General features: G+C 43.1%; 3 protein-coding genes across 4 annotated transcripts; all 3 read right to left on the bottom strand.

Annotated features, from left to right (window-relative positions):
- Nucleotides 1–9678: 9678 nt before the first annotated feature.
- Nucleotides 9679–31407, bottom strand: LOC127556882 (zinc finger protein 420-like). Of its 2 annotated transcripts, none has more exons than XM_051990379.1 (5): nt 29214–31395; nt 28076–28193; nt 20039–20165; nt 19007–19102; nt 9679–13925 (listed from the first exon to the last, which is right to left on the bottom strand). In XM_051990379.1, the coding sequence occupies exons 2-5, from the start codon at nt 28106–28108 to the stop codon at nt 11845–11847; spliced, it is 2337 nt and encodes a 778-aa protein (XP_051846339.1). In that variant the 5' UTR covers nt 28109–28193; nt 29214–31395; the 3' UTR covers nt 9679–11844. The 2 variants fall into 2 exon arrangements, with proteins under 2 accessions (XP_051846339.1, XP_051846340.1); XM_051990380.1 differs by lacking the exon at nt 9679–13925 and adding an exon at nt 13944–15709 and having other exon boundaries at nt 29214–31407.
- A 10554-nt stretch (nt 31408–41961) lies between these two features.
- On the bottom strand, nt 41962–80329 carry LOC127556881 (zinc finger protein ZFP2-like). Its single transcript, XM_051990378.1, has 7 exons — nt 66289–80329; nt 60588–60677; nt 60278–60366; nt 59441–59557; nt 53531–53657; nt 52306–52401; nt 41962–46782 (listed from the first exon to the last, which is right to left on the bottom strand). The coding sequence occupies exons 3-7, from the start codon at nt 60326–60328 to the stop codon at nt 44735–44737; spliced, it is 2439 nt and encodes an 812-aa protein (XP_051846338.1). The 5' UTR covers nt 60329–60366; nt 60588–60677; nt 66289–80329; the 3' UTR covers nt 41962–44734.
- A 39198-nt stretch (nt 80330–119527) lies between these two features.
- On the bottom strand, nt 119528–130534 carry LOC127556902 (zinc finger protein 664-like). Its single transcript, XM_051990413.1, has 5 exons — nt 130415–130534; nt 128700–128832; nt 125196–125322; nt 123444–123536; nt 119528–121366 (listed from the first exon to the last, which is right to left on the bottom strand). The coding sequence occupies exons 2-5, from the start codon at nt 128730–128732 to the stop codon at nt 120339–120341; spliced, it is 1281 nt and encodes a 426-aa protein (XP_051846373.1). The 5' UTR covers nt 128733–128832; nt 130415–130534; the 3' UTR covers nt 119528–120338.
- Nucleotides 130535–132179: the final 1645 nt, after the last annotated feature.

Genomic DNA, 132179 nt, shown 5'->3' on the forward strand with positions numbered 1-132179 from the left:
TTCTCCTCTTATTGGATGGTCACTTCTTCTTCCTTCTTTTCCTTTTCAGTTCTGTGGACAACTTTGAGATGTCTGGTGAGAATCCACTGCTGAAGGATTTCTCTTGTGCAGATACAAGCATATCCTGGACCTACATTAGAACTCTATAGGGTCCCTCCCATCCTTCAAGACCCATTTTCATTACTAGTCTCGTTCTTAGAGGGCTTTCTTAATGAAGATGAGGTGTTATCTTTGAGTGATTCTCTGTCTATATTAATCAGAGAGTATTTCATAGCTGGACTTAAATCGTTTGAATCAAATTTTAAGTAATGTATTGTGTACACTGCTTTATCTATATCTTTCTGAGTGACCCTACCTGCATCTACCTGTTTTTTTTGTTTTTTGATAAATCTCTTGAGGGTCTGACTAGTCCTTTTTTCAATGACCTGCCCTGTTGGGTTGTAAAGAATCCCCAAAATATAATGTATGGAGAATTCCTGTAGGAACTGTTTTAATATTTTTGAGGTATATGAGGGCTCATTATCAGTCTTAATGGTGTATGGGATACCCATAGAGGCAAAACAGTGAAATAGGTGATTTATTACATGTGAAGTAGCTTCCCCTTGTTGAGAAGATGCAGATACAGAGCCTGAATAAGTATCAACTGTAACATAAATGCAGTTTTCCCCATATGTGTGACATCCATTTGCCATATATCATTCAGCTTGTCACCTCTGGGATTAGTCCCCAGTCTTAAAGGTTTTTGAGAATTATATGTTGGTGTTTGGGGATGGCAAACCTGCCTGTAAAGGATCCATGTCTTTCAACTGAGTTTACTTCTCTCAAATTCATTGACATTCTCCATTTACCAGATTTTTCTTTATAACAAATACAGGGGAGTTCCATGGGCTATTTGTTTCGTCAGGATGTCCTAATTCTAATTGTTCTTGTACTAATTGATATAGAGCAGCTGTTTATTCTTTGGTCAGAGTCCATTGCTTCACCCATACTGATGTGTCAGTAATTTTTAGAGTGATGAAAACTGCAACAGGAATGATCCCTCCAAAAATTCTGTGGTGATTTTCATCCCTAATTGATGTAATATATCCCTACACCATAAGTTAATATGTAAACTATCTATTATTAAAAGAAAAATAGTCCTATCTTTCCATCTTTTTGCCAATTTACCACTTCAGTGGACATCAAAGCCTCCCTACTGTCTCCTACCTCTGCCAAGGGGGCCATTAAAAAGCAGCCACAACTGCTCAGCTCCAGTGTCTATTAATCCTTCAAAGTAAGGGTTAGTATCAGCCAAGTGAGTGTGATAGCCTTTGTTAGACATGTTTGTACAATGACCTCTGAATTTGGACCCATCTGTGGGGCTAATTCACAATTATTATCTTTGTTTTCACTGTAAGTTCAAATAGAATGACTATTCCTTGAGCTACACATTGTTCCTTGTTAAGATATGTTTCAATATTGTCAGTGTTAATCATAGTTACAGTCACAAGCACTTCCTCATATATTTGTAGGACCGGGATAGCTAATGAATACTGGGGCAGTGGAGGATTTATAACAAAGATTTTTAATTGTTTTCCTCTTTGATACTTCACAAACAGCATGACAGGGTAGAGGGTAATAATCATTGCTCCTGAGTTTTACTACTGTGAGTGTCCCTTGGTGTCTAAAGTTGCATTCAAGTTCCTCCATTCCTGATTTACATCTGATCCTACTTGAACTGTCATTCCCCAGGTTAGTTTCAGGACCTCAGTGCTGCTAACTTGCTCAAAATATTAGTTCATGTTTGCCCCTGGAGCAATCTGAGTGGCAGCTCCCGAGTCTGATCTAAAAATTCTGTCATCCAGAACACTGCCTGGCCTGGAGTCAACACTGCCCATGCAAGTGCTTTCCAATCCCTGGGGTCAAAATGGCCCATGACATTGTTTCAAGTTGTAACATAACAAAAGGTGCTCTGGGTTCATATTTATGAATAGAATCCTTAAGCTGGGTTAGAACTTTAAAGGGAAGTGGTTCATGTCTGCATCTTCTCTGCCCTGGGTTAAAAGGGTCATCCTCCTCTATAACAGGATATAATTCTTCCCACCTCTCTTTGTCTTTTCCTTAATCTATAGCTAAACTGCAAAACTTTTTGAAGTGAAGAATATAACTGATTACCTTTTGCTTTTTGTTGCTTTTTTGCTGTGTCGCTGCAGTCTTTGTTTCATATTTCTGATCCTGCTTTTCCTCAGTTCTTATTTCATTTCATTTTTTACATTAGAGCCTTTGAAAGGCTGTAACTTTGGATAGACACAAAAATAAGGCAGGGATGAAGCTGGTGGAGGCAGGGGGGAGGCTATTCAAAATCATCCTGTTCAGGCTCAGGAGAGGGACATCTACTGCTAAGAGAAGGCCCTATCTGTGCTCCAACTGTAATTTTCCTGACCTCCTTTTCTGGTTCTAATTTCAGACTTTGTTTAATGAGCTTATACATAGTAAAATGGCTTTTTTTGTATTTCTCCTGCGCATTGGTTATCATTAGCGGTGAGCTGTTCACCAAAAACAATCCATCTCTCACAATTATAACAGCCCTCCTCAGGTAACCTTGGAGAAACTTTGTAAGCCATGTCCAGGAATTTTCTGTCTCCCAATTGACCTGTGCAGCCCTGCTCTTTCATACATTTATATATAGTCCTGACATATGCTTCCCTATGGTTACTACTAGGTTACTTAACCACTCTCCACTGCACTCTGCCTGGTCCAGAAACAGGCGGTTCGGTGGGCTCTCCCTCTGGAGTCCTCTTGGAGGTTTTCTTGACCACGCAGCAATGCTTGACCGTGAAGTGGTTGCTCTGGCACCTTTTCAAGTTTCTATCCCTGTTCCCCAGGAGCCAGTTGTGTCCATCTTTTTAGAGCTCACGGCATATGAGCCCTTTGAACTCAGAGGCGAGATGAATGGGGCGGGAGATTCATAGGGTGTGAAAAGAGCTCCAGTTTATTATGCAGCACAACCTTGTTGATACACATTTTTGCAAATGTAATCAGCGTGTGAACAATAGGAAATCCCTATCACCATTCAGAAAAGCAGCTTGTGGGCTTTGTGTGTGCACGGTGTCTGCCAGTGGGAGGAGAGCCGACCCAGCCATTCAGCAGCTTGCTCACAGGCCAGAGGCCCTGTCCAAGCCTCCCTGATCATGAGCCACTGGCTGTGACCTTGGACTTACACCCTTTCCCATGATGATAAATCACTGTTCCTTGCTCAACAAGGGCATTTCTGCAATGTGGCAGAAAACTTATTGTGCACCAAGGTTGAGATGCCCTCAGTACTCCTGTTGAATCTGGGCTAGCTCCTGGGAGCCTCAGGATCAGCCAGAGTCAGGATAAGTAAAAGTCCTTGGTCTTTAGGGGAGAAGCAGCAGGCAAACTGTCAGGAGTTTAGCCAAAGATTTCTTCTCAATTCTGGAGCCCAGAATCTCCACCTTTCTCCTTCTCGTCTTGCCACCAAGTCAGTCTGGCTTGTCTCACCCTACCTTCTAATCCTTGCCTATGATTATCTGTATACACCAAAAATGGAGCCAGCCCCAAACAGTGAGAAGGGCCATTTTCCCCAATATATGCTAATAGAGTCATTGTCTCACATGGAATAGGTAATTAGCCTTAAGTGCTCGGTTGTCTGATTCAAGCATACCTTTTTGGAGTTTCAGAACTTTACATCTCCCGCTTTCTTTTGTTTGAGAACACAGGTGGTCATACCCTCCCTGATTTTTCAAGGAAAGTGAGAACCCCAAAAAGGAGGTGATCACATCCCCCCTGACTTCTCAGGAAGGGTGGTGAAAGCACTAAAGAGGAGATGATCATGCCCTCCCTGACTTCTCAGGAAGAGAGATGAAAAACACCAAAGGGAAGTGGGGAGTCAAGCCAGATATTGTTAGCGGGTTTCTGGTATGAAACTAGAAACACATATGCACAAACCCATCAGCATGGAAGGTATTACACAAACACATAGAAATAAAGCACAGGCTACTAGTGATGACTTTCTCCACAGCCGCTGCAGGCTCAATGTGGTGTAACGAACATGAATTATATATGCAAGTAGTGATATAACAAACAATATAAATTAACATGGTGTTTTTTGTAAAAGATTTCCAGAAGTCCTAGAAGGAGGGTATGTAAACAACAATCACATATATGCCTTCTTTAGCAGCCAAGAGATAGTCCAAAACCAATCTATTGTCCATTGCTTCATGTGTCAGGGAATCCAATGATTCCTGCAGATTTTGAAATCCTGCAACAGTCTTATCATTTCTCAAAAAATCCAATGATTCCTGAGGGTTTTCAAGTCCTATAACAGTCTTATCATGTCTCAGGGATTCTAATGATTCCTGAGGGTTTTGAAGTCCAACAATTTTTGATGTCCATGAGTCAGTTGCCATAACTGCCATGCTCTTTCAGTGGTGGGCACAGTCAGCAACGGAACCACTCGATGTTTTTTGGATCTTCTCCTTTGTTTCAAAGGTGAACAAGGTGAATACAGCTCGTTGGCACCCATCTAATTCCTTCTCCATCTGTAGAGATACAAGCAAACTCTCTTCCCCAAGCAGTCAACCTATCTGGTCCCTTCCATTCATCACTTTCTGGGTCTCTCCACATCATCTGGTGATTATTTATAGATAGTGGAGCTGCTCACACTGGACACTGCCCTTCCGGTGGGTTATAAAACCTGTCTGCCAGAGCCAGTGCATTTTTGTCAAAAATCAAGAAGTTAATTGTATAAAGAGCTAAATTTAGAAGTTCTCTGGGGTTATCTGTGACTTCCTGTTATGGGCCAAAACTCTGAACTTGAAACAAAGGATTCTTACAAGGTGCTAAGTCAATGGAATTGATAGAGATAATAGTTATCTAATTTAGCATGGTTCAGTATGATTGATTTAATCCTACAAGGAGATGTTATGGTTCAGAACTTGAAACAAGGTACTAAGTGGAATTGAGGAGACAATGGTTAAATCTAATTTAGTGTTGATTTAATCCTACAATAATTAATGGTTTCCTAGTGATATAATAATTGGTGTATGTGGTGTTCTTTTCTTTTTTATAATATATGATGGTTCTCTCTGGGAGCAGGTTTCTTGGGGAGGTTTTCCGGAGGCAGCCTTAGTTTTGGTTCAGAGTAATAATCACTTCAAATACAGCCAGCTGATAAAATCCAAAAGTTTATTTTCTCCTTCCTTGCTTTCAAGAGCTCTTGCAGCTTGTCCTTTGCTTCTGCTCTAGCTCAACTCCGACTTGTGACTTCTTCTGAACTGACGCTCTTCCACTCTGAATCTTTTCAACTGAACTCTGCTGACTGAGCTCAGCTGTTTTTATGCTCTCTCAAAGGTTGACTCCTACTCTGAGAATGGGATTATGGGTTTCTGACTTGTGAATCTTCCCAAAGTGTGAACTCCAAATGAGTACTTAAATACATTAGTGAGCTAGAGAATTTGCTAAGTACTGTGGGGAGCCAGCACTAATCTACAGGTGATAAGGCCACATTCCTAAGATAGGCAGACATCTAGGTGCCTTCTAATCATATCCTCGAGCTTCTTACATCACCAAAGACCCCTGGTCAACTCATCTTTGGTGGGAAACTAATCCTTTGTCTAGGGCCCCTCTGTACTGAGTTTGCATGACCCCTACTTTCTTTCTTCTTGCTATAAATATTTGTACTTTTGCCCACAATAAATGAGACTTGATGAGAAAGCCTGTCTTGTCTCTATTCTATGTGTCTCCTGTCCCTTGCCCCTTCTTTTTTCTCTCAGGGTCCACACTCTAGTCTTGCAGGGTTCATTTGACCCTTGTGCTATTTTCATGAAGGCTTCTTCTCTGTTCTGCTTACCTGGGATAAAACCCCATGCTTTGATAGCAGCAGCAGTAATTTGCTTATATGTTGCTATGGAGTAATTAATCTGTGCTGAAGTGTCTGCATAAGAATCTACACCTGTTAGTTGGTCATAGGTGATTGGAGGATTAAGTCCACCATGACTATTTTGGTGGGGTTGTATCCTACAGAGCTCACTATATTCAGAAAGCCACAAGTTTTGTCCAGGTTCTAAACATGTTCTTGCTATGGATTTCCAGGCCCTAGGGGTTAAGACTTCATATGCCACATTTTGTAATAACATCTTAACATAAGATGATGTAGCCTCATAAAGAGTGCAAGCCTTTTTTGGGTCTTTGATGATTTCTAGATCAAAAGGACTGTATTTTCTCCTTTTTGGGCCAGAAGAGTTAAATTGTTCAATCACAGGATACATTTCTATTCTCAAATCAGCTGTATTCTGTCTTTCTTCTTTGGCTTTAAGTGGTGTCTTTTGCAATCTAGTCATAGGAGGAGGTGATTGCTAGGGGGGAGGTACTGGTGATATCACAGCCCCTCTTGCTCCTCCTCGTCCTTCCACCCAGGAAGGTGAAGTTGATGGGGGAGGGTCAAGGACCTGCTCAGGTGTAGGCAGAATTGAAGCTGGGTTGTGAGAGTGAGAATCATATTCTTTAGGTTCCCCATGCACTCTGGCAATATTTCCATTAACTTCTCCCATCTTTTCTTCTTTTTCCTCACACTTCCTCATCTTGCTGTTCTTAAAACTTTTCCTTTTTCTATAACTTGCAAGATTCTTTAAGGCCAATTGTATTAAGTTATACATATAGAATGTTTCCTTGGAAATTGAATCAGGACCATTATCATTACAATAGTCACATAGTTGATCTCCAACTAGTTTCCAATTATCTGCCTCCATTTCTTCTTCCTTGAAAAACCAAGGGGACGTGCATTCCAATGTATCCATGAGTCCATCAATCTGCTCCCAAGTTACAATCAAACCCAGTCTCTTTATTAGTCTAAGTATGCTTCCTGTAGATATCCTTTGGAGTGGGATTGAGGTTGGGTTTGGGGGAGAATCTTTTCCTAATATTGTAGTATTCTTCTTTTTTTTTTCTAAAATATAATGGTTCTCCGGGAGCAGGTTTCTTGGGGAAGTTTCTGGAGGCAGTCTTAGTTTCAGTTCAGAGTAATAATCACCCCAACTGCAGCCAGCTGTTCAAAGTTCAAATCCTTTATTGTCTCTTTCAAAATAGCCCAGTTAGTTTTTTTGGAGGCCTATCTCCCTCCTTGGTTCCAAGAGCTCGTGCAGCTTGTCCTTTGCCTCTGCCAGCTTCAGCCTCCAGCTCTCTTTGAATCTCCAGACTGAATTCTGGCTCTGTCAATCTCCCAAACTGAATCCTCAATGACTCCTGACTGAGGCTCTGAGAGCTTTTTATATATGATCTCTTATTTTTTTTTAATAACTTTTTATTGACAGAACCCATGACAGGGTAATTTTTTACAGCATTATCCCTTGCACTCACTTCTGTTCCGATTTTTCCCCTCCCTCCCTCCACCCCCTCCCCCAGATGGCAAACAGTCTTTTTCATGTTAAATAGGTTACAGTATATCCTAGATACAATATATGTGTGCAGAATCGAACAGTTTTCTTGTTGCACAGGGAGAATTGAATTCAGAAGGTATAAATAATCCAGGAAGAAAAGCAAAAATGCAAGCAGTTTATATTCATTTCCCAGTGTTCTTTCTTTGGGTGTAGTTGCTTCTGTCCATCTTTGATCAATTGAAACTGAATTAGCTCTCTTTATTGAAGAGATCCACTTCCATCAGAATACATCCTCAAACAGTATCGTTGTTGAAGTATATAATTATCTCCTGGTTCTGCTCATTTCTCTTAGCATCAGTTCATGTAAGTCTTGCCAGTCCTCTCTGTATTCATCTTGCTGGTTATTTCTTACAGAACAATAATATTCCATAACATTCATATACCACAATTTACTGAACCATTCTCCAATTGATGGGCATTCATTCATTTTCCAGCTTCTAGCCACTACAAACAGGGCTAAACCCAAAGGTTGACTCTTCCTCCAAGAGTTTCAACCCTTTACATACTCCTTCTCAGCAGAATTTATAACTTAGCAAATTATGAGGGTGAAAGAAGACAGAGACCAAAAAAACCCCCCAAACTCCAAAAATAAAGTGAAAAATGGTATGCTTCAGTCTTCATTCAGATTACATTAGTTCATTCCCTGTGTGTGAAATAGTATATTTCACCAGAAATCCTTTGGAATTGTCTTGGATTATTGTATCACTGAGAATAGCTAAATCATTAATAGCTGATCATCACACAGTATTGTTGTTACTGTATATATTCTTCTGGTTCTGCTCACTTTTTGTTCCATCAGTTCTTGTAAGTCCAGAGTTTTCTGAAAGTGGCCTGCTGGTCATTTTTATTTATTTATTTTAGTTGAAACACCTTTATTTCAAAGTTATTCCTTTCAAAGATATTATACAGAGCATTCAACAGATTTGCCTCCTTCCTCTTACATCAGAGTAACACTGAATTAAAATACCTAATGAGATATCTTCTAACTACATAAATAATGACAGTGGTATGAGAAATAGTTAATTGAACTTTAATCCATATATTATTAAATGTTTTCACACATTTAAAGAAAACAGTTCAACAGATTTAATTAACTAATTTACAGAAGTCACACTTATCTGGAAATTACTTATAAAATCATTACCATGTATGGTATTGGATAAGAAATTTAACCTCTCAGAGATGGCTGCTAGTCATGTTGTTGTTATTTTTTTGCTGAGGCAATTGGGGCTAAGTGATTTACCCAGGGTCACACAGCTAGGAAGTGTCTGAGGCCTGATTTGAACTCAGGCTTCAGGGTTGGTGCTATACATATTACACCAATTAGCTGTCCCCTAAATATTGTTTTAATAGAATCTTCATTGGTTACATACTGATCTTTTTTATATTTAATGGAATTTGGCTCCTTATTAGTATAGTTTTATTATCTATTTCCTCTTGTAATTCATTTAACTTTTTTCCCAAGAATTTAGATGTTCTTCCATTTAGGGTTTAATGGTCTTCAGTGCTTTTTAGCAAAAAGTATTTTCCTTGATTGTGATGACCGCGTATTTAAAATCAGCTGGAGTCAGGAATTCAGATTAAGGGAAAAATCTTCAATCTTTATTGAAATGAAGAGATGAAGAAGGATTGCGATAGCAATATGGGCAGACAGGAAGCCAGCTAGCAGAGAGGGATTGGAGCTAAAGGGCGGTCGCAATAGCAATGCGAGCAGTTGTGACAAGACGCCATCCAGCAATCTCTCCTTCTGCTTCCCTTTCCAATCCCCTGCCTCCACCCAACAAAATCGTCATTTCCTATACATCAGGACTTGCACAAAGAATGGGTGGGGGTCATTCTTTTTTTTTTTTTTTTTAAATAACTTTTTATTGATAGGGGGCCATTCTTTCTCCAAGCATATATATTAACAGAGTATGGTCCAATTATTATTTAGCCTCATGTGCTTGGGACCTCAGTACATCAATTCAAGCCTCAGACCATTACACTTTATTATTTCTTTTAATGGGGCTCTCTTTACTTTTGCTTTGTCTGAGGTCAATTTAGCTGAAGCATGAGAGATCCTGTTCCACTTTGCAATTTTAACTCTGAATTTCTGTTTGAAGCGTCTTGCTGATAAATAACATATTGTTGGGTTCTGGTTTCTAATCCATTCTACAATTTGCTTCCATTTTAAGGGTAAGTTCATTACACATTCACAATTATAATCGCTAACCCTGTATTTCCCTCCACCTTATTCTATTTCCTTTTCTTTCTTTTTTTTTTTTTACTAATCTCTGCTCAAAGTCTGTAGATAGTTTTCTAATTATTGTCATCTGCATTTGGGTCTCGAACTTCCCTGTTACCATAATAACTATTTATGGCTGGGTTTTTAATTTTTGTTTTTGTTTTTGTTTGTTTTGTTTGTTTGTTTGTTTTCTCATTTTTCTAGCCTATTTCTTGACTTTGAATTTCATGTTAGAATTCTGCTTTGCTGCTTTTACTGATAGTAGGGGTACGTAAGCTTTTTGTGCTTCCACAGTGATGTGATCCAGGTAAAGATATAATCATTGCCCTCTTATTCTGTGCTCTGATTCAACTTAACTGCACTTCTCCAACCTAGGATTCTGATCAGGGACTGGTTGATGGGTGACAGAGCTGCCAGATGTCTCCTGATTCTTGCCCAATACTAGCTCTTTTTCTGACCAGAATGGTCTCCTTATTACCCCAGTGCTGCTACTGTGGGCTCTAATGTCCATAGCCAAAGATAATTTTAGGGCACCAAATTCCAAAATGATTCCCACCCCAGTGCCCACAGAGACCTTTTTATGCCTTCTTTTTATGTCCTTTTAAGTTATCCTGGGCTGCAAAAAAAAAAAAAAAAAAAAAAAAAAAAAAGATTCACTGAGAACTTTGTCTTTTTTTCTCGTGATTTATTTAGGTACATTTGTTTTAGTTGTTAAAGACAGGTATATTACAAGACTATACAAGCATTCTGGTCTTATTCCACCACCTTGGATCCCCACTCATTTTCTTTTGTATATTATGTACTTGATCTATTGAATTTCTCAAGCTTTCCATTTAAAAATACTACAAAATAGTTTGTGCTATAGTTTCAGTATAGTTCCTGTTAGACCTCCATCATAGAATGTTGTAAGAGGCTGTGGAAAGAGACATGGGAACACAGATTTAGAGCTGAAAAAGACCATAGAAACTGAGTCCAACCTCCTCATTTTAAAGAGGGGTAAAGTGAGGTACTAGGAGCTTATTCCTTGTCCAAAGTTACAATTACAGAGTCTTTGAGGCAGAATTTTAAGCCAAATCTTCCTGACTGTAAATTCAGTATCCTATCATTAAAATACACTGCCTTCCTCTACACTGTTTTGAACATCAATTTCAATTATAAGTGACTAAACTGTCTATGCTATGACTAATGACTATTCTAAGAGATTTATGACCCAAAGAATAATAATAATAATCACTAGCATTTAAATAGTCATTTCATGCTTGCAAAGAGCTTCATAGACATTACCTCATTTGATCCTACCATCAGCTTTGAGGTGTTAAGAGTATATACATTTTACAGATGGGGAAAATGGAGACAGTTGCCCATGATCATGGATAGTAAGTGTTAGAGACTGAATTTTAACTCGTCTTATAGCCCCAAGAGCAGCGCTCTATGCACTGTGCCACCTACAAGTCTAAAGAAATCATTACAGAGCTAAATTTTTGAGAGTTACCAAAATATTTATACCAGAATCTTTTGTGTCAACAGAGAACAGAAAACAAATGAGTATTAATCAATTAGAGAATAGATGATGAAGTTACAGCATATGAATGCTATGGCCTATTTTTGAAGAATAATGAAAAAAAAACAATAGTATTTCAGAGAAAAATTCATACATTCATAGGGTTTTTCCATAGTATGAAATTTGGGATGTCTAATTAGGTCTGTGCTGAAGCAAACTATTAAATAGATCCCAAGTTTTATCTCTAACATTGTTCCATACATAGGCAAATATGAATCTATGTCAAAGTTTTCCTACAATCATTGCTTTTATAAAGCTTCTTTTCACTGTGAATATTCTGGTGTTTAAGGACATTCCTCTTCAGCAATATGCAGTTCACCATTGAGCACAATCAAAATCTTTCTTTATTATGTATCATCTGATGTAAAGGAAAATATATTTGACTGAAAGTCTTCCAGCATTAAGAGTCCATATTGAGTGTACCACTAGTATGAATTTTCTGACATCGAACAATCTCTATTTGAATGTCTTTCCCCACAAAATAATTATAGTTTCTATCTAGTATTCATTATAGTGGTAAGATTTCTATCTAGTAAGGATGGGAAATATAGGACGACTGTTAAGAGAAGGCTTTATTTATCTATTTCATCTCACTCAATTAATTATTTATATTCATAAGGTTTCTAGTCAGTGTGGACTCTCTGATGTTCAGCAAGACTGGATCTGTGTCTGAAAGTCTTTCCACATAGATTACAGTAAAAAGGTTTTTCTCCAGTGTGGATTCTCTCATGTTCAACAAGATTGGAGCTGCATCTAAAAGTCTTTCCACACTGATTACATTCAAAAGGTTTTTCTCCAGTGTGGATTCTCTGATGATCACCAAGACTGGAGCTCCTTATGAAACTCTTTCCACATTGGTTACATTTATAAGGTTTTTCTCCAGTGTGGGTTCTCTGATGTACAGAAAGTCTGGAGTTGAATCTGAAAGTCTTTCCACATTCATTACATTCATAAGGTTTCTCTCCACTGTGGATTCTCTGATGTTCAGCAAGATTGGAGCTGCATCTGAAAGCCTTTCCACATTGATTACATTCATAAGGTTTTTCTCCAGTGTGGATTCTTTGATGTACAGAAAGTCTGGAGTTGAATCTGAAAGTTTTTCCACATTTATTACATTGATAAGGTTTCTCTCCAGTGTCATCAGTCTGATGTTCAGCAAGATTGGAGCTGCCCGAGAAAGCCCTTGTATCTTCATGAGATTCATGAGGTTTCTCTCGAGAATGAATTTTTTGATGTTCAGCAAAACTAGACCTCTGTCTGAAAGTCTTTCCACATTCATTACATTCATAAGGTTTCTCCCCAGTGTGGATTCTCTGATGTTCAGCAAAACTGAAGCTCTGTCCAAAAGTCTTTCCACATTCATTACATTCATAAGGTTTTTCTCCAGTGTGGATCCTCTGGTGTTTCGCGAGACTGGAGCGGAATCTAAAAGTCTTTTGACATTGATTACATTCGTAAGGCTTCTCTCCAGTGTGAATTCTCTGATGTTTAGCAAAACTGGATCTACAGCTGAAAGCCCTTCCACATTGCTTACATTCATAAGGTTTCTCTCCAGTGTGGATTCTTTCATGTTGAGCAAGACTGGAGCTGCATCTGAAAGATTTTCCACATTGATCACACGCATAGGGTTTCTCTCCAGTGTGGATTCTCTGATGTACAGCAAGACTAGCCCTCTGTGTGAAACTCTTTCCACACTGATTACATTCATATGGTCTTTCTCCAGTGTGGATTCTCTGATGAACAGCAAGACTAGAACTCTGTCTGAAAGTCTTTCCACACTGATCACATTCAAAAGGTTTCTCTCCAGTGTGGATCCTCTGATGTATGATAAAGGATGAGTTCTCAACAAAAGTTTTGCCACATTGATGACATTCATAAGGTTTCTCTCCAGTGTGGATTTTCTGATGTTCAGCAAGACTGCTTCTGCATCTATAAGTCTTTCCACATTGATTACATCGATAAGGTTTCTTTCCAGTGTGTTTTCTCTGATGTGCAATAAGAGATGAGTTTTCACTGAAAGCTTTACCACACTCATGACATCTATGAGATTTCTCTCTAGTATGAATCCGTTGATGGGAAATAAGGGATGACTGTCGCTTAAAGGCCATTCCACATTGCATACATTTATGTAGGTTTTCCCTAATATGAAATTTCTGATGACGAATAAGGGATGAGTGTCGCTTAAAGGATTTATTACATTTATTACATCCATATTTTTTTTCATTTTGAGTTTTCTGATGATCAACTAGCTTTGAATTTTGTCTAAAGGCCTTCCTACCTTCATTATCAACATAGTGCATTTTCCCGGTATGACTTTCCTGATGTTTAATTAGGTCTGAATTCAAGTTGAAGACCATCTCACATTGATTACATTGATAAGTCTGTATTTCAGAAAGCTTCTCATGAGACTTAACAACCTTTCCCTGATCAGTAAAGCTTTTCCTACATTTACTGTCCTGAGAGCAGAGTTTCCCTGAAGTCATTTTCAAACATGGAATTAAAACATAACATTGTCTCAAACTCTTTCCATCTTTATCAAATTGAGAGTAACTCTCTTCTTTTTTCTTCATCTTGGTATCAGAGTAACAGATTTCTCTTAAACTGTCACAGTGACCATCATTCACCAATCTTTGGTGGTGTGACTCTTCCACAGAAATGCATCTCTCTGAAGCAGTCTCCCTTATTTCAAGCCTAGTCTCTTTATCTGAAGGAAACAAAGAAACAAACATATATAGGGACACATGCACAAATATGTCTTCTTCCCTTTATTGACAGAAAGTAACTAATCTATAATCAATTGCCCTAAAAAGAGAGAAATTTTCAAACTTAAATGGGCAGAATCAATCATTTTAAAATTCCATCTGCCCACATCCCCAGGATGATGTAATGTTCAAAGAGCTTTGCATACAACAACATGATCCTCACAACATACCCACCACACAGGCAGGCCCAGTATCTTCATTACACTTACAATTCAGGCCATGATTTATGAATGGCTGACTAACCTGATCAACATTCTTACAGTTGAGACTAAAACTCAAACACTGACTGGGCATGCTCTGTCCATAGTATTAGATATCCTTTCTGCATTGCACCTTTTTAAAAAAAATAAAAATTATTTTATTATTTCATGTTCACTTGTTTTAATTGTAAGCATGTGTGCAGGATATTGAATATAAACGGCAATTTAAACAAGTGTCCAAGTAATATACTTGGTATGTCAGTAAAATCATTTTAGAGATACTGCTGCACATGTATGATTTTGTAAACTGTATGAGAAAAGTTCTGTAAAATTAATTTGCGTTCAGACATCTTTGAAATATTAAATTTGGTTCAACTTTTAAAGGTATATTTCTTGTCACACACTGTAGTTAATTTCATTATGTTTACTAAAAATGGTGACTGCTGTTTTTACTTAACTATTTGGAAAACAGTTTCATTGGGAAGGCATCATTTCACCACCAAGGGGGCAAGAATTGCAAAGTCCTGGGAGGCACACAATGCCTCTGCTCTGGATCTTTCCTCTTTCCACCCCTTTGGAAGATCTCCATCCCATCTGGAATCTTTTCTTCAAATGCCTGTGGTTGTTTACATCTCTTGTGGGACTGTGGTCTTCCCTATTTCTCTTTATTTACCAATTTTAATGCATTATTACAGGCATTCTTTGTTAATTTTGTATGCTAAGCTAACTGTGTAGTAATTTTCAATAAATATATGCTCCTGACTATTTTAAGGAAAAGTCCTTTTATTCCTATGCTCTCAAGTGTTTTTATTAGGAATGGCTGTTGGATTTTATCAAATGCTTTTTCTGCATCTATTGAGATGATCATATGGTTTTTGTTTGGTTGGTTATTGATATAGTCAATTATGTTAATAGTTTTCCTAATATTGAACCAGCCCTGCATTCCTGGTATAAATCCTACTTGGTCACAGTGTATTATCCTGGGGATGGATTTTCTGTAATCTTTTTGCTAATATTTTATTTAAGATTTTAGCATCAATATTCATTAGGGAGATTGGTCTATAATTTTCTTTCTCTGTTTTCAGCCTACCTGGTTTAGGTATCAGTACCATGTCTGTGTCATAAAAGGAGTTTGGTAGGACTCCTTCAATCCCTACTTTTTCAAATAGTTTATTTAGAATTGGAGTTAATTGATCTTTAAATGTTTGATAGAATTCACATGTAAATCCATCTGGTCCTGGGGATTTTTTCTTAGGGAGTTGTGTAGTAATTTTCAATATTGGATCCAACTTTTCTTATATTGTATTCATCTCTATAGATGTGTGAAATTGGAAACTGATAACACATTTTATTTTGTATTATTTAATTACTGATTGAAAATTATAGCTAATCAGAGGAGTCAAAATCGTGGATCGAATCTAGAGCTGATTATCTGGGCCTCCATGGTGAAGTTTGTAGAAGTTTAACTTCCCTTTTCCTATGGCTTCAAGACTGATCCCAAGGACTCTGAATTTGTCAAGTTGTAGCTGCCATTGAAGGAAGGAAGGGGGTAATGCAGAGGAGTCAGTCTGGTCCAAAGAAGTTTGCCCATCATAAGGCTTCTCAGAGGATGTTAGTCAGCTGTTTTCTCACTACCTTAAGTTCTAGAAATCCCTCCATGAGTGAGCCCACCTCCACGTTAGACCAGTGACAGTCTGAATTTCATTTACATCACTGATATCTTAGACAATCAATTGCTATAAAAGAGCTGATCTGACTGTCAGATGGATCCCTGGATACCAAGGAGCCATGGGATCCTAATTATTGGCAACTGCTAATCTTGCTAACTAACTGTACTCAGACCTTTGTGCCTCAATTTCTCTTTATCACAGATTTTTAGCACAACTGGTATCCCCAATGAGAGTCTCTAGTCCCCAGGATCACTTTTCAGAAGGACTCTTCTTGGATGATTGTCCTGGAAGCTGGATGCCACCTTGGGCCTTGAGCTAAATTTTCTCTGAGCCAGATAAGCTCCTGAATAGAAGGATCCTTATCAATAAACCAACTAGGAAAGTTTCTAGAACTCCTAAACAGTTATTGGAGAAGGAGAATTGAAATGGACAAAACAGATTTTAAATCGATTGCAACACTAGATTTTTAGTAAAGATTTCAAATAGGAAGAAAATTCATAAAGAAGGGAAGATTGAAGAAAATTTTGTAATCCCAACAATTTTTTTTAAGTGTTATTTAGTCAAAGCAAGACAGCTCTTCAGCTGTAATTTTCCCTTTCTGTTAAGTGGGAGGGGGCCAGATATATATTATATTGACTGAGTCAGATTGAATATAAAGTCATTTTTGCCCTGGCCAGGAAAAAAACGCTGAGGTATGCCCCTCCTAGATTCATTAGTTCATTTTTTTTTTTTTATTTATTTAGATTTTTTGGACTAGTGAAAGAGGAGATTCTTTGCCTTAATCACTAGATGGGCTGCCTTCCGTCAAACTGAAAGAAGACTTTATTAAGAAAGCCCAGGTTTCCTATCACATCATCTGGGACCATCTCCAGGAATCCTGATCTCTCTCTGGCCACTGAACCCTGATGGCTCTGCAGGGGAATGTGACCTTGCCCGGCCTCACTCCCTTCAATCCAAGTCACTTGCATATCATGGTGTCACCATCCTGGTGCCATGGACCTCCTCGAAGGGCAAACACCCAGTGAGCCAAAGTAAAATCCCTTTTCAGGTCATCAACAATTGACTACTTAAATTCATTATGTGTGATCGGCTTATAAATTGGCTCTGTCATAAAGGAGGATGGACTGTGGGCAATCCTCGTACTCAGGACCGGCTGGGACGAGTGGGAGATGCCCCACTAGTGATTGCACCAAAGGGTCAATTATGGCAACTTCCTAATAATTCCTCTCCCTGCGTCCCCTTTGATTATTATTGCTGATTTCCCATTTAATATCCCAGGACAGGGCGGAGTATTTCCATGAGAATCTTCTTGGAAAAACAGCTAGAGAAAAGGCAAGTTGTCAGCTTAAATGGGAATGATGAAACTGTTCTACAAAATGAAGTGGGCTTTGGTCCAGGACTGCTAGAGATTCAGCAGATGAAGAAAAACTGACTCTTTTAAGGAACAGCAGAGATCCTCCTAACTACCAGTATTGGTGATCGTCACTGAGCTCCAGCCAATGTCCCAGTCAGGGATGTGCCCATTCTCTTGGAAATGGGTGGATTAAAGAGGCTAACTTTGAGAAGGAGACAGATGGCTTTGTCTCCAAAGTCATCCTGCTCATTGCCCAAGATGACATCCAACAGTGAGGAAAATTAGAAATATCAAGAAAGAATATGACATTTTGCAGTTGTGCTAAGTGAGATTTCTTTGGGTTTATTTGACTACCACATATAAAATCTACGTGGTTATAAGCAATTCTAAGGGCTCCAAAGAACAGTTAACACATATTAAACCTTTACAGTATTTCCAACCCCAATTCCTCCAAAAAGGATGAGGAGACATGTTCCTTAACTTGGCCATTAGGTCCAGAGCCAGAATTTTTACAGCCTTTGTGGAAATGATTCTCTAAGTCCTTGTTGTATTTGCTCCATTTACAAATAAAGAAAGTTGGAGTGGAGAAGGCTTGGTTGAAATCTTAAAAGAGGGATTCAGACACATAGGTCTTTCCTCTTTCCATAACTCGAGTGTTATTATCACAACACTGGCTGTGAAGTGAGCACTGGTTAAATGGTCCCTATTGTGACCGAGTCGCTTTAAGAATCTGAAAGAAATGGACTTTTATGTAAAGCAGTGTAGAAATGTGTTTAATTGAATTAATGTCACCCAAAATATGTTCATATTTTATAGCACATGAGACTGGGTAAAATTTTTTTCTGAAGTCCTGAGCAACACTATTAGAAGGGCAACATCCCTTCATGATGTGTCTTATACTGTCTCGTTTCTTTAAAGTGGCGTTAATTATTGGGTTGATTATGAGGTATTTATTCTTTAAAATGGTTACTAGTAAAACAAACAAACAAAGAAACAAACAAATAAATAAAATGGTTACTAGAGATCAAACTTCCTAATCACCAGAGGTCATTGAGATCTTATTAGCTCAACTGCTTAAATAAAATTAAAATCTAAGAAACTAAACCAAAGTGGAACTATCAGGGAGGCCCTTATTGCTTCTAAAGACTGTCAGATTTATGTAATCAAGTGACATCTTTAAGTCTGTCTCATCACAACAGACCCCAAATGTAGAGATGCGACTTTCCCATTAGGAGTTTGCTGCTCCTAAAGCCTTTCTCGGAGCTAGTCAAGGCTTGGTGAAATGATGGCAGCCTCGCCACAAGCTATATCGAGTGACATTTGGGTACTTGGGTAATCTGCTGCTACTCTGAGTTTTTATTTCAGCTCTTGATATCTGGCCTTTCGTACGGCGGGAAATGCCACGTTTCCCTGCTGTCTGAGGATGTCTGTCTCTGGGCAAACTGAGAGAACAGCCTTGCTGAGGTCAAGGGAGGATCCTCTCATTTAGTTCCTCCATCTGGATAAACTAGAGCTTCTCCCGCCGTGGTATATCTGAGGCTGCCTGTTATGTATGCCCTTTGGTTCATGCTTATTGATGATGACTTTTACCTGAAGTCAAATGGAACCAAGGAACACTTGGTTCTTCCCTTTTTCCTTGAATGACAAATTCTATTGAGGAAGCCAAGTGTATGATAATGTCTTACTTTTTTCAATGTAACAAATATCATGGTGGTCCCGCCCCCAGTCCTGCCCCCTCCCTGAGACTCGGGGCTGCCTCTTGGGAAACAGCCCTCACGCACCTGCTTCCCCTCACTCACCTGGGCAGGGGCCACTGGGGTCTGCTTGCTCAAGAATCCACGGACCGTCCCCTCGCTCAAAATGGGAGAGCAAATCTTCTCTGGGAAGAGGAAGTCCTGGGCGGGGGAACAAGGCAGGGATGAGGAGGAGGGACACTTGTGCCCTGGTTCTCTTTAGAGCAGGGGGGCAGGCAAGGAAGTCACAGGGGGTCCCCGGGACTCCCCAAGAACCTCCACGATGTTTATTGTTGGGAGCTTTGGTGGGGGATGGGCAGGAGATCATTGGAAGCTTCCTTCCTAGAAGGGGCAGAACCAGGGATTCCGTTATCTAGAAACCAGAGGCAGCTGGGGGGGAGGGGAGAGAGCTGGGGCTGGATTCAGGAAGCGCTCGGGGTCTTATGGGCCAAGAGCCAGGCAAGTCACTTAACCTCTGTTTGCCTGAGTTTCCTCAACTGTAAAATGGGGATAATAATGTCACTGACTCCCTGGCTCCTCCTGCAGAGCGGATCAGATCATGTTTGGATTTGGGTTTTTTTAAGCCTCTAAAACCAAGTACATACAAATGGGGATTGCCCTCCTTTGCCATCATTTGCACTGGAATTCTGGGAAGGAGGAGGGGAAGAACAAGGACACGCTTGCTCCCAGACTTCTGAGAGACGGACCAGGTGCTGGGAGCTGCCCACTGCTAACAAGAACCTCCCAAAGGCCAGACCCGACCCAAACAAGCAGCAGCTCCACTGGGAGTGAGGGGGTTCCAGAGAGTTGTCAGACAGCATTCATGCAGAGGGAGGTTAGACTGGTCCCCTCCGTGCTGACTCCCAGGCTGAGGTTCACCCTGGCGTGATCTGTGACCTCAGACTCCCCAGAACCACTAAGAGGCCACAAGGGAAACTCCCAGCTTTCCAACCCAGGCTGCAAACACCTTTCCCAGGAAAACCCTCAGCACTCCAGTTTTTTCTAAGCATTGATAAAGGCCAGAAACCCAGCACGCTGAGGAGGGGACGAAGGCGGTCCCTTGGAGGGCGCCCACGCAGTCCTAGGGGAAGCCCTTACCCAAGAAGAGAAGGTTCCAAGCGTTCTCCAGCATGACCTCCTTGTACAGCTCCTTCTGGGAAGGGTCCAAGAGGGCCCACTCCTCCAGGGTGAAGTCCACGGCCACGTCCTTGAAAGCCACCGACGCCTAAATGATCAAAAACCACCGGATTTAGAACTGAGACTTCAGAATTCACCTCACTCAACACCCATCAATTTACAGAAGGAAACTGAGGCACTGAGAAGGGACTCATCCAGAAGTCATACACTTTGTGAGCGTCAGAGCCAGTACTTAGAACCACATTCATGGTTTCATTCATGAAAAGCCTGATGGGACATTGAGGAATTAAAAGTTGGGATAAAATTAAGAAATGTCATTATGAATTGTCTCCCTGTGTTAGGATTCTTACAAGGTCTAAATCAGTGGAATTGATAGAAACAATAATGATCTAATTTAGCATGGTACTTAACAGTTCTCCAGTTCACTAATGTCCTTAGTACTTGTTGGAATCCTTACAAAGTATAAAGTCATCGGAGTTGATAGAGACAATAATTATCTAATTTAGCCTGGTTCACTATGATTGATCTGATCTTACAAGGAGAGGTTATGGGCCAGAAGAAACAAGGTACTAAGTCACACCTTCAATGGACAGCATTTAAGCAAGAAGCTCTTAGGCCACAGAGCACTCTGGGAGATTGAGAGCCAGGAGCACTCTGGGAGATACAGAAGCCCTCTCTCGGAGGCAAGACAGATTCATTCCAACTTTGCCCTTGGCGCTGGCCTCCTGCACTTCCCCCACTGAGACCAAGGCTGGTCTGAAAGACTCTCCAGAAAGCTGCCCAGTCCCAGGCAAGGAGACAAGAGATTCATTCTATCTTCTACCTTTGTGCTGGCTGGAGGCTGAAGAAAGCAGAGCAGAAGCAAAGGACAAAGCTGCAAGAGCTCTTAGAACCAAGGAGAGAGACAGGCCTCTAAGAAAGCTATATTGAAGGACGCAATAAAAGATCAGAACTTTTAGCACCTGGCTGCATTTGGGTGATTATTACTTTTAACTGAAACTAAGGCTGCCTCCAGAAAACCTCCCCGAGAAACCTGCTCTCTCCCAGAGAACCATTTACATAAAAGAAGACCACCACAAGTACTTACTACAGTTCCACAAGATTCACACCTTTAAGAGAGCATATATAAGGAGGAGCCACTAAAGGGCAAGCCCACTCTCGGAGGTGGGGACAGATTCCTTCATTTTCCACCTTTGTGCTGGCTGGAGGCTGAAGCTGGCAGGGGCAAAGGACTAGCGGCAGGAGCTCTCGGAACCAAGGCGAGAGATAGGCCTCTAAGAAAGCTAACCGGGCCCCAGGAAGGAGACAATACTTGAAAGAGAAAATAAAGGATCTGGAGTTTAACTCCTCACTGCATTCAGGGTGATTATTACACAGAACTGAAACGAAGGCTGCCTTCAGAAGCCCCCCAAGAAACCTGCTCCCAGAGAACATTATATATTAGAGAAGACATTACATCCCTGGAATCAGAGAAATTATTTGATCTATCAGAGATTTCTGAGGATCCGTGGAGGAGAAAGAGAGAAGCTGTTGTGAACTTTCTTCCCAATTAGAACAGATCTAAGTGACATGTTATAAAGAAAACTCCATGAAGGGTTGGTGGGATGCCATGAAATACTGTGTACTCAGGGGGTTGGATAAGGATGCTCACTGAAAAGAGAATAAAGAAAAAGAAAAAGATGTAGCTTATTTTCTGAGTGGGTGAAATAAAGTCCTTAAAAGCATTCTTAAAAGGAATTAATCACAATCTGGTCTGAACTGAGTGGCGTGAGATTGTTTCCATCAAGGGAAAATCAAGATATCTATCATTATACTGAGGGCTTGAAGTTACTGCTCTGAGGATGCTGTGTTGTAGACAAAACATTTGATGCCTTTGTTTTGTGATTGCTTTCATTTGTTAATGGGAGATATTCATTCATTTTGATATTTTGTAACATAGAACTAAGAGTAACTAAGATGGGGATAAGAGGGTCTTTCTTTTACTAATTGAAGTAGGGGTTTGATCTAATTTATGTCAGTTTCCACATGAGAAATGAAGGATCTAAACATACGCTTAGAACTCTAGAATTCGGGAGAACAAGAGTCCAGAGGAGTAGTGGTGGACTGATGAACAATATACAGTCAAGTTTGATCAGATCTGAAAACATGTTGATACCTGGAAGGCCAATGTCTTTCTGCAACCTGTTCGATGTAGAAGAGAGCTTTGGGGATGTGCTAGGGATTTGATGGTCTGCCATCTCATTTTTCCCCATTTCCATTATATAGTGATATGATTTTTTTTAGACTTGATATTTTGTGGGGTGACTCTGGCGAGGAGACCAATTCTCTATCATGTGGATAAAATTCTAATTTTTTTCACCATTCTGATCTCGAAATCAAGATTTGTGCTTGGTTTAGAATCCCTGTTTCATCTTTAACTTCATTTATTACTATTATTTTTCGGCTGAAAAATTGAGTAATTTATCGATCTTTTCTCACATTTTTAGATTCTCCAGACTTTATGTACTTTTCTTTTTCACTAAAGTTTTTGAGTCACTGTTCATTTCAGTCTGGGTTCTCACTATAGTAAGGCAGATATTCTGTTGACTGATGATTGGTAACCTAAGTCACTCCTAACAGAACTTCCAAATTTCTTTCCCTTCATTCTGCAGCTTCTTTCCTTCTCCATCCTCTACATCCATTCTTTACCATGAACTTTGAACTCCATTTAAGGAGAGAGCTCAGGTCACACATTCACTCTCACCTGACTACACTACTTTGAAAGGAAGCTTACTGTTACAATAACCTCATCGTCCTCTAGCATCAGTCTTGCTACTATACTGCCTTACTACCTATTGCCTCCCTGATCAGAGGGTAGGGCCATGAACTCCCAAACTCTTATTTAAGGAGAGAGCCCAGCTCTCATCTCATTTCTCACATGGTTGCAGTACTTTGGGACTCTGATTTCTCACCAGGCCCTAGTTTCTGGTCACTTAACTTCTATTCCTTCTCCACTTTTCAGCTTCCTCTTGTATGTTGTCTTCCCCCTTGAGGATAGGAACCCCTAATTTAAATTCCCAGCCTTTAGCACAGGACCTAGCACAAAGTGGGAGCTTAAGAAGTATTTATTGACTGATGAACACTCAGTCACTCTATCAGCATCTTGTCCCTTCCCTTATTTTTCTTTCGTAACTAAAGCTGCTTAAACTGTGGTCCTCCTGTCCCCGCTTCCAACACAATATCCAGTCACTCTCCTATACTCATGTCCAAAAGAGACCTTAGCCCCTTCCCTCCTCCTATCCGAGGAAGCATCATGCTCCCACCAGCCGGTAGCATCACTCGGGAGTCCCCGTTTCCTCTCCTCTCTTATCCAACTAATCGCCAAATTGCAACATCTCTGAGACATGCCCCCTTCTCTCGGAAACTGCAAACACCTTGGTGCAGGCTCTCGCCACCTCATCTTTAGACTATTGTTATAGCCAGCTGCTGGAGCAGCCGACCTCAAAATTCTCCCCACTCAGGTGGATCAATGGAACAGTTGTGAGCCACCATAGTAATCTAGTGTTTGATAAGCCCAAAGACCCCAGCTTCGGGATAAGGATTCATTATGTGGCAAAAAGTTCAGGAAAAACTAGGAAACAAGATGGCAGAAACTATATATAGACCAACATCTTATACTATACACTCAAGTCAAAAGAGATATATGACTTGGACCTAAAGGATAATCGCAAGCAAATTAGGAGAGCAAGGAATACTTTACCTGTCAGATTTATGAAGAAGGAAGAATTTATGAGCAAATAAGAGAGAGAATTAGATTATAAAATATAATTATGAATGAAATTATGGAATGTAAAATAGCTAATTTAGATGATACAGAATTTTAAAGGTTTTGCATTAGCAAAACCAAGGCAACCAAGAACAAAAGGAAGGCAGAAAGGTGGGAAGCATTTTCTTTTTTTTTAGCAAGTGTCTCTGATAAAGCCTCATTTCTCAAATATATGGAGAACTGAGTCAAATTTGTAAGAGTACAAATCATTTTCCAACCGATAAACGGTCAAAGGATATGAATGGCAATTTTCAGATGAAGAAATCAATGCTATCTGTAGTCAGGAACAAACCATGATTGAGTAGAGACTTGGAAATTAAAATAACTCTGGAGATACCATTTCACTCTTATCCGATTGGCTAATATAACAAAAAAGAAAAATGACAAATGTTGGAGAGGATGTGGGAAAATTGAAATGCTAATGTATTGTCAGTGGAGTTGTGAAATTATCCAACCATTTCTGGAAAAGAATCAAACTGCTCATACTTTTTGATCCAACAATATTACTGCTGGGCCTATATCCCAAGGAGAGATCATAAACAAGGAAAAAGGACCCAAATATACAAAAACATTTATAGCAGCTCTTTTTGTGATGGTAAAGAATTGAAAACTGAGAGGATGTCCATCAATGGGCTGAACCATCGTAGTATATGAATGTAATGGAATATCATTCTGGTATAAGAAATGACAAGAAAAATTATTTCAGAAAAGCCTAGAAAAACAGAGATGAACTGAAGCAAGGTGAAGTGAATAGAACATTATCAGTGACATGATGTGACGATCACCATGACAATTGAGCTCTGTTCAGCAACGCAACGATCCAAAACAATTCCAAAGGACTTGTGCTGGAAAAGGCTACCCACACCCAGAGAAAGAAGAGAACGTCAGAATGCAGATCGAAGCAGGCTGTTTTCATTTTATTTTCTGCCACGGTTCTTTGCTTTTGGCTTTGTTTGTTCTTTCACAACATGACTCATGTGGAATCGCACATCTGTAACCTCTATCAAATTGCTTAGAGAAGGGGGGGAGAAAATTGGAATTAAAAAAAAATTTTAAAGGAATGCAAAAAATGGTCACCACATATAATTGGGGGAAAAAACCCCAACCTGGCATTATTTTAAAAATTAAGATCTCCTTACTCTACCGTATCTTCCATTTTGTTGACAAAGTTCTTTTCCTAAATCACAGGGCCAATCATGTGACTGCTCTACTAAATAAACCCAATGACTCCCTACCACCTTTAGCATCAACTACAAATTCTCTTGCATTTAAAGCCCATATTGAGCTACACATCACCTGGGGGTGCAGTCTCTTACAGCTTCTTTCCCTCCCACACGGAGGCTGCGTCTATCTATTCTGACGGGCGCTCGTTATCTCCCCCAACAGAATATGAGTAGGGGTGCTTTCCTTCCTTGTCGCTAACTCTTACATCTAGTCCAGTGCCTGGGACATAATAGGTACTTAAAAAGTGCTGACTGGCGGAATTTCTTCCTCTTTCCAGCTTTATTATTCTGAAGAATTGACTTTCTTGAGTCCTGGGCCTAGAGCTAAGAAGGAGCCGTTTTCTCCTAAAGCTTCTTGCCACTTCTGCCTTCCCGCTTTGATTCCAGATGAGTGGGAGTGCTCCCAATTTCTATTCTCTCTCTTCCAGTCCTGGTACCCAGACCACCAAGGGTCAGTGGCTTTCCCCCCTTGCCTCCAGTCCGGGTACCCAGACCCCAAAGTGCCAGGATGCCCGCCCTCGCCGGACTTTCCCAGCGGCTTCTCTTCCCTCCCCAGACCTTTAAGCAGAGCTGTCGTGGTTACGGAGGGGACCGGGGAACGGGGAGGGGGGGGGGCGGCACGGATGGAGTCCCGGGCCTGGAGGCAGCGAGAGCCGGATTCCAATTCTGACCCTCGCTTGTGATGGGGTCCTGGGCCCGGCACCTCCCCGCTGGGTTCCCTCAGCTGTCAGCCCCTGCCTGGGGGGGGGGAGCAGCCGCCGAGTGGCAGGAAGGCCCCGGGGGGCGGGGTCTGCTCCCCCCCAGGACAGGGCCTCCAGACAAGGCTCAGAGGGGAGGGAATCCTACAGCCACTCTGAGGGGGGGCCTGGCCGCAGGAAGGCAGGAGGAGGGGGCCGAGGGGTGTGTGTGTGTATGTGTGTATTATGTATGTGAATGCTGTTTGTTATGTGCTTTTTGTGTTACATGTGTTATGTGTGTGCTCTGCGTGTTATATGTGTGAGTGCTCTGTGTGTGTTATGTGTCTCTGTGTGTGTTATATGTGTTATGTGTCTGTGTGTATGTGTTTCTGTATGTGTACTGTGTGTTATATGTCTCTCTGCGTGTTATATGTCTCTGTGTGTGTTATGTGTGTGAGTGCTCTGTATGAGTTATGTGTCTGTGTGAGTGCTCTGCATGTGTGAGTGCTCTGTGTGTCATGTGTGTCTCTGTGTATTATATGTGTGCATTATGTGTCTCTCTGTGTTATATGTGTGAATGCTCTGCGTGTTATGTGTGTGAGTGTTCTGTGTGTCATGTGTGTCTCTCTGTGTATTATATGTGTGCATTATGTGTCTCTCTGTGTTATATGTGTGAATGCTCTGCGTGTTATGTGTGTGTGAGTGTTCTGTGTGTCATGTGTGTCTCTGTGTATTATATGTGTGCATTATGTGTCTCTCTGTTATATGTGTGAATGCTGTGTGTTATGTGTGTGAGTGCTCTGTATGAGTTATGTGTCTGTGTGAGTGCTCTGCATGTGTGAGTGCTCTGTGTGTCATGTGTGTCTCTCTGTGTATTATATGTGTGCATTATGTGTCTCTCTGTGTTATATGTGTGAATGCTCTGCGTGTTATGTGTGTGTGAGTGTTCTGTGTGTCATGTGTGTCTCTGTGTATTATATGTGTGCATTATGTGTCTCTCTGTTATATGTGTGAATGCTGTGTGTTATGTGTGTGAGTGCTCTGTATGTTATGTGTCTCTATGAGTGCTCTGTGTGTGGCACGTGTGTCTCTCTGTGTTATATGTGTGAATGCTCTGCGTGTTATGTGTGTGAGTGCTCTGTGTGTCATGTGTCTGTGTGAGTGCTCTGCATGTGTGAGTGCTCTGTGTGTCATGTGTGTCTCTGTGCATTATGTGTCTCTCTGTGTTATATGTGTGAATGCTCTGTGTGTTATGTGTGTGAGTGCTCTGTGTGTCATGTGTGTCTCTCTGTGTATTATATGTGTGCATTATGTGTCTCTCTGTGTTATATGTGTGTTATGTGTCTCTGCACGTGTTATATGTGTGAGTGCTGTGTGTTATGTGTCTCTGTGTTATATGTGTGCTCTGTGTGTTATGTGTGTGCACTGTCTCTCTGTGTTATGTGTGTGCATATGTCTGTGTGTGTTATGTGTGTGAGTGCTGTGTTATGTGTTTCTGTGTGTGCATGTGTGTTATATGTGTGTATGTCTCTCTGTGTGTTATGTATGTGAGTGCTCTGTGTTATGTGTTTCTGTGTGTGTTATGTGTGCGCTCTGTTTTATGTGTTGTGTGTGTTATATGTGTGTGAAGTATGTGAGTGCTGTGTGTTATGTGCATGTTATGTGTCTCTGTGTTATATGTGTGCTCTGTGTGTTATATGTGTGTGCACTGTCTCTCTGTGTTATGTGTTGTGTGTGAAGTATGTGAGTGCTGTGTGTTACATGTTTCTCTGTGTGGGTTATGTGTGTGGGAGCTCTGTGTGTTGTATGTAGGTATGTGTCTCTCTGTGTGTTATGTATATGAGTGCTCTGTGTGTTGTGTCTCTCTGTTATGTGCTTTGTGTGTTATGTGTGTGCTGTGTGCATGTTATGTGTCTCTATGTATGTGTTATATGTGTGAATGCTGTGTTCTGTGCTTTGTATGTTACATGTGCACTGTGTGTTTTGTGTGTGTTGTGTGCTTTGTGTTACATGTGTGCTCTCTGTTACATGTGTGCACTTTGTGTTTTATGTGTTATGTTGCGCTGTGGGTTATGTGTCTCTGTGTGTGCATGTGTGTGTGTGTGTTATGTGTGTGTAAGTGTTGGGGGGGTACAGAAATGCCAGATGCCAAAGAACCTGTTCCCAACACAGCAGGGGCAGGCTCAGGGGTCACTCCCGTCCCGCTTTCACCCCCACTTGTATAAAACCCGGGGTCGGCCCCACAATCCTCCGGGCCAGGGAGAGGGCCTGGGCTGATGCTGAGCGCACTCACCTGGGGCGGGGGTCTGCGCCTCCCAGGGGCCATGGCTGCTGGGCGGGGCCTGGTCCTCAGATGGCTGAGCCGGGAGCAGGACTCGGGCGCTTCTCTCCTTCAGGAGCAGGAGGCCGGCCTGGGGGGATTGACAGAGCGTGAGACCCCCTGGGGGAGGGGGGGAGACTCCCACCAGCTGCAGGAGGGAGGCAGCAGGGGTCTCTGAACAGGAGACTTCCTCCCTCCCTCTTCCTGAGTCTTACCTGCCCCCCTCCCCCCTCCCCGCAGATCCCGGAGGCAGAGGGGGCTTGGGGATCCCAGACGGGATGGGAGCCTCGATGGCCCCGAGTCAGAGCGCCCCCTTCCGGTGGTTCCCTTTTCTGCTCAGCCAAACAGAAGCTCGGTCTGAAGGGGGGAGGTTGGGGATGGGGGAGGGGCTCGGGGATGGGGGGGAGGGGCTCGGGGAAGGGGCTGCCAGGAATGACGGGGGTCGCCTGGGGCTGGGAGACACAATCCTGTCCGGCTTGTCCGCAGGGGCCCGAGGGCTCTGGAAAAAGTGGGGGCAGGGAAGGAGGCGGGGGTGGGGGAGGGAAGGGGGGGCGGGGGGAGGGAAGGAGGGCTCTGGGGGGCAGGACGTAACAGAACTGGGGAGAAGAGGGGACACCTGAGGGACAGAAGGGGGCAGTAGGATCCGGGAAGCGGGCTGGCCGAGCTGGGGAGGGCTCCTGGGGGCCTCTTTTGGAGCTCAGGCCTGGAGGGAGAGTGGCGACAGCGTGCAAACGTCTGGGACCGGGCGGGAGCCAGCACGAGAACCCGGGGCCAGTCAAGGGAGGCCGGGCGGGAGCTTTGGCGTCTGCGTCCTAGGAAGGTCCCCGGCTAGGAGGCAGGGCTCCTGGGTCCCGAGAGGGAGCCGGGTCACGTGGGTCCAGATAGGAAGGCTGACGGAGACTGCCAAAGGGGGAGGCCTGAAGGCCGGGCAAGCGTGGCCCAATGGGACGGTGTCCCAGGAAGTCTGGGCCGTGACAGGGAGCCCGGACAAGGGGCGGCCGCTTGGGAACGAGCCTGGAGTCCCCTCAACTTGGGATCGGGCTGGGCCGAGGGACGGAAGCCTCAGGCGAGGGACGAAGCGAAGGGCCGCCCAGCGCTGGCCCGGACCTACCTGGGACCCGCAAGCCCAGGGCTGGCTCCGGGGCGGGCGAGGAAACACAGCCGGGAGGAAACACAGCCCGACCTCGGCTCCCGGCTCGGCTTCTGGCCAGTCCACCGTGGGGGGGCCGCCCGCCCCAGAGCCCCGCCCTTTCCTCCAATGGCTCCCGGAGTCGGGATCTCAGGCCCAGCCCGCCTCCCCTCCGTCACGTGGAGCGGCTTGGCCACTGGGATAACCCTTTTCCACTCGACTCCGCCCAGGCCCCCAAGCCCCACCCCCAGGGCTCAAGTTCCACGGGAGCGAACCACCCACCAAGCTGATCACCCGTGACCGTCCTCTGCCCACAGCGCCCCTCTCCCCGCTCTGAAACTCACACCTTCCTCCCTCAGAGCAGAGTCTTCTGACCTTCTCTTAGCTCTCCTCCTACAACACTCATCTTCTTCCAGATTAGGCTCCGGACCCCCCTCCCGCTATGTCCCTCCTCGGTCCCATCAGGCAGGGTCCCTGTCCTCTCTGCAGGGGCTTGCCCACCCCTAACTCACTCTCTCCTCCCCCTTTCTCTGATCCCCGAGCCAGGCTGAGTAGCGATATTTCTGGGGCAACAGCGGTGCGCCGTTGGATGGTTCCCCAATGTCCTCTGGAGAGGCTGACCCCGCTTGTGGCTGCCCCTGGCGGACCCCTCCAGTCCCTCCAGCTTTTGTCAGGATCTCTTTCTGTTCCGCCTGTTTTCATTCGCATTTGTCTCTTAGTGTTTTTCATGTGAGTGCTGGCGGCTTTGAACGCTAGGACGGAAGAAATCCAAATTATCGACGTACGCGTCCATAGTCACCGATCTCACACGTCAGAGGTGACCGGGACATGAAAATGACAAATGCGGACAGGCCCGAGGAGGAAACGGATCCGGTCATTTCGGGAAGATAATTTGGAGCTACGCAGAAAAAAAATGAGTTAAAAAAAATAAACTCAAGGGGAAAAATGCTCCAAGTCACTAATAATTATAAAAACGAAAATTAAACCGCTCTGATCCCGCCAATGCCCAAATTGGCCAAGATGACAAGAAAAAGGAACAAGTCGTGGAACCTCCGTGGGGAACCGGGACATGAATTCACGGCTACTGAGGCTGGGAAGCCCAGGGTTTGACTCAGTGAGAGCCAAGAATCTGAGAAAGAGGAAATGGCCCAAGTGCGGGAACACATCAAGAACGGCTCCCTTCTGCGATCCGAGACGCCCCCACCTAGGAGGGGGAACAAGTCCGCTAACTCTGAGGGATGGAAGGATGGGATGGCCAGAAGCTCCCGCTAGTTTTCAGAACAAAAGGCCGAGGCACGCATGCGCGACCAAGTCAGAATGGGCCCCCAGGGACCACAAGCGTGTGGTGAAGACGTCATCCCTTGTAATAACTGAGGTCACCACAGGGGGTCTCTCTAGTACAGTGGGCCTCGGGGTCAGGGGGTACGGGATTGACCCGAGGAAACGGCTTTGTCTGCTTGAATCATCCGGGAAATAGACAGTTTTGGAAAGAGGGGGCGCCCCACTTCCCCACCCCATTCCGGTCAGTGGAGGAGTTGGGGTACAGGGGAGGATAAACAGGGATTTCGGGGTGCACACGAGAAGAATCAGGTCGAAGGGTCCAAGGATCTGGGGCAGGGAAGGAAAGCTGGGGCGCCCTCTGGAAACTTGCCGTAGCCCCACCCCTTCTTGCCGCAGCCTTTGCTCCCGCGCATGCGCGGCTCCGGGACTACATTTCCCGTGAGGCTCGCTTTGCGCTCCATTCTTCCCCGCTCTCCAGTCCTATAGAATCTTCTCTTGGGCCACCCGAGCCCTTTCTCCAGTCCTTGTGCCCCGGAAGTCCTCACAGATCCCCAGCACCCAGTCTCTCTGGAGCATCTCTCACCCTCCACTGTAACCATCCCTAACTTCTAGTCCGTCCCGCCTCTTCCCCACCCCCACACCTGGACCAAAGCAGCTCTGCCTTCCCCTTCCCCATCCCCCACCAGCCTGGCCGTGACTCAGTCTCCCCCAGAAGCCGCCGGTTTCCCTCTACCATTTCCTCCCCCGCCCCCAGGAGAGTCTGGGGCGGAGAGGGGGCGGATGTTCCATGTTTATCTCTCCCGGTGCTGCCCCCTGGGAGCCTCACCCGGGATTCGCACTCTGGCGTCGGCGATCCCTCTGTGGTCAGCCAGCGTCCCGGACAGCGTGCAGAGTGCCTACTGTGTGCCACACTGGAGTCACTCACAAACAAGGAGCTTCCCCTCTAACCGAGGCTGTGTGTCTGGAGAGAGGAGCCCGGAGGTCGGGGGTGGGGGCGGTGCGCCTCTGGCTGAGGGGGCATGCTTCTGCCCCTCCCTTCCCCTGCCTGGCTGACCCTGCTTCCCCACCCCCCACTCACGCCGTGACCAGGGACGCCCCACGTTCTGCTCTGGGGCCTCTTGTCCTCCTGCTCCCTTGGTCTCCTGCCCCAGCCCCTCCCTCTGCGGACCTCCGCAGCGGCGGCGACCCCGGCGGCAGCGAGTCCCCGAGCCCCAAACTCAGCCCGTCCCCACTCCCAGCCCCTCCCTCACCCAGCTCGGCTGTCCTCTCCCGGACTCCCCGCCCCCCTCAGCCTCCGCCCGGGGCAGACTCTCCTCACCCTTCTTTATGTCCTGGCGCACAGCACATAGTAGGACTAACGAGGCCTCCCCTCCTCCCTCTGGGCCGGTTCCAGGTTGGCCACACTGACATGCGCCTGGAATGACGGGAGGGGGGGGAGAAGTGAAGGGGTGGGGCGGACCCTTCAGTCTGGAGGAGGAGGGGCAGGTGGGAGCTGGACTCAAGGAGGCCTTGGATGAGGGTGGGCAGGTTTCAGGGGTCAGGGACTCAAATGGGCGGCCTTTCCGGGGCAGAGTCCCCGAGGAGGATCCGGTTCCAGCTGAGAGTGGCCGCTTGGCCCTGGCGGAGTCCTCCTACCGAGTGTGGGCCGGACTTGGCCCCTTGGTGCCAGCTGTAGCCTGGAGAGTGGGAGCTCCCAGAGGCGGAGCTGAGGAAGTTGGTAGTTCTCTGGGGGGTGCAGACCCCAGACCCAAACGGTCTCACGTGGGCAGGCTTAGAGGCTCATGGGAGCCGGCCAAGCGAGTGGATAAGCCGCGGGTCCCAAGCCGGCGGTCCCAGGTTTGCTTATTTATTTGCCCTCGGCTTGGTCTGTTTGTGTCCCCACTGGCACCGCCCCGGTGGGGGAGAATGACCCAGGTTTGTGGGTGGGCAATCAGGTTTTTATTTATTTATTTTTGCTGAGGCAATTGGGCTTAAGTGACTTGCCAGGGTCCCACGGCCAGGAAGTGTCGTGTCTCCGAGCAGATTTGGACTCGGGTCCTCCTGACTTCCGGACAATTAGATTTCGGTTGTTTTGTCTTCTGAGGAAGGCTTTGGTTACTTCTGCTTTCTGCTAGGAAGCCACTTATTCTCAGCTGGCACTGTTAATAGATGTTTCAGAATCAGTGGGATCCTTGGGATTACCTAGTGGGGGCTCAGGGAGACATCAGGGTGGCCCGGTTCCCTTCGGGACCCAGCGGAGTCCCGTTCGCTCGGTGGTACAAGGCAGACTTCTGCCTTCCAAGCTAAAACCCTTGGATCCTGAGCTTCCTCCTCCCCCGACCTACCGAACTACCTCTGACCTCCAGACAGCGAATTAGACAGTGACCCCCGGCGCGGGCTCCAGGAATCCCGATGGCGCCTGTTCCCTTTGGGCCTTTCCCTCCAATTCTGGGGCACGGAAACCACGTGGAACCGCGGGCTCCAAAGGTGTGGCCGAATTTGCTGCCCACGTGAAAAACTCTACCCGGGGAAGCGGCCCCAGCCTCCGCCCCCACCTGGCCTCGTGCCCGCCCAGGAAGGGCAGCCGCAGAGTCCGCGAGCCGCCGGCAGGGGGAGCCTGCAGTGTCCGGGGCCCCCAGCGGCCCGGGACGGGACTGAGCGGGGCCACGTGGTGGAGCCAGGTGCATCGTGGGGTAAAGTAGGCGGCGCTGCTCAGGAGGAGCTGGGACTGCGCCCTGGCCACGCCCCCATCTTTGCCTCCGGGTCTAGGAAAAGAAGGAAATGGAAAGCTGCCTTCCCTGGCCCGGCCGCCGGGAGGGGCCCTTTTTGTGCCTTTCGGAGCGGAAAGCCTCCTGGGCACTGGGCGCTGCCAAGGGCTCCTTGAGGACAGGGGTGCGCCAGTGTGGGCGCGCATCGTGCCCCGGAAACGGTTCCCATTCCCTCGTGCTGCTGAGCCTTTCCGGCATCGGGCGTCCCCAGAGAACTGGGCTCGGAGGAGGGCGGGGCCGCGGCTGCAGAGGGAAAGGGCCGGGCTCCGACTGCATTTCTTTGGTGCCCACGGCGCCCCGTCCCGGGAAGGGGTGGACAGGCCCCCGGCATCGCCCTCCTGGGCGCCCACTCCGGCTGAGCAAGCTTGACCATCGGTGGGAGCGGCTGTGAGGGCCCGCCCGCCGTCCCGCTTGGCCTCCTGTAAGCCTCTTACTTCACACCTGATGAGCCGCTCCCCGCTGATCGCTCCGGGCCCCAGAACCACCCGGGGCCTCACCAAGTGACATCAGCGCACGTCAGCACCACACAAAGGCCCTTCCTGCCCCTCCTCCGCTCCCTTTGCCATCGGTCCAGAGCACACACATATACATGCACACCCACCCACGCACATATATGTACATGCACACACCCCACACACATACATGTACATGCACACACATATACGCACATACATGTACATGCACACACCCACACACATACATGTACATACACAACCCACACACATGCACACACCCACGCACATACGCACACATATACACATGCACACACCCACACACATACATGTACATGCACACACCCACACACACATATGCACATACATATACACATGCACACCACCCACGCACATATATGTACATACACAACCCACACACATGCACACACCCACGCACACACACATACACATGCACACACATACATGTACATGCGCACACATGAATACACATAGGCCCACACATACACACGAACACAATATATACATGAATACACAGTATACATGCATACAAACATACATACACGTGCACACATACCCATGTACAAGCACACCCACACCCACATATGCATATATGCACACACAGTACCACACATACACACGAACACAATATATACATGAATACACAGTATGCATGCACACAGAGACATATATGCACACGTGCACATAGGCGCACACATACATATACACGTATACTCACATATATATACACATACTCACACATATGCATTCACATGTAATGTTCTCTCTAAATGTCATATTCTCTGTTGAGATTTTCTTCAGGGCTCTGGGGCAGCCTTCCTTTCAGTTCAGGAATCCCCACAAGTGCAGCCAGGGGTTAAAGTCCAAATCCTTTATTGTCTCCTTCAAAGTCCTGTCTCCTCCGCTTGGGGCTCGGCCAGTTTTTCCTGATGCCTGCATCTCTCCTTGGTTCCAAGAGCCCGAGCTCCCGCCTCCTCCCCTGGCTTCTGAATCTCCCTGGCTGAGGCTCCTGGCTTATATGCCCCGCACTGAGTACACACCAATCATTCTATCACTGGGAACCATTATTTGTTGTAGGATTAAATCGATGCTAAACTAGATTTAACCACTGTCTCCTCAGTTCCACTTAGTGCCTTGTTTCAAGTTCTGGCCCATCACATCTCCCGCTTTCTTTTGATTTAGAACATGGTGGTCATGACCTTCCTGACTTCTCAAGGAGGTGAGAACCCCCAAAAAAGGTGATCACACCTTCCCTGACTTCTCAAAAAAGGGGTGAAAACACCATAAAAGGAGGTGATCACGCCCTTCCCAACGTCTCAGGAAAGGAGATGAAAACACCAAAGGAAATGGGAAATCAAATCGGATTAGCGGGTTTCTGAAGGGGCTCACTTGAAACAGGTATACATGAATCCATCAATATGGGAGGTATTACACATAATTACATAAGCACATAGCAATATAACACAGGCTAATAGTAATGTAACAAATAACATGAATCAACATGCAGAATTATACATGTCCATAAGTCCTAGAAATAGTCCAAAGGAGTCCATTGTCCATTACTTCATATGCCAGGAATCCACTCATTTCTGCAAGTTTTGAAGTCCTGCAATAGGCTCATCGACAATTTTTCATCTCGGGGAATCCAAAGATTCCTGCTGGTTTTCAAGTCTCATTGTCAGCCATGCTTTTTCAGTGTCAGATGTTTTTTAAGTCTTCTCCTTTGTTTTGAGTTTTTTCTCTTTTTCTGTCTCTCTCTGATGGACAAGGCGAATATGGCTCGTTGGCACCCATCTGATTCCTTCTCCACCTGTAGAAATACAGCAAACCCTCTCTCCCAGGCAGTTAATCTAATTCCCTTCTATTTACCCCTTTCTAAATTTCTCCTCATCACTTGGCAATTACATTGGAGCTGTTTGCACTGGACACTGCCCTTTTGTTGGGTTAAAAAGCCTGTATTCTCCCCACTTGTAATCCCTTTCTGCCACGTGATTGCTTTTTGGCTGATTGATCACATCAGAGCCCTGAACTTCTAAAGGTGTAACCTCGGCTGCCATCACTCCCCACCTGTCTTTTGTTTGAGGTTTTGGAGCTGGGCCCTGCCTCTCATTTCCCTGGGTCAATCTACAGTCTGAGGCCCAGTGGAAGCCTGGTTGCACCTCGGACATGGGGTTTTAGGTCTTCTCTCAGCCTGTCCTCTCACTCTATCTCTGCACCTACACTGAGCTCTAAGATGTCCAATCTTCCACACTGAAAGCATTGACGACTCTCTCTAGAAGTCTCTTGCCAAGAAGGACCCTGTCTTCCCATGTCCATCATAATCTGAGTATAATGAGCATTTGTGCCCACTGTGGCACAGGGTCTTATGATCTCCTCTAAAGGAGCATCTTTGCCTAGCCCCCATATAACTCTTCTGCAACCTCAGTGGCATTTTCCTTAGCCAGTTGTCTGATCATAATTCTTGTAGCTGCATTTTTTCCAATGGTTCTTGTGACAGCTTCTGCAAACGTCCCCCCAAATCCGCAAAGGGTTCATTGGGACCTTGCTCTATTTTTGTGAAGGCTTCCCCTCGATCTTTCCCTGGGGGGGAACCCCAAGCATAGCAGAAGCAGCAATTGGTTCCTAAGTTGTTGTGGGGTAATTAATCTGTTCTGAATTGTCTGCATACTGACCTTCACCTGCTAGTTGGTCAAAGGTGATTTGTACGTTAGCTCCAGTTTGTTTATTGAGTTGGGCTTGAATCCCACATTATTCACAATACTCCGAAAGCCACAACAAGTTTTGTCCAGGTTCTAAACATGTCCTTGCTATGGATTTCCAATCACTCGGGGTTAGGATTTCATAAGCCTAATTCTCTAGTAACATATTAACATAAGATGATGTAGCCCCATTAAGACTGCAACCGTTTTTCAAATCCTTAATTTTTTCCAGATCAAAAGGAGTGTGTCTTCTCCTTTGTTGATCAGAAGAATCAAGCTCCTCAATCACAGGGCATGCATTTATTTATATACACATACACATACACATGCATGCACACATATACCTGCACACATATACACATACATATGCACACACATCTATACACACACATGCACATACACAGGTACACACAAGCACACTTATACATACACACATACACATATACATGAACACACATATACACCTACACACATATATACACAATATATACATGAATACACATATACACACATACATAGATATGCACATGTATAGAAATACACATATATACACATACACACATATATAGATACACACACATACACACATATACACATATACACAAACATATACACAGATACACATACATAGACACACATACACACCTATAAAGATATTTTCACACAAATATACACACATATTTTCATAACACATACACACATTTTCACACACACATATATACGTATTTTCACACACACACATATATAAGGTGCCCAAAGACGCCTCCTTCCTACAAGTAGTTGTGAAGTGAATGGGAAATAGCTTAACCCCTTTCTCTTTCTTGAAGGTGTAATGTGTTACTGGGGCTCCGCTGCCAGCTCCCTGATGAAAGGCACATTGGCTGCCATATCTACACAAATGTGTTTCCCGCAGCATCCCAAAGTAAGCTTTTCCAGGATCTGCCTTTCCCTTTCCCTTACCTCAGGGTAAAGTCAACAGCACTACAAAGAGCACTCACATTTCCCAGGTATGGGCTTGTTTATTACTAATTACCTGCACCTTCCATGTGTAATCCAGGTCACTTATTCTCCCACTTTTAATTACTGGGAAGAAGGGTTCTGATAATGGCCTTATTTCTAAAATATATAGAGAACTTCATGTGGGAAAGATTCCTTTCTAGATTCCCACCCTCTCCTAGTTAATAATGTAAATTGCCCTTTAACTCACAAATCCTGGTCCCTTTGAATTCCAATAGAAGATCCGGACCTGTCCCAGCCCCACCCGGATCTGAGCCACCTTTGGGGCTACACCTAAAAGCCCCTCGAAGTAAATTTCCCATTATAAAAGGGAGACGCTGGGACCCCCTCATTGCAGAGATCCCAAACATGCTAGCCATGTGAGGACCCTCTGTCCACTGGACCGGTGCCCTCCTTATCTCTACCTTCACCTGTCTCCTTACTGACAAACTCAATAATAAACCTCTTTTATCAATCTAGCTCTCGGGCCAATAAATGCCTTTATTGGGGACTCACACCGCCACTAGACCCCATTTACCGCCGTATCCTTGCGCCAAATCCAAGGGGGTTGCAGGGGAGCTCTGCTTGACTCCCTGTACCCCAAACCTGCCACTAGACTTTAACTAAACCCTAATTTCATTTAGGTCCCCCAAATCCAGACCTCAACAAACTGACTCAAATTTATAAGAATACAACCATTATCCAACTGATAAATGATTTAAAACACAATTTTCAGAAGAAACTGTTGAGGTCTGGATTTGGGGGACCTAAATGAAATTAGGGTTTAGTTAAAGTCTAGTGGCAGGTTTGGGGTACAGGGAGTCAAGCAGAGCTCCCCTGCAATCCCCTTGGATTCGGTGCAAGGATCGGGTGGTAAATGAAGTCTAGTAGCAGCGCGAGTCCCCAATAAAGGCATTTATTGGCCCGAGAGCTAGATTGATAAAAGAGGTTTATTATTGAGTTTGGCAATAAGGAGACAGGTGAAGGTAGAGATAAGGAGGGCACCGGACAGAGGGTCCAGTGGACAGAGGGTCCTCACATGGCTAGCATGTTTGGGATTTCTGCAAAGAGGGGGTCCCAGCGTCTCCCTTTTATAATGGGAAATTTACCTCGAGGGGCTTTTGGGTATCGCCCCAAAGGTGGCTCAGATCCGGGTGGGGCTGGGACAGGTCCGGATCTTCTATTGGAATTCAAAGGGACCAGGATTAAAGGGTAATTTACATTAACTAGGAGCCGGTGGGAATCTAGAAAGGAATCTTTCCCCGCATCAAAACCATTTCTAATCTTATGAAAAAAAGCTCTAAATCACTATTGATCAGAGAAATACAAATTAAGACAACTCCGAGATACCACTACACACCTCTCAGATTGGCTGGGATGACAGGAAAAAAGGATAAATGTTGGAGGGGATGCAGGAAAACTGGGACACTGAGGCATTGGTGGTGGAACTGTGAACTGATCCAGTCACTGTGAGAACAATTTGGAAGTATACCAATGGGCCATCACTGGGCATAGTCTTTGATGCAGCAATGCCATTAATGGGGTGAACCCTGAAACTGTATCCCCTTTCATATGTAAAAGAAGGGAGATTCTGGGTGGCAGGCTCTCTCCTGGGAAAAGCTCACCTTCCTAGACAATGCCCTCCCCAAGTTAAGTGGTTCCATTCAGGTGCAGATCTCGCCCTAATAGTCCTGTTGAGTGGCTGGAAACTCCCAGATAACAAATCTCTTTTCAACTGGAGATCTAGGCCTGGGGCTTTGACAACATAGAAGAAATCTCATTCAACCCTGAATGGAAGCAATTCTGAACTCCAAGTCTTTGCAGAAGTCCGAAACAGGAATTTGCTTTGCCAAGGAAGCTCTCTTCTTAGCAAGACTGCCTGCCAGGACTTTGGCCCACTGTAAAGATATTCTCAGTGTTAACTTTTGCCATTTTCCCTGACAGGATCTTACCCCCGGAGAAGTCTGTCTTCCTAGCAAAGCTGGCTTCTCAGTGCTAATAAAATTTCCTTCTTTTGCCACACAGATCTTCGGGTTTGCGAATTCTTCCGCATTGGACCTGCACTGACGAGAGGGGATTCCCCATCCCAATTCTTGCCCCTTTTCACTACCACTAACCTTATCACATGACTGGGTCTGTATCCCAAGGAGAACATGACCCACCTGTGCAAAAATGTTTGTAGCGGCTCTTTTTGTAATGGCAAGAAACTGGAAACTGAGTGGTTTTGCAAGGGTGAATGTTGAAAGCTATCTTTGCATATATTTTGAAAATTAAAAAAAAACCTATTAGAAAAAAATAACTGGAAAGTTAACCCAGATTGAAATGGTGAAAGACTATGAATTACCCTTTATCATAAGGTTGTTTTCTAAGTTGAAAGAAGGTTCAGCATTATCATAAAGGGTAATTCATAGCCTTTCACCATCTCATTTTGAGGACTATTGTTAAGTGATGAATTAAAGACTTCCTGGTTTGGGACGGATTTTGACCATCAATGAAAAAAAGCAGTCCAAATCTCAGAACCTTGTGACTTCAGATTTAGCACTAGACCCACAGTGGAGTCACTAGCTTCCATCAAATGAAGGAAAGGCTTTCTCATCATTGCATGGCAATTCTAAAGGGAACAATTGAAAGGTGGGCAATTAGACATAGGACATAGGAGAGTGGGGTTAGGGTTAGTGAGAGTGGGGTGAGAGAATGAAAGTGAGGGTTAGGGGCAAGTTACCAGCTATTAAATGATAGAGGAATAGGAAGAAATGACATGGTGGGATTTGCTAGCCATAGAAATAACAGATAAATTGGGCAGCTCTGCCTACTGGGCTCACTTTTGCCTGGGCTAGGGACCATGGAATGTCAGGCTGGAGGTGGGTTGGAGCAAAATCTCCTCCTCTTTAGCTTCAGGGTCCTGTGCTCCCACCATGATGAACCGTGATGAGGTCAAAGAAACTGTTTATGAAGACCTGGAGACCTTAGCATCAATGGGCTGAAAGGAAACAAGAGTTGTAATTCTGGGTGACTTGAATGCCAGAGCAGGCTCTGTCTCTCCTGCCTCTCTCTCCCCCTTCCTTCCTTCCCCATCTTTCTCCCTTCCCTCTCACTCTTTTCCCCCCTCCCTTCTTCCCTTCTCTCTCCCTCTCACTATCTTCCTCTTTCCTTTCATCTCTCCCCCCACGCCTCCGGGTCTGCTGGGCTCCGATTCCCGTGCCTCCTGATCGCCAAACCCGTTGAGGACTTTGCTGTTCCATGGCTCACTCTTCTACTGCCCCAACTTGGGTCCCACCAACTGCCGAGCCCTGCTGTTCCACCTTCCTTTTACTCTATCCACTTACTCATAGGGCTTCCACTTTTGTTCTAGGTCCTCACCACCTCTCCCCGAGGCCGTTTACTGAAAAGCCTGGCTCCCCTGCTTTAACCGGGGCCATCTATTTTAAGGGATAAATCATGTCTTCTGTCCCTCAATTCCTTTCCAGACTCCCGCCTCCCTTACATTGGCCCACTGGATTTTCTCCCCTCAACGGAGTCCCCATGTCTACAGGGACTGTTCTCCATGCCTGAAATGCTCCCCCGAACCACCTCCATTTCTCACATTCTTTGGTTCTCTTCAGGACCAGCTTCAGTGCCACATAGAGAGTCCTGCCCCTGGCACACAGCTGGTACTCCCTAGGGCCCCAGACCCTGTCTTGGGCTGAAGTGCAAAGTGCCTGCCATGAGCCCACCGCGTGGGCCAGCGCCAAATCCATCTTTAAATGACTATTTTACAGAGAACTCACACAGGATTCGTGCCCATATGGAGGCCAGAAGTGATGAAAGGACACTTTCAGGCTCTCTGAACCATGGACCTGGGGGGCAGCTAGCCATCATGGTGGGCAATGCACCGGCCCTGCAGTCAGGAGGACCCATGTTCAAATCTGGCCTCCGACACTAGTTGGGTTTGCTGGGGCAGTCACTTAACCCCGATGCCTCAAAAAACAAAACACAAAACCATGGAACCACTGCAGGACCTGGGAGTCACCAGCATAGGATCCTTCAGAGGGGAGGTGGTTTTATGAACAAAGCAGAATTGCAGCAGCTGAAAAGAAATGCACAGTTCACACCTTTGAAGCTGTCCCGCCCCGAAGGCCCGTGCTGTTTGTGCTCGCCCTGTGGTAGAACTTGCCAAGCTCCCGTTCTCATTGGCCACTGGTGGACCAGCTTTCCTTGACCACAACACAGTGATGTTGCTTTGGTCCTCATGGAGAAAGACCATTGTGGACTCAGTTTTCTGAGGCCTTTTAGATTCCTCTAGTGAGCCTTCCTCTTGAAGGCTTTGAAAATATTTTGTATTCACCTAATTCATAAAAATCAAGGCTAAGAGCACAGGAGACCTCTGTGGACAAAGTTCAATCCTGGCAAAAATCTAAATAGCAGCTAGGGTCACCATTCTCATGCTAATGAGTTCATTAACTATTATCCTCATGGACTTAGATATAATAAAAGTGATTATTCCAAAGTCTCTAGAATGGGGGAAGTAAAAAATATTCACATGTAAAAACATGAATTGGATACAAGATAGTTTATTCCTATTGATGAGTCAGTAAGTATTTATGAAGCAACTAGTGCGAGCCGGGCCATGTGGTCAGCACTAGGGATGAGAGGAAACCAAAGAGTTCCTGCTCTCAGGGAGCTCACAGTCTAAGGAGGGGCTGACCAGGGAGAGCCTTGTCCTCTGCCAGCTGCAATGTCCCTCAAGAAAATAGGGGACCTCACTTCCGGACACACCAAATTGTGGGCTTGGGGATCTACTTCAGAGCATGCAGGTATCCTGTAGCCACTTCCTGTCTGCTTAATGAGCTCCAAAAGCCTGGCAGGGGTTTTGAGGCCCTGGAGCCAAAAGACACAAACAGCAGTGGCCCCATCACAAGATACAAGATTGCCAAGGGAGCCAAATGATCATCAGGCAACTTGGTGTAGGAAGCAAGGGTAGTCCCTCGCTGGCCATCTGAAACTCAGAAGGCTTTCACAGGTAAAATTCACTATTCTCTTATTGAGTTCAATGAATAATAATGCCCTTTAAAATTCTGATTTGCATTGTTTAAATGGGCAAGCTGATTCAGCAAGATGATGCTAGAAAATAAAATTTTAAGATATTTTCTATTTAATATACATGCAGAAATACTCGACATCAGTTTCCAAATATGGGAACAAAATTATTCAACATTAATCAACAAGCATTATTTAATCAATGATTAGCACTAAATGCCAGATACTGTGCTAAGTATTGGGGATTAAAAAAAAAAAAAAAGACCATGCCCTTGAGAAATTTACATCCTAATCACTAAGCAGGGTTTATTGCATGAATGAAATGTTGGTACACATAGGCATATTATCAACATATTACAGCATATCAACAAAAAAAAAATTGACACTATATGAATATGTTCTAGAAGAGTCCGACAAAACAGCATTCCTGGATGATTTAAAATGAACAGAAGAAAACAGAGTAGAAACAGTTTTTAACCACGAGATATATATATATATTTTTTGTAGTAGAGGTGATCAAAAGAACTTTTGCTCAATTTGAGAATTCATCCACTTGATGAGATTTCAGAGGACCTCTCCTGGAACTAGCCATTCACCCTAGAGCATTTCTGAGAGGATGCCAAAAACTGGTCTCCAGTGACTGGGGCTGACTCATACATGATTGTCAACTAATTCAGGGTATGTAGATTCAATAGAACTATGTTTTACATGAACGAGCTTTGGAAATGGCTTTACACTTTTTGTACCCTTCTCCCTTTTATCAAATTTTCTTTTGGACTTTCAGCAAGGGTTGGTTGGGTAGGAGACAGGAATTTCTCTTGTGGCCATAGCAATGACAGATTACAACAAATACATTAAATGAGATTAACTAATTGCTAAGGAAAAACAGAGATATGGGGGGGGGGGAGGAAACAATCTCACATGTTAATAGTCTTTAAAAAAATTTACTTCCTTCAGAGTCAGCTTTTTATCCTCAAGCCACCTATATTATACCATAACCTGTCCTGTTCAGAAGATCTGATTATATATACTTTGCTTGTATCAATAGCTTAAAAAAAAATCCCCTTTGACTCTTCCATTACTTCAAGATAGAAAAAAATCATCTAAAGGTCTTCAAATCCTGCTCCTCAAATACTTGCAACCTGGTTTGGTGATTTCACCACTTGGATAAAACTGTTCAAGAAGAGAAGAGACAGAGAGAGCAATCAAGAAACTACTACAGTAGTCCATGTGAGAGGGGATAAGGATCCAAACTAAGAACGGAAAGAAGTGGACAGATTTAAAACAAACTGTGGAACTGGAAACTACAAGAGTCAATAACATATAGGTTAAGAGGCTGGAGAAGAAAAGGTGACTCCAAGGATGCAAACTTGGGTGACTAGAAGACTTTTGGCAACCTCAATAGAAAGAGCTGTTAATATTTAACTCCTAGGCAATTACTCTTTATACAGAGAAGGATAAAGTAACAACGGTATAAATGGCAGAGAGTCCACCACCCATTATTCCATGCTGACCTGCTGAAGTGAATGTAAATTTTTACTTAAAAAGCAAAAAATGGGATCTATAGTTTCATGTACAATAATGTTTTATGCTTGCTTGTGCAACTGGATTGTTGCTGGATAGGGAGTTTAAATTTTTTAGAGGAAAAAATATGGGGAGAATAGAGTTCCTTGCAACTAAATAAATGTAATACTTCAGTGGTTTTACTAAGCATTTTTTGGTAACCTTAAGTTACACAAATGCCTTTTCAGATCATACTTGAGCATACTTATTACAGAACTTGTTATTAAAGGCAACTGACGTGTATTACAGGAAGGTTGATAAAGGAGGGTATGCTTTTTCTCTTAAAGCAGCAAACAATAGTGTAATTGGTGGGGAAGTTTCCCAGCTTAACTATATAGTATTTGACAAGTGGCAGATCTTCATGAAGCCTTCCCCAAAACATTTCATCCCTATCATTAATTGTTAATCTCCAACATAATGCCTCTGATATCTAATACAGCATGAACTACAAAGGTTTTTGTCTATCATGACTTTTATAAGGAGGTTCTTCAATATGAATTCTCTGGGTATTTGCAGGTTTCAGCTAATGCTGAAGGTGTTCTCACAGGCATCACACTTATGGGTTTCCCATTACTGTGAATTTTCTGATATTTAGTAAGGTGTCCCCTGTAGTTAAGATTTACCCAATTAATTGGTTCTGAGGAATTTCTGTCCACCATAAGATAGTTATGGTGGTCATCATGGATGATCAAAACTGAAGGAGTTTCCAATTCATTATATTCATTGGCTTATTTTCCATTGTGAACTCTCTGATGACAAATAAGGGATGTCCTATGACTGAAGGCTTTTGAACACACACTACATTGAAAGGGTTTCTCTCTAGTATGAATTCTCTGGTGCAGAACAAGGCTTCCTCTCTGGCTGAAAGACTTACCACATTTATTACAAGCAAAGGGTTTCTCTCCAGTATGAACTCTCTGATGTCTAAGAAGGTGTCCTGTCTGACTGAAAGTTTTTCCACATTCATTACATTTACAAGGTTTCTCTCCAGTGTGAATTCTCTGATGCTTATTAAGTTGCCCCCTCTGGCTGAAGGCTTTTCCACATTCATTACACTCAAAGGGTTTCTCACCAGTATGAACTCGATGATGATAAATAAGAGATGTACTATGACTGAAAGCTTTTCCACATTCATTACATTCAAAGGGTTTCTCTCCAGTATGAATTCTCTGATGGTAAAAAAGGTTCCCTCGCTGGCTGAAGGCTTTCCCACATTCATTACATTGAAAAGGTTTCTCTCCAGTGTGAACTCTCTGGTGATGGAGAAGGGATCTTCTATGGCTGAAGGTTTTCCCACACTCATTACATTCAAAAGGCTTCTCTCCAGTATGAATTCTCTGATGATAAATAAGAGATGCATTATGGCTGAAAGCTTTCCCACAGTCATTACATTCAAAGGGTTTCTCTCCAGTATGAATTCTTAGATGAGAATAGAGGGAAGTCCGGTGGCTGAAGGTTTTGCCACATTCATTACATTCAAGGGGTTTCTCTCCAGCATGAATTCTCTGGTGCTCAGTAAGGCTTCCCTTATGGATGAAGGCTTTCCCACATTCATTACATTCAAAAGGTTTCTCGCCTGTATGAATTCTTTTGTGTTCATTAAGGTGTCCTCTCTGGTTGAAAGCTTTCCCACATTCATTACACTCAAAGGGTTTCTCTCCTGTATGAATTCTCTGATGATCAATAAGGGATACTCTGTGGTTGAAAGCTTTTCCACATTCACTGCATTCAAAGTGTTTCTCTCCAGAATGAATTCTCTGATGTTCAGTAAGATGTCCCCTTTGGCTGAATGCTTTCCCACATTCATTACACTCAAAAGGTTTTTCTCCAGTATGAGTTCTCTTATGTTCATTGAGGTTTCCTCTCTGGCTGAAGGCTTTTCCACATTCACTACACTTAAAAGGTTTTTCTCCAGTGTGAACTCTTTGATGCAGAGTAAGGCTAGAATTGCTGCTGAAGGCTTTGCCACATTCATTACATTTGAAGGGTTTCTCTCCAGTATGAATTTTCTTATGTTCATTGAGGTTTCCCCTCTGGCTGAAGGCCTTGCCACATACATTACACTCAAAGGGTTTCTCACCAGTATGAATTCTTAGGTGGAGGACCAGACTTGAGTTGTTGTTAAAGGCCTTCCCACAATAATGACATTTAAAGGGTTTCTCTCCAATATTAGCCTTCTTATTTTGAGACAGGCTTTCACTATGGCTTAACTCTTTCTTACATTCATTTTTCTTTCCAGGATGAATTCTTTCGTCTTCAGCGAGACGTGAGCTCTTACTGAAGGCTTTCTCACATTCATTACTACACGGTTTGTCTCCAGAATGCACCATATGAAACTGAACAAAATCTGAGTGATAAGTGAAGGGCTTCTTACAATTATATTTAGAAAGGGTCTTTCCTTTAGAGATTTTACTATGTTTAACTAGATCTGAAATTGGTTTGATGATGTTTCCTTGTGAGCCATAATTTTGGTGATTTTTTCCTAAAGAAACATTCTGTTTCGGAACAAAGACTGATCCTAAAGTAAACTTTCTCCCATCTGTATTACTTTCAACTAAATGCCTCTGTTTGGCAATATTTTTTGGAGCGCTTGTTACTTGTCTGGATTGTTTCTTCTGGTTGCTCTTTTTTCTCTCTAACCTGTTATCATGTTCCAATGTCTTCTCCATCTTGGGATCATCTTTTTTGAGTCTTCCTTGGGATGGTACTCTTATATAAATCCTTTGCTTTGGAGTAGACTCCTTGGTTTCAGACCTAGTCTCTTGAATAAAAGAATCTGAAAGAAGCAAACAAAAAATGTGAATATACACTATTCTCAGTGCTCAGGGAAAGGAAACTGCTAACTTTTAGATTGTATTTATCTTCTCCATAAAGGAGGATGATGAATAATGTGGAAATGAGAACACTCATTAATTTGGAGCTTTTTCCTTCTCTCTTCTTCATTTCACATCCTGGGGCCAGGCTTAGGATTATTACTTCCCCTTACTACAGTCTGGCCAAAAGTGGCCCTTTTGCTTACCAAGGCTGATACATGTACCCTTCATCCTATTTCCTCCCCCTTTCCCAACAAACTACATGAATTATCATCCCCATTCTTGTTTATCTTCAGTCTTTCCTTACCTAGGTTCCTTTCTTGCTGTGTATATGTGTGTATATGTACACCCACACCCCTCCACTGTTCTTTGAAAAAACGAAGAACTTCATTATAACCTATCACTACTGACAGAGATCAAACTTTAACTGTCTTCTCTTCTTTGAAAAACAATGCCTTGGGAAAGTGCTTTTCCTTTCTTCTAAAGTTTCTGTATGCTGGCTTCCAACCTCATCATTTAACTGAGGCTACCCTCTCAAAAATCAATAATGACATCTTAATTGCCAAATCCAAAGACCATCTTTCACAGTTGTTATCTTTGAAACTATTGGCCACCCTCTCACCTCTTTGGATTGTTATGAGATTGCTATCTCAGAATTCTCCCATCCTTTTCCAAATTATTTTATGTGTGGTGGTATACCTCATCCTTCGGCCCTAGCTTTTCTTCTTTTTTCTCTCTACAATCGCTCATTTGGTCACCTTATCAATCACTCAGTTATCCTCTCCTTGGAGATGACTCCCAGATTCATACATTCATCTCTAGCTTCTCTTCTCACCTCCAGTCCCACATCCCCAAATGTCTAATATGCAACAAATAAGGAAATGAGGGTTGACTATCTCTATGTATGAGCCAAAAACTGGACACACAATAATGCTAGAGGCATCGATCTCAATCGCATACCCCCCACAAACTAACCCCTCTTCCAAACATCCCAATCCTAAATGAGAGCACTACCACCCTTTCAGGCATTCAAGTTCATACCTGAATTCTTTTTCTCACTGCCCCATATTTAATCAGTTGCAAGTACCCTAAATTTTGACTCTACCTCTATAGGTCTATTGCATTCATCCCCTTTTCTAGCCCAGAGCTATCATGGCTTTTAATCACTCTCCATCTCAATTATTGCCAAAGCTTTCCAGCTATTTTCCTCGTCTCAAATCCTTCCTCTTTTTAGTTCTTCCTAGATGTGGCTGCTAAGGTGATATTCTGAGAGCACAAGTTTAACCACATTAGTGCCCTGTACAACAAACTGCAGTGGGATTACCAATTACCAATGAGATCAAATTACTCCTCATCTAGAGCCTTTCACAACCTGGATCCAAGCTACTTTTCAAAACCTAATTTTTATTACTATCCTTCACACATCCTAATTCCCATCCTTCTCCTGCTGTCTCATCTCCCATCTCTCGACTCCATGTGCCTTCCACCTCCCCCAATCTTTCCATGCCTTCCGGACTCCCTCCAAGCCACCTCCTCACGGAAACCTTCCCTGGGCCTCCCGCTGTTAGTGCTCCCTCCCCACATGACCGGGCATTCGCTTCCTTCACATGGAAGCCTTGACAATTGCCTCATTTGGCTTTTTCTCTCTAGCTGCACCCAGCAGTCTCTTGGGTGTTCAGACTCACTGACTGGCTGGGCCAGGCCGTGTCAAAAGCGAAGGAAAACAGATAATGGCCGTACTGAACTGGCTCCCCAACAAAAGACTAGAATAAAGGCCTAATTAGGCTTAACGATTTAGGAGACACATGCAGACAGAATCACAACATATGGGAGACCCAACCATTTTTATAAGGAGAAAAGGAGAAGCCAATGGACTGAAAGAAACTAAAAAGAGAGAGAAGGGAAGGAAGGGAATAAGTGATAAAAATAAAGCTTGCCGAGACGGGATCTATGTGCAAGTACCGAGGTCAGACTTGGAAAAGGGAAAGAATACCTTGTCTTTGGAGATGGTAAGATTCAGTTCTCAAGAAGGGAAACAATATCTGTGCCAACAAATGGCCCCAGTCCCTAATAAATTAGAGTAAGGGTCTCTGCACAAAGAGCAGGGTTGGGGAGCATTTGTCGAGGCAGCCTCAGGCAGTGAGGAGCCCACAGCCAGGTTCTCCAAGCCGATAAGGACGCACTCCGACACATCTCCTCTCCAAGGACGCTCACTCTTGCCCTATAGCAGTGAAGGGACGTAGGGTTGTTCTCTGCCCCAGAGCGAGAACGGAAGGCTGGATCTAAGAAAAAGCTTCCTTAGAGAGCGAGACAGAAGTGAGGCACCCCCACAACTATCTCCAAGGAAAGGGGGAGTGAACCTCTGTCAGGTTCGCAGAGACAAGTCCCATTCAGCTGCTATTGGTCTGGATGGTATCTTGGACTCCTTTCCCCTTAGAAATTCATTAAGTAAAAGGTCAAGAGAAAGCAATTATCTCAACCCCAAACTGACAACACTGACAACTGTCAATACCGACCCCAAACAAACTAATCAAAATCTAAAACTGGAGGCATTCACTCAGCCCCTGTAGTGTTCCCAAATACTGACAGAACCGGGGAGACATGAGTGAACAGCCCTCGCCAATCACCCAATTGTTAGAATTACTGTGAGCGAATCAGCTCTGAGGTAGGTCTCAGGCAGAGGCTTTGCCTCTGGATAAGGAAAATGTAAAAGTAGTGGTTTTTATTTATTTATTTTTTTAATACTTTGGGAAGGGAGGGTCTATCCTGCTCTTCCTAAACTCCTTTCTCATTGGAAAAAGATGAAAAACAATTCAATGGAGGTAGGACCATGGAGAAAACAGACACACACCTACATATATGGTATGATTTGAAGATGTTTTGGAAAGTCTTATGATAATATAGTATAAGATCTAACAAATTACACACACACACACACACACACACACACACGCCACACCCCAAGTTTATCTATACAGGGCATTCATAATAGCATTTTTTTCCCAAGAACAAAAATACTGCAAACAATTCATATGCCGATAACATTATGGGAATGGAAAAATAGGCGATAAGTATAAAAAGAAGTACCGAGAAGAATGCAGTGACATATGGAAAAAAGAGTTGTATGAAGTGATAAAAAGTAGAAAAAATCAAAACAAAAACATGGACACTGACATACTAACTGGAAAAATAAATGATGTGGAAAAAAAAATCACAAAAAAATTAATGATCGGACACAGAAGAAATGTATGTTTTCATTTCTAAAACGTTAAACGTTGTGATCCGCTACCCACTTTTGGGTCATGGATCCACGGCAAGTGAGAAGGGAATCTGCACACAGGAAGGACATTAGGGAGGAGACCTGGGGCAGAATACTGGTACACCAAAAAGAAAGTGATTTTAGAAGCTAGCAGGAATAATTCCATCACTCTCAACCAGTGGTGTTGACTGGCCGGCTGATAGGGAGCATCCCACTTCTCTGACTAGGAAATCTTGCACAGGCTTATAGCCAAGAGCGATGCTACCAGAACAAAATGGGCTTTTAATGAAACAGAGCTCTTCCCGGAACTCTGACGCAAAGACCAAAGGTCCAAAGAGACGACATGTGGTGTTTTTCTTCTTTAATATAAGATGGTTCTCTCTGGGAGAGAGTCGGTTTCTCGAGAGGTTTTCTAGAGGCAGCCTTAGTTTCAGTTCAGATCAATAATCACCCAAAACGCAGCCAGGTGATAAAAGTTCAGATCTTTTACTGCCTCCAATATAGCTCGGTTAGCTTAGAGGCCTATCTCTCTGCTTGGTTCTAAGAGCTCTTGCAGTTTTGTCCTTTGCTTCTGCCTCTGCTTTCTTCAGCCTCCAGAGCCAGCACCAAGTCTCACCTCCGAGACAGGGCTTCTGGCTCTCAATCTCCCAGAGTGCTCCTCTCCGACCCCAGTCAATGTTCCGAAGTAAAACTCCTCACTCAGAGGGCTTCTGGCTGAACTCACTTGACGCTCCCCTCTCAACCTAAATTCAGCTGAACTCTCCTGACTGGGCTCCCTGAAAGCTCTATTTATGCTCCTTCGAGAGAGAGGGATTATGGGTTTCTTCCCAGAGTGCTCTCTGGCCCTAAGAGCTTGAAGGGAGGTGTGAATTCACAAAGTTACACAGTTAACTTGTGACTCTCCCATACTTGTGAACTCCAATGAGGACTTAAATACTTCCTGCTTATATGAGCTCTCTAAAGGTGTGAACACAAGCATTATTTTCTATCAGTTCTACTCAGTACCTTGTTTCAGGTTCTGGCCCATAACATCTCCTTGTAGGATCAGATCAATCATACGGAACCAGGCTAAATTAGATAATTATTGTCTCTATCATCTCTAATGACTTAACAGTTTGTAAAGATTCCAACAACAACGAAGCGCAAATACAGAAGTGAAGAGAAACATAAAAAGAGAAACATCAAGAACAACGAGGTAAAGGCCCAAACAAGGGTAAGCTGCTTACATTCAAACAGTGGGCCCTGCCATTGTTACGGAGCAAGGCCTGGTTTTGTGATCTTAAGAGAAAAAAACTGGAGAGAACACAGGGAACGCGCTTGGGGGGGGGGGGGGGGGGAAGGATCTGGCAGGGAAAGGAAGCCAATCTCTAAACAAACAGGGGTGAGGGGGAGTGACCTTTGAACCCCACTCTCATCTCAAGTGGCCACAGACACACACACACACATGTAAAGTGCTTTTCACTCAACAGGTAAGTAGGAGGCGAAGGGGAGAGGAATGAAGAGGAGCTGGAAGGAGGGTGGAGTTTACAACACAAACAGTGAGAACCTGAGAGGGGGCCCAAAGCGGGGAATGCACTGGGGAACAGACGAGGGGCATCGAGGAGCTGGACCACCACTGTCTGCCAGCCCAATGGCCAGCTGTGACCCCAGAAGACCGCTGGAGAGGTTCCGGGCCCTCCTCTGAAAGGTGAGGGCCAGGAACAGGAGGAGCTAAACCGTTCTCCAGACAGACAGTGACCATCTGTCAGGTCCGTAAAGGGGATGGGGAGGGCTGAGAAGGTGGGTTTCGGCTGAAACTTGGGAGAAGGCCAAGAGCCTCTCTCTGTCTGACACGATCTCTCTCCTCTAAGGCACCCTCTGCCACACCGTTGGCGAGGGGATTGTCTCTTCCCTGTTTGCAGGACACTGCTCTTAGAACACCCTGAAATCCCTCTGCCACAACTCGCCTTTCCAGACTCTGGCCTCCTTGTCACTCAGGGGGCCACGGCCTCCATTCCACCCCCGCCCCCTGGCCCCCTTATGGCTGGTCTTTGTGCCCGGGATGTGCGCGCCCTCCCAACCTCCGCCTCAGACAGGCGCACAGCTACGCTTTCTTCGTTTCCCCGCTTCGGACAGCTTCCCAGCTGTGGCTCTGCCTTCCCAGCATCCCCTTTGCCAAATGGCCGCCGACTGACCAGTGGTCTGCCGCTTCCCCCAGCTTCCTTCTCTCTAGTTTTTCTTCACTCACCCGAGCAAATGCCTCTGAGGAATTCTCCATCTTGCATCCAAGGTACTTTTCCTCTCTCCAACTGGGAGATCACGTCAGGTTTGGATACGGGAAGCCCTACTCGTAGAGAAAGAAATTCAAAAGACAACCAAGAGGAAATTCAACACTAGCCCCCAACTCTGCAGGCAAAAAGTATACATTTTTTCTTCAAAGGAACTAAGTAAAACTTTTGGAGGAGGAAACATGGCAGGATCAGAAAGATCAGTCAGTTTTAGAGCTGGAAGGAGCCCTTCAAGGTCACCAACTGCCTCATTTTACAGAGGAGGAAACTCCTTGTCAGTCCCACTGGTAATAAGGGACTGAGGCAGGGTCTAGAAGCAGGACTGATGCCGAACCAAGCACAAATCTGCCTTTCAGGCCGGGGGAGCTGCACTCAGACAAAATGAACTGTAGTTTATGAACCACCACTGACTACAAGGACAGCGATAGCTTCGAGAACCTGCTCTCTAACTTCAGAGAAAGACCATTGTGTGACATCTCAAAAAAGAGAGAACAAATGGGGATACAGAAAAAAGGGGGATCTCCAAGGGCACTTGATGACTCATTAGGCAAAGGGCATTTATTCACCTGAAGCAAACACAAACACTTTCTCTCTCTCAGTCCAATAACTTAAGATGTCAAAATTTTTTGGAGATACCCTGTTTCCCAGACCTGAGATCTGGCAAGCTGGCAGGGCCCTGGGCTTCACACCCTAGAATGATGTTACCCTCGGGCACGGTGTCATGGAGGGATCTGGCTGCTTTATCTCCCAGGACCACCCACCACATGTTCCCAATCCCTATTCCTTGTCCCTGACCAGCACCCCATCCCAGAAGTCGGGTTGTGGGCCCACAGGGTGGCCACGACCCCCAAGTTCTGGGGCAAAGATGCTCCCAGGGGGCTCCCAAGAAAAGGGAACCATGAAGACTCTCTCCAACTCTAGTGGGCCAGCCCCTGTCAGGCCAGCCCACCTCGGGAAGGGGGACTTCCTCATGCTGAGATTAGTGACGCTTCTGCTGTCTCAGGCTCGCTTGGGGCGGCTCCAGAGGCCCATGGGTCAGAGGGCGGTCCGGTCCCATTGACAGACTAGACCAAAGTCCACAATTTCTTGAGTTCTATTCCATAAACCAAAACTCAAGATGAACACTTCAGAAATCCCCTAGCATGCAAACAGACCCCGGCACTGCCCGGGGAAGGTTCTCCTTACCCAGGGAGACAAGGTTCTCATAGTTCTCGAGCATCACATCCCGATAGAGGGTCCTCTGAGAAGGGTCCAGTTGGCCCCACTCCTCCTGGGTAAAGTCCACAGCCACGTCCTTGAAGGTCACCGAGGCCTGTAACAGGGAGCGCTCCAGGTCATTCACGTGCCCCACGGGGAGACGTCACCCAAACACCCATTCGGTGCCCACTGTTGTGCCAGGGGCTAGGCAAACAAAGGCAAAAGTGGGCCTAATGACAGCCCCCATCTGGAGAGCTTTTGGCGGTTGCCAAGCCCTTTGCATCCAATCTCGTTTCATCCTCAGAGGAAACAGCATAGCCACGGGTCCCCCAACTGGAGGCAGGATTCACACTCCTCTCTTCCTGATTCCAAGTCCAGCATTCTCTCCACTCCCTGCCCCCCCGGGAGCCAACACATGTGGCATACAGTGGGCGCTTAATCGGTGCTCGCTAACTACTGACACTGACTCCATGAGTCCAAGCACAGCCTCAGAGAAAACAGCATTTTAGCGAGATGTTAGCTATGCCATAAGAATAGAGGGCAAAAGGGAGGAAAAAGGGCAGGGAGAGGGGAACCCCCTCCTCACAGGGGACAGAACACCTCCCTCAAGAACTGAATTCCCCGAACCCTGGAATAAGCCAAACAAAAAGCTTCTCAGGGACAAAACAAATGTTAAAACAAAATCAAGGCAGACAGCATCAAAACTAGGTCGAGGAGAAAGAATATCAGAACTAAACTACCTGAAAATCATGGCCCCTCTCCCCCAAGCATCTTGGATGCCATGTTTTGAGAATCATAAATGAAAACTGCCTAGATTACTTACAACCGAGGTTCTAAACTCTTTCTCTATGGCATATAGGACTTAACATTTCCTAATGATGGGAGCTCTGCAGGCCACAAGTCTGACTTTATCTCAGAACAGAGCACAAAGTAAAAAAAGAAAGAATCCCTTCGTCATCTGCTTGTAGAAATCCCCAAGTGGAAACTCCCAGGAAAGTCATAATCAAACCCACGGTCACGAGGTCAAAGAAAAAAATTCTACAATCAGCCAAAAAGAAAGCTCAGACAAGAGAAGCCAAAATCAGGATCATGTAAGATTTGGAAGCTATCATGACAAAGAAGAGGAGAGCTTACAATACGATTTTCCAAAAAGGCACAAGAAAAAAGCTTTAAACCAAGATAAGCTATCTGGCAGAAGTGAATATAAACACGAACCTTTAATGAAATCGATTTCAAAGCATTCTTGATGAAATGGCCAGAAATGAGTAGATTCTTTGAAATGGAGAAGTGGAAGACAAAAACATAGACCTCTATTGAAATAAACGTTATTTTCAAAAAGAGACTTCTGAAAAAGGAATTAAAAGTTTCTTGGAAACTCAGCAACTTAATCCTAAAGAATTGATCTGAGAAAAAAGCAATAGAAAATTTTATTAAAGAAAACAGCACAACAAAACTTATGGAACATATATAAAGTAGTCATTGGTGGTTTTCTATCTTTAGTCATTTAGTATACTTTCTATCTCTAAACACTTTCAGCAATAAAAGGGGGAAAAAAGAACAAATCAATGAATTCAACACACAGGTAAGATAACTAGAAAAGCAATTAACCAAAAGCTCCCAACAAAAAACAAAGTAGTAACTGTTTCCACTAGAAAGCATAGGAATGAATGGACTTTGTTTTAACATGGTAAACAGTACAGAAGAGAGATCAAACATAACTAATGGAGAAAAGCTGTTGATGGCCTTTCCAGTAAGATCATATGAAGAACAAGGATGCCCATTCTCGCCATTCCCATCACTGCCAATTGGTACCAGCAGGAAGCATCAAAACAACTTGGTACCAGTTTTAAAAAAGGGAGGTCAATCAGTGGAAGAGATTAGGTACATAAGACATAGAAGCCAATTCAATAGCCTAATGTTCCATAAACTCAGGAGCCTCAGCTACGAAGGCAAAGCATCCCTAGATATGGAAAACGAAGAGCAGTCAAGCAACCATGCGATGGTTTCACCCTGAAGACCAAGGTAAGATTCAAATGGACTCATGTCGGGGACATCATGCATTAGAAGTACAAAGAAAGGTGCCTCTCTGAGCTATGGCTACAGAACAGCTGAGCTTCAAACAGCTTTGACTGTACAAGATTAGCCTCTGCACAAAGCCCACCCTCCCCTGGGTATGCTGCCCCCCCTCCAGTCTTCCATCCTCTGTCGCGCGGCTGCTCCTGGGGCCCAGCTCCGGACTCCCCACCTTGCCAGTGGCCTTCCTGACCAACCTCTCCCAACCCTGCGACCCTGCTCATCACCCTCTCTACCACGAGGCTTCCTGCTCCCGCTCTCTCCCGCTCCTCCCTATCCCCTCTCCTTTTCAGTGCTGCCAAGGGCCACATGTCATCCTCCTCCCTGATCTCAGGACTGATCACGGACTTTATCATCCGACTCTGCTTATTCTCAGGTCTCCAAGCTCTTTTCAGGCCGTGCCCCCAGGATGCTCCATCTCCACGGCTTCCCTGGCACGTTTCCCTGCTGTGTCCTCCCTGGCTGGCCTTCGCTGCTCACTGAGCTCCCCCTCCTGGCCTCCAAGTGCCAGCCGTTCCGGGGCTCCTCAGAGCCGGGCCTCCCTCCACGAATGGCCGGTTGAGTCCGGCGCCTTCCTCCGGTCTCTGTGGGCACTCCTAGTGCCCGGCACCTCACGGGTGCTCCACAAGCGCCTTCCGACTTCTTGACTGACAGTTAAAGGGAAATGGGCAGCCGAGGGAAAACACTCGCAGATTTCTGATACGCAGTTCAGATCCACGACATATAAGGAACATTCAGATTTCTAAGAGTAGGAGCCAAATGAGCAGAAGGGATAAATAAGCAATTTTCAAAGGAAGAAATCTATCTGAGCTATCCAGAAGCACATGAAAAACACGCGGCAGCAATTAGAAAAATGCAAATTAAGACAGCTCAGAGATTCCAGAACAAAGCCCAGCCCAGCAGGGGGGCTGGGAAAGCTCACACCGAGCCCCAAAGCAGAGGCAATCCCCTACAGAGACCAAGTCTCCCTCCCACCTCGGGCCCAAGTGCAAAAGCCCCAAACTGAGCTGGGTCACCTCAAAGGCTCGCCCACCTCTGGGGTCAATCACACAAAACACCGAGAGGGGAGACCACCAAAGAGAGAAGGGGCTGCAAAATGCACCCACAGAAGAGAACCAAGAAAAACGGCAAGATCCATGTGGAGGGGATGAAAGTAAGCAAACCACTTATGTAAGGAATAAAGCCCAGACCTGCCTCCGCTGGCCCCGGCTCCCTCTGGCCGCCCTCCCGGTGTCAGACGTCCACTTTTGCTCAGGATGCGGCTGGGTGTCTGACTTTTGGCCACAACCTCCGTCTCTGGCTCTTCGCTCTATAGGATTCCCAGACCTGTGGTTCTCCAGCGTGGCTGAGCCGGCTCTCAGCTGATTCTGATTGTGCCCCTTACAGGATCTCTCTCAGGGAGTGATCAGCAGATGCTTTTCTATCTCTACTTCTCCCTCTTGTTCTAACACTTCAGGGCAATTTTCTTTCATTATTTCCTATATTACTGCATCAAGATTCTTTTTTTTCTGTGATTGTAGCTTTCAGGCAGCCCAATTATTTTTGTTGTCTCTTCATGATCTGTTCTCTAGATCAATTGTTTTTCTAATGTTTCACATTCTCTCTGTTTTTAATTTATTTACATTTTTTTAGTTCTTGATCTTTTATAACTTCACTGGCTCCCCCTTGCTCAATTCTAATTTTCTTTCTCTCTCTCTCTTTTTTTCTTTCCTGAGGCAACTGGGGTTAAGTGACTTGCCTAAGGTCACACAGCTAGGAAGTGTTAAGTGTCTTGAGGCCAGAATTGAACTCAGGTCCTCCTGACTTCAGGGTTGGTATTCCATCTACTGTGCCACTTGGCTGCCCTCAATTCTAATTTTCAAACAATAGTTTTCTTTCTGTATCTCCTTTTCCAGTTGGCTGGCTTTCTTTTCATAATTTTGTTTTTCTTGGATTATTCTTATTTTAAAAAATTTTTCCCTCAATCTCTCTCATTTGAGTTTTAGTTTTTTTTTTTTTTAAACTCTTCTATGAATTCTTTTTGCATTTGACATTACTCTTTAGGGGAGGAAAGGCCTTTTCACTTCAGCATCCTTTTCAGAATATAAACCCCAGTCTTCTCTATTCCTATGGTAACTTTCTGTGATAGAATTCCTTCTCCTTCACCTGTGCATTTGGTTATTTTTCACTTTTTTCACAAGCTTTTCACTCAGCTTGCTCTTGTAATCACCTTTGGGCTTGGGCTGGGGAGGGATGGTGCCTCTGGCCTCCAGTCCTCCCTCAGTTCTTCCCCTCCAGCCTGCAGCAGAAGCCCAGACCTTCAGGGCCCACCTGTGCCCCATCCTAGCACATTGCTACCTCGTGGCCTGTGCACTCCCTGGCATGGGCTGGTTCCTTTTGGGCCAGGGCAGTGTCTGGGCGTTCCTTGCCAGCCCAGGTCCCTTGGTCTCCCTCTTCTCAGAGGCCACACTTCCTGCCACTTCCACAGCACCAGACCCTCACCTGTCCCGTGGAGCTAGTATGGAGGCACCGGGCCTTTGAAGGCCAAAGGTTCGCCCAAGTGTCCTCCTTTGGGTCTTCTCTGTTTGACCCCAACTCCTGCCGAGTTTTGTTTCTCTTCATTTCCACTAAAGCTCTATGCTGTCTAGTTTGTGGAGAGACTTTAGGACACGCAGGATTTTCTTCCTCCACCACCTGCCCAGGATTCTCTCCTGAGACAGAACTTGAACCCAGCTTCCTGGCTCCTATTGAGACTGTGTGACTGGACAGCTGGGGTGCAAGCTCCCAGGTAAGCATGACTGGCCTTAGTAGAATGCTTCCTGCCCCCCCTTCAGACTTCATCCCACTCGAGGCCTCCTCTGAGCCCCAGGCTCTTATGCCAGACGGGCACCCCCACAATGCCCCCTGGCCCACCCCGCCTCTGTGGCCCACAGCCACCCTGAACGGTCGACTTCTGTGTTCCTGAACTCCTTAAGGTGATCCCACATTTTGCCATTTTCTCCTCAGTCTCAGGACGCAGACCCCCATGATCCCCTGTCCTTTATCTCTGTTCCTTCTCAGATCAGCATCTCTGTATAGGCCACACCTCCTCCCTTCCCTATCGCACTTGATGTGCACAAATAAACACCTTCCTCTGAGCTCTGACCCCTTGCCAAAAGCTGCTGGGAAAACGACCCAAACAGATTCAGACCAAAATAAGAAAGGGAATGGGCAGACGGGGAGAAATTTTTATCATCAAACTTATCTGCTAAAGCTGCGCCGTCCACATGGTAACAAACATGAGACTAAGCCGCTCCTTCTCAGATAAATGGTCAAAAGTTACGGACAGCTTTTCAGAGAGGAATTTCAGAGCCTTCACAAGCGTAAGGAAAATCAGAGAAACGAACCAAAACGGCACCAATATTTCATGCTCTGAACAGTGGCAAAAATGACCACGACGGCACCCGTTGGTGCTGGGGGCGGGGTGTGGAAAGGCACACTAGGACGGCGCCGGTGGCGAAACGCTATGGCCAGTAAGGAAAAAGCATTTGGACTCGTGCAAACAAAGCTCATACCCTGAGCCCCACGGCTGGATTCATACTCCATAAGTCATCGATAAGAAGGAAAAAGCGCCCCCAGACTCCCAAAGAACTGTGGCAGCCCCTTTTCCGCATGGAGAGGAGAAAGCTAATGAGAAGGGACACTTGTGTGTGGCGAGGAGCGATCCACTGATGAAGAGAAAAGCACAGAAAGACCGGTCCTTCGAATGGGAAAAACGTGTGCTCGCCAAAACACCGAGAGAGCGCTGCCCAAACGCGAGTGACGGGCGGGGCCGCCAAGGAAAACCAGTGGAGGATGTTCTCCTACCCTTCTGCAGAGATGGGAGGCCCACGGCTGCTGGCTGTTGTTCACGTTTTCAGACTTTCTCATTGTGTCGATTTGTTGTTCTGATGCTTTTCCTCGTGTTTTCTTTTTTCCTTTTGTCTGGGGAAAAAAAAATGTGTTACAGGAGCTGGGGTATTGGGGGAAAATATAATGAGAAAAACCAAAAGATAGCTATAAAAACACTTAAAATACAAAAATGTGTGAAAAGAAAATGAAAAATGTCTTTTTTTCAGCTTCAGAGCATCCTGTATGCACTGATACAAGGAGGGGATCACGAGAACAGGTTACACGGAAGTAAGGACGCTAATGCAAAAGCAAGAACGACCAACCGACAGAAAGCTGGGTGGGATCTGCCCCGTGGCTAACACCGCCGTAATGGCTCAGAGAAGCCCCTGCGGGAGATAACTGGGTTCTGGACGCCCGCTCTTGGCCGGGCATCTTCTAGAAGCTTTTTTCCCACCCAGGCAGCTGGGGGGGGGTGGTTAAGGATGAAAGGGGGGGAGGAGAGAAAACAGAGACTTGTTAAGGAAAAAAGTGTTTTTGCTTCTAAAGCCGAAATCTGGCCGTTATGTTCCTCCTCTGCCCGACTCCAGGGGGCCCAACTGCCCTGAAGATAAAAGCCATCCCCCTTTTTGGCTTTTCTGCTCCCTTACGCCGCGTCCCCAAGCGGCCTTTCTAGCCTCATCATTCATTTCTCTCCTTGGGGTTTTTCCTAACTCCAGGCCCGGTCTCTACCCCCTTCTTGTCATTAGGGAGAAAGACCGGGAAGCGTCAGGCTGAAGCCCAGGAAAACGGCCCGAGGAGGCGGCCCTCCCTCACCTGGGATCTGGTGGCTCGGACGCCCGAAGTCGGTCCCTGCTCACCCTCCATGCTCCTCCCCTGGCAACGGACAGTCTCGGGCAGCGCAGCTGGAGAAACAACAGCGGCATGAAGGACCCCGCCCCGGCCTCGAAGCCCCCAGCCCAGGTCCCTGGAAAGGAGGGCGCGGCCCCCGCGGGCCCAAGCCAGGTCTCCGAGCGCCAGTCAGCTCCAAGGACAGAGCCCGAGAGCGGGGGGCACGGCGGGCGCCCCACGGGGTCTCCCCCAGAGCAGTCCCTCCTGCGCCCGGGCCGGGCGGGCCGTCACTCACCTCCTTCCTCGGCCCCGGCCGGCTGCCAGTCCTGGGTCTCAGCCGTCACATCAGTCTCTGCCTGAAGGCTCTGGGGAGAGGCCGGGGGAGCTGCAGAGAGAGGCCGGGCCACGGGGGGTCACCAACGGAGGGGGCCCCAGTGACCCCCCCACCTGCCCGGGTCATGGCACCCAGAAGGTGCTTAAGCCCGTCCCCCAGGCAGCGCGAGGCCCCAGCGGCCTCCAGAACGTTCTGCCGGCGGGGCCCTGGCTGGAGGCTCCCGCCAAAGCGCCCCCAGCCCCTCGGGGGCACCAGGGCCCCGGGCCTAAGCGCCCCCTGCCACGCGCACGGGGAGGGGACTCTCCCCCACGTGCCCACCATAAAAGCCCCCGCTCCAGACCCTGGGCCCAAAGGCCGAGCTGCAGGGCGCCCCCCAGCGCCCCCTTTTACTTCCAGAAAGGGCCAGCGTGGGAGCAGCAGGCGCGGGAACGCGCCAAAGCCTCGCGGGAGCAGCAGGCGCGGGAACGCGCCCAAAGCCTCGCGGGAGCAGCAGGCGCGGGAATGAGCCCAAAGTCTCGCGGGAGCAGCAGGCGCGGGAACGAGCCCAAAGCCTCGCGGGAGCCTGGAGGCCAGCCCGGCCAGCGCCGAAGGCAAGGGTTCGAATCCGCTTAAACACAGGCCTGTGGGCGCCCAGGGAGGCGCCTCCCACCAGAACAGGGCCGAGCCCCAGCAGGACGCCGCCTCGCGCTCGCAAAAGCCTCGGCCCAGAGGGGACGCCCACCTGGCCCGCGGTGCCCAGGGCTCCACGAAGGCCTCTAGGACACCAGGAGAGGGCTGTCAAATAAGGGGGCGGGGCCAGGGGCGGGGTCAGAGCAGGGGAGGGCGGGCCTACCCTGAGAGAGGAGGGAAAAGGGGAGGAGTCTGCGGAGAGGAGGGGGAGGGGTCAGCCCCACCAAGTTATTTATTGACCCATTAAAATTTAGTTAATTTTCTTTAAAAATATCATTTGATGTTTGTCTTATGCAACATATTCTGACTTTTCAAAATGTTAATGTTTTTTCAACTAACAAAAATCTTATTTTCTCTCCTTTCCAATTCCAGAATTCCAATTCCAGAAGAGGGGGAGGGACAGTCTTTTTCTCTAAATCAAAAGAAGTAGGCGGGGTCAAACGGCCTCCTCTCCCCGCCCCCGGCTTCCCCGTCACTAGGAGGGGCCGGGCTGCAGCCAGGCGGCAGCTGGGCGCCCCCAAGGACCTGCAGACCCTCCCCTCCCCCCCCCCACGCCCAGCCCTGCTCAGGCCTTTCCTTGGACCGATGCCAGGGGGCCGCCACTCCCACCCCGCCCCGGGCACTCCCTGCTGCCCCGCCTCCCCCCCTGCACCCACAAAGCCCCGCCAGCCAGTTAAGCACCACAGACAGCTCAGGCCGGGCCGGAAGGAGCCTCCCAAGTCCTCGGGCCCCTTCCCCCAGCCCCTGCCCAAAGGTCCCCCTGACTCGGCCCAGACGCGCTCCCCGCCCCCTCCTTCCTCCCCCATCCCCGCAGATCCCCAGCTCAGAGGAGCCCCTCCCCCCAGCCGCCCCCCACTCACCCAGCACTCAGGAGCAGGAGGCCACACACACCCCTCCCCCAAGCCCAGCCCGGCCCGGCCCCCACACAACCCCCCCATCCCCCGTATGGGACAGGGAGCCCTGGCAGTGGGGGCAGGAGGCCTTGGAGGACCCTGGGGGGCGGTAGCCAGGGGTGTCCAGCCTGGCCAGAGGGGCTGAGGGGAAGAAGGCCGGCAAGAGGGGACGGGGCAAGGAGAGGAGGCTGCAGAGGGGCCCCAAAGGAGCTGGGAGCACAGCAGGGGGAGGTCTGCGGGCCTCCCTGACGTGGAGGACGGACGGGGGGAGAGACATCAAGGTCACTCTGGGGCCACGGGCCGAAGACCAGACCGGCTAACTCCCTGCCCCCCCAAACTCCTCCAGATCAAGAACACGACCCCATCCAAACGAGTCACGGGGAGCCCGCAGGGCCCGGAGCGGCTCTCCAGGGGGCGGTGCCGGACAGACTCGGCCTTGTGGCCCACGCCCGTGGCGGGCACTTGGGGGAAGCCCCGAAGCAGCTCGGACCCCAGGAGCAGAGCGGGGACTCGGTAGGAAGCCGCAGAGGAACAGCCAGGGCAGGGAGCCCGCAGCCCGCGCCTCCCACTGCCCGCCCCGGGCCGGGAACAGCAGGTGCCCAGACCCCGCTCAGGAAGTGGCAGGGCCGGGACCAGGGCGGCCAGCCCCCACACTCGGCTCTGGATGCCCCAGGGAGCGCCCGAGCCCACAGAACAGCTCCAGCCACCGAGAAATCCTCCAGCGGCCGCCGCCTCCCCCGCCACAGTCCATCCCGCGTGAGACAGGGCAGAGGCCGGAGGGACCGAAAAAGCCCAAACCCGCCACAAAAATCCGCTCCGGGGACTCGGACACGAAGGCGCGGAGCCAGAAGCGGGGCCTCAAGGGTCAAGGAGGCCTGGGCAGACAAAACTCGGAATCCAGAAAGAAGCCAGAGTTTTAAAATGTTTTGTTTTTTAACAGAGAGAGAATTTTAAAGGAAAAGATGGAAAAGAAATGAAAACCACGGGGGACAGAGAATTGAAAGTGGAATGAATAACTTGGAACAAAAACTCCAAAAGCTCATTCAAGCAACAACCCCCTGGAAAACCCGAATGGAGAACACAGATGCCCATTGGCAAAAGTGCATCTGCCCCAACAGGGAAAGAAGAAAGGGGGGAGGGGGACTGAGAGGGCTGTGCTGGGGGGAGGGGAAGGACTGAGAGGGCCTTGGGGGGGGAGGGGACTCAGAGGGCCTTGGGGGGGGAGGGGGACTGAGAGGGCCTGTGGGGGGGAGGGGACTCAGAGGGCCTGTGGGGGGGAGGGCTTCTTATTAACTAACCGTCAGAAATATTAAACTATGGCAAAAGGGCAAGAAAAGGCAGCGCTTCTCTTAATGAAACCAGCTGACCCGGAGAAGGCCCACGAGGAAAATCTGAGAATCCGTGGCCTCTCCGAAAGCTCCACCTAAAGGGGAACCTCGGCACCACATTTCCAGACATTTTAAAAGAAACTGCCGGAGTTCTGGGACCAGGGGGCAAAGGGCACACAAGGAGCCCACCAGACACGTCCTGAAGAAGCCCCCAAGCAAAACGACCTGCTAAAATCTGGCGCTTCCAGGCCCAAGGGAAGCCTCTGCTCGGGCCACAAAGAACAAAGCCCACTGCTGAGGAGCCCCTCAGCCCCCCACTGCCCGGCACCTTAAAGAGCCGCTGGGAAGGGGCCAACCAGCAGAGGAACCAGGACCACCCAGCAGGGACTTCCTTGGGAGCCATCCCAAGAGGGACTTCCCGGAACTGCTGGCGCTGGCGGGGGAAGGGGGGGCTTCTGGGATCGGGGGAAGTCCATTTACACAGGTCTGAGAGGGTCTTTGGGGCTCGGTCACCTCCACCGTCCGAGGACAGACAAGGAGGAGAGCGCGGTTTGGGGAGGGAGAGGAGCAAAGGAAGGGTGGGGACAATCTCTCCCAGAACAGGGGGAGGGGGACGGGGAAAACGCCCCCGAGTGCACATGCACACACAGAAGTGGGTCCACAAGTGCGTTCGCCCCAGCAGAGAAAGAGAGAAAAGGGAAGGGGACTGAGAGGGCCTGCCCGAGGGAGGGCTTCGGGGTAACTAAGCCAACCCCAAGGATGAGCATTTGGAGCCCTCTGGGGTGACCAAGAAGCAGAATCCGGGGCTGGCTGGGCAGGCCCCGGGGGCTTTCGGGGAGGCTGGGAAGTCCTGCAGGAGCTGATGCAGAGGGAGGGGAGCAGCAAGGCCCCCACCTCCTGAGAGGAAAAAATAATTTAAAAAATGCTCGTGGACCTTCAAGAACTAGCAATGTGAGGTCAGAGGTCGGCAGAGGGGTCAGCGCGGACAAAGCTGAACATGCTCTAGAGAGAAGGTCCTAGAGCTGATGAGATTCCCCCAACGAGGCTTAGGAGGACACACGGTGGGGGGGGGGGGGGAGGACGCACGGAGGAGGGAACACCTGGAAACCCCTGGACTCACTCCCAGCCCCCGGCCCCTCCCCCACTGACACACTCACATGGGCCCCCCCCACGGCCTCTCTGCACACTGGGACCCACTCACACGCAGACCTTCCCCCGCCATGGCACCCTCGCGCACACACCTCCAACAACGCCCTGCCACACACCGCTGCCTCCTATACTGTGACACACTCCCCCCCACAGCACTCTGGGCCCCTCCCACAGGGTGACACACCTAAATACTCAGCACACAGTTCCCTGCGCTTCCCCACCCCCACTCCCACTTCACTCACTGCCCCTCACGCCCCACCCACAGCGCTCACCTCAGACAACCCACAGCCCAACGGCCGGCCGGCCCACGGCGAAACTGCGCACGCGCCTCGGGCGCACGACCGGAAGCAAGTAAAACGTCCGCCAGACCAGGAACAAAGCCGAGGGGCGGAATCACTCCCCAGAGTTCCGGGGGAGGGGCTATTTCCGATCAGCCTTCTGGGAAATGTAGTCCTAGGTCAGGCTGGTGTACAGTATGGGGCATTCTCGGCGGCTGGGCGGGGCCGGGCCCACGTGGTGACCCTTTCACTTCCTCTTAGCCCTCATTCCCCAAGATTCCACCTGGAAGACAGGAGCCCGACTTTCTTGTGGAGCCGCCGCAAGCGAAGAAAGCTTCACGGCGGCCTGAGCAACCCTGTCCCCCAGGGCCCTCACCCCTCTGCTGATCTTGGCGGCGGCCCCCGGCGAGCTGAGCCGGGGGCGGGGCCTAGATGAGACGCAGCCCCCTGGCTCTGGTTGAAGCTCCAGCGGGAATGCTGGGAGTGGGACTTAGCGGAAACTGAGGCTGGATGTCCATCACCCAGGGGGCGGTGGAAGCCCTGAACGGCCGTTCTTGTCCGACTGCCTACCCCGAGAGGTGGGATCCGCGCTCCCTCTCATCCTCCCCTCCCCCTATCCTACCCCTACTCCGCACATCTCGGCGTCCGCCCCGGGCTTTCCAACTCTTCTGCCGTGGATTCCCCACGGAATTCTCGGACTGGACGAGACCCCGCCCCCCCCAATTCACCACCCTGGTTAACTCTCTGGGACCCAGGGACCTCGGGACCTCCAGAGGGGCAGGTCTCCCGTAGTTCAGGCCCACTCTTGTTTTCTAGCGGGAGGGGAGAGCGCGCGCGAGAGAGAAACGACTAAGGGTCTGGAGCCCGCCCCGCCCCGCCTTCGCCTCGCACCTAACGAGGTGTCTGCTCCGGCCCCGGCCCGCCCCTCCCGCATCCCGCTCCCGCTCCGAGGGGCCAAGAGCAGGCCCCGCCCCCGCCCGAACTCCGGGCCGCAAAGAGCTAGGGAAGAGCCGGTCCCGCCCTCGCCCCGCCCCTGGCGAAGAGCAGGCTCCGGAGCCCCGGAGCCGCCGGTGGAGGGACTCCAGCCGTGGGATCGGGGGAGGGATTGCCAAGGGCCGGAGGTGAAGCGTGGGGTCGCAGGGAGCAAGGGAGGCTCGGAGGGAAAAGTCCGCGAGACTAAAAGGTTCCCAAGATTGCGCCAAGACTTAAACTAGCCCACCCCTCCCCTCTCACCAGCAGGCAAATTTGCTTTCCTCCTTAATAAAGGTAAAATGACATGTAGACTAGAGAATTGTTCCAGAACAAAACTTGCTCTCCTGCCAATAAGTGGGATTCGCGTACCTACCTATTGGATCCGCCTCTGCCCGGGGGCCCGCCCGGCTCTCTCCGGCTCCCCTGCCCTCTTCTATGGGGAAATGTAGCCTTGGGGCTCCGAGGGGCGGCCCGGTAGCTGCCCTCTGGCACAGCGGCTCCGGACCGGTCTAAAGGCGCGCCCACGGAGACAGTCGGGGAAGCGAGCGTCCGGTTTGCGCGTTCAGGGTGGGCGGAGCTCCCTCGTGGTGATCAAGCTTCTGGGAAAGCCGGGTTCCGTCCGGGTCTCCCGGGCTGTGGGGAAGCGCTCTAAGCTCGCTGAGGTGGGAGGCTCTGCCGTCACGTTCCAGGGACCGGGTCTGCCCGCTCGCCTGGACTTGATTTGGTCCGCAACCTCTCCAGAAGCTGAGGGGCAGCTTTTGGGGGCCGGGGACTCCCGCACCCCGCGTCTCCCAGAGCCACCCCTTTCTTTGCGAGGCGTCTGACCTTGTTAGCGCGCTGGGCTCACAGCCCCGAGGTCCGCCCCGTAGGGCAGGTGTGTCCTCTTCTTCCTACTCCCAACCCAGCACCATTTCCAGGCGGGAAATAAATGGAACAGAGCTCTTGGTAAGTGGCTTTTTTTTTCCTAGCGAAATGTGAGGCTGACTTCTCCACCGGGAGAGTGAATGAAGAGCAAGTCAGAAGGAAACTTTGGAGAAGTGCCGGGGGTACGGGACAGTGAGGCACGGAAGGATTGACTCGGTGAGGGCCCAGCCGAAATTAGGTAACCTAAAGTGCCCTCAGACAGCAGGGTTTCCCAGCTCTCACCGTCCCGCTGTCAGCATTGAGTAGGACTGAAGATTACTTGGAAGTAGTTCAAGGTCAAGGCTTGCCTTCCCCTTTTATGTCTGTAGCCCTTTGGATCCCCGCTCCCCACCCCCCATCTTTGCCCAGATTCGTGGAAGTGACCTTCCGTGCAGAGAGATGGAAGGTAGAGACTTCCATGCCTAATAGGCCTTTTTTAAAACGCAAATCCAACCACCACCACTGCAAAACCCTTTAAAAGCCGCTGTCTCATTTTTTAAAGCATTGAATTATTTTAATGCACATTGTTTTATGAATCATGTAGGGAAAGAAAAATCAGAACAAAGGGGAAAAACCATGAAAGAGGAAAAAAAAAAAAAGGAATGAACATAGCATGTGCTGGTTTACATTCAGACTCCTTAGTTCTTTTTCTGGCTACAGATGGCATTTTCTGTCCAGTCTGTTGGGATTAGTTTGGATCACTAAACCACTGAGAAGAACCGAGTTTTCACAGTTGATCATCGCACATTGCGGTTATTGCGTACTATGTATTCCTGGTTCAGCTTGTTTCCCTCAGCATCAGTTCATATAAATCTTTCCAGGACTGTCTAAATCAGCTTTTTCATCATTTTTTATAGAACAGTAATATTCCATTATCTTCACATACCACAACTTGTTCAGCCGTTCCCCAATGAATGGGCATCTCCTCGTTTTCTAATTCTTTATTAACACAAAAAGAGCTGCTACATTTTTGCACAAGTGGGTTCTTTTTTCCTCATTCTTTAAAAGAAAAAGTCTATTTCAAAATCAAGTGGTTCTTCCCCTCCCACCAGTTCTCCCCCCAGAACAAAGTGTTGAGCCAATCCACCTTTTGCATTTTATTTAGCCTTTTTGCCAACAGCCTTGACTAGAACATTTTGGAGACTTGACCCAGTTTTCTTAAAGGCTTTTGAGTTCTCAGGTTTCTTTCCCTTGGTTTTGGGTCCATCCTTCAGTATGTTGGAGTTTATGGGACGTAGAAAGCCTGATGCCCTTGTTCTGAGCAGCTGATTTTGGCTCATCATCACCTCCTTCGCTCCCTCAGCCCCTCGAGCTTCAGGCACAGCAGCTTCCCCTCTGGTTGCTAAGCGGCCCGTTTGCTTTTTGGCCTCTCGTGCTGCTTCGGAGGCTGCTCGGACTTTGTTTCCTTGTGGCTTCTGTTTCTCCACTATGTTCATTTCTTGGTCTCCTCAGGAACCTTCCTCTTGGTCAGAGCTTCCACAGGCACTTTCTTCTTAGTTGCAGGAGCCTTTCTCTGGGGTGAAGCCTCTGCAGACACCCTCTTTTAGGTCAAAGCTTCTGGAGGAATCTTCTTTCCAGTAGGAGGAAGCTCTGAAGACAACTTTGCATGTTCACAGGTTCTAGCAGCCTCACTTTGTCCGGGTTTGACAAATGCTGTTGATTTCTTAGGGCCACTTTGGCCTTAGCTTTAGACACTAACAGGAATCGCCCCTGACCTCCGTAGAGGTAGAGTTTCCTTGTTCCATGAGCTTCTCCATCACTGATACCCTTGGTCAGAGTTTGTTTCAGCAACTATGAACACAGAACCCTCTGGGAGGGTGAAAGCTTTGTGATCTCCAGTATGTGTGCTAGACCCCAAAAGGGTCACACAAACGTCCCTCGTCATAGCTGACAAGGTAAGAGAAAGAGTCAGAAATAGGGCTAAAGCCACAACATATATTTCGTGACTAGCTAGGAAGGCCAGAATGCAAGAATTGAGGCAGAGGGCTTCAGAGCCTTATAAGTTTCCATCACAGGGAATGCATGTAAAGTAGAGGACAGTCAAGAGACAGAAACTGAGTCAAGATACAGATTAGAGAGTCTTTAATATTTTATTTGGGTTTCTGAGAGGGAGAGATTTTCTGGGACCAAAGGATCCATTTTGGTCCCAGGGTTGATGTCTTAAAGCATTCAGCAGCAGCCGCAGCAGCAACTTCCAATGTGAGATTTCAATGAGTTATATATGGCTCCAGATTGGGGAGAGAAAGGGGTGGAGCTCAAACACTGGTAAACGCAGGAATTTCCAGAAAGGGACCATGTATGCCATGTCAACTGGTGGGGTGGGTCCAGAAGGTAGAAGGGGCTTGGGCTCTGAGGCAGGAGGTCATGTCTTACAGGGATTTCCTTGAGATAGCAAGAGGTGTGTCCTCTTCCATCAACAAAAATACTATGGTTCCAATCCACATTTAGTCTCCATTGTTCTTTCTCTTGATGTAAATGGTTCTTTACATCCCAAGCCTATTGGAATTATCTTGGATCACTACATTGCTAAGAAGAGTCAAATCCATCGCAATTGATCATCACATAATCTTGTTGCCATGTACAATGTTCTCTTGGTTCCACTCACTTCACTCAGCATCAGTTCCTGTAAGTCTCTCCAGGCATTTCTGAAATCATCCTTCTGATCATTTCTTATAGAACAATAATATTCCATAGCATTCATATACCATAATTTATTCAGCCAGTCTCCAATTGATGGGCATTTACTCAGTTTCCAGTTTCTTGCCACTACAAAAAGGGCTGCCACAAAGATTTTTGCACATGTGGGTCCTGTTTCCTTTTTTATGATTTCTTTGGGATACAGGCCTAGTAGAGACACTGCTGGGTCAAGGGATATTGGCTGGGCCTATTCTAATGAACTTTGATTATGTCATTTACTTTTAAGTTTTCCCCAGCATTGGGCAGTCTATTCAAAGAATTTATCCCCATTTTAAGCAGAGTACAAGAGTTTCTCCATCTGGGTGAGGTTTGAAAAAGATTGTTAAGAAAGTTAATCCAACTTCATTAGCGGCAGTGTTCTTCTAGAGACTGAACTTAAAAATGTGGACTATGGAAAAAGGAGGAACTCTGGATCGCTCCAGTTCACTGGTTATTAATAATAATTTCTCGCAATAACTACTATTTAACATTCCCTTCCACTTTTTTTCTAAAGTTGGAGGCAAAAACAAAAAGATCATACAAGGTGGAACCAAGAGAACATTGTACATGGCAACAAGATTATGTGATAAAACAACTAAATATGAAAGTGCAAAACTGAGGAGGGTAGCAGATTGCATTAGAAAGCAGAAACCTAGCATGTGTATTCACAACATTAACATGGAAGATATCTTCCTGTAATACAATTTGGAACTATGCCCCCAAAGTCACTCAACTCTATATCCTTTGACTTTGTGATAACCACTAGTAGACTAATAAACTGAAAACACCAAAGAAAGGGGAAAAGACCCATAAGCAAAACAAAATATTTTAGCTATAGCATGTTGTTGCAAAAAAAAAAAAAAGACACATAAGTAGTATCCATATATTATTTATAAAACATTTACTAAATTTACAACTAATAAACTGAGGAAAATACAGGTTAAGTGACTTGCTCAGGATCATTTACAAAGTGTCTAAAGCCAGATTTAAACTCAGGTATTCCTGACTTTAGACCCAGTATTCTATCCACTGAAAAACTAGCTATAAATTATTTATAGTTAAAAGATAATTAAAAAAAATACTTCCTGAGAAATGTATGAGATAGGAAATGGGAAGAGAATTGAAAAGTTCTCTTGCTGAGGGAAGAAAATTAATTTTTTGTTTTCAATCCTAAACCAGTCAACAAAATAAATCCCTAGTTACTATACAAAGATTGGCCAATGACAAAAGTGTATTAAATAATAATCTTTGTGTTATTATATATCAGAGAATCCACATCAGGAAACAGTTTTGCCTAGAGATTTATACTAGGAATGCAGGTTTGGTTCAAAATTAGGAAAACTATCAGCAAAACTGATTATATCAATAACAAAATGAACAGAAATCATAATTATATCTACAGATGCAGAAAAAGCTTTTGACAAAATGTAACACCTACTCCTATCAAAAATGCTAAAGTACATAGAAATAAATGGAACTTTCCTGAACATGATAATTAGATTCTGTCTAAAATCACCAGCAAGCATTATCTATAATAGTATACACTAAAAGCCTCCAGTACAGTTGGGTGAAGCAAGGATGTCCATTATCAAAACTATTATTCACTATTGTACTAGAAATGTTAGGGATAGTCATAAGAGAAGAAAAAGAAATCGAAGGAATTAGAATAGGCAATGAGGAAACAAAAGTATCACTTTTTACAGAGGTTATGATGATATAGAGAACCCCAGAACATCAATTAAAAAATAATTAATTGAAATAAAGTTGAAAAATAAACTTACATAAATCATCAGCATTTCTATATATGACCCACAAAGTTCAACAAGAAGAGATAGAAAGAGAAATTCCATTTAAAACAACTATAGACAAACAAAATTCCCCAGCCATCTACCTGCCAAGATAAACTCAGGAACTATATAAGCCCAATTACAAAAAACTTTCCACACAAATAGTCAGATCTGAATGATGATTGGTAGGCCAAGACAAGATAGTAAGAATGATACTTCTATCTAAACTAATTTGTTCATTTGATGCCATACCAATTAAACTGCCAAAAAGTTATAGAGTAGAAGAAATAATTACAAAGTTCATCTTGAAAAAACAAAAGACCAAGAGTATCAGGCAGTACCATAAAGAAAAGTGAAGGAAGGAGGCCTTGGGCAGCCGTGGGCCACAGGCCCTGTCAAGGCATATGACCACATTATTATTAGATGCTTTCTACCGATTTTCATAAGTCCATAACCTGTAGTGATGGGGTTTTATCCTCTGGGACTGCATTCTCTCCTGACAGTTCCAATGAGCTCAACCCAAGTCCTGGGCTGGGCTCTTGGAAGGTTCCAGGGCTTCAGAGAGACTCTCTGTCCCAGCACCAAACACAGCCTGATCCTGGCCCTGCCACATCCAGGCAGGAGGAGGCAGTCCGAAATCTGAGGAGCCTCTGATGATTACCACCCGCAGAATTGTGGACAAGTCACTGGCCCTTCGTGGCGCCCAAGTCTCTTGATTTAGACATTGAAAGGGTTGGGGGAGCTGGACTCTGAAGTCCCTGCCAACCTTAGACCTGGGATCCGGTAGGGGAAAACAGGCATTAGGTACTTTCCAGAAACCCCATGAGGAAGCAATCCCTTTCCTCTCCTCCCTGCCTGAGCCCCTGCCCTCATCTCACCAATCCCAGAAAATATCTGAGCCCACCACCCCATTTTACAGGAGAAGAAACAAGCTCACATACCTTCCCAGAATCCTGTACCCTGAAAGCATCAGAGCTAGCTGCAGACCTAGCCTCTGAACAGCCCTGAGAGGCTCCTCACAGGGCCTCCTGCCTCCAGCTTCTCCCTGATCCACTACCTCCTGCCAGAAGCATGTTCCTTAAGCAACGCAGTGGCCTTGTCATGAGGGGGGGGGGGGGGGGGAGAGAAGGGGAGGATAGAAAAAAAAAGAAAATTTAATAAATTGACAGACTTTCAGGATTTTGTTGCAAAAAGACAAGAGTGTAATTTTAAAAAAATTAGACATAAAAGATTCAAAATAATTATGAGGTTAACACAGAACAACTACAAGGGACTCAATAGGACAAACTATTTACTTTTTAAATGTGAAAATGTATACTATATGCCTGTTGTTATTACTAATTAGGCACATCAGAAGAAAGATAGGGCCAGAACTTAGTTTTATGTGATCCTAAAAAGCAAAATTGTGTAGGAAAAGAAAAAAAGAGTAATTATACAAATGAAGAATGAGAAGAACTGATTGATAGAAAGGAATTAGAGGAAGAAGGCTGGTAGTGATTGAACCTTATTTACAGAAGATCTAGATTAAAGAAAGATATATACATTTGGAAGAGTATAAAAGTCTTCAAAATTTATAAAGAAATGAGAGAGTGAGACATCAGGATAAAGGGGATCATAGAAGAGTATATAGATTAAGACTAAGGAGCCGGGAGGGAGAGAGATTAAGGGAGGGATTCTTAAATTGATAAATTAAGGAATAGATGGCCAAAGTAACAGTTAGAAATAAAGTCAATAAATGAGGAGGCAAAGGGGAAAAAGGATAATAAGGAAAAATAGGAAAAAGAAAAATATACAATAAGTAATGGTAACTCAAAATGTGAATGGGACAAATTGACCCATAAAATGCAGATAGCAGATTTTAAAATTTGAACTAAACAATACTGTGCTTTCAGGAAACATTATAAAAAATGAGAGATACACACAAAGATAAAATAAAGTGTAGAAGTAGAATTTTGTAGGCAGAGATAGTAATCATGATCTCAGACAAAGTTAAAGATAAAATAGATTTACTCAAAAGTAAAAAATAGAGAAATTATACTATGTGTTAGCAATATTATTGAATATTGTTTTAGATCATTCATAATATCCAAACGGGCAGCTAGTGGATAGAGCACTATCCCTGAAGTCAGGAGGACCCAAATTCAAATCTAGCATCAAACAGTCTATACTTCCCAGCTATGTGATCCTAGGCAAGTCATTTAACCCCAGTTAACACAGTAAAAAAAAAAAAAAATACACAAATGGCATAAAATATCTGAGTGTAAACCTGCCAAAATAGACACAGCAACTACAGAAATATAAACATGAAACACTTTTCATACCAAAAAAATTAGAACTAAATAATTTAATATCTATTTTTCTACTATTCATACATAATACAATATAATTTTTAAAATGACAAGCCTTAACCTAACTAATCTTTCTTTTTTTTTTATTTTGAAAAAAAATTCTTTACATTATCCCTTGCACTCACTTCTGTTCCAACTTTTTCCCTCCCTCCCTCCACCCCCTTCCCCAGATGGCAAGCAGTCCTATACATGTTAAATATGTCACAGTATATCCTAGACACAATATATGTGTGCAGAACCGAACAGTTCTCTTGTTGCACAGGAAGAATTGGATTCAGAAGATAAAAATAACCCGGGAAGAAAAACAAAAATACAAACAGTTTACATTCATTTCCCAGTGTTCTTTCTTTGGGTATAGCTGCTTCTGTCCATCATTGATCAATTAAAACTGAGTTAGATCTTCTCTTTGTCAAAGAAATCCACTTCCATCAGAATATATCCTCATACAGTATCATTGTTGAAGTATATAATGATCTCCTGGTTCTGCTTATTTCACTTACCATCAGTTCATGTAAGTCTCGCCAGTCCTCTCTGTATTCATCCTGCTGGTCATTTCTTACAGAACAATAATATTCCATAACATTCATATACCACAATTTACTCAGTCATTCTCCATTTGATGGGCATCCATTCATTTTCCAGTTTCTAGGCACTACAAAGAGGGCTGCCACAAACATTTTGGCACATACAGATCTCTTTCCCTTTAGTATCTCTTTGGGTTATAAGCCCAGTAGTAGCATTGCTGGATCAAAAGGCATGCACACTAATCTTTCAATGCCATCCCAATTAAATTACAAAAATAATATTTTACTGAGTTAAAAAAAATAACAAAGTTCATTTAGAAGAGCAAAAGTTCAGGAACTTCAAAGAAACAATGGGAAAGGAATGTAAGAGAAGTAGATTCAGAAGTATCAGACTTTAAACTTTATTAAAAGAATGCAAAAAAAAAATTGTGGCCATCTTTTAAGAGCTCATGGCATATGAGCCCTTTGATCTCAGAGGTGAGATGAATGAGGAAGGAGACTTATAGGGTATGAAAAGAGCTCCAGTTTATTATGCCATATAGCCTCATTGATATACATTTTTGCAAGCGTGATCAGCGCATGGACAGTAGGCGAGCCCCAATCACCATTCAGAGAAGCAGCTGGTGGGCTTTGTTTATGCATGGCATCTACCAATTTACCAATCTAGCTGATCCAGCATTTCAGCAGCTTGCTCACAGGCGAGAGGCCCTGTTCAGGCATCCCTGTTCATGTAGCCATGGCTGTGGAGCTTACACCCGTTCTTATGATCACAAATCAATGCTCCTTGTTCAACAAGGGCATTTCTGTAATGTGGCAGAAAACTTATTGTATAGCAGGGGTCGAGGTGGTCTTGGTACTCCCTATTAGCAGAATCCCCTACCCTTGCAAAAATTTCCTGTATAAATAATATCTATGTAGCTAAGAAAAGAAAAAATGCAAGATGGGAAAAAAAAAAAAAAAACTCTCACTCTCAGATGTTACAAGATTGGATTGGAATATAGCTGCAGTGCAGGAAATGATGAGCTGGTAGATTTTTTTTAAATATGGAAAGATGTAGATTTATGAAAGAAGATGCTATCCACCTGTAGAAATACAAATGATAGGAGGAAATAAGCATATAATGTATATATATGTATATATATTGTTTTACATATACACGTATGAGTACATATGTGTACATGTGTATAGATAGCTATGTATATATATATTTACACTTAATTGGCGCTTTCTTTAGGATGAATGGGGAGGGTGAATGAAAATAGCATGGAAGAGGACAAAGAAAACCATCAAGGAAAGAGTTAAAGAAAAAGCTGGGCAGCTTTGAAAACAATGTATAGTATTTGTTTTATAGATTTCTTAAAAATGGAAATTGTTTTATATTGAAACCTTTCTGCAGCATATATGGCTTATGTGTTTTTGTTTATTTCCTCATTTCAGTTTGTGTTTTTTAAAATTTATTTTTTTTATTCAAGCCTTTTAATTTTCAAAACATATGCATGGATAATTTTTCAACATTAATCCTTGTATTCCAAAAAATTGTATCATTAGAAAATAATTTCTCTTTTGAAATGGATGCTGTGAAATTATAAATTAAGAAATTAAAGACTGTTGTCATAATGTGAAAATGTATCAAGTATTTAATTGGTTATATTTTGCTTTTAAAAGGAAAAATAATAATTATATAATTTGTGGGAAAAGAAAGAGGCAGAGAAAGACAGACACACACGCGCACACACACACACACACACACACACACACAGAAAGACAGAGACAAAAAAAGCCACACACAGAGACAAGAGGGTCAGGATAATCCATTAAAAGATAGATTGGATAAAGAAACCAACTCCCAGGAAAAGAGAATTTGTGAATTGGAAAAGGTAAACAATTCCAAGGAAAACAGAATTTGTGAATTGTAAAAAGAAAATAATTCTTGAAAAAAAAATTGGTGAAATGGAAAAAAACAACTCATTTAAAAACTCATTTAGACAAATACAAAAAGAAATTTAAAAAAAAAGTAAATGAAGAAAATAATTCATTAAAAATCAGACTTGACAAATGGAAATGAATGACTTGAGGAGACCCCAAGAATCAGTCAAGCAAAACCAAAAGAAAAAAGAAAAAAAGAAAAAATAGGAAAAATGTTAAATACTTACTTGGGAAAACAAGAGACCTGGAAAATAGATCTAGGAGAAATAATCTAAGGATTATTGGACTCCATGAAAATCATGATTAAAAAAAAAAAAAGAGTCTAGACACTATTTTTCAGGAAGTCATCAAAGAACTGCCCAGATATTATAGTAACAGAAGGCAAAATAGACATTGAAAGAATTCATCGACCACCTACTGAAAGAGATCCCAAAATCAAAACTACAAGAAATATTGTGGCTAAATTCCAGAACTGTCAGACCAATCACTGGATGGGGGCAGCCTCAGTTACAGGAGATCTGTTGGAGACCTTACCTTAAGAAGGCCCAGGTCTCCTCCTCATCCAGAGCCATCTCCAGTAATCCTGATCTATTACTGGCCACTGGATGCAGATGGCTCTGTGGGGGAAAGTGAGGCCATTGATCTTGTGCAGCCCTTGCTCACAATAGTCCTTTGGTGTATTTGTGTTTTTAAAAATTAGAAAATAAAAAAGACTGTAGTTGAATGAAACTGAGTAAATTCAAGATCTAATTTACAGTATGAATACTATTCCAGGTAAAATTCTGCAATTCATTATCTAATTAATTTTCATACTGAAAGCAAATGTATAAATCCTCTCAGACACATCCTATTTGGTGGGGAATGTTTGTGATGGAAGAAGAGATCCCTCTTTCTAAGGAAACCAATTTATTGTATTGGAATTTCACAACATTTAGCAAATTTTTCCGTAGATCTGATAAGAATCCATTACTTTGCTCAAGTAGGATCTGGCTAGTTTACAGATAAGGAAATTTTAGTCTCTCATTCTCTCTTAACCCCCATTCCTCTCTACGTCCTTCCATATCTCTTTTTCTGTCTCTTTCTCTCTGTTAGATCTGCGGTGGGCTTGGGAGCAGGAAAAGTGGCTGGGAATCCCTTTTCAGACTCTTGTGTTAGTGAGATCCTGAGGACCTCACTGAACCTCTGAACCTCAGTCTCTTCATCTGAAAAATGAGGGATTTGGACTTTTTCACCTTTCAGTTCCCTTCTAATGAAAAATCAATGATTCCAGTGAAAGTCTTTGGTGCAAATTTTGAGAAGTCCAACTATCTACAACCAAAGAAAGAGGGCTCAGGCTGTCTAATATGACTTTTATTAGTCCTTCCTTAAGACTAAAAGCATTTGCTTGCTTAAATCCAAATCACTCGTGTCATGATGTGACCTTCCTCATGTCATCGTCCTCTCTTAGAACAAAGGACTGACTAGAGCAGACCTGACTCTGCTTTCTTGATTTTCTCTGTCTCCATTTATCAGTTTGTGAATGGGAGTGGAGACCACTGCCTTACTCAGGAAGAATTCAGAGCTAATTCATCAACTTTCTGCCTTTTCCTGGTTCCTGTTGCCCAACCTTTGGCCCATTCTTGGAGCATCATTGGTCTAATTTACATAACTGACAGCTTCCCTTAGGTTAGGGATATAGGAGGGAAAGACTCCTGGTTATTCCATAACAGGACCAGGAGCCCTAGGCCCTTGTTATCTTCATTATGGGATTTGTTCATAGGTGAGAAAGAGCAGGAAAGAGACAGAAATAGAAACACAGATTTCCTCAGAGGGACCAGCATGCAAGCACTGCGGTGGGGTTAGGCCATGTGATCAGCCCCAGGATAATGTCAGCCAATCAGTAAACATAGATTAAGCACCTGTTCTGTTCATTGCATTAAGCCATGGCTATACAAAGAGAAGCTGTCAAGAAGTTTAAAGTAGGATTTGTGAATTGGAACAAGGAAATAACTCAGTAGAAAAAAATTAGAGAAATGGGAAAAAATTCCATAAAGTAAAACAACTCATATAAAAACTCAATTGGACATATAGAAAAAGAAGTTTAAAAAAAAAAAAACTAATGAAGAAAATAATTCATTAAAAATCAGAACTGAACAAATAGAAATGAATGATTCAGAATCAGTCAAACAAAATTTTTTTTAAAAAATGAAAAATTAGAAAAAATGCTAAATATCTACCTGGAAAAACAGCAGACCTGGCAAATAAATCTAGGAGAGATAATCTGAGGATTATTGAACTTCCTGAAAATTATGATGAAAAAAAGAGCCTAGATACTATTTTACAAGAAATCATCAAAGAGAACTGCCCAGATGTAATAGAATCCGAAGGTAAAATAGGCATTGAAAGAATTCATCGAACATCTTCTGAAAAAGACCCTAAAATAAAAACTCCAAGGAATATTGTGGCTAAATTTCGGGACTATCAGACTAAGGAAAAAATATTACAAGCAGCCAGAAAAAACTATTCAAATACTGAGGAGCCACAATAAGGATCACTCAAGAGCTACCTGCTTCCACAATAAAAGATCAAAGAGCCTGGAATCTGATATTCCAAAAGGCAAAAGAACTTGGAATGCAGCCAAGAATAAACTACCCAGATAAGCTGAGCATTTTCCTCCAGGGAAGAAGATGGACATTTAATAAAACACATGAATTCCATTTGTTTCTAAGAAAAAAACCAGAACTAAAGAAAAAATCTGATCTTCAACCATAGAACTTAAGAGAAGCAGAAAAAGGTAAAAAGAACTCTTGAGAATTGTATTTCTGTTATGGATATGCATAAAGAGTACATGTACAATTTGATTTTATTGATATAATGTAAAAAAGGGAAGTAGAAATGGAAAGGGGATAGTGTCAGAAAAAGGGAAAAGAGATAAAAAGAGGGAAACTACATCCCATGAAGAGGCAAAGGAAACCTATCATATCTGAGGGAATTTAGAGAGGGGGAGGAACATTGTGTGAATCTTACTCTCATCAGAGTTGGCTCAAAGAGAAAATAACTAACATATTTAGGTTACAGAGAAACTTCTCTCACTTCATTAAAAAGTAGGAGAGGAAAAGGGAAAAAGAAAAGAGTAATAAGGGAAGGGTACAAGAAAGGCAAAGGGATCCAAAGGGGTTAGGAGGGATCCTAAAGAGGGAGAGCTGCGTGACGCAAGTGGTGCCCATAAGTTTGATACTGGGAAAGGGGGTAAGGAGGATCAAGAAAAAGAAAAGCATAATCTGGGGATAATAAGATGGCAAGAAACACAGAATTAGTCATTTTAACCATAAATGTGAATGGGATGAACTCTCCGATAAAGTGGAGGTGGATAGCAGATTGGATCAGAAGTCAAAATCCTACAATATGTTGCTTACAGGAAACACATTTAAAGCAGGGAAATACATACAGAGTAAAGGTAAGAAGCTGGAGCAGAATCTATTATGCTTCACGTAAAGTCAAAAAAGCAGGGGTAGCCATCCTTTTCTCAGATTAAGCAAAAGCAAAAATGGATCTAATTAAAAGAGATAAGGAAGGAAACTATATTTTGCTAACGGAGACAATGAAGCAATATCAGTACTAAATATACATGCACCAAGTGGTATAGCATCTAACTTCCTAAAGGAGAAGTTAAGAGAGTTGCGAGAAGAAATAGACAGCAAAACTATAATAGTGGAAGATCTCAACCTTGCACTTTCAGAATTAGATAAATCAAACCACAGAACAAATAAGAAAGAAATTAAAGAGGTAAATATAATATTAGAAAAATTAGGTATGATAGATCTTTGGAGAAAACTGAATGGTGACAGAAAGGAGTATACTTTCTTCTCAGCAGTTCATGGAACCTATACAAAAATTGACCATATATTAGGACATAAAGACTTCAAAATTAAATGCAGGAAGGCAGAAATAGTAAATGTTTTCTTTTCAGATCACAATGCAATAAAAACTACATTCAACAAAAAGCTAGGGGAAAGTAGATCAAAAAGTCATTGGAAACTAAATAATCTCATCTTAAAGAATGATTGGGTGAAACAGCAAATTATAGACACAATAATTTCACCCAAGATAATGACAATGATGAGACATCATACCAAAATTTGTGGGATGCAGCCAAAGCGTTAATCAGGGGAAATTTTATATCTTTAGAGGCTTACTTGAATAAAATAGAGAAAGAGAAGATCAATGAATTGGGCTTGCAACTTAAAAAGCTAGGAAAAGACCAAATTAAAAACTCCCAATCAAATACTAAACTTGAAATTCTAAAATTAAAGGAAGAAATTAATAATATGGAAAAAAACCTATTGAATTAATAAATAAAATTAAGATTTGGTTTTATGAAAAAAACAATAAAATAGATAAACTTTTGGTAAATCTGATTAGAAAAAAGAAAGAAGAAACTCAAATTGTTAGTCTTAAAAATGAAAGGAAGACCTTTCCACCAATGAAAAGGAAATTGGAGTAATAATAAGGAGTTACTTTGCCCAACTTTATGTGAATAAATTTGATAACCTAAGTGAAATGGATGACTACCTCCAAAAATATATATTCCCAGATTAACAGAGCAGGAAGTAAATTGCTTAAATAGTCCCATTTCAGAAAAAGAAATAGAACAAGCTATTAATCAACTCCCTAAAAAAAAATCGCCAGGACTAGATGACTTTACATGTGATTTCTACCAAACATTTAAAGAACAATTAACCCCAATGGTATATAAACTATTTGAAAAAAATAGGGAATAAAGGAATCCTACCAAATTCCTTTTATGACACAGACATGGTACTGATACCTAAACCAGGTGGGTTGAAAACAGAGAAGGAAAATTACAGACCGATCTCCCTAATGAATATTGGTGCTAAAATCCTAAATAAAATATTAACAAAAAGACTACAGAAAATCATCCCCAGGATAATACACCATGACCAAGTAAGATTTATATCAGTAATGCAGGGCGAGTTCAATATTAGGAAAACTATTAGTATAATTGACCATATCAATAACCAAATTAACAAAAATCATATAATCATCTCAATAGAGGCAAAAAAAGCATTTGATAAAATTCAACATCCATTCCTATTAAAAAGACTTGAGAGTATAGGAATAAATGGACTTTTCCTTAAAATAATCAGTAGCATCTATTTAAAACCATCAGTAAGCATCATATATAAGTATCATATATAATGGGGATAAACTGGAACCATTCCCTGTAAGATCAGGAGTGAAACAAGATTGCCCGCTATCACCATTACTATTCAATATTGTATTAGAAATGCTAGCTTCAGCAATAAGAGTTGAGAAATAGATTCAAGAAATTAGAGTAGGTAATGAGGAAACCAAAATATCACCACTTGCTGATGATATGATGGTTTACTTAGAGAACCCCACAGATTCTACTAAAAAGCTATTAGAAATAATCCACATCTTTAGCAAAGTTGCAGGATACAAAATAAACTCACATAAGTTATCAGCATTCTTATATATCACTAACAAAATCCAACAGGTAGAGTTACAAAGAGAAATTCCATTTAAAGTAACTACTGATAATACAAAATATTTAGGAATCTATCTGCCAAGGGAAAATCAGGAACTATATGAGCAAAACTACAAAACACTTTCCACACAAATAAAGTCAGATCTAATGAATTGGAAACATATTAAATGCTCTTGGATAGGGTGAAAAAATCTAATAAAGATGATAATGCTACCTAAACTAATCTATTTATTTAGCACTATACCAACTAGACTCCCCAAAAAACTATTTTAATGATCTAGAAAAAATAACTACAAAGTTCATATGGAAAAACAGAAGGTCAAGTTTTTCAAGGGAACTAATGAAAAAAAAAAAAATCAAATGAAGGTGGCCTACCTGTACCAGATCTAAAATTATATTATAAAGCAACGGTTACTAAAACCATTTGCTATCAGCTAAGAAATAGACTAGTTGATCAGTGGAATAGGTTAGGTTCAAAGGCCAAAATAGTCAATAATTTTAATAATCTAGTGTTTGACAAACCCAAAGACCCCAGATTTTGGGATAAGAGCTCATTGTTTGACAAAAACTGCTGCGAAAATTGGAAATTAGTGTGGCAGAAACTTGGCATTGACCCATACTTAACACCGTACACCAAGGTAAGATCAAAATGGGTTCATGACCTAGGCATAAAGAATGAGATTATAAATAAATTAGAAGAACATAGGATAATTTACCTCTCAGACTTGTGGAAGAGGAAGGAATTTATGACCAAAGAAGAACTAGAGATCATTATTGATCACAAAATATAAAATTTTGGTTATATCAAATTGAAAAGTTTTTGTACAAACAAAACTAATGCAGACAAGATTAGAAGGGAAGCAATAAACTAGGAAAACATTTTTACAGTCAAAGGTTCTGATGAAGGCCTCATTTCCAAAATAAATAATTGAACTCTAATTTATAAGAAATTAAGGCATTCTCCAATTGATAAATGGTCAAAGGATATGAACAGACAATTCTCAGACAAAGAAATTGAAACTATTTCTAGCCATATGAAAAGATGCTTCAAGTCATTATTAATCAGAGAAATGCAAATTAAGACAACTCTTAGATACCCCCACACACCTGTCAGCTTGGCTAGAATGACAGGGAAAGATAATGCAGAATGTTGGAGAGGATGTGGGAAAACTGGGACATTGATACATTGTTGGTGGAATTGTGAACACATCCAGCCATTCTGGAGAGCAATTTGGAACTATGCTCAAAAAGTTATCAAACTGGGCATATCCTTTGATTCAGCAGTATTACTACTGGGTATGTGCAAGAATGTTTGTGGCAGCCCTCTTTGTAGTGGCCAGAAACTGGAAACCGAGTGGATGCCCATCATTTGGAGAATAGCTAAATAAATTGTGGTATATGAATATTGTGGAATATTATTGTTATGTAAAAAAAAAAAAAAAAAGGACCAGCGGGATGATTTCAGAAAGGCCTGAAGAGATTTACAGGGATTGATGCTGAGTGAAATGAGCAGGACCAGGAGATCATTATTTACTTCGGCAATACTATATGATGATCAATTCTGATGGGTGTGGCTCTCTTCAACAATGTAATGAACCAAATCAGTTCCAATAGAGCAGTAATGAATTGAACCAGCTACACCCAGGGAAAGAACTCTGGGAAATGAGTGTGAACCACTACATAGAATTCCCAGTCCCTCTATTTTTCTCTGCCTGCATTTTCAATTTCCTTCACAAGTTAATTGTACATTATTTCAAAGTCCAATTTTTTTTTTTTGTACAGCAAAATAACTATATGGACATGTATATATATTGTATTTAACATATACTTTAACATATTTAACATGTATTTGTCAACCTGCCATCTGGGGGAGGGGGTGGGGAGGAGAGGAAAAGTTAAAGCAAAGGGTTTTTCAATTGTCGGGCTTGAAAAATTACCCATGCATGTGTCTTGTAAATAAAAAGCTACACACACCTAGACTACAAACTGACTAATCCCAGTGGAAGGGATAGTTGAGGATGCAGAGGAAGCCACTGGGAATGATCAGGGGAAACCTGAGGCTAGGTGACAGTCCTGTCTGGGATCCAGCCCCAGCAAGGAGGGAAGGGAGACTTGAGGGCTCTGAAAGAAGAGAGGGCAGGGAAGCAGGAGGCCTGAGGAAGGGGAGTCCAGGTAGAATCTGGGAGGATTTTTTTTTTAACTGGGTTCTGATGGTATGGATGTGATGAGAGTAAAACTCTGCTTGATCTGAGACAGCCCTATAAAGTTATGTAAAATCACCACCAAAATGTACAAACCCAAATGGTCTTACAACCTCTGGAGACAGGATTCTCTTACACTCATGCATAAAATGGGTATTCAGAAAATATCTCTTTGCAGATTACTTCTCTTTTGAATGATATGCCTGCCAAGGAAATCTCTCTCTTGGTGTTTCTTTAACAATAAAAGCTTTTTACCATAGCCTTTGAGTTTAGCAAAATTCCTTCCCTGCGAATTTGCGCCTTGGAGCACCTCATACCATTCTTCTTCAGTACCTCCAGCCCTCATCAGATGGAAAGCAGGATTTCTGGATTCGGGAAAGCAAGGTCTGAAGTTTACAAAAGGGTAATTCAATGTGTAAATCCAGGGCAGGTGACTCCAGACATCTGGGAAGCAATTGGGAGTATGGAAATGAGTTAGAGCCTGGGAGCTTGTCTAGGAGCCAAGCGTCTGAGAGAGGATTGCTCCAGTAGGGAGGATACTGACCACATGATCAGAGGAAGAGAATAAGACCCAATGTCAAAAACAGTCAGCAGAAGCCCAGAAATGGGTGGGGAAAAAAGAAGACGGGGAGCTCAGATCTACCTGGTCTGCTCCTGCAGAAGAGGCCTCCAAAGGGCACAGAGATCTGAGCTCCAAAGGAAGGCAGAAGCATCTCAGCTCCAAAGAAAGAAGGCAAAGGGATCTCATCTTTGAGGAAAGACTGCAGAGGGATTCCACATCCAGTGGGAGAAGGGAAAAAATGATCTCTGCTCAAAAGGCAAAGCGATTGAGCTCAAGGGAAGGAAGAGAAAGTTCAGTTACAAGGAAAGAAGACAGATATTTCAGCATAAAGTTCCTGTGTTCAGCTAGCCCCTCCTGGACTGTCCTCTAAATTTGAAAAACTCAACCCTGCCTGGCTCCTGAGGGCCCCACCTTTGCTCCAATTATACCCAGGATTGGGACCTCAGGCTCCATCTGCTTCTCCTCCTCAAACTCTGCCTGCATTTCTGTGTAATGCATTGGCCACTTGAATGGCCCATCTTCTGCAAATACTCTTCCCAGGCCATCAGACTCCACCCCAGGGCTTTTATTTCACCTGAATCATCACCCACTGACTGGACATCTTTGAGAGCTCCTTCTCCTCCATGTTTCCATCACCGAATTATTTTTGGAGGAAAGTTTCAGTAATTGGGAGCCATAGAGCAAGGAAGAGGCAATCTGGGAATGTCCAAGAAATCAAATGTGTTCCAGCAAACAAGAACTTAACTTCAAAATGGAGTTTGTGCACAAAATGCAGTCAGTTTGGTAGTACATTTCTTCTAATCAAAAGTAGAATGGGGATTATTTAAAATAAGATGTGTTCTCCTGTAATGCCAATGTAATTGAGGCAAGATAGAAATTAGAGAGTTTTTAATATTTTTTTTGAAAGGAAGAGATTTACTGGGACTAAATGGATCCATGGTTTGGTCCCAGGGCTGAATGAGACTATTGTCTCTAAGAAGCCAGCACCAATTTCAGTTCTCAATGACACATATGTGTGTGTGTGTGTGTGTGTGCGCGTGCGCGTGCATGTGTGTTGCTCATCTACAGGGGTAAACCAAGGCAGGGGCGGAGTCAGGGTGCTAAGAACTGGAAAGGGACTATTATCAATCTGAGACTCTGGGAAGTGTAGGACCCTGGGAAGCATTCTGATAAGTAGGGAAGGGCTGGGGTTATGATGTCTAAAAGAAGAAGGTCTTTCTCCTTATCTGGATTATCATGAGTAGGAGGAAGGGGTGGTTTTGCAGGATTGACCAGAACAATTAGGAACTGAGGCAGAACAATTCAGGGAAACCAAGGCAGGACAATTAGGGAAACTGAGTCTGAACAATTAGGGAAACTGAGTCAGGACAATAAAAGAGAACTGTGGCAAAACATTCCCAGGAGGATCATTGGGATGTTTCCCCGTTCAATAATTCTCCCTCACATTCATATGCCACCACTTATTCAGCCACTCCCCAATTTATAGACATCCTCTCAATTTTCAAAAAGGTCTGCTACCAACACTTTTGCACTTGTGGATCCTTTTAGGTTTTTTAATGATCTCTTTGGGAAACAGACCCAGTAGAGCAGTGTTGGATCAAAGGGTACGCACAATTTTATATTCTATTGGGCATTGTTCCAAATTGCTCTACAGAATGGTTTGATCAATTCAGAAATCCACCAACAGGGCATTAGTGTCAGGTTTTCTTACATCCCCCCCCCCCAATTTTTCATTACATTTTCCTGTCATCTTAGTCAATCTGGTGTATATGGAAGTTAATTTGCATTTCTCTATTCAAAAGTGATTTAGAGCATTCTTTTATATGGCAATATGTTATGAGTTCAAATGTTGGAGTTCTTGTTCTTCTTAAAACACAGCCGGTTTAGCTTAGAGCCCTCCGGATGTCTCCAAATCCAAAGGTTCTGTCCTTCAGCCTCTGCCTCTGCTTTCTTCAGCCTCCGACCAACACAGAGATGGAATGAATCTCTTGTCTCCTTCACTTGGGGCTCGGCTAGCTTTCTGGTGAATCTTTCAGACCAGCTTGGTCTCAGTGGGGTAAGTGCAGGAGCCCAGCCACCAGCTACAGTGGTGTGAGATGAAGATGAATCTGGTTGTCCACTGAACTCTCCACTTGTAGCTTTATCCTCTGAAAACTCTTTGTCTGCCACCAGCCAGCCAAGAGGAAAAATGTATTCTGGAATAGATCTCTCATCACTGGCCTTATATCTGACTCTTCTGAGAGAATGGGATTATGGGTTTTCTCCCATAGTGCTCTCTGGCCCAAAGAGCTTCAAAGGAGGTATGAACTCATAAAGGTACAAAGTTTACTTTGTGAAGCTGGCATACTTGTGAACTCCAATGAGTAAAGGTGTGAACACAAGCCTTGTATTAATTAGTTCTACTTAGTACCTTGTTTCAGGTTCTGGCCAAAATCTTCTTGTAAGATTAGATCAACTCTAATTAGTTAGCAGTTAGTAAGGATTCCAACAGCAACAGATGATTTTAATTTCTGCATCTGAAAATTGTCTATGAGAAGATTCTGGGAAGATCTAGAAGAGATTGATAAATTTCAGGCTCTCCACATCTCCCTCCCCCCCTTACCCCAAACAGAACAAATTTGCACCTCAGGATGAACTAAGACTGGTGAAAAATAAGACCTGAGGCAGAACTGGGGTCCTCCAGGTACAATCCCAAAAGATGAAGAAAAACACGGGCTGGGCATTAACCACTGTGAAGTACAGGCTCCTTCTAGTTAACTCCATAGAAACACCAAGTAGGGGAGCCCTGCGGCTAGCTGGTTTGAGCAGACCCTCAGCAGGAACCACAGAAACTTTCATTTCTTGGATTGTTTGTGGAATCAGGTATGAGTTCTGAAGGACTGAGTTAACCTCGGTTGATCAAGAATATTAGCCCCAGCTGTGCTGTAGACATGACACTGGGTGAGAAGAAACCAGCACATTGGGAGAGCTGAGGCAGGGGGTCTGGGATACTTCTGGTTGTAGGCACTTGCTAGAGGGTGGAGTTCTTGGTTTGGGGTTCCAGGTCAGAGGAGAGAGCTCAAGTGAAGTTATAGGTACCATCCCTGCCCCATACCCCCATAATTAAAAGTGCTTACACTACTTTTTATTTTAAATGGGCAAAAAAAGAACCCCACCATAGAAATTACTATGAGAATAGGGAAGATGGAGGTTTATCTTAAGAGGAAGATATGTGTATGTGTATGTAAGGGGGAGCAAAATATTTGCAGGTATGAATATATGAATTTACACGTACACTTGTATGTATAAATCTAAAAAAAAGAACAGTAAGTTAAAGAAAAAAAGAAAATTGTCTGTTCATATTCTTTGACCATTTCTTGATTGGGGAATGACTTGTTTTATTATTATTATTATTTATTTTAATAGCTTTTTATTTACAAGTTATATGCATGGGTAATTTTACAGCATTGACAATTGCCAAACCTTTTGTTCCAATTTTTCCCCTCCTTCCCTCCATCCCCTCCCCTAGATGGCAGGATGACTAATACATGTTAAATATATTAGAGTATAAATTAAATACAAAATAAATATACATGTCTAAACAATTACTTTGCTGCACAAAATGAATCAGACTCCAAAATATTGTACAGTTAGCCTGTGAAGGAAATCAAACATGCAGGGGGGCAGAAATAATAGGGATTGGGAATTCGATGTAATGGTTCTTAATCATCTCCCAGAGTTCTTTCACTGGGTATAGCTGGTTCAGTTCATTACTGCTCCATTAGAACTGCTTTGGTTCATCTTATTGCTGAAGATGGCCAGGTCCATCAGAACTGCTCATCATATAGTATTGTTGTTGAAGTATATAATGATCTCCTGGTCCTACTCATTTCACTCAGCATCAGTTCGTATAAGTCTCTCCAGGCCTTTCTGAAATCATCCTGTTGGATGTTTCTTACCGAACAATAATATTCCATAATATTCATATGCCACAATTTATTCAGCCATTCTCCAACTGATGGGCATCTACTCAGTTTCCAGTTTCTGGCCACTACAAAGAGGGCTGCCACAAACATTCTTGCACATACAGGTCCCTTTCCCTTAAGCTCTCTTTGGACATGCTGGGTCAAAGGGGTATGCACAGTTTGATAATTTTTTGAGCATAGTTTCAAATTGCTCCCCAGAATGGCTGGATGTATTCACAATTCCACCAACAATTATTAGTGTCCCTGTTTTCCCACATCCCCTCCCCTTATTTTTCCCTGTCATTCTAGCCAATCTGACAGATGTTTAGTGGTATCTCAGAGTTGGAATGATCCAGAGTTGGAGTTCTTTTGACTCGGTTCTCTGTTTGAGAAATGAGTCCTTTATCAGAAAGTGTAAAAATTGTTTCCAAGCTTTCTGCTTGCCTTCTAATCTGAGCTGCATTGGTTTTGTTTGTACAAACAAAAGCTTTTTAACTAAAATAATAGAAATTATCCATATTGTATTTTATAATGTTCTCTATTTCTTGTTTGGTCACAAATTCTTCTCTTCTCCAAAGATCTGACAGGTAAACCATCTCTTGTTCTCATAATTTACTCCTAGTATCACCCTTTACATCTACATAATGAACCCATTTCAACCTTCTTTTGATATAGCATGTGAGATGTTGATCAGTGCCTAGTTTCTGCCTTGAGACTAGCTCCAGGACCTTGTTTGAGGAGAAAGTATAATGTGGAACAGGTAGAAACTTCACTTACTGAAGGTCAAAGTTTATTGATCTGAGAGTTAGGATTTGTATACTCTTTAAGTTAGTGTTGCAATAATACCAGGTCTCTCTAAGTTACATAATGTATATTCCATCCATTACATTGTAGCGAAACATTGACAGTAAACAGTAACTAGCTATAACAATCTGTGTACCACAACATAATCATAAATTGTTATGGGCCAGAACTCTGAACTTGAAACAAGATACTAATTAAGTAGAATTGATGAGACAATGGTTATCGAGTTTAACATGGTGATTAATAGTACTCTAAGTTCAGTATGATTGATTTAATTTTACAATAAATAATGGTTTCCTAGAGATATGATTGGTTTATACTCAGTGTAGAGCATATAAACTGGGATTCAGAAAGCCCTCAGATTCAGAGATTGAGAGAAGATAAGAAAACTGGAGCCAGGAGCTTAAGCTCTCAGAGGGAAGGAGAGATTAAATTTGATCTTCAGTCAAGCTCCTGGTGGCAGTCAATCCTCCATTTTCCCCAATGAAACCAAGACTCTGGAAGGCCTCTAAGAAAGCTGCCCAGCCCCAGGCAAGGAGACAATAAAGGATTTGGACTTTTAACATCTGGCTGTTCTCCTGGTGATTACATAAAACTGAAAAGAAGGCTGCTTCTAGAGACCCCTTAGAAAACCAAACAAAAGAACATTACAATAAATTGTTTGGGATGCCTTATTAATGTTGAGCCAGCCTTGAATCCCTGGCATAAATACCACCTGGTCACAGTATATGCCCTGAATTGTTGTAATTTCTTCGCTAATATTTTATTTTAAATTTTTCCATCAAAATTCATTAGGGAGATTGCTCTCTCATTTTATTCCTCTATTCTGGTTCTTCTTGGTTTATCAGCATCATATTTGTAACACAAAAGGAATTTAATAGGTCTCCTTCACCTATTTTTCCAAATACTAAATATTGAGATTATTTCTTTAGTAGAATTCAATTGTAAATCTATCTAGCCCTGGAGGTTTTTCCTTAAGGAATTCACTTATGCCTTGTTCATGTTTTTTTTTTTTTTTCCTAAAAGAGTATTATTTTATTTTTGTTTCTGTTAATCTGAGCAATTTATATTTTTTTATAAATAGTCCTCTCTTTTATTTAAATTATTAGACTTATTAGCATACAATTAAGAAATAAAACTAATAACTGTTTAGTTTCTTCATTGGTAATAAATTCATCTTCTTCTTTGATATTGTCATTATGGTTTTCTATCACTTAAAAAAATTGAAATTAACCAAAGATTTCATTGCGTTTTTCTCATAAAACCAGCTGTTTTATTTGGTCGGTTTTTTTTTTTTTAACTTTCAATTTTAGTAATTTTTCCTTTAATGTTCAAAATCTACAATTTGATATATATTTGGAAATTTTTGATTTGTTCCTTTTCTAGCTTTTTTTTTTTTAACTTGGCTGCCATAGTCATTGAGCTACTTTTTCCTCTATTTTATTGGTTTATTTAGAGATATAAAATTTCCCCTAAGTATGGCTTTGGCTGCATGTTATACTTTTTGGTATGTTGTCTCATCATTATCATTCTTTTGATGAAATTGTTTCCATGATTAGTCATTTTACCCACTCATTCTTTAGAGTTATTTAGTTTCTGATTAATTTCTAATCTAGCTTTTCATGGCCCTTGAATGAATCTGTGCACCATGAATGAAAGGATACATTTAATATTTCTGCCTCTGTATTTGATTGAGGGTTTTTTGCACTAATGCATGGTCAATTTTTGTTTAGGTGCTATGCATGAGTGAGGAAAAACATCCATTTTCTTTTTATATTATTTTTTTTCAGGTTATACATGTACATTAATTTTTAAATACACATTTCTTTATGAATTATGTTGAGAGAGAAAAATCAGAAAAAAGGAGGGAAAACCACAGGAAAGAAAACAAAAAAAAAAAAACAAAAAAAATGTGTAGTGTTCTTTTCCAAAATATATTGTTGTTCTCTGGGAGCAGATTTCTTGAGGGGCTTCTGGAGGCAGCCTCAGTTCCAGTTCAAAGTAATAATCACCATTGAAGCCAGATGTTAAAAGTTCAAATCCTTTATTGTCTCTTCCCAAATAGCCCAGTTAGCTTTCCTTGGTTCTGAGAGCTCTTGTTGCTAGTCCTTTGCCTCTGCCATCTTCAGCCTCCAGCTTTCTCTGAATTCTGGCTATGAATCTCAACTGAATTCTGGCTCTCAATCTCCTCTACTGACTCCTACTTTCTCCATTCCTCAAAGTCTCTAGTGCTTGTCCTTTTATATGCTCTTTTAGAGTGTGAACTCAAAGGTTGACTCCTCCTCTGAGAGAGTGGGATTGTGGGTTCCTGACTTGTGAATCTCCTCCACTGAACTTGTGAATCTCATATTGAATGCTGACTTATGAATCTTGAATGCTAATGTGTGAACTAATGTGTCAACTCTTAAAGGTGTGAATTCTGAGCTAGAGAACTGCTAAGCACAATGCTAAAATTAGATAACTGACTTATCACTTTGTAAGAATCCTAACAAAAAAGTGAAAATAGCATGTGCTGATTTACAATCAATTTCCATACTTCTCTTTCTGGATACAGAAAGTGTTTTCTATCCAAAGTTTATTGGTTTTGCCTTGGATCACTGAACCAACTTAGATGAGCCAAGTCATTCACAGTTAATCATCACATAATCTTGCTATTTCTGTGTACAATGTATTTCACTCAGCATCAGGAGATGTATTATTTTCTTTTGGTTCTTCTATGATATATATTTTTTTCATAATTATGACTTTTTATCGACAGAACCCATGCCTGGGTAATTTTTCACAACATTATCTCTTGCACTCACTTCTGTTCTGACTTTTCCCCTCCCTCCCTCCCTCCACCCTCTCCTCAAGATGGCAAGCAGTCCTATACATGTTAAATATGTCATAGTATATCCTAGATACAATGTATGTGTGCAGAACTGAACAGTTCTCTTGTTGCACAGGAAGAATTGGATTCAGAAGGTAAAAATAACCCGGGAAGAAAAACAAAAATGCAAACAGTTTACATTCATTTCCCAGTGTTCTTTTCTTTGGGTGTAGCTGCTTCTGTCCATCATTGATCAATTGAAACTGAGTTAATCTCTTTGTCGAAGAAATCCACTTCCGAGATATATTATTTTCAATTCCTATTTAATTTTCTCCAGAGGTCTTGATGCTATTTGAGTAGTCTAGATTAGTGGCTATAAGAAAGTTGTTAAGAATCTCCTTTTTATCGGCTGCAGGTTTTAGGAGTGAAAGAATTCACTCATTCCCAAATTAGTTGCAAAATGAAAGTTTATTGTTGGATAGAAATCAGTTTGCCAAGAGACTGACTTCTATTGTGGCAGATCTATGGAAAATGGAGTTTTGCACTAAGAGAATGCAGTTCTCAATGGACAGAAGGTCCTGGCAGCTGAGTGAGCTACTGAGGTCCATCTGCAAAAGACCTTCATTGATGGAAGCTAATATATTGGGTGTCTTGGAGGGGTGGGGCTGGGACAGCCCAAGTTGGCTCATCTACAAGTTGGATTTCAGCTTGAATTGGAATTGTTAATTCAATAAGGTTGGAATTCTTTTGCTCAGGACTGAACCAACCCCACCTAGATAACAGAATGAAACTATCTTGTTTCCCTCGGGTGGGATCCCTCACTGAGGCAGAGTTGAAGGAAATTTTCTCCTTCAAGGAGTTTTAGAGTTTCAGGATCCCTTCTTCAGTCTATCATATTTAAATTTCTAAAATCCCATTCATCTCAATTTCTTTCTTGATTGTGTTGGTTTTTAACTAGTTCCAAGAGAGGGAGGTTGAGATGCCCCTTTAGTTTGCTTTTGCTATTGATTTCTTCCTGTAACTCACTTAACTTCTCTCAGAATGTGATGTTACACCACTTGGTGATTATGTTTAATATTATTACTTCATTGTCTATGATACTTTAAAAAAAATTCCTTAATTACCCCTTAATCAGATCGACTTTTGCTTTTGTTTTGCCTGGCATCAGGAGTGCTAGCCTTACTTTGTTGAAAAATAATATATTCTACTCCAGCCTTTCACCTTTACTGTTTCAAATGTGTTTCTTGTAAACAACATTTGTAGGATCCTGCTCCTATAATCCATTTCACTATCTGCTTCCATTCTAAGAAAAAGTTCATAATCACAGATTTGATTATTGTGGATTTCCCACTATCCTCTTTGCTTGTTTATACTTCTCTCTCCTTCCCTCCTGTCCTTCTGCAAGTGTTTTACTACTAACTAATACCTCCCTCAAACTACTCTCCCTTCTGTCAGCATCCCCTTTTCTTTTCTTCTTCACCTCCTATTTTCCTGTAGGGCAGGATGAATTTCAATACCCAACTGCGTTTGTATTTTTTCCCTCTTTGGGACAAACCTGATGAGAATAAGATTAAAACAGTGCTCACTCCTTTCTTTCTACAATAATAGTCCTCACATCTCTTAATGTGATATAATTTACTCCACTTGTCTGTTACCTTTGCTTTTCAGTACAATCCTTTTTTCTAACTTTTAACTTTTCAAAATGTTATCACAAAGTCAACTTGTGCCTACACTCTTTCTATATATACTTCTTCCAGCTGCCCTAATGGAGGTAAAAGTTCTTAAGGCTTACAAGCATAATCTTAATGAATTTTTTTTCCTTTTACCACTTTAATATGGTTGAGTTTTATAATTGAAGATCGAATTTTTTTCAGCTCTGATCTTTTCTTCAGGAAGATTTGAAAGTCCCCAATTTCATTGAATGTTTATTTTTTCCCCTGAAGAATTATGTTTATTTTTGCTGGGTAGTTGATTCTTATAAGCAAAACTTCTTTCTCTTCTGAAATACCATATTCCAAGCCCATTAAACTTTTAATATAGAAGTTGCAAAGTTCTGCCTAATTCTGACTCTTTGGTATTTATATATATATATATATATATATGTACTTTTTTTCCCCTTTCTTTCTGGCTGCTTTAAGTATTTTCTCCTTGACTTGATTGTTCTAGTATTTGGCTAGACTATTCCTTGGAATGTTCTTTTAGGGATCTCTTTCAGGTATTTGTGTATGGATTCTTTCACTGTCTTTTACCTTGTAGTTCTAGCACATTTGATATTAATAATTTCTTCAAGTATAGTGTCTAGGTCTTGCTTTAAATTAAGGCTTTCAAGTGATTCCTAAATTATCATTCCTGAATCTATTTTCTAGATCAGGTGTTTTTCCAATGAAATGGTTTACATATTTTTCTATTTTAAAATTTTTTAATTTTGTTTCATTGATTCTTGAAGTCCTATAGAATTATTTACCTTCTACTTGCCCATTCCTAATTTTTAAAACATTATTTTCTTCAACCTACTTACTTTTTCAAAGTGGTTTTTGTAGTTTGTTTTTTTTTTTTTTTTTAGCTTTTCCATGAGTTCTTTCTGAGCTTGAGTCCCGTTCTAATTTTTCTTTATAATCTTCCCCTTAGGTGTTTGACATTTTGGCTGTCTTCTGTTTTTGTTTGATCTTGTCAGCATAACTTTCTATGCTCATTTGCTTTTTCTTCTTTCTTTTTCCAACCTTTCCCTTTCATTTGAGTTCTATTCCTGAGCTCAGCACTCCCTTGAGGCTCACAGAGACCATTATGCCTGTTATTGTACTGTGGGCCTGCAGAAGGATGGGGTGATTGATATTGGTGAATGCTGCAGGGAGCTGGCCTTGGGTTACACTGAGATCTGTGGAATGAGGCTGATGTGGACCTTCCACCCAGTTGCATGGTATTATGCTGAGCCACGTGGGACACCCCTGAGCTACACCATGACTGTAGAAATTCCTGCTGTTCTGCTACAGCTGTGGACAGGTCAGGGAAGTGAGTGGCTAGTACTTTGCCATGACTCAAGAAGATGGAAGCTACTCTTGGAAAGTTGGAATGCAAAGCATATGGGAGAGAAGAGGTTCCTGGCTGGTCTCTGCCTGTTCACTGGAGCTGCATTAAGGCATGTGATGGAGTCCAATGTTGTCTGCCCATTTGTCAGGCATTGCATTGGGGCTTAGGGCATCTTGCTGTTTTGCTGAAGCAGGGTTCCTGTAATGCTTTCTGTCCTGGACCATACTCCCCTTTTGTAGAAGTTTAGGAGACCTTACCTGACAACTTTCCAAGTTTCTTTTAGCTAAAAGATTTGTCTGAGCCTACTGGTTCTACAATTCCAAAATTCATTTTGGGGCATAATTTTATAACTGTTTAGAGGTGAATATGAAAGAGTTTGGGCAATTTCCAGGTTATTCTGTCATGTTGGCTCTCACAAGTCAAAGCTTTAAGATTCTAAGAAATACTGCCCATTTTTCTGGCTGGAAGTACTATATGAAATGTATAGTTTCTAAGGAAATCTGTGCTGTGTAGAAATACTTTCTCTTTACTTAGATCCATAAGTTTTATCTACATGAAGATTTGCCCAATGTACACATTAGTGCATTGTGTCAAATACCTCTATTTTGTAGGGGAAGGCGAGTCATCATTGAACAGATTCTGAAATCTTTTCTCCGCTGAGGATCTTAAGAAAGGATCTTTGGTTGAAGATCTTCCCACGTTGAGTCCAGGCAGGGCATATTCACAAAATTAATATCCCCGATATTTAACAAGCTCTGTATTCTGATCTGTATTGCCGTTCCACAGCACAGAGATGTAATTTCTATTTCCTTTTACTTCCTCTTCCCTGATGTGAAATAAGTGATGAATTTAGTCTTTTCTATGTGGCTACATTAATGATTTTTATCCTCTGGTATGGATTCTTTTATTTTAGGTCAAGGAAGAGAGCATACAAAAAATCTTACCACAATCTAAACCCTTCTTCAGTGTGGCTTCTCTAAGGGAGATAATATCAGAGGGATCTCTAGAAGCATTTCCATATCGAATAATATTCCAAAGGTTTCTCTCCAGCTTGGATTCTCTGATGGGCAGAAAATGTGTTATGTTGTTGGAAATTCTTTGCATGTTGATCACACTCATGAGGTTTCTGATATGCAGGTAAATTGTGGTTTTCTAAACAGCCCTTTATATATTCATTACATTTACAATGTTCTCCAGTGTGGATTCCCTCATGTGCAACAAGATTCATTTTCATATGAAAGCCTTTCCACACTGATTGCATTTATAAGGTTTCTGCCCACTGTGGATTCTCTGGAGTATAGCAGCATGGAACTCTACTTGAATGCATTTTACTCTCATTACACTCATAAGGTTTCTCTGCAGTGTGAACTCTCTGGTGTTTAACAAGACCAGAGCTTTTTCTAAAAAGTCTTTCCACATTCATTATATTTATGTTTCTCTCCAGTGTGGATTCTCTGATGTACAATAAGACCTATCTTCTGTTTGTAAGCTTTTCCACAATGATCACATTCATAAGGTCTCTCTCCAGTATGGACTCTCTGATGTACAGTAAGACCTGTCTTCTGTTTATAAGCCTTTCCACATTGATCACATTCATAAGGTCTCTCTCCAGTATGAACTCTCTGATGTACAGTAAGACCAGTCTTGTTTTTGTAAGCCTTTCCACACCGATCACATTCAAAAGGCCTCTCTCCAGTATGGACTCTCTGATGTATAGTAAGATAAGCCTTCTGTTTGAAAGCCTTTCCACATTGTTCACATATATAAGGTTTCTCTCCAGTATGGACTTTCTTATGTACAATAAGACCTGTCTTCTGTTTGTAGGCCTTTCCACACTGATCACATTCATAAGGTCTCTCTCCAGTATGGACTCTCTGATGGACAGTAACACCAGCTTTCTGTTTATAAGTCTTTCCACACTGATCACATATATAAGGTCTCTCTCCAGTATGAACTCTCTGATGTACAGTAAGACCAGTCTTGTTTTTGTAAGCCTTTCCACACTGATCACATCCATAAGGTTTCTCTCCAGTGTGAACTCTCTGATGTTTAACAAGATTATAGCTTTTCCTAAAAGCCTTTCCACATTCATAACATTGATGAGGTTTCTCTCCAGTGCTGACTCTGTGAAGTACAGTACAGATTGGTATCCTAGTGAAGTCACAGATACCATCACTCATGAAGCTTTGCTGATGAGTTTCTTCCACAGAAATGCTCAGCTTTCTACTCAGCTCTTTCATTTCAGGTCTAATCTCTCCTTCTGCAAGAAACAAATAAAACAGGTACAAAGACAGATGTACAGACATATATAATTATAACCCATTGATATAAAGTAAACTGATCTACAGTCTTATTTTTTCAGGCTAAGATAAAAGTCTTAAGAGTTGAAAGGGCACAATCAATCATTTGAAAATGCCATTAGCTCCCATCTACAGGATGACTGGATTTATAAAGATTTTCACATTAGAATCACATTAAATCCCAGGAGATATGGTCCATTATAACCTCGATTCCATTCCAAACAGTATTAATCAGTTTTATAATTTATATAAATCATAGATAAATTTTTATAGGAAGTCTTTATAGTAAGCCTGAAACTTTATTGGAACATTGACCTCTTGAGGCTCACAGAGACCATTATGCTTGTTATTGTACTGGGGGCCTGCAGAAGGATGGGGTGATTGATATTGGTGAATGCTGCAGGGAGCTGGCCTTGGGTTACACTGAGATCTGTGGAATGAGGCTGATGTGGACCTTCCACCCAGTTGCATGGTATTATGCTGAGCCATGTGGGACACCCCTGAGCTACACCAGGACTGTAGAAATTCCTGCTGCTCTGCTACAGCTGTGGACAGGTCAGGGAAGTGAGTGGCTAGTACTTTGCCATGACTCAAGAAGATGGAAGCTACTCTTGGAAAGTTGGAATGCAAAGCATATGGGAGAGAAGAGGTTCCTGGCTGGTCTCTGCCTGTTCACTGGAGCTGCATTAAGGCATGTGATGGAGTCCAATGTTGTCTGCCCATCTGTCAGGCATTGCATTGGGGCTTAGGGCATCTTGCTGTTTTGCTGAAGCAGGGTTCCTGTAATGCTTTCTGTCCTGGACCATACTCCCCTTTTGTAGAAGTTTAGGAGACCTTACCTGACAACTTTCCAAGTTTCTTTTAGCTAAAAGATTTGTCTGAGCCTACTGGTTCTACAATTCCAAAATTCATTTTGGGGCATAATTTTATAACTGTTTAGAGGTGAATATGAAAGAGTTTGGGCAATTTCCAGGTTATTCTGTCATGTTGGCTCTCACAAGTCAAAGCTTTAAGATTCTAAGAAATACTGCCCATTTTTCTGGCTGGAAGTACTATATGAAATGTATACTTTCTAAGGAAATCTGTGCTGTGTAGAAATACCTTCTCTTTACTTAGCTCCATAAGTTTTATCTACATGAAGATTTGCCCAATGTACACAATAGTGCATTGTGTCAAATACCTCTATTTTGTAGGGGAAGGCGAGTCATCATTGAACAGATTCTGAAATCTTTTCTCCGCTGAGGATCTTAAGAAAGGATCTTTGGTTGAAGATCTTCCCACGTTGAGTCCAGGCAGGGCATATTCACAAAATTAATATTCCCGATATTTAACAAGCTCTGTATTCTGATCTGTATTGCCGTTCCACAGCACAGAGATGTAATTTCTATTTTCTTTTACTTCCTCTTCCCTGATGTGAAATAAGTGATGAATTTAGTCTTTTCTATGTGGCTATATTAATGATTTTTATCCTCTGGTATGGATTCTTTTATTTTAGGTCAAGGAAGAGAGCATACAAAAAATCTTACCACAACCTAAACCCTTCTTCAGTGTGGCTTCTCTAAGGGAGATAATATCAGAGGGATCTCTAGAAGCATTTCCATATCGAATAATATTCCAAAGGTTTCTCTCCAGCTTGGATTCTCTGATGGGCAGAAAATGTGTTATGTTGTTGGAAATTCTTTGCATGTTGATCACACTCATGAGGTTTCTGATATGCAGGTAAATTGTGGTTTTCTAAACAGCCCTTTATATATTCATTACATTTACAATGTTCTCCAGTGTGGATTCCCTCATGTGCAACAAAATTCATTTTCATATGAAAGCCTTTCCACACTGATTGCATTTATAAGGTTTCTGCCCACTGTGGATTCTCTGGAGTATAGCAGCATGGAACTCTACTTGAATGCATTTTACTCTCATTACACTCATAAGGTTTCTCTGCAGTGTGAACTCTCTGGTGTTTAACAAGACCAGAGCTTTTTCTAAAAAGTCTTTCCACATTCATTATATTTATGTTTCTCTCCAGTGTGGATTCTCTGATGTACAATAAGACCTATCTTCTGTTTGTAAGCTTTTCCACAATGATCACATTCATAAGGTCTCTCTCCAGTATGGACTCTCTGATGTACAGTAAGACCTGTCTTCTGTTTATAAGCCTTTCCACATTGATCACATTCATAAGGTCTCTCTCCAGTATGAACTCTCTGATGTACAGTAAGACCAGTCTTGTTTTTGTAAGCCTTTCCACACTGATCACATCCATAAGGTTTCTCTCCAGTGTGAACTCTCTGATGTTTAACAAGATTATAGCTTTTCCTAAAAGCCTTTCCACATTCATAACATTGATGAGGTTTCTCTCCAGTGCTGACTCTGTGAAGTACAGTACAGATTGGTATCCTAGTGAAGTCACAGATACCATCACTCATGAAGCTTTGCTGATGAGTTTCTTCCACAGAAATGCTCAGCTTCCCACTCAGCTCTTTCATTTCAGGTCTAATCTCTCCTTCTGCAAGAAACAAATAAAACACGTACAAAGACAGATGTACAGACATATATAATTATAACCCATTGATATAAAGTAAACTGATCTACAGTCTTATTTTTTCAGGCTAAGATAAAAGTCTTAAGAGTTGAAAGGGCACAATCAATCATTTGAAAATGCCATTAGCTCCCATCTACAGGATGACTGGATTTATAAAGATTTTCACATTAGAATCACATTAGATCCCAGGAGATATGGTCCATTATAACCTCGATTCCATTCCAAACAGTATTAATCAGTTTTATAATTTATATAAATCATAGATAAATTTTTATAGGAAGTCTTTATAGTAAGCCTGAAACTTTATTGGAACATTGACCTCTTGTTTACCAGATAGAAAGACTACTGGAACATCCACAAGAATCCTATGTCTACCCTGTGGAAGAGGGAGGAATTTATGACCAAAGAAGAACTAGAGATCACTATTGACCACAAAATAGAAAATTTTGATTATATCAAATTGAAAAGTTTTTGTACAAACAAAACAAATGCAGACAAGATTAGAAGGGAAACAATAAACTGGGAAAACATTTTTACGTCAGAGGTTCTGATAAAGGCCTCATCTCCAAAATATAGAGAGAATTGACTCTGTAAGAAATCAAGCCATTCTCCAATTGGTAAATGGTCAAAGGATATGAACAGACAATTCTCAGGATGAAGAAATTGAAACTATTTCTAGTCATATGAAAATATGCTCCAAATCATTATTAATCAGAGAAATGCAAATTAAGACAACTCTGAGATACCATTACACACCTGTCAACTTGGCTAGAATGACAGGGAAAGATAATGCAGAATGTTGGAGGGGATGTGGGAAAACAGGGACACTGATACATTGTTGGTGGAATTGTGAACACATCCAGCCATTCTGGAGAGCAATTTGGAACTATGCTCAAAAAGTTATCAAACTGTGCATCCCCTTTGATCCAGCAGTGTTTCTAACTGGGCTTATACCCCAAAGAGATACTAAAGAAAGGAAAGGGACCTGTATGTGCCAAAATGTTTGTGGCAGCCCTGTTTGTAGTGGCTAGAAACTGGAAAATGAATGGATGCCCATCAATTGGAGAATGGTTGGGTAAATTGTGGTATATGAATGTTATGGAATATTGTTCTGTAAGAAATGACCAGTAGGATGAATACAGAGAGGACTGGCGAGACTTACATGAACTGATGCTAAGTGAAATGAGCAGAACCGGGAGATCATTATATACCTCAACAACGATACTGTTTGAGGATGTATTCTGATAGAAGTGGATCTCTTCGATAAAGAGACCTAACTCAGTTTCAATTGATCAAGGATGGACAGAAGCAGCTACACCAAAGAAAGAACACTGGGAAATGAATATAAACTGCTTGCATCTTTGTTTTTCTTCCCGGATTATTTTTACCTTCTGAATCCAATTCTTCCTGTGCAACTAGAGAACTGTTCGGTTCTACACATATATATATTGTATCTATATTGTGACATATTTAACATCTGCTTGCCATCTGGGGAAGGAGGTGGAGGGAGGGAGGGGAAAAATTGGAATAGAAGTGAGTGCAAGGGATAATGCTGTAAAAAACTACCCTGGCATGGGTTCTGTCAATAAAAAGTTATTTAATAAATTAAAAAAAAAAAGAATCCTGTGTCTACATTGTTTTTCTCAAATTCCAAGTCTACACTTAGCATGGGTGACATGGTATAGTAAGCCCCCAATTTGTTTTTGGTATCTCCATACTATTTTTGCCATCTCTTCTTGAGGAGGAACTCATCCTTCTTATGTCAGAAGAGATAACCCAACCCCTCTGCTGATAAATTTTTAGTTGATGTATCATTGTTGGCCCTAAAACAAGGTCTACCAAGGAATGGGGATTTGGACTTTTTCTCTTTCTAGAGTGTCCACTTATCAAACCCTAAAAAAACAAGATCCTAGGATTCAGGGACATCTCAGGAAGCTGTTAAGTCCACTTAGTGGAGGGATCCATGCAGCCTTTTACAAAGTGGTTTTTCTTGAAGACTGAACAATTTTGGACCTCAGAATTCTCAAAACAAACCTGTGACAAAGGCAGGTCCAGCATTCCCATGTTCTGGCCTCAAGCCAGTTTCTTTCTCTTACACTCCCCCTACAGTAAGTGACCTTGGTCTGGCTCTAACCCTGATGGGACCTGACTAAACCCCTGGTGAAGATCACAGAGGCCCCTTTTCTAAGCTCCAGAAACATTCTATGGGACACCAGGGAGCCTCTACCTCTCATCTCCCTAAACTGAGAGGGACCTCCATGAATCTGGCCAATGAGTCTCCACAAATGGATTAAAATTTGAGACTTAGAGATCAGGGAGAAATTACATTGATGACTTTTGTAAACCATAGCCTTAAATTGATTCTGAGTAAGGCAGCAGTCTTTTTTGCTACTTACATGCTGCTGAATGGAGGGAGAAAATCATAAAACCAGGTTCCAGTATAAATTTAGGCCACAAAATCTCAGTGTGGCTCTCACTGTGGCAAGGCTACCCTTTGACAAATACCAAACTGTCTCCCTTGGGGCAAGTAGGTGGAGCAATAGGAAATGAGCTGGACATAGAATCAAGAACATGTAAGTTTCAGACACTTACTAGTTCTGTGACCCTGGCCAAGTCACTCCCCCTTATTTGCCTCAGTTTCCTCACCTGTAAAATGAGTTGGAAAAGGAAATAAATCCAAAGTACTTCAGTATCTTTGGCAAAAAACAAACAAACAAAAAAAAAACAAATAGAGTCATGAAGAGTCAAAAATAATTGAAATGACCAAATATTACTTGGCTGACTCCCTAACCTATTCACCACAGAACGTTTCCCAATCTTTTCATGTGTTCCCATATGTTCTTCCCATCAGAGATATTGCTTTACATTGCTCTGGAAAAAAACGGACATTTATCCAGTACCATTTTCTGCTCCTTACCCCCATAAATCAGGAGCCTAATTTTCCTTTTTGACACAAGGGTCAGATGAAATGGTTATTCTGCTACCTAAAGCAAACCTCTTTCGAGTTCATTGGGCCCAACCCTAACCCTAACCCTAACCCTCCCGACTCTCTAATATCTCCATTTTTTCACCACTTTTCAGTCTTTCCCACCTTTTCCTAGCAATTCTAATAAAACCATGTCTCTCTAATCCTCAAACACAATCCCTTAATCCCCCTTCAGTCCCATGAGATATTTCCCAGTCTCTTTATTCGATTTCACAGCTAAACAGCCCTGGATGCCATTTTTAAGAGGTGGGTCCAAGTGTTCTCCTTTGCTTTCTCAGAAAGGCTCTAGCTCCCAATGAAACTACCTAAAACTCCTATCTCCAACGTGATCCCAGATCTCAAACTTGCTAAATCCAATGGCCATTTTTTCATCCTCATCCTTCCTGGCTTCTCTGTTGCCTTTGACTCCACTAATCACCCATTTTTCCTCTCACTGGGTTTGAGTGACGTGCCTTTCTTGGGTCTCCTTCTATGTATCCCAAACCAAGCTCAGTGTCCTTCCCTAGCTCTTCCATCTTCCTTCTTTCCTAAGGTTCTCCAAGGCCTCCTCCCAGGAGTGCAAGCTCACATATGAAGCCTCAAGCTCTCCTCCCTGCCTGACACAGTTGTAGGTATTTGTCCCACAAGTCTGTGAGCTCACTGGGAGCAGGGGAGGCTCCTTGTATCTCTTTAGATCCCTGGTGCTCAGCCGAGGATCTGGAACAAAGCAGCTACTTAATAAAAGTTTGTTGCTTTGAAGAAAGTTAAAAAGGAGTTCAGCTTGGAAAGCCTAAGCCCCCTTTGCACTTTGAGGAGATTTCCACACCCCTAAATTCTCAGTGATGGCTTTTTGTAGGATCATAGATTTATCTCTAGAAGGGAGATTAAAGACCATCGAGTCCAACTCCCTCATTTTACAGATGGGGAACCTGAAGCTCCATAACAACAACGCCATTTTGATAAAGTGTCTGAAAAGAACTCCAAGTAAAGTCCTGCTGCCTCCAGTCCTAGCTCTTGCTTCACCACAATATGTAGAACCCTTTTGTAATCACAGCTCTCATCTACCTGTTTCCACCTCTCTCACCTGGGCAGCGGCTCCTCAAGACTTCTTGCTCCAGCACCCCCAGTGCTTCCCTTTGCTCAAGATGAGAGATCACGTCTTTGGGAGCTGGCAAGCCTAGACATAGAGAATGAAGAGACACAAACTTAGTTCTCTTTAGGGAAGAGTGTGCATGCAAAGCTGCTCCATTCTGAGAATCACCCCATTGGGTTTATACACATCTGGTTGTTTCCTCCCATCAGCACAATAACCCCAAATAGGACATGCTAGATCACCTTTGAGCCCCAGCAAAAGAGACCTTGCTGAATCTCCCTTTGCCCTGCCCCCTACCCAGTTCCCCCCTCACTGAAATTCTATAAAAAAACCTTAGTTTTGAAGGTAGTTCCAGAGTTCCAAGGCAAGCTCTCCTTACCCAGGGAGAGCAAGTTCTCGGCATTCTCCAGCATGACCTCCATGTGCAGCTCTTTCTGATCCGGGTCCAACAGACCCCACTCCTCCAGGCTGAAGTCCACAGCCACATCCTTGAAGGTCACCAACTTCTAAAACATCAAGACCCAAAGGACTTAAGAATTGAAGCATGCTTTATAACTGACCTAATCCAATGCTCCTTTATTTACAGAAGGGACCTGAAGCACAGAGGAGGGATCTACCCAAAGGTCACATCCTTTATGAGTGTCATAAAACCTTGGAACCATAGTCATGAAAGACCCAATGGAATTTTAAAAAACCAAAAAAAAAAAAAATTGACAGTTCAGTTGTAATAAAATTGAAAAATATCTTATACTGAATTACCATTTCTCATGGAATCACAGAAGTTAAGAAATTATATAGTCAATAAATTGATATGAGCAACTCTCAAGGAGGAAGAGGTGGTATAAAATTTACCCCTAATCAAAACTGGCATCAATGACAGAATTTATAAGAAACTATCAAGCCACAAGAATTCAAGGCATAAATTGCTTCCTAGGATCAATAAATACAAAGAAAGGAATCATATAGTTTCTCGCAATCTGAAATACAAGGAGTGGAAACTTGAAGAATATTCTTCAATGATATTAATTACAATCTGGATTAAAATGAATGAGATTGTTTCCATCTAAGTGAAAGAGATATCTATGGTTACAATGAGAGCTTGAGATACCTCTAGCTATCTTACTGAAAACATGTTATGTCTTGACTTTGTGACTGCTTTTATTTGTTAACGATACATATTCATGAATTTTGATGTCATATAGAAATGAGAAACGATGATGAAAAAAGACAATGCTTTCATTCACTTAAAATATAATGTTTTATTACCTGATATTGGAGCTAATTTATTGAAAATTAATTGTCTTTTTATTAAATAAATGATCAAAACATATTCTTAGAAGTTTCTCTCTTCTCTCTCTGTGTGTGTGTATGTGGATTGGGGGCAGGCATAGAGAGAGCAAAGACATTGTGTCCATGGAATAGAAGCTAATGAGTGAAATGGTTGTCCTTGTCAGTAGGTTGTAATGAGTAAAAGCTTTTTAAAAAGGGGCAGTTAGTTGATGTAATGATAGAGCATCAGCCCTAAAGTCTAGAGGATCTGAAGTCAAATGCGGCTTCAGACACTTAACACGTCCTGACTATGTGACCTTGGGCCAGTCACTTTGTTTATCTCAGCAAACAAACAAACAAATAAATATCCCATGGCAGCAATTTGGCTAGAAGAGACTTAATGCTCAAAATGCCAAAGTGCAAATGAAATCAATTCAAAAGGAGAGCAGGACTGTTACTACTGTAGTCAACTCATACCTATTTTTGTAAAGAAATGATTGCCAGCTATATAGACAATTTATTTCTGTGGAGCCTTGAATGTTGATCAAGACTGTGGATGAACAGCACTTACCTGGAGTGGGAGTCTGAAGTTCTCAGGGGCCATTCCCTCTGGCTCCTGGCTAGGCTCCCTGCCTGGGCCGGGCCTTGTCCTCTGCAGAAAGGGCTGGAAGGGAGAAGGATCCCAGAGGGGGAGAGAGCTTGCTTTTCTCTTCCTAGGCAGAGGACTGAACTGCAGGATTTACAGAGGATGAGATCTCATCAGGTTGCAAAGGCCTTGACCCTGCACTTGGGGAAGAGACTCCCACCCCGGAGGCGGAGGGGAGGGAACAATCAGTTAGGGTGAGACTTAGCCTGCCCTCATCCTACCACAAAGACCCAAGAGGCAGAAGAGCCCAGCCAGAGCCTCGAGAGGCCCCGAGTCAGAGCTCTCTATCTCCCCAACCCACAGCCACAAACTACCTGTGCAACACTCTGGGGCTTGATCAAGGAGGCAGGGGATGGAGCTGCCGGGAACGGCGGGGACTCAGGCTGGGAGACACAGTCCAGCCTGGGATCCAGGACCTCGGGGCCGGGGAGTCCAGGGAGGGTCTGGGAAGAAGACGTTCTAACACAGCACGTGGCAGGAAGGTCGGGAGAGGGGGAACAAGGGGGGGGGGGGGCTCCACCGAGCCCGGGAAGGTAGCAGGACTGTGTCTTGAGGTTCCCGGGGAGCGGGGAAGAACCCTCCCGCGAGGACCAACGGAGGAGCAGCGCCCAGGGCGAGGGCGGCCGGCACAGTCCGGCCCGCACAGTCCGGCCCGCGAGGACCTACCTGGGAGTTGCAAGCACAGGATGCCTCGCCGGCGCTCAGCTCCCAGGAGGGAGGAAGAGCTCGCGCTTCTGGCCAGCCCCGCCCACCCCGTGACACACTCGGTGTGGCCCAATCACACTCGGACTCCCCAGCTCACTCATTACACAGACACACTCCCTCTCTGACGCCCCATCCTCGGCGCTCGGCCAAGACAACCCACAGACCAACGGCCGGCCGGGCCGCGCGGAAACCGCGCCTGCTCAGCCAAGCCCACCGCCCGAAGGGGCGACAGTGGGCGTGCCCAAGGGCGGAACCGCCCCCTTGCATTCCCTGGGAAGGCGGTGTCCAGTTAGGGCTTTATTTCTGCCCCTCCTCCCTCACCTCCTCAGAGTTTCTGAGTGCGCGGAGTAGAGAGAAGACTTACAAATGTGCTGAAGGAAGACTTGCCCTTACCTGGAAGATAACGGTCAGTATAAACCACAATATTCACACGGGGAAAACCGTTATACAAAATGTATTTGCAGAAAGGCTGGATCTCATCCTTTGTGCAGAAATCTCGCTGCAGATGAAACGTGAATATAATGAATGAGGGAAGGCCTCTTCCTGCAGCCCAGATCTCATTAGACATTGGAGTTTTATACTGTGTATATGGGTCGGAAAATAGATTTGAGTTTTTGTAATATCCTCTTCTTTTTTTTTTTATAATATAATCGTTCTCTGGGAGCAGGTTTCTTGGGGAGGTTTCTGGAGGCAGCCTTAGTTTCGGTTCAGAGTAATAATCACCCCAAATAGAGCCAGCTGATAAAAGTTCAAATCTTTTATTGTCTCTTCCAAAATAGCCCAGTTAGTTTTCTTTGGTTCCGAGAGCTCTCGTTGCTAGTTCTTTGCCTTTAGCTCAACTCCGACTCCTCGCTTCTCAATCTCCCAACTGCCTCTCACACTGTCAATCTTCCGAACTAACTGACTCCACTGACTCAGCTCCTTTTTATGCTCTTTTAGAGGTATAAACTCTAAGGTTGACTCCTCCTCTGAGAGTGGGATTATGGGAGGTGTGAACCTAATGCTTGTGAATCTCATATTGAATTCTGACTTGTGAATCTCCCAAACTGGTGAACTAATGTGGGTGAGCTAATGTGTGAACTCTCAAAGGTGTAAACCTAAGCACATAAGCATTGCTTCCATCAATTTCAGTGAGTCAACACCTTGTTTCAAGTATTGGCCCATAACAAGTTTTTCTCTGAAATCCCAAGATTGCTGTCCAAAGAAGAATCTTTATAATGAAGGAAACCAATTGTTTTAATCTCTTTTCTCAATTAATAACTATTATTATTTTTATTATGACTTTTTATTGATTATGCATATGCATAAGTAATTTAAAAATTTTTAATAGCTTTTTATTTACAAGTTATATGGATGGGTAATTTTACAGCATTGACAATTGCCAAACGTTTTGTTCCAATTTTTCCCCTCCTTCCCCTCACCCCTTCCCCTAGATGGCAGGATGACTGTGGTGTTTTTCTTCTTTTTAATATAATAGTTCTCTCTGCGAGAGTAGGTTTCTCGGGGGAGGTTTCTGGAGGCAGCCTTAGTATCAGTTCAGATCAATAATTACCCCAAATGCAGCCAGCTGGTAAAAATGCAAATGTTTATTTCTCTTTCCAAGTCTTGGTTCCAAGAGCTCCCTCCGAATGTCTTCAAATCCAAAGGTTTGTCCTTCAGTCCTCCAGCCAGCCAAGTGGAAAATTGAATGAATTTCTCTTGCCTCGGATAGAGGACTTCTGGCGTAATTCAGCTGAAATCTGACCAAAAGCCTCTGTCTGTCTCTTATATATGAGAGAGAAGAATTGTGGGATACGAGAGAGAGGGATTGTGGGTTTTCTCCCATAGTGCTCTCTGGCCCTAAGAGCTTCAAGGGAGGTGTGAATTCACAAAGTTACACAGTTAACTTTGTGAGTCTCCCACACTTGTGAATTCCAATGAGTAAAGGTGTAAACACAAGCATCGTAGCAATTAGTTCTACTTAGTATCTTGTTTCAGGTTCTGGCCCAAAACATCTTCTTGTAAGATCAGATCAATAATCTATCAACTCTAATGAGTTAGCAGTTTGTAAAGATTCCAACATCTTCCCCTTTCTTTTGTTTTAGAACATAGGGTAGTCATGACCTCCCTGACTTCTCAAGGAGGTGAGAACCCCCCCCCCAAAAAGTTGATCACACCTTCCCTGATACCTCAGGAAGGGAGATGAAAACATCAAAGGAAATAGGAAGTCAAATCAGATTAGCAGGTTTCTGAAGGGGCTCACTTGAAACAGGTACACATAAATCCATCAATATGGGTCAGAACTTTGAAACAGATATACATGGCATACATAAATCCATCAATATGGGAGGCATTACACATAATTTACATAAGCACATAGCAATATAACACAGGCTAGTAGTAATGTAACAAATAACATGATCAACATGAAAATTTAAGTACTGCAATAGTCTCATCAACAATTTTTCATCTCAAGAAATCCAATAATTCTTGCAATTACATAAAATACATAAGCACATAGCAATATAACACAGGCTACTAGTAATGTAACAAATAACATGAATCAACCTGAGAATTTACACATGTCCATAAGTCCTAGAAATAGTCCATAAGGAATCCATTGTCCATTAATTCATGTGCCAGGAATCCAATAGTCCTGTAAGCTCTGAAGTACTGCAAAAGTCTCTAACAATTTTTCATCTCAAGGAATCCAATGATTATTGCTGATTTTTCAAGAATTAAAACAGTGTCATCTTGTGTTAGGAAATCCAATGATTCCTGAAGATTTTAAAAGTTCTTTTAACAGTCTCATTATCAGCCATGCTCTTTGTTTTGAAGTTTTTCTCTTTCTGTTTCATCTCAGGGAATCCAATGATTGTTGCTGGTTTTTCAGGAACTGAAAGCTGAAGATTTTAAAGTTCTTTTAACAGTCTCATTTTTAGCCATGCTCTTTCAATGGTGAGCACAATCAGCAACAGAATCACCTAATATTTCTTGGGTCTTCTCCTTCGTTTCAAGGTCTGCTTCGTCTCTCTGTGATGGACAAGGCGAATGCGGCTCGTTGGCACCCATCTGATTCCTTCTCCACTTGTAGAGATATAAGCAAATTCCTCAAGCAGTTAGCCTAACTGGTCCCTTCCATTCACCACTTTCTGGATCTCTCCACATCACCTGGCAATTATCTAAAGATAGTGGAGCTGCTCGCACTGGACACTGCTCTTCTGATGGGTTATAAAACCTGTCTGCTGGAACCAGTGCATCTTTATCAAAGATTAAAAAATTAATGGTATAGAGAACTAAATTTAGAAGTTCTTTAGGGTTCCCCATGGCTCCCCATTTCTTTTGTTTTTGGAGGACTGTCTTAATGTCCCTGTTTCTTCTTTCTACAATTGCCTGACCTTGAGGATTAAAGGGTATGCCAGTGGTGTGTAAAATCTTATACTGTGCACAAAAGTGTTCAAAATGTTTAGAGATGTAAGCAGGTCCATTATCTGTTTTTATTTCTTGTGGCACATCCATAATTGCGAATGCTTGAATAAGGAATTCAGTGACCACTCTGGCTGTCTCTTTTGCTACTGGTTTTGCAAAAGTGAATCCTGAAAAGGTGTCTACTATAACGTGGATAAAAGACAGACGACCAAAAGATTTATAATGAGTCACATCCATTTGCCAGATTTCACTGGGTCTCAAAACACGAGGGTTCTTCCCTGTGGGGATCATAGGAAGGTGGAAAGGAAGGCAAGCTGTACAGCTTTTTACTATGCTCCTAGCTTCCTCTTTTGTTATCTCAAATTGTAAATGTAAAGATCGAGCAGCCTGATGGTATTTAGAATGGGATTCCTGGGCCTCCTGAAATAAAGGCGTACTGGCTAACATAGTTAAAAGGCTATCTGCCTTTGAATTGCCATCAAAAATAGGACCTGAAAGTCCACTATGTGAGTGGACATGCAAGATATAAATCTTTGCTGGATGCTTTCTCACTTGCTCTTGAAGTTCCTTAAAGAGCTGATATATATTAGAAGCTGCAAATTTTATTTGGGCTGTGGCAATTCTTTGTACCACACCTACTGAATAGGCTGAATCAGATATTATATTTATGTCTCCTGGGTAATAAATGAGAGCTAGCATGATCGCATATAATTCATTCTGCTCAGTGGACTGAAAAGGAGTTCTGATTACTCTCTTTAGAGTTAAGTCATGAGAGTATACAGCACAAATATTATGTTTGAATGCATCTGTAAAGATAGTTGGTCCTTTAAGAGGAACCTTAGAAACCACCTCCTCAAAATTCCATTGCCAATTATGCAGTAGTCTGGTTATCTTTAATGGAAATCCATGTGCAAAATTTGGAGCCGTGGCCAATAAAATTTGCCACTCTGGAATGGTCTCGCAGCATACATTAATTGGTGCGTTTGTATAAAAGGTGTATATCTTGTCAGGTCTTCTCCCAGATAATTGTACTGCTCTCTTAATGGCCTTTAATAAAATTCTAGCCACAAGCACTGGGTAAGGGGTAAGGCTTTGTTCTGGTTGTGCCAGGAGGTTCACCCACTCTATCACACTGTCTCCTTGATGAAGTCCTGCTGTGGGTGCTTCTTTCATAACAAAAACTGATATTTCCAAGGGTTTTTGAGTTACTCTTTCAACCACATTAGATAAATGTTAAGAGTTCAAAGGTTGAAGTTTGTTCTTCTCAGAGCGCAGCCAGTTTAGAGGCTTGGAGCCCTTCGGATGTCTCCAAATCCAAAGGTTCTGTCCTTCAGCCTCTGCCTCTGCTTTCTTCTGCCTCCAACCAAGACAGAGATGGAAGGTCTCTCTTATCTCCCTCTGGGGAGCCCAGCCACCAACTTGCCGCGGAGAGAGGGCTTCTGGCGTCCAACCACCAACTTGCCGCGGAGAGAGGGCTTCTGGCGTAGCTCCCCTGGAATCCGTCAAAAGTGTTCTCTGCACCAGAGTCTTGAGTCGTTCCTCTCGAGTCCAGCGCGATCAGCCAGCCAAGAGGAAAAAGTGTGTTCTGGAATGGCTGTCTCGCCTTATATGTGAACCTTCTGAGAGAATGGGATTATGGGTTTTCTCCCATAGTGCTCTCTGGCCCAAAGAGCTTTAAGGTGTGGACTCCCTTGAAGTTAGAAAGTGTACTTTGTGAAGCTAGCATACTTGTGGACTCCAATGAGTAAAGGTGGGAACACAAGCCTTGTCTTGATTAGTTCTACTTAGTACCTTGTTTCAGGTTCTGGCCAAAACAACTTCTTGTAAGATTAGATCAACTCTAATTACTTAGCAGTTAGTAAGGATTCCAACAGATAAAAGTCAGTTCAACTTCTCTCAAAGCCTCTCAAGCTTCTTTTATAAGCTGGCGTGGTGAATTTAAAGCAGTGTCTCCCCTTAAAATGTGGTATAGCGATTGTAATTGATTGGTAGTTAGTTAAACCTAATACTGGACGTATCCATTGGATATCTCCTATTAATTTTTGGAAATCATTTAAGGTGTTCAACCTCTCTGTTCTTGAAGACAGTTTTTGTACTGTAAGTGCCTTAAGATATATTTTATATCCTAAATATTGAAAAGGAGCATGCCTTTGAATTTTTTCCTTAGGCGATATGGAGTTTGTAGTTTCTTAATGTTTCTATGGTCTTTTGTAGACATGCTTCTAATATTCGCTCCTCAGGTGCACATCCCAATATATCATCCATATAATGTAATAGCATAACTTTTGGAAATGCTTTTCATAATGGAGCAAGAGCAGCAGCAACATACATTTGGCACATAGTAGGGCTATTTTTCATTCCCTGTGGCAAAACTGTCCATTCATATCTTTTATAAGGCTCAGCTAAATTAACACTGGGCACTGAAAAGGCAAATCTTTTCATATCCTCCTTATCTAGAGGAATATAATATACCATATACCAAGATAAAATCAAAATGGGCCCATGATTTAGGCATAAAGAACGAGATTATAAATAAATTAGAGAAACATAGGATAGTTTATCTCTCAGACCTATGGAGGAGGAAGAAATTTGTGACCAAAGATGAACTAGAAACCATTACTGATCACAAAATAGAAAATTTTGATTACATCAAATTAAAAAGCCTTTGCACAAACAAAACTAATGCAAACAAGATTAGAAGGGAAGCAACAAACTGGGAAAACAGCTTCACAATTAAAGGTTCTGATAAAGGCCTCATTTCCAAAATATATAGAGAACTGATTCAAATTTATAAGAAATCAAGCCATGCTCCAATTGATAAATGGTCAAAGGATATGAAGAGACAATTTTCAGATGATGAAATTGAAACTATTTCCACTCATATGAAAGAGTGTTCCAAATCACTATTGATCAGAGAAATGCAAATTAAGACAACTCTGAGATACCACTACATACCTGTCAGATTGACTAAGATGACAGGAAAAAATAATGATGAATGTTGGAGAGGATGAAGGAAAACTGGGACACTGGTGCATTGTTGGTGTATTTGTGAACAAATCCAACCATTCTGGAGAGCAATCTGGAATTATGCCCCAAAAGTTAGCGAACTGTGCATACCCTTTGATCCAGCAGTGCTACTACTGGTCTTATACCCCAAAGAAATACTAAAGAAGGGAAAGGGACCTGTATGTGCCAAAATGTTTGTGGCAGCCCTATTTGTAGTGGCTAGAAACTGGAAAATGAATGGATGCCCATCAATTGGAGAATGATTAGGCAAATTGTGGTATATGAATGTTATGGAATATTATTGTTCTGTAAGGATGAATACAGAGAGGGTTGGAAAGACTACCTGAACTGATGCTAAGTGAAATGAACAGAACCAGGAGATCATTATATACTTCAATAATGATACTGTATGAAGATGTATTCTGATGGAAGTGGATTTCTTTGACAAAGAGACCTAACTCAGTTTCAATTGATCAATGATGTTCAGAAGCAGCTACACCCAAAGACAGGACACTGGGAAATGAATGTAAACTGTTTGCATTTTTGTTTTTCTTCCTGGGTTATTTCTACCTTCTGAATCCAGTTCTCCCTGTGCAACAAGACAACTGTTCAGTTCTGCACACATATATTGTATCTATATTGTGACATATTTAACATGTATAGGACTGCTTGCCATCTGGGGGAGGGGATGGAGGAAGGGAGGGGAAAAATCAGAACAGAAGTGAGTACAAGGGATAATGTTGTAAAAAATTACCCTGGTATGGGTTCTGTCAATAAAAAAATTATTATAATTTAAAAAAAAGAAAACTTTTTGCCTGAAGAAATTAAATGTCATGATTTTATTATCAGCCAGCATTAGAGGATAAATATATCCGTGTGTGTTTGTTTCTGTCAGATGCAGAGACACGGTTTGATAAGAAGGTGATGAGTGCAAATCTGAAAATGATCTCATGGAAAGACCTTTTTCAATATTGTGAATACAGGGCTGTTCTTACTAAGCACAAAAGAAACCACATTGGAGAGGAACATTGTGAATGGAATACACACAAAAAAGCTTTAAGAAAGAGTTTCAGTGTTGCTAAAGATAAGAATATACATCCTGAAGGGAAAACACCTGAGTGTCATGAATATGATAAAGCATTTCTAGCACTCTCTTTCCTTGCCAAGCACCGGAGAATCCATGCTGGAGAGAAACCTCATGAATGTAAGAAACTTGGAAAGACTTTGAGAGGGCAATCTGATCTTGGTAAATATGAGAGGATTCACACAGAAAAACAAATTTACAAATGTAATCAATTCTATTGGATTGACCACATTGTTCAAATGCCAAATGTATGCTTGCTGAAAAGACTATTTTATGGAGAACTCACAAGGTGGTCAGAAAAAGTGACACAAGGACACTCTCAAGGTCTCTCTTAAGAATTTTAGAATTGATTATATGATATGGAAGATACTGGTACAGGACCACCCCAAATGGTGTGCCCTCATCAGTGAAGGTGTTCTGCTTTATGAGCAAAACAGAATTGAATTAGCTTTGAAAAAATATGAGATGTGCAAACTTAGAGAATTTACCCCAAATATTTGTGTTTGTGTAGGACCAGTGGTAGAGCATTCTAAGCTCACATTGATCTGTCAGACACACTGTAACTTGACTCAGTTTTCTTTTTTTTTTACTATAACTTTTTATTGACAGGACCCATGCCAGGGTAATTTTTTTACAATATTATCCTTTGCACTCACTTCTGTTCCGACTTTTACCCTTCCTCCCTCCACCCCCTCCCTCAGATGGCAAGCAGTCCTATACATGTTAAATATTTGACTCAGTTTTCTTTGAGACTGAAGGACCAATATTAAATGGCTTGCCTTCTCAGTAGGGGTGGGGGAGGAGAAAAGGAAGAGAATTTGGAACTCAATACTTTGAAAATAAATGTAAAAAATGTTTTTTTGCATATAACTTTAGGAAAATGAAGTATTAAAATCAGGCCAGATAAAGAGAGTTTAAAATGTTTTTAGAAATGATATGAGAATAGTATAAAATATTTGGGAATCTACCTCCCAAGGGAAAGTCAAGAACTATATGAACAGAACTACAAAACACTTTCCACACAAATAGTCAGATCTAACCAATTGGAAAAAATATTAAGTGCTCTTGGATAGGCTGAGTGAATATAATAAAGAAGATAATACTACCTAAATGAATCTATTTAGTGCTATTAATCAGACTCCCAAAAAACTAGTTTAATGCCCTAGAAAAAAATAACAAAATTCATCTGGAATAACAAAAGGTCAAGACTTTCAAGGGAACAAATGAAAAAAAAAATCAAATGAAGATGGCCTAGCTGTACCAGATCTAAAACTATATTATAAACCAGCAGTCACCAAAACCAGTTGGTATTGGCTAAGCAATAGATTAGTTGATCAGTGGAATAGGTTAGGTTCACAAGACAAAATAGTCAACTATAGCAATCTAGTGTTTGACAAACCCAAAGATTCTAACTTTTGGGATAAGAATTCATTATTTGACCAAAACTTCTGGGACAACTGGAAATTAGTATGGCAGAAATTAGGCATGGACCCACACTTAACACCATATACTAAGATAAGATCAAAATAGGGCCATGATTTAGGCATAAAGAATGAGATTATAAATAAATTAGAGGAACATAGGATAGTTTACCTCTCAGACTTGTGGAGGAGGAAGAAATTTGTGACCAAAGATGAACTAGAGACCATTATTGATCGCAAAATAGAAAATTTTGATTACATCAAATTAAAAAGTTTTTGTACAAACAAAACTAATGCAAACAAGATTAGAAGGGAAGCAACAAACTGAGAAAACATTTTCACAGTTAAAGGTTCTGATAAAGGCCTCATTTCCAAAATATATAGAGAATGGACTCTAATTTATAAGAAATCAAGCCATTCTCCAATTGATTAATGGTCAAAGGATATGAACAGACAATTTTCAGATAATGAAATTGAAACTATTTCCACTCATATGAAAGAGTATTCCAAATCACTATTGATCAGAGAAATGCAAATTAAGACAACTCTGAGATATCACTATACACCTGTCAGATTGGCTAAGATGACAGGAAAAAATAATGTTGTTGATTTATATTGTTTGTTATACCACTACTTGCATGTACAATTCATGTTTGTTACACCACACTGAGCCTGTACTGGCTGTGAGGAGTCATCACTAATAGCTAAAACACTAATAATGTGTGTTATTGCAATGTGCTTGTATAACCTCCCATGCTGATGGGTTTGTGCATACCTGTTTCTAAGGTTAGGTTCACAGGACAAAATAGTCAATAACTATAGCAATCTAGTGTTTGACAAATCCAAAGACCCCAGATTTTGGGATAAGAATTAACTGTGTGACAAAAACTGTTGGGAAAATTGTAAATTAGTATGGCAGAAACTGGGCATTGACTCACACTTAATACCATATACCAAGATAAGGTCAAAATGGGTTCATGATCTAGGCATAAAGAATGAGATTATAAATCAAAGAACATAAGATAGTTTACCTCTCACACTTGTGGAGAAGGAAGGAATTGTGACCAAAGAAGAACTAGAGATCATTATTGATCACAAAATAGAAAATTTTGATTATATCAAATTAAAAAGGTTTTGTACAAACAAAACTGATGCAGACAAGATTCAAAGGAAGCAACAAACTGGGAAAACATTTTTACAGTCAAAGGTTCTAATAAAGGCCATATTTCTAAAATATATAAAGAATTGACTCTAATTTATAAGAAATCAAGCCATTCTCCAATTGATAAATGGTCAAAGGATATGAACATACAATTTTCAAATGAAGAAATGAAACTGTTTCTAGCCATATTTAAAGATGCTCCAAATGATTAATGATCAGAGAAATGCAAATTAAGACAACTCTGAGATACTGCTACATACCTCTAAGATTGGCTTAGATGACAGGAAAAGATAGTAACAAATGTTGGAAGGGATGTGAGAAAGCTGGGACACTGATACATTGATGGTGGAATTGTGAATGCATCCAGCCATTCTGGAGAGCAATTTGGAACTATGCTCAAAAAGTTATCAAACTGTGCATACCCTTCGATCTAGCAATGCTACTACTGGGCTTATATCCCAAAGAGATTTTAAAGGATAGAAAAGGGACCTGTATGTGCAAGAATATTTGTGGCAACCCTCTTTGTAGTGGCCAGAATCTGGAAATGGAATGCATGCCCATCACTTGGAGAATGGCTGAATAAATTGTGGTATATGAATGCTATGGAATATTATTGTTCTGTAAGAAATGACCAGCAGGATGATCTCAGAAAGTCTTGGAGAGACTTGTATGAACTGATGCTGAGTGAAATGAGCAGAACCAGGAGATCATTATATACTTCAGTAACAATGATATGATCAATTTTGATGGAAGTGGCTCTCTTCAACAATGAAATGAACTGTAGACTTCAAAACTCTCAGGAATCATTGGATTCTCTGAGACATGAAAAGCCTGTTGCAGGGCTTCAAAAACTTGTGGGGATCATTGGATTCCCTGACATGTGAAGCAATGGACAATAGATTGGTTTTGGACTGTTTCTTGGCTGCTCAAGAAGGTGTATGTGTGACTGTTGTTTACATACCCTCCTTTTAGAAGTTCTGGAAACCTTTTACAACACCTTGTTGATTTATATTGTTTGTTATACCACTACTTGCATGTACAATTCATGTTTGTTACACCACACTGAGCCTGTACTGGCTGTGAGGAGTCATCACTAATAGCTAAAACACTAATAATATGTGTTATTGCGATGTGCTTGTGTAATACCTCCCATGCTGATGGGTTTGTGCATACCTGTTTCTAATAAGACCCTTCAGCCCAGAAATCCTCTAGAAATCCCCACTTCCCTTTGGTGCTTTTCATCTCCCTTCCTGAGAAGTCAGGGAGGGCGTGATCATCTCCTCTTTAGGTTCTCACCTCCCTGATAAGTCAGATATGGTGTGACCACCTGTGTTCTAAAACAAAAGAAAGCGAGAGATGTAAAGGGCTAAAACTCTGAGTTGATGCATGAGGTTGAACAACCAAGCACTTAAGGCTAATTACTGATTGGACAATACTCTATAAGCATATGCTTGGAAAATGGCCCTTCCCACTATTCTGTGCTAGCTCAATAATTGGTGTATACAGAGGATTGTAGCGGGGACTAGGGGTTGAGTAAGACTAGCCAGAGTCACTTTTTGGGTGGGAGAGGAAGAGGAGAGGTCGTGGAGATCTTGTGTCCATCCAATTCATTTCTACCCCAAAGACCAAGAATAAAGATGAAGGACTTTTGCTTATCCTGACTCTGGCTAATTCTACAGTATCCAGGATGCTAACTCAGTCTTCACAACTTATAGCTTTTGGCCACAGGTAAATTGGGGAATGGCTATTATTTATAAATTTCTATCTATCCTTTAAGTACCGTGGATATAAGAGCTTTATTAGAGAAACTTAGTATAAATCACATCCCCAGCTAATTCCCTTTTACTTTTGTGTGTGTGTGTGTGTGATAGAAACCCACCATTTTGTATTTTGTCTGATCTTATGTATGATCAGCTCTATCCCTTGTTTGATGACACACTTGGTGACTTTGTTGAGTTGCTATGCTAACTTTCTTTAGTATATTCCACTCACAGACTATTTTCAAACAAGACAAGAGAGTTTCAGTGACTGACATATTCTGCTATGAGAGTTAATCTTGCTATGCCTTCATTCTGAAATGCCAGAGGCAACTTTGGAAAAAGACCTATGATGCTCTTGATGAGAACACAGATTCAAAGTTGGGAGGGACCATAGAAGCCACCCCATTTTAGAGATGAACAAATTGAGGCACAGAGAGGTTGTTCCTCACCCAGAGTTATAGAGGTAGAGAGCATCTGAGTCAGAGAATTTGACTTAGAAAAAGTCTAAACCTGTCAATTATAAGTCACTGTTCCCACTTATACTTTTTTGAATGTCAATGTCAATTTAAAAGAAAAAGTGCCTAAAGTATTCATATCTTTTAGGCCGTAGACATTGCTATGAGACTTATGATTCCAGAGAAAAATAATAACAGCTGGCATCTAATGCTTGCAAAACACTTGACAAATATTGTTTCATTTGATCCTCATATCAGTCTTCAGAGGTAGGGGCTGTTATTATCATCCCTCATTTTACAGATGGGGAAACTGGCAGGAATAGAAGACTTATCTGGGGTCACATAGCTAGTAAGTATCAGAGCCTGAATTTGAACTCGGGTCTTGTGGACTCAAGAACAGCTCTATCTCCATTGTGTCACCCAGCAACATTTAAAAAAACAACAGCATTACAAACTAAATATTCAACAGATACCAAAATATTTATTTTCAAGTCTTTTTGTGCCAGCTAATGTCATGAGTCACAGTGACTGCCAATCAAGTGAGAAATGGCTAAAATGCTGAGATAGGAATGCTGTGGCAGATTAGAATAAAAGAACAAGAAACCTTGGGATTTCATTGAACTGTTTAATCCAGTTTTAAGATTCTGTGTAAAGTATGGAATTTGTGATGTCTCCTGAAGTATGTAGTGTAGGAAGAGGCCTTCTCTCAATAATCAGATCCAAAGTGTCACCAGATTTTTCCAATTTTTCCACACACACACAGACACACACACACACACACACACACACACACACGCACACACACACCAAGTGAAGGTCTTGCCACATTTATAAAAACTTCTTTCCTTAGTGAATATTTTGATGTCTAGTGACTTCCATCTTCCAGGGAAAAACAGGTCCTGATTGGACACATTCAGAAGTCCTCCCTCTAGTATGAATTCTTGATGTAAAGGAAGAGATGTAGATCTTTTTACATTGAATTCATATAAGATGAATTTTTTGATATCTAACAAGCTCTGTACTCCGTTTATATACTTTTTTATGTTCATTATAGGGAGGTGATTTCTACCTCCTATGTATTTTCTGATGAGAATTAAGCTTGAATGATTTTCCATATCAATTCTATTAAAGGGGTTTGTCTTCTAATATTTATTCTCTTTTGTTTACCTGTAAGAGTATATGTTAAAAGCTTTATTCTAGACACTTATAAATTTTCTCTCCAGTGTGACTTCTCTGATGAAGAGTAAGATGGGAGCACCATATGAAAATCTTTCCACATAGATTAATAAGGTTCCTCTCCAGTGGGGTTCTCTGATGTACACTAAGATTGGTCTTCTGTGGGAAAAGCCTTTCCACACTGATTACATTCATAAGGTTTCTCCCCATTATGGATTTTCTGATGTTCAGTAAATTGATTGTAGTGCTGGAAATTCTTTCTGCACTGAACATATTCCTAAAGTTTTTCACAAGTGTGGATTCTCTGGTGATGAGTAAGATGGAGTGCCATATGAGCCCCTTTCCACATTAAATACATTCATAAGATTTCTCTCCAGTGTGGGTTTTCTAGTGTACAGCAAGACTGGTCCTCTAGAAAAGTCTTTCCACATTGATTACATTCATAAGGTTCTCTCTAATGTGGATTCTCTGATGTTCAGCCAATTTGTTATATTGTCGGAAATTCTTTCCACACTGAACACATTCATAAGGCTTCTCCCCAGTATGGATTCTTTGATGTAAAGCAAGATTGGATCTCTGTGAAAAGGCCTTTCCACACTGATGACATTCATAAGGTTTCTCTCCCGTGTGGCTTCTCTGATGTTTAGCTAGACCACAACTTCTTCTAAAAGTTTTTGCACACTGCTGGCATTTATATGGTTTCTCTCCAGTATGGATTCTCTGATGATCAGCGAATCTGTTGTACTGTCGAAAATTCTTTCCACATTGAATACATTCATATGGTTTTTCTCCGGTGTGACTTCTCTGATGTACTAGAAGACTGGAGTTACATCTAAAAGTCTTTCCACATTGATCACATTCATAAGGCTTCTCTCCAGTGTGGATTCTCTGATGGACAGCAAGAGTGTAGCTGCTTCTGAAACCCTTTCCACATTGACTACATTCATTCTGTTTCTCTCCAGTGTGGACTTTCTGATGTAGGGAAAGTTTGGAGTTGCATCTGAAAGCCTTTCCACAGTGATGACATTCATAAGGCTTCTCTCCAGTGTGGATTCTCTGATGTACAGCAAGACGGCATTCCTGTCCAAAAGTCTTTTTACACTGACTACATTCATAAGGTTTCTCCTCAGTGTGAATTCTCTGATGTATCAGGAAGGATGAGTGTTCTCTGAAAGCTTTACCACATTCATGACACTCAGGTGGTCTCTTTTCAGTGTGAAGCTTTTGATGCTTAATAAAGAATGACTGCTGACTCAAGTCTTTCCCATGATGATAATCATAAGTTTTCTCTCCTGTGTGGTTTCTGTGAAGTATAACACAGGTCTGTCTCCTAGTGAAGTATTGGGGCCTATCACTCATGAAGCTTGGCTTGGGAGTTCCTTCCAGAGCAATGCTTAGCTTTGCAGTAGGCTCTTTCATGGCAAGTGTAATCTCTCCTTCTGCAAGAAACAAACAATAAAACATATAGACACGTACACACATTTATAATTTTCTACCCTGCCCTCCACAAGGGGCTCTAAGTGTTCAAGTGAAAGGATGAACTAATCCTTGTGGCAAACTTCACTGTGAGCTTATTTTAAGAAAGTGCCACAGCCACTGGCAACCTTGAGCAGCCACTGACTTTGGGCAACAAGGTCATGAAGGCTCGGATGACAGCCAGACTTTTGTAGCCCTAATGAATTTATTAATTAAGCTATATACATGGATTTTTCAGATAGGACAGCATTATACATGTAATAGACTATACTGGTCTGTAAACATAAGTCTCATATGCAATGGGAAACCAGTAATTACTTGTGACTTACTTTATTGGGATATTCACTTTATTGTGGTGCTCTGGAAACAACTTGAAACCCTCTGAGCTGTACCTCTATTTTTATCATATCTTTATCATTATTTTGATTTTGACTCTTTCCTCTCTAATTCTGCTCTTCTACAACCATCATTAGCCTCACGCTTTGTATTCCTTTAAATCCCATTGAACTAAGTGCATTTCTATTTCCAAAGACTTTCTTTTTCTTGGATCATTTAAGAGTGAGGTTCCTGATTTGCCACTTCTCACCCCTCCCCTATGTTTGTAGACCAGATTGGGAGCTCCCTTCCTTTGTACTCAATTTTAGGTCTAAGCTCTATGCCTAGAAAACTGGAGGTACTTAATCCATGCTTACTGACTGGGCCCAAAGCTGACACCAGGTCCCAGCCTCTTCCTCAGTCCCTGTATTCTGGTCTCTGCCCTAGTTAGCAAATGCAGGTTCTGATCTCAGCCGAGTTTCTGCCTCTTATCCTCTATAGTAGGTGACCTCTGTCTGTCTCTAAACCTGATGAGACCCATAGTGAAGACCACAGAGGCCTCTTTTTAAGTTCCTGAAACAACTCATACTATGGGACACTAGGGAGTCTCTATCTCCCTTTCCCTTCGACTGAGAGTGGCTGTCACCTCCCTGAATCTGGCCTGTGATTCTCCAAGAATGAGCCAAAGATGGAGACTCAGAGATCAGGGGAGGGACACAGGTTGAAGATTTGTCAGTGTAGCCTTTAAGTCCAAGTAGGGCAGCAGGTTTTGCTACTACTCATATGCCGCAGAATGGAGACAGAAAATCATGAAACCAGGACACCTGGCCCGCTTTAAATGTAGGCCACATAATCCCAGCATGGCTCTCACCGTGGCAAAGCTGTGCCGGGACATCTCCCTAACTGACAGCTTTGCGGCAGCTGGTGCTGCAATACATGGCATATTGGGTCAGGAAGATTAAAGTTCCAACCTCACGTGGCTGTGTGACCCTGAGCAAGTCAGTTAGGATGGTTGGTCACAGTTGCTCATCTATCAAATTAGCTGGAAAAGGAAATTGAAAACCACTCGTATCTTTGGCAAGAAAATCTCAAATGGGGTCATGAACAGTTGTGCCGAATTGAAGTGACTGAGCAACAGCCAAACTGACTCCTCATCCCATTCACCAGAGCAGCTTTGCCAAACCTTTCCATTTATCCTCCACTCCCTACTTGCCTTCTCAGCAGAGAACTTGCCTCACATTTCCCTGAAAAATCTGGATCTTATCAAGAGCAATTTGATCCTTCTCATCTCCCCTAAACCACATGCATTCTTTTCCCTTTTGAGATCCTTGTATCTCTTTAGATTCCTGGTGCTCAGCAGAGGATCTGGAACAAAGCAGCCACTTAATAAATGTTTGTTGATTTGAAGAAAGTTAAAAAGGAGCTCAGCTTGGAAAGTCGATAAGCTCCCTTTGCACTTTGAGGAGACTTCTACACCCCTAAATTCTGAATGATGGGTTTTTGTCAGATCATAGATTTATCTCTGGAAAGGAGATTAAAGACCATCGAGTCTAACTCCCTCATTTTACAGATGGGGAAACTGAGGCTCCCTATCCATAATGCCATTTCTATACAATGAAAAAAACTCCAAGTGAAGTCCTGCTGTCCCCAATTCTAGTTTTTGTCACAACACTTAGAACCCTCTTGTGATCACAGCTCTCATCTACCTATTTCCACCTCTCTCACCTGGGCAGCAGCTCCTCAGGACTTCCTGCTCCAGCACCCCCAGTGCTTCCCTTTGCTCAAGATGAGAAATCATGTCTCTGGGAGCTGGCAAGCCTGGCCATGGAAAATGAAGAAACACAAACTTAGTCCTCTTTAGGGAAGAGTGTACATGCAAAGCTGCTCCATTCTGAGAATCACTCCATTGGGTTCACACACATCTGGCTGTTTCCTCCCATCAGCGCTTGTAACACAATAATTCCAAATAGGACATGCTAGATCATCTTTCAGCCCCAGCAAAAGAGACCTTGCTTTTTTTGCCTTTGCCCTGCCCCCTACCCAGTTTCCCCCTCACTGAAATCTATAAAAACCTTAGTTTTATTCATTCAGGGGCTCTCTGCCACAGGAGTCGGTTCTCCTGCTGCTGAACTCAAGAAGTTAGTTCATCCCAATTCTGATTCTTGGCCATTCTGTTATTCCTGCCATTGCCGGGAGCATGCAAGCAAGAGCAGAGGGTGGTTCCCAGATTTCCTAAGGAGGGCTCCATAGCATTTACTTTAGGGAGCTTTGGGGAGAACTGGGGAATGTAATGTCTGGGGTAGTTTTCTGGAGGACCTTTAGATGGGCTTTGGTTCCAGCAGAATAATTACCACAAGGATAGAGAGGAATAGTGTCTAAAGCCTTTATTGTCTCCTTCACAGTCTGACCCAGCCTTGATCTTAGTGCAGGAGGCAGGAGAGCCACCAGGAGGATGGTCAAAGATGGAGTGTCTCATTTCTAGTCCTCTTAGCCCTTAAATACCTTGGTATGATTACATCATTACAGCACACTGATTATGTGTGAATTGGAGAACCGTTACATCACCATACTAAGTACTAAGTACATGTAAACTAGAGAACCATCATCTCATCAATTCCACTGAGTTAACACCTTGTTGTAAGTATCCTTGTTTCAAGTAGACTTCTCCAGAGTTCCAGCCCTCTACAGGGGAAGGTCAGGGAGCTGATTCGGAACCAGAAAACTCAGTCTTGGTGCCCTTTCTTCATGGAAGGAGGGACTCTCGGTATAGTTTCCATTACCCAGAATTAGAGACATCTGGGAGTGCAGAGTCAAGGGCCCTGGGCCTGGGTCAGCAATGTCATTCTGGGCTCAGATACCAGCTGTGTGCTCCTGGCCAAGCCACTTAAACTGTCTGCTTCAGTTTTCTCAACTGTAAAATGGGGACAATGGGATCACTTAATGGCCTAATATGGTGAAGAAAGCACTTATTGGGGAACAGCAGGGGAATATCAATGCTTGTTCTCATTCTTCCTTCTGCACCATCTGTGCTGGAGTTTGGGGGAAGGCTGGGGACAAATGTGCCATATTAGGCTTGAAGAACTGTGATACTTCTTTAAAAGAAGTTTATTCCCGCTATTGTGCCCACTGCAAAGATAAAAGGGTCACAAGGAAAAACTACTTGAGCAATTTTCAGAACGTTTGCAGCCAAAATTCAGGGAGAAGTTGCACTAAATAACCTGTGATATTAGTTCCATATCTGAGATGCTTCAATACTGATCTGATCTTTGGGGAGAGATGGCTTCAAGAGCAACTGAGACCTCCAGTTTCTCTTCAACAATGTACTGACATTTTATAGGAAAACTGGACAACAGGAGGATTCTGTCTCTGGGACACAGGAGACCAGCACTTTTCCCTTTCTAGTAATTGAGAAATGCTCCAAACCCAGCACAGCAGGGAACAAAGGTATTCCTTTTGATTGCAGAAAAGTACCCTTACCCAAGAAAAGAAGGTTCCGAGCATTCTCCAGCATGACCTCCTTGTACAGCTCCTTCTGAGAAAGGTCCAAGAGGCCCCATTCCTCCAGGGTGAAGTCCACGTCCACATCCTGGAATGTCACCAACTCCTATAGCACCAAAAGTCAGAGGACTTAGAGCTGAAAAGAACTTCAGAATTAAAGAGTTCAATCTTCATCAACTGGTATGGGGAAACTGAAGCAAAGAAAGGGAATTTGCCCAAAGGTTGTAGCCTTGATGGTCACAGTCAAGACTTGAAACCATAGTCATCAAGAGCCCAAAGGAATATTGAGCAAAGCATTTGCTGTGGTCATTTGGAAGAAAGCAGAGAAAGGGCTTATTATGGAATATGCCTCCCTATGGAACCTGAGAGAAAATGAGTGTTTTATCTGTGATGTGTGTGGATCTGTGGAGGAGAAGGAAAGATGATGTGAAAGTTCTTCCTTATCAATATATTATAAAGAAAATACTGTGAAGGTTTTATGAGAAGCTGGCAAGTACAGTGGATTCTGGGATGGGGAGGGAATTTATATGTGATCACAGAAATTAGAGGAAAGAAAAAAAAAAGGTCTAATTTATTTCCAGAAAGTAAAATAAAGACTTATCTAGATAAAATACCAAGAGAATTCCAAAGAGATATTAAGTATCATCTAAACTGAACTGCATGCCATGAGATTTCCTGGCCACCTGTGCCATGAGATTTCCCGGCCACTTGAAGGGGAGTTCTCTGTGGTTCCATGAGGCCTTGAGGCTACTTTGGGTTTCAAGTGCCATGGTCAAACCGTCTACTGCTTCTGTTTATGTTGCTTTCATTTGTCAATGGCATGTATTCTTTAATTATAATTTTTATCTACACAGACATAAAAGTAACTGTAATGGAAAAAGGAGGGTTCCCTAAATCACTGGAAAAAACCAAAACAATAATTAACTAATGTGGGTTGTGATTGAAGTAATTCGTGAAAAAGCCAATTTCAGGTTCCCTAAGACAAATGAAGACACTCAAAGAATTCTGGAAACTTGGGAGGAAAATGAAGAACCTGAGTTAAGAGTACTGCTAGACTACGTGCAGGAGAGGCTTACCAGAGACCAGATCTGGAGCCATCCTGACATTCGGGAACAATCATTTATATTCTCAGACTGCTACCGGCACAATATGCGTTTGGCTAATATACTTGGGATGTGAAGATCTTCCATTTCCATCAGAAAGACATGATTCGCTTTATCAGAGATTCTGACCTTTGGGAACAATACATGTACCTTATGCATTAAATTGTCTTTTTACTTTTTTATTATTGTAATTTCTTCTTTAAAACATCTGACTCTTTGTCTATTTTTAATTTATATTTTACCTTTCATTACCTTTGTTCTATTTTGGGCCAGAACTCTGAACTTGAAACAAAGAATGCTTAAGAGGTACTAAGTGGAATTGAGGAGACAATGGTTATCTAGTTTAGCAAAGTTACAAAATTTGGAAGAGCAAAAAAATCAAGGATGTCAAAAGAACTAATGGGGAAAAAATGTAATAGAAGATTTAACTATACCAGATCTTAAACTATATTATCAGGTTGTAATTATCAAAACCATCAGGTATTAAGCAATGGAAAGGTAGATCAGTGGAAGAGAGCAGACATAAAATTTACAGCAGCAAAGAAATATATGAATCTTATATTTGACAAGTGTAAATACTGAAATTAGGGGAAAAGGAATTCATCACATGGTAAAAATTGTTGGGAAAACTGGAAATGTGTCTAACCAAAATTGAACAGAGGCCAATATCTTATATCTTTTACAAAGATAATGTCAAAATGCAGACATAACCTAAATATAAAAAAAGAGAGAGTAAAAGAAAATGTGAAGAACATGGAATATCTTACCTATCAGATTTATGGATAAACAATTATGAAAAAAATAAAAGATAAAAGGCTGTATGAGGTATAAAATGGATAATTTTGATCACATTAAATTTAAAAATATAGACAAGATCAGAAGAAAAGCAGAAAAGTATGAGTGGAGGAAATTTCTTAAGAGAGACTTTCTCATATAAATGGCTCATATCTCAAATATTTAAAGAACTTTGTCAAATCTATAAGAATACAAGTCATTTGCCCAATGATAACTAGTCAAAGAATATGAATATGCCATTTTCTGATGAAGAAATTAAAACATATCTTTTGAAACAAAGTCATTTTTGATTAGAGAAATGCAAGTGTAAAAAATCTTGAGATATCATTTTGCACATATCACGCGCTAAGTGATGGAAGAGGAAAGTAACAAATGTGAGAGGGCATGTGGAAAAACTGGAACACTAATTTATTGTCGGTGGAATTGTGAATGGCTCCAATCATTTTGGAGAGCAATCTGGAATTATGTCCAAAGTGTTATTAAGCTGCCTATGCCTTGTGACCCAACAATACTACTATTAGGTCTGATTCCCAGGATGGGAATTTGCTGACCCTGAAGTCAAGAGAACCTGAAATCCAATCCTGCCTTATACTATGCAAGTTATTTAGCACTGATTGCCTCTCAAAAAAAGAAAGAAAACAGAACTGAAGATATTATTTGCTTCTTGAAGACCAAAAATGCAGGAGGAGTCAAGAATCCAAACAAATACTGAGTGACAACGGAAGAATCAGTAAGCAACATTTTTCTAAAAGTAGACAAGGGAATAGGGATGAATGAGGAAATCTGGGGAAAGTAACAGACAAGAGAACCCTAATTGTAGGAGAATGCCTCTTTGGGAAGACCCTGAAAGGGGACTGGTAAAGGGGGACAGAGAGACAAGAGCAATATACCAAAGTCTCATCAAGACTAGTAATTTCCCTTTCAATTACACATGTATTTGTTGAGCACCTAGTGTGCTAAGCCCTCTGCTCAATATGTTTTTGTCCCTGGGGAAGGTTTCAACAGGGCCTGGCACAACTTGACTGAACTGGGAGGGATGCAGAGACACCAAGGAAGAGCTGTGACCTGCTGCAGAAGGAAATGTCCAGAGCCAGAAGGAACATTTCTCTTGGGTTATAACTCTGTGAACAATGAGAGCTGGGAAAGCCTCCAGGGCTCTACTCCCAACAAGAATTGGTGAGCCCTTCCTTTCTCTACAAGGGAGAACTTGGCCACAAGAAATAAGGGGCAGGGGGGAGTTGTGTGTGTGTTGGGTGGGCCCTATTTATATAGGGCAGGAACATGATGTCTCCAGAACATAGAGGGATGAGTAGTATCCTTGTGCCTCAGTGATCAGGAGGGAAAACTTTGGGAAAATAACCCCGGGAGGACAGCAATTTGGGGGTGGAGTTAGTGCTTCAGAAGCCAACTTCCAAAGAATCAATTCCCAAGTCAGGCCAGAGCAGGGTAAGGGGGTCACTACGTTTTCAATTTCATCCCCATTTTTATAAAGAAACACCCTGGACCAGCCTCAGACAATCCTCCCTGTCCAGGGAGTTGGCTTCTTGGGCTGACGCTGGCCCCTTCTGTAGCAGAGCACACTCACCTGGGGTGGGATTCTGCGCCTCCCAGGGGCCATTGTTGTCTGGGACAGGCCTTGGTCCTCTGCAGGCTTAAGCTGGGAGCAGGACTCCAGAGGGGACCCTTCTTTCTCTTCTTTTCCTGGGCAAGAAGCTGATCTGTGGGGATTTAAGAGAGGGTGAGACCCCCTAAGAGTTATGTAAGAAACAAAGGTATTTTACTAAGAACTCTGCTGCCAAACTGATAAATGCTGAAAGATTTTGACATTCTTGCAAAAATGGGTGTACCCCAATTCTGTAGAATAGGAACACACTTTACAGAGGCCAGAGCAAGCCTTTTTATATTAGTCAGTCCTACTCCTCCTGTCAGTATTCTGATTGGTTAAGATCCTTCCAGGTTACAATTCTTCCTTAAAAAGTAACAATACACCCAATTCTAAGCAAAAATTCAGAGCAGCTCTTTCCTTAGTCCTTAGAGCTCAAGGTGTAAGCCACTTTCCCAGTCCTTCCAGCTCCAAGAGGCAAGCTCTCCCACCTTCTCCTTAATGCCAACCACAGTCCATTTCCTGGGGTGTTTTCTCTTTTGGAAGGACCGGGTGGAATCAGAACAGCTAAGACTGGAAAACCCCAATTCTCATAGTTAGAAAGCCCCTGGCCCTGCCCTCGGGGCAGAGACCCCAGTCTGCAGAGGGAGGGAGGCAGCAGGGAGGGGCAGTCTTGCAAATGAAGATGTTCTAAATAGGCGTTCCCTCTCCTACAGCTTCAGTTCTCCCCCACTTGTTCTCCTCTATTCTCCTTCAGAGACTGAGGAGGCAGAAGGGGTTTTGGGTTTCCAGAAGGGATGAGACCAGTTACATCCTCAAAGAACCCTGGGTCAGAGATCTCCCTCCACCTGGTTCTCTGTCCTCCCTTCCTTCCCTCATCCCAACATACACACATACACATACACATACACACACACACACACACACACACACACACACACACACACACACACACCCCTAGCCAAGAGACTGCTTGATGCAGGAGGGAGACAAAGTTGGGGAGGGGAAGGGCTCCGGGATAAGGCTGCCAGAATTGACCAGGGGAAGCCTGAGTTTGGGAGGCCCAGCCCAGTCTGGGATATTCTAGAGAGGGGGAAAGGACAGGGGGCAGGAGCAGGGAAGCAGGAGACCTAGGATAGGGGAGCCCAGGTAGGGTCTGGGAGGAAGATAGTCTAACAGCTCACGGCAGGGAACTCAGGGACACTGGAGGGACTGAGGGGCTCCCCGTGGATACTGAGCCTGGGGAAGCAGCATGGTCGTATTCCGAGGTGGGGGAGGACACCTGGCACCTTCTGGCAGAACTTACGCTTGGAGTCCCTAAAGGGAGCCTGGGTAGAAGGAGCCAGGACAAGGGTCTGGCAGGGCAGCAGCTCAAGAACTGAAGGGTCAGACAAGGGGCCAGGCAGGAGCTTTGGTGCCTGCACCCGAAGTGGGGCCTCAGGGCAGGCAGGACCGCGGATCCTATGAGGGGCTGGATTTGGAGGCAGAACAGCTGAATCTCTAACGAAAAGCTGGAGACAGGGAGACAGGACACTTGGGTCCTTAGGCTGTAAAGTCTGAATTTTGGGGAAAGGGTGACGCAGTGCTGAGGGTGGACAGGGTTACCTCAGACATTTGGGAAGGGACTGGGAATCTGAGTTAGGGGCAGGGAGCTTGCCCAGTAGCCAGGCCTGGGAGCGGGGCTGGCTCAGACCTACCTGGTACCTGCATCCACAGCACAGCGCTGGCTTTCAGAAGGCAGGTCCAGGGAAGGCAGAGATCGCAGGTCCAAAAAGGAGGAGATAGCAGCTCCAGGGAAGGAGACAGAGATCGCAGGTCCAGGGAAGGCGGAGATCGCAGCTCCAGGGAAGGAGACAGAGATCGCAGGTCCAGGGAAGGCGGAGATCGCAAGTCCAGGGAAGGCGGAGATCGCAGCTCAAGGAAGGAGGAGATCGCAGCTCAGAGGGAAGAAGGAAATCTGATGTCAGCTTTAGGGAAGAGACTGTTTACCCGTAAGGAGGAAAAGAGAGGGATCTCAGCACTGAGTTCCTGTTTTCAGTCAGCTCGGTCGGTGAGGGGCCTCCTAGTCCCTGAAACTCCACCTGCCCAGACCCGGAGGCCCCCAGCATGGTTCCTTTCCTCCAATCACACCCAGGACCAGGACCTCAGGCCTCGCCCACTTCTCCCCAAGCCCTGCCTCCATTGCGTGAAATGCCTTGGCCACTGAAATGGTTCCTTCTCCTCCTCCCCCCTCCAGACTCCACCCCAAGGCTCCGATTCCACCTGGGCACACCCACCGGCTGGTCATCTCGGAGCGCTCCCCGAAACTTTGGGGGTTCTCCTAGCGGAGCCGAGTCCAGCCAGAAGGAGGCAATCTCGAGATTTCCAGGAAACAAGTGATTTACAGCAAAAAGGAGTTTAGTTTCAAAAGAGTTTGTTCCCCAAATCCAGACGGTTTGGTTACACATTTCTCCCACTCTAAATCAGAATGGGCTCATTTAAAGGCCCATGTGTTCATCTGGATCTTCGGGATGCTGGACCCACTTAGGGTCCATAAGCACTTAATGCAAATACACTTAAGATTTGACATTAAGGGTTAGGGGTCGGAGCTGTAACTCCTGGGGTCAAGGCAGGGCCCCGATTCCTATTCAGTCCATGGAATCTAGTCTCTCTCCCAGTGGTCAACAATGGGTTCTGGCTCGAGTTATACTTTGTCTTTTTCTTTCACTTTATGACCTATAAGCAGGTAACTTTTTTTTGTTCTCACTTGAATGGGAGCTGACCAGACCAGCTATTGAAGACCACAAGGACTTCTGGAGAGTCTCCTGCTCCGGATTTCTGGTTTGATATATTCCTTGCATCTCTTTATAATACTCAGCACGGGGTATATCCCATAGTAGGTGCTTAATAAATGCTTGTGGACTAAAGTTTAGGAAAGAACTTATATTGGACAGCCCTCTTTAGATACTTTCTGCAAAAGTCTATGCTTCTAAGCATCAAACAACCCTTCTTTATAGAATCTGTAAGAGAACTGAAAGGCCACATATTCCAGCCCCTCTCATTTCCTAGATGGGGAAACAGAAGCTCAATGGGTCAGCAATTTCCTTGCTAAAAAGTCTCTAAAAAAGAATTACAAGTCCAGCCTTCCTGTGCCCAGCTCCTTCCACTCTGATCTCCTGTGATAACAATCATTGCTCTTGCACCTGCTCTCACCTCCCTCAGCTACCCAGGAGGTTCTTGGACTTTCCTGCTACAGGATCCATGGGACTTCCCCTTGCTCAAGCTGGGAGATCAAATCATCTCTGATAATGGAAGTTAGAGGCCTGAGGAAGAAGGACAGGATGAGGATGAAGAGAACCCTGTAATTTAGTTCTCTTTAGGGAAAGGGAGCACGCAGGAGGGGCCACAAGACGGTTTCCAGGATGTTCAAGGGTGGTAGCCTTTCTTGTTGGGACCTTTGGTCGAGGATGGGAGGATGGGAAG

The sequence above is a fragment of the Antechinus flavipes genome, chromosome 3, assembly GCF_016432865.1.
Source record: "Antechinus flavipes isolate AdamAnt ecotype Samford, QLD, Australia chromosome 3, AdamAnt_v2, whole genome shotgun sequence".
Taxonomy (NCBI): Eukaryota; Metazoa; Chordata; class Mammalia; order Dasyuromorphia; family Dasyuridae; genus Antechinus; species Antechinus flavipes.

Bases quoted from the DNA above. Each gene is read 5' to 3' on its own strand.
- LOC127556902 (XM_051990413.1), bottom strand. From the start codon at position 128,732: ATGGCCCCTGGGAGGCGCAGAATCCCACCCCAG. The intron at 125,323-128,699 runs GTGAGTGTGCTC...TTGGTGCTATAG, and splicing joins GGCGCAGAATCCCACCCCAG to GAGTTGGTGACATTCCAGGA. The intron at 121,367-123,443 runs GTGAGAGAGGTG...TGTTTCTTGCAG, and splicing joins CCTGAGGAGCTGCTGCCCAG to AAGGAGAGATTACACTTGCC.
- LOC127556881 (XM_051990378.1), bottom strand. From the start codon at position 60,328: ATGGAGGGTGAGCAGGGACCGACTTCGGGCGTCCGAGCCACCAGATCC. The intron at 53,658-59,440 runs GTAGGAGAACAT...TCCCTGTTACAG, and splicing joins CCTCCCATCTCTGCAGAAGG to GCCTCGGTGACCTTCAAGGA. The intron at 46,783-52,305 runs GTGAGTGAAGAA...TGCTTCTTTCAG, and splicing joins CCTCAGAGGCATTTGCTCGG to ATTCTTTTATTCAAGAGACT.
- LOC127556882 (XM_051990379.1), bottom strand. From the start codon at position 28,108: ATGGCCCCTGGGAGGCGCAGACCCCCGCCCCAG. The intron at 20,166-28,075 runs GTGAGTGCGCTC...TTGATCATTTAG, and splicing joins GGCGCAGACCCCCGCCCCAG to GCGTCGGTGGCTTTCAAGGA. The intron at 13,926-19,006 runs GTGAGTGAGGGG...TGTTTCCTTCAG, and splicing joins CCCCAGTGGCCCCTGCCCAG to ATAAAGAGACTAGGCTTGAA.